Source organism: Notechis scutatus, chromosome 3 (genome assembly GCF_049901735.1).
Source record: "Notechis scutatus isolate UNSWTSFEM ecotype Mainland chromosome 3, rNotScu1.2, whole genome shotgun sequence".
NCBI classification, from domain to species: domain Eukaryota; kingdom Metazoa; phylum Chordata; class Lepidosauria; order Squamata; family Elapidae; genus Notechis; species Notechis scutatus.
In genome coordinates this window covers 53639614-53748363 of record NC_142011.1, presented here as the reverse complement: position 1 = coordinate 53748363, position 108750 = coordinate 53639614, and the positions used below count along the sequence as shown (strand labels likewise).

Here is a 108750-nt window from a genome sequence, read left to right as displayed (position 1 = left end):
AGTCAATTTTAACTTGGCAATTGCCAGTTATTAGATGGTGCCTGAATCCCAAAGCCCAAATTGTTAGTCCTTTCCAAAGTGTAATAGAAGACATAATCTCTAGCTAGGTGCTCTGAAAAATTCTGACAGAGAATAATATCAAGATAAACTTACAACAGAACACCTGAACTCAAAATAGTAATGTTATCTTGGGCCATTTTCATGTATTAACACTCATAAGTCATTTAACATACAGTTGAAGCTCATGTCAGAAGGCCTTGTTTTCAGGTCTCCTGCACTGTCCTTTGTGACTCTTAAGTATTCATTCAAAATAATTCATGTAGTATTTAGTTTAAGGCAACTTCTATGATCTGATGACTTCTAGCTATGTCAAACTACAACCCCATTATCCCCAGCTAGCCAATATCTTTGAAGCGTGCCAGATTGGAGAAGCTCTTTAAAATTTAGAAGGCACTGAAAACAGCAAGAAAATCCGAAGAGTCTTATGTGACAGGAACCTGTTTATAGGATAAGCTTTTCTGGGTGGAATCAGGGCAGGAAAATGGCCTGAAATATTAAACAGACTCAATAGTTTCCTACAAAGAATGAGAATGGGTTTAAAATAGACATCTGAATTCAGAGTTGGAAACATGTTTCTAACAGCTATTCCGCTACCCTTGGATGTGATACAGAATTTTTCAAATATGTAATACCCTGATTTTGGTTTGCTATGCTAGAGGTTTTTCTTTATCATTGCAGTCATTGTTATAACATTTACAACTCACAGAGTTGAGGAATGTGATCTGGAATCCTAATCTGACTGAGTTCCATGATGTGGCAGAAACCTTATTAGGCCATGGAGTTTCACATATGCTACTGTCAATGATAGGTGCACCAGCAGCACAAGTCCTTGACCACAATGCTTTTTCCTGAAGGGTCATTAACAAAACAAATAATAGCATTTTCAAGTCTTGGAAAAGATTAATGTAGATATTTTTTCCCTGTTGTTTTAAAATAAAAGAACTGAAAATAGAGACAACAGCAGAATAGCCAGGTATCCTGACAGGGAAAGATAGGCCTGCTTTGTTGAGGAGTCCTGAATAGTACAGTAAAATCTTAGGCAAATTGTTTGATGTAACTGTTGTTATACTAGCTTCTTTAGGAGGGATGTTTGTTGCAAGCTACAAAAAGCAAATGGAAAGTTTCACAGCACAATTCTACACATTCTTCTTATCACTAAGACCTTTTGGTGCAATAGGTCTTACTCAGAGAAGCAGTTTATCTTAGCAGAGTGACATGACTTTAAATCAATTTTACAGTGTATTAGCTATTAAAGAGAAGATGTGTATAATGTCACTAGCTTTACTGTGGAAAACAACTTTTTGTGGGTGGGATTATCACAAAAGAGGGCACAATGTATGCAATAAACATATAAATATACATCTACACATAATTTTAAAAGCACAATTATATTTGGCACAGTTTGTTTTTGGACATTTGTTAAAATGTTTGACTTTAAAAAGTACAGTAAGAAGCTGAAGTTAAAAGATATTCCAATAAGGCCACATGGCAAGTTCATCAAAGTGCCAGTATTAATCAAGGAGAACTCCCAAAGCATCTTCCAGGAAATGTATGGGAGAGGCAAACCACTTCTAAAGATCCATGTCGGTGGTGCCAGACGAGGTCTTCAAGGGCACAGAATCAAAACCATCAGATGTTCTCTAAAGGTAATACAGAAAGGAGATGTAAATAAAACTAGAATACATTAAGATTTTGTATACTTTGTCACTCAGCGTCCTATTTTTTTAGGAATCAGGTCATTATGGTGCCATAATCCTTTAGTGACATGGAAAGGGCAAAGAATGCAATCCTGCTCCTTATATTCACAGAAGATAAGAATGGCTCCCTTAATAACTTTGGTGAAACAAGTGTTTCCGGTGTATAGGAACTGTACACCCGTTTCAGATGTACAGGGACTATATCTTTCAGAGTACCTAGGCAGCTTACCAAAACTCAAGCAAGCTGGGAATTCAATAAATGCAGTACCAATACGTTAGTAGTGAGTCTATTATTTTTCTACCAGTTGCCTCCATGTTCTTCTGAACATATTCCAACATGGGAGGAGCATTCAATAGCAACTGAAGACTCTCTGATTCTTACCAGAAACTTGCTTTTGATGTTTCTTCCCCAGATGTCCACACATGATTTTGCTTCTACTGGGAGGTATCAGTGCACTGGGGGCCAAAGAAGGGTCCATTTGAGGATGCTTGCAGTTAAAGATACAGTTTAGCTGCCTGTGAATAGCACTGGATACTTCCCACAATCCCTTTTCTTTAGAATGACATCATTTAAAAAAAAAAAATATTTACAAATATTGAAAATGAAGCTGTTGTCAGTACCAGATTTTGGTATGTTTTGTTTACTCAGTTTTTAGTTCCTATTTCTGAGGTTTTAAATGATCCCAATTGCAATTTTTAATAAAAAGAATAAAGGAGCAAGCAACTGCTTTAAATATAAAAAGCAATAGGAGCTAATTAAGAATCAGTTTAGAACTGCTGAGGAGATAAATGAATGGGAAACACGTAAGTAAAGGACTGCTTAACAGAAGTTGCTTTTGAAAGAAAAAAGAAGGCATTTGTAGACTGAGGGCTTCAATTCTAGGTGTTGTTGGGAATGCAGAATAATATTTTTGAATAACCAAGATTTAGATATGGCCCGTGAAAATGAATGGAGAATCCTACACTTGGATTGCAGAGGAACAATCCTCAGCAGTGCTAAAGGTCCCTTGTGTGGAAGCAAACTGATGGATCTCAGTGCATTCAAATGAAGCACCTGGGGTGGGAAGAATGTAAGAGCTTCTAAACATCTTTGCACACAGTGGTTAAAGGAGCTAGGCTATAAGATAGGACCAATCCCACTCTTTGCCAAGCCCCTCTTCAGTATTCATCTCACTAGGGGCTTTACACCCACAGTTATCTGTGCCATGAAATAACCATGAGTAGGGTCATTACTTTAGAATGGATGAGAAGAAAATTTGAGGTGAGGAGCAGTCAACATTTGCCTATGCGCATAAATGGCTTGCTAATATTTAAGTGCATATTTTTGCTGAATCATCATTGGGGGCAAACCCAAAATACTCAAGTTTCCCTCTAGTCTCAAGAATTGGGGGGGGGAAGGATTTTTCATCTGCAAAATTAAATATTAAATAAATTCTCGTGTCTTATTGCAAGGGTCTTCAAACTTGGCAGAATCCCAGAATTCCTGAGCTAACATGACTGGAGGAGGAATTCTGGGAGTTGAAGTCCACAAGTCTTAAAGCTGTCAAGTTTGAAGACCCCTGTCTAATTGCATTCATGGAATTTAAGCATCTAGAGCCAGATACCATGCTCTGTTTTGGTTCTCCAGCTTTGCAGAAAGTTAGTGTGGAGCTCAGGCTCTAATTCTCAAATGAGGTATCTAAACAAAAGGCCAGCGGGCAACATAAAATACTCATTAGTCTTATTCTGAAGAGTGTTAACAAGAAGTCACTTCTTCCAGAGATAGGTCAGGACTCCACATCTTTTTTGGGGTTAGATATACAATCCTGTACTTGCAGTAGGAGTTTGAAGTGTCCTGTGCAGCCTTCCTTATCCTGACCCTTCCCCATCTACAGTACACTGCATTAAAAGTCAAATAATTTTAAGTTAACAGCCATGCTTCTTGGGAGTTCTTGAAGGTTGTAGTTCAACATTTTTGAAGCATAAGTTTGAAAAGGTTAAACTACTAGATGTCTTCAAGTATACTATTTCCCCAAATGGAAATAGAGATCGTGATATTCATCTCCAAGAACAGAGTCTGTGACTTTAAAAGGCACAAGACTAGCCTTCCCCACAATATAGGCCTTCTATGTCCCAGCCAGAGATCTCAGACCCTGCTGTCAAGCTATCTAGTAACATTTGATTGTGGCACACCCTCCATCAGCTGTCCTGTTTTTACACGTATCTACATTTGATCTCCATCTACCTGGAAGATTCTTCCTCTTAGTTTATTGAGAACAGCCCTACACACAGAGTCCTGCCATGCCTGACTGTACCTAAGAGAAGCCTATAGGAAAACAAATAGCCACATTAGAAAATAAGCATTAAACGACAATGCACCATTAATTAGAATGTAAGTTAGAACAATAGGAAACATTGCAGTAAATATGGAGAGGCTTTGAGGTTTGATGATATTCACAGATTTATCCTAGAATAGTAGGGATGTTACTGCAATATTTTACTAGATCTATATGAGCTATTATTGGTGATGATCTCCTGCATCTTAGAAAATTTAATGTATTTATTATTGGGATGGATGGGGAAATGCCCTTTTAACTTTTGCTACTCATCTCTGCCAGAAATACTAGCAGGGGAGAGAAGAAACAGATAATAAATAATCAGAGTTGGAAGGGACTTTGTAGGTCCATCTAGTCCAACCTCCCACCCAAGCGGGAGACCCTACACCATTTCTGACAAATGGCAGTCCAATCTCTTCTTGAAAGCCTCAAGTGATGGCGCTCCCACTCAAAACAAACACTCAAAACAATTCTATTGGCTTGATTCATCAGGCTTGTACAGTATGCAGCCTATGGTAGCCAAGATCATTAATTACAAACAGCCACAATTTTTTTAAAAAATTGGCTTTTACAAAAAGACATACGTACAATCCTGGGAATACTTCATACAATAGCTGAATTTAGAAAATGGTAACTCAGAGTGGACTCAAAAGTTAAACATGACAGAAGAAACAACTGTTAGATAAACACAGGAACTAAATCAAAGGTCTGAACTTTCACTCTGAACACTTATAAAAGCTACTTCCCCACCCTTCCCCCTTTCCCTTCCAGCTTACTTTAGAAGTGAATGCCTTTATTTTCCCAAAGAAAGAATTCTTGCTTGTAAATAACAGGTCGTCCTCTACGTCTTCCCCCTCCATGATGGCACAACTGTCAGCTGCAGGCAGTTCACTGTCCTTGGCACTAGTATTCATAACCAGCTTAGAGTATTTATATTCTAACCTAAAAAGATATAGATAATCAGTGAGAATCAGATGGAAGGATTATATTTGTAAAGCAAACTTTGGGTTCTTTTGCATCCTTCAGATACTCTATCAATGTCTTTACTTCTTTTTTTAACATGTTTTCTTTTTAAACTAGACTAATCTAGCCTTCCTCAAACCAAGTGATTCTGCTAATGTCTGGACTTTAACTCCCAGAATTCTCAACAATGACTACGTTAGGTGGAACATTAAGGCCACACATTAGCAAAGCACTAAGACTGGAGAAGACAATGCTGGCTTCTCTATTTCAAAGCAACACAAGCATCAAATGATGTTACAGATGCTAAACATGGACTTTACTATAGTTCTCATTCTCGTTTCTCTCTCTCTCTCTCTCTCTTTCCCCCATCCCCCCTCTTTTTTTTGAGAAACCAAGGAATATTTATTTGTTACAAATTTTCTAGGTTGCTTCAAATAAATAACTGAGCAATTGATAGCCTAACATAATCTGTTGTTACATCCTCTAACCCCCACTCCTTTAACCTCAAACTAACCACTATTGACCTCACCCCATTCCTAAGAGGTCTATAAGGGGCGTGCATAAGTGCACCATCGTGCCTCCCGTCCCTGTCCTATTGTCCCCATTTATTCTTACCTATTTCTTGTATTCTTACTCATGTTTATACTTATATCTATTATCTTGTAAGCGATTGACAAATCAAATAAATAAAAAATAAAAATAATCCATATAATACATTATATTAAATACAAGTGTGTAATGGCTGAAATTTTTTAAAAAGCAAATAGAAAATAAAAACAAATTGCTAACATGCATGTAACTTTACCTACTTTTACATGGCCATTACCAAATATTAACATTTAGAAACTGACTTGCAGCTTTTGTTATCATCTGTTGTTCATAATTGTTTTAAAAAATTAACCAGGATGGGAGCTTTGTATAAACTACCATAATATAGAAAACCCTACATTTGAGAGACTAGGTTCAATGGATTTCTCATACAATGACCTTTTTTTTTTCAAGGCAAAATAACACACAGGTTATCACTCAGACAATTCATTATTAAATCTGAATGTTAATTACATCTGTAAATAATGTTCACATGTCTTTTTCCATTGGTTTATATCATTTGCATACTCTATGCCAGAGGTCTCCCTCCAAACTTAGCAACTTTAAGACTTGTGTACCTCAACTCCCAGAATTATCCAGCCAGCTGGAGAATTCTGGGAGTTAAAGTTCACAAGCCTTAAAGTTGCCAAATTTGGAGACCCCAGCTCTATGAAAATAATATAAAGTTATCCTTGCATAAATATGTCATTACATAAATAATTGAAATGTATAAAAGATATCATTTACTGTTTTAATGAAGTTTTAGTTTGCTGAGTCTATTAAACTGAATATTTCTGGTCACAGTCAGAATTGATGACAAGTGGAATGAAAGAACTCACTTTTGATTTTTCTTCCAGAAGTAGCAAGTCATGACGATTAGCAGGACAGCAGCACAAGTCCCAGATGAGATGCCCACCTTAAGCCAGAAGTCCATGGACTTGCAGATGCTGACTTTTTCTTCTGGAAGCAGGACACCTCCAGCACATAACTTTGGCTTCCGCCATACATAGGTGGTTCGCTAAAGTGAGGAAAGAGGATCTATCATAGCTTCAGTCTGATTAACAGCAACACAGTCAAGGTCAACTGTGACAGTGTACCATCGTGACACACTACAGGGATCTTGAAGGATACAGACACGTTTAGGAGCAAGTATTACTAAAATATGTTGCTGAGTGTCACAAGCCTTCTCTACCTGGCAGCATCCATTTTCCCCACTGTCCTCAGGCATATTTCAGTCCAGTGCTGACTACCATGGGTGGTTTATAATTTGAACTACTATGCATTTCTGTGAAATTCACTTGCCCTCTAAGTAAACATAGTTTGGATTTCCAGCAGATTTTTTTTCCTTTCCTTTTTCAATGTGGGATCTCTACTTGTTTTTACCTACATGTTTATTGAATGATTAGCAGTGAACAGTAATCTATTAAATGCAAATTTAAATGTTGTGTAGTGAGGAAAGCAGATCTGTCATAGTTTCAGTCTGATAAGAAGTTATTTATGAAACAAAAATAAAAGTATGAATGTAATAACTGTTTGGTACCAAACACAGTTTAGAACATCTGGACCCAAACAATGCAGAAAATAGCATGGTATTAGCTTGGAAGGGGTATTAATTCAAATGTAGTAAAAGTTTTCCTATTTAGTCATGTCCGACTCTAGGGCATGGTGTTCATGTCCAATAACATTTATTTATTTATAAAATTTATTGGCCACCCATCTTGCCTCAGGTAACACTTTGTTAACTCTATTACCAGATCAGATAAAGCTATATCTTCCAAAGTTATATATTGACCTTTTTTGGGCTATCCCTCATGTGGAAAGGATTTACAATTCTTGATGTCTTGATAAATGTTGAATATTAGTTTAATAATTAATATGCAAATAATATATTTGCTCTACAGTCATATTGACAGTCCTATGAGTTTCATCCCCAAATGTAGCAATAATAGCACAAGTGCAAAAATCTGAATATTCCAATTCCTGAATTGAGTTTTTTAAAAACTTCATCAATTTTCAAAACTAGGAAATTAAAAGCTACACAGACAAGAAAGAAAAGATTTGAGAACATTTTAAAAAATCAAGAAAGGAAAAAGAGGTGCAAAAAGAAAAGGAAAAAAATAGAAAAAAAAAGATTTTCAACTTTCTTTGATGCTGGTGTCAATATATCTTACTTCTATAACCCTTGTAGTTCTAACCTACCTGTATCCCTCCAATGCAGGCACTGATAATGGCATGGTAATCTTCTGCAGAACAGAGAGGACAGGCTTCAACCGACTCCCACAGGAAATGGAAAGTGCATCCATCACAGGTTCCATCAGGACACTTGCTATTTTGAAATTTTAAGAAACATCTTAAACAGAACCAAATAAAGACACACTTGTGCAGAGAGATCAACAGACCAAGAGCTAGCTGTTGAAGGTATCAGCAAAGATAATTTCCCAGTCCTACCATCAGGTATCCCTTAAACTAGTTCCCTTTAACCTAATGCTGCCCAGAAATGTTGGAAGTTGCAGCTCCTCTCAGTCAGATTAAGGAAGTTTCCCTTAACCAATGATCAACATCATACCTCATGTACAGATTATGTGAGAGCTGCTGAATTACAAAGTAGTTTAATCTGACCATTCTGATATATTTTATTGTCAAAGCATTTGTAAAATCTCTTTCTAAAAATATAGCTACTGTGAAGAATATAGCATACCTTCTAGAGATAGTGTTGGAAATAGTTTGAGAGATCAAGTTGGTAAATGTGAACAAACAAGCTTGATCCAAGAATGTATACTTGCCAAACTAGATAGGCAACTTCTGGTCCAGAAACAGGAAAAACTTCTGAGATCCTGGAGAGCTACTAGCACTCACTATTGACAGTATGAAGTTACACTAAATATACAATGGTCTGAATATTTCACAAGGCTATGCAGGTATTCCTCAACTTAAAACAGTTCACTTAGTGATCATTTGAAGTTACAACGGCACTTTAAAAAGTGATTTACGACCATATTTCACACTTATGACCATGCAACATCCGCATGGTCATGTGATTTAAATTTGGATGCTTGACAACTGACTCACATTTATGACGATTGCAGCATCCCTGGATGATATGATCACCTTTTGCAACCTTCTGACAAGCAAACAAATGTGGCAAGAAAAGTCGTAAAATGGGGCAAAACTCACTTAACAAATTTCTTATTTAGCAACATAAAATTTTGGGCTCAATTGTGGTCATAAATTGAGGATTATCTTAGTCTGCTGATAACTGTAGAAATTCTCTCAGTAGTACAATACTTTTTGAGGCTCATTCTCAAGGAATACATTCAGAAGCTATATAAGCACTGTAATATTAAGAAATCCCACACTGCCAAGCAATCCTTTAAGAACAGGGAGGTTCCTCCTGAAGCAGAGGAAGGAGGGAAAAAAAGTATCTTGCCATTACCTTGGTAAAGAGAGCAATCCAAGCTCAAATTTTAGGGGGTCACATCTCAACCTAATGGTAGTTACTCTTCCATCACGGCATGTCTGGGTCACATCCTTGGATCTGAAGTTCAGAAAAGTCATTATCTTAAGAAAATCTAAACCAGGTTTCCCCCAAATGGTCAATCCTCTCCAATATCCAAGGGGTCAATGATCAGCTCTTCCTCTCACTCGACCCCCTCCTCCCCTTTGACCCAAACAGAATGGGCATGTCTTATACAACTCTACATACTTTAGGTCCATGTGCGTAGTTTGGGGCAGTCAATGCCCTCTCATTGTCAACAAAAATGCAAGGAATACATACAAAATAACATTGCCAGTTCGTGAATCACAAATCAGCTACCAGCTTTGGCTACCTCACTTTGTCAAATGCAGATAATTCAACACTAGAGCAACAACAGGATTTTCTGCTATATTATTTCTGACTATGTTCTGGTTTGGAAAGTAAGATTTCACCAGCTATAAATTTCCCAAACTTCTCCAAAATCCTGAAATATTGGCAGGAAATTTTTGGTCAGAAATATACAATTTTTTACTTGTTTGGTGGTTCTTTAGCTTACCTATAAAAGAATATGACATCAGGTAAGTCCCCATTTTCAGCAGGGAAATAATCAGTATGAGAAGTTATGTTGTCCAGAGTAGGTTTTGTTGTTACTCCTAGAGATTAATCCCAATTAATATGAATAGCACCGCATAGGAAAGATAGAGAATACATTTTAAGGATAAATACATTTCATTCCCCAAAATATATTAAGTTAAAGGTTTTTTGCATCAGAAGGTAAGTCCCATGTTGTATTAATTACTGTGTTTGAGTAATACATTTGTTTTGTCCATAGTTGTTCTCAGGAATTGAAACTGGAACCAGAGCATCTAGCAGGTCTTGATTTATTTTGCACAATATATCACACAGCTAATACTATGTGACCTGTTTTTAGCTGTTTATTTGCCAGTTCCAAAATTTGTTGTATATTTCACCTTATTACAATAGTCTAAAAAATGAAGAAGTAGTGTTGAGTGTGTGTGTAAAGCATGATGAGTAGTATGAACTATAACCTTGCTTTTCTAAGAATGAGAAGAACTAAAGTGAAAAAGTGCCAAGAGGCACAGATAATTTTATGGTGACTTGAAAGAAGGACCTGATACCCACAATGACCAGGATGGTGGGGTTAAGTGTGGGAATGAGTCTACTATGAATGTGTATGTGTGGTCAAAATATTCTGGCTCCCCCCCCCCTCCCAGTCTCTGAATCAAACCATTAATAGTCACAGACTGTATCACTATTTTAAGTTACGGTGTTTGGAGAGAAGTCTGGGCAGTGGTAAAAAGGGAATCAGTGAGCCTCAAGAAACTGTGGAGGAAGAATTCTACGAAGAATGATGGAGAGGTGATGGAAAACAGAACAGAGAATGGACATCTGGTGCTTTCTTTTTTTTTTTTAAGAAAAAAAGGATCCTCCTGCTATTATGGTTTCGTTCTTTTGTGCCAGTGATTAAAGTGATTCTGCCAATTCTGGGTCCAGATTTGGTTCAGTATGTTTAAAGATCACCTGTATGGCACTTTCATCTGGCAACTGCTTTTGACTTCTGTTCAGTAAAGAGGCTAATTTTTTTTCAATGGCTCTCACCCACAAAGGTATCCGCCAGGCTCACAGGCTGAGAAGAGACCATGGTTTTGTAACCCATCACTTCGGAAGGAATCATGACAGACTGGCATACATAGGATGAAGTTGACTTTGAGAACTCAGTGCCTTTGTCCAAAATATGAATATCTGTGACATTATTTACGCAGAGAGCAGTCTTCTTTCCCTTCAAGAAAAAACAAAAGGAGAGACTTGATAGCAACCCTGTCTCTCACTGCTACTAAAAAGTGAGGTGCTCTTTTTGAAATATTGTAAAGGTAGTCCTCAAGTTACAACCATTTGTTTAGTGATTGATTGAGGTTACAATGGCACTGAAAAAAGTGGCTTATGACTTATGAATGTTTTTATGGCTTTCCACCATTCCAGCATTCCCATTTAGTCACGCGATAAAAATTCAGATGTGTGGAAAGTGGCATGTATTTATGACGGCTACAATGTCCTCGGGCCATGTGACCAACTTTTGCAATCTTCTGACGAGCAAAGTCATCGGGGAAACTAGATTCACTTAACAACCACAATATTCTTAACAATTGCAGTGATTCATTTAATAACTATGGGAAGAAAGGTTGTAATATGGGGGCAAAACTCACTTAACTGTCTTGCTTAATGATGCAAATTTTGGACTCAACTGTGGTTACAAGTTGAGAACTACCTGTAATCATAAAAATATATGGGCACTGTGCTGCAGAATTGGGGTTCAAAAGATGTACAGGGACAAACACATTTCTCTGTCCAAGAATGTGTGCATCTCCCTGCATTAATTAGAGCTGTGCAAAAGAGTGTCAGGTTTGCATTTGCTTAAATGTAATAAAAATTAATAGTTTTCAAAAAAAAATGACCTGTCTTCCAACTTTTCAAAGTTTTGTTTTCTTTGCAAAAGAGATTTTTTTTTGTCATTAGTGTTTTAGAAGTTATTTTAGAAGTTATTTTTTAGAAGTATTATTATGAAACAGTCGAAAATGCTGGCATTATTTTTTTCTGCTAATGTCAGCTTTCTCACCTTCTCTGTGGCCAAACTTTTTGCCTATGCTTCCTTATCTGACACCCTCACCCACCACTCTTGCCCTGGGAGCAGGGTTGGGATGCTACCGGTTCGGCCCGGTTCTATAGAACTTGTAGTTGCGAAGAGCAGCTGACACCGAACCGGTTCAGTATTTGGCACATCCGCCTGCACGGGCTCTAGGCTGTCCTTTATTCCCTGCTTTTCTGTCCTCAGCTGCTTTGCGCAACACAGTTGAGGTTGAAAAACCAGGAAACAAGAGGATTTTCAAATGCTGTGCACCCGAACGCAGCACTTGTCAGCTGTCCAAGCGGCACAACTAATGATTTCTTGCAAACACTGCACACACAATTGTCCCGTTTGGAGAACCGGCAAATCGCTCCACTGGCTGGCCCCTCCCCTCCCCGCCCACGCACTCCTTACCTAGCATGCGAGCCATCCAACTTGCCTGGTTTGGTAAGTTGCTATTTTTCATTTTTTTTCCCCACCATCAGCTGTTCTGCTTTGCCAGGAGATTTAGATTAGCTAGAAAGGAAATCCTTTGATTTCTTGCTTTCTAGCTAATCTAAAAGCAGAGCCGAACCTTCCTTAGGACTGAAGCTTTTCAGTGCAGACTCAGGTAGCCGATTGCAGATAGATAGATCTCTAAGGTAACCTGTGATTCTATGAGCAACTCAATCTGCCGGCCTGCTTTGGGGTAAAAGTTGCTCTTTTTTAAAAAAAAATATATCAATATTTACATACATGGTGTGTTGTGAGTTAATTTTGTGAATTTGCTTGCTAGCAACTTTTATGGGTTTGTTTGCAAGCAAATTTTATGTGACAGATTCAGATAGCCGATTGCAGACAGATAGATCTCTAAGTGAATCTGTGATTCTGTGAGCAACTCCATCTGCCTACCTGCTTTGCCTGCTTTTGGGTAAAAGTTGTTCTTTTTTATTAAAAAAAATCAATATTTACATCAATATTTATAATATTTACATAGCCATGCCCACCCAGTCACATGACCACCAAGCTACACCCACAAATTAGGCCACATCCACAGAACCAGATGTTAATAAATTTGAATCCCACCCCAGCCTGGGAGGCATTCCGTTGTAGATTAAGCTGAAGAATGGGAAGTCAATGAGGATGCAGATATGATCATATAATAAAATAAAAAACTCTTGCACCCACTGTTTCACCTCAACCTTGGCACCTTTAAGATGTCTGGACTTCAACTGCCAGAATTCCCCAGCCGGCACCGTTAGCAGAAGTTGCCAAGGTTGAGAAACCCCGCTTTAAATGGACAAACTACACTATCTCCAGTGCTTCCATTGATGCTTGCCTCATGAAAATACACATATACTTACATAATTTCCACACAGGCTGATGTTGAAATGATGAAAATACTTCAGGCCTTTTGAAGTAAAGCTTGGCCCTCCTAAAAAGGAGGTGCTGTTAGCCAGTCTGGAGAAGTTATACTCCAGAGTCCTATCCTTCTTGCTGATTGAGAAGTGACAGTCATTGTAACACAGAGAATGCATCTAAAGACAGAAAGAAAACACACCCCAGCAGAAGAATTTAGAAACTGTTGACTTTGTCAGCAACTGTAGAAGGACACTCAAGTGTTACTGAGATGTCTATCACCAGCTCCAGAATCCCTTAAGGTTCTGCTCAGACAGGCCTTGCTTGGCCAAACAACCTGGATGATTATAGAAAACAGAATATTGGAGAGGAAGAACTTAGCAGGTCTTGTGCTATTTCAGTTTCTAAGAGAATATAATTTTATTTGTGTTTAAGAAAAATCTACATCGATTCAATAAAACAAAAATCCATACAAATTATTTTATGATTTGAGAGGATGAAGTTAAATCTAATTTTCTTCCAAAATACCTATCATGCAATTCTTACATATAACATTTTACTCTTCTTTCTGAAAGATTGTGTTCACTGATTGATGAACTAATTTAGCATATTTGATTATTGCTATTTATACAGCTACACACACTGCCTATCTATGGCCACAAAAGCTATATGAGAGTTTTTTAAAAGATTGTAATGATTTAATAACAGGATCAACATTTCAGATTCAGAATATTCTGTAAATTTATTGCCAACCAAGAGATTGTACCATGCTCAGCACTATATGCTGGAAGAAAGGAAAGACTACTTTTTTGAAGAATAGTCTGCTCTTTGTGTATGCACAGTGTACATCTAAAAATGTAGCTCCAAAATAAACCAGGAGTATAGTTCTGAAGCTCCTACTACTGTTGAGCAAACAGAATAGTTATTTCAGGTGAAGGCAAGTTTTGTTTGCTATTTTATGCACTGAACTTTGGATTTGGCATTCTAGCACCCACAGCGCTTCTCTCTCACGAATACCATCTTATGTCATGAGGAGAATACAAAAAATAAATGGCGAAAATCTTGTTTGAGCCCCAAAATTTAATACAACCTGGAGTGAGAAAGTTAAAATCTCCAATGAGTTTGGACTTTTGAAGTTAATTTTGATTAAATATTGAGCTTCTGTGCACTGTTGCAAAATCATGCAATGACACAGGTACAGTATTTATTTAATCTAATATATATATAACTATCCTTCTCACAGAGGTGAATTTGGCCGATGCACAAAGAATGCTATCCCTGGGTTGGCTCTTTGGGTTATTAATGCTGGCTGACAAGCAACACATAGTCCTCCACTTAGAACAATTCATTTAGTGACTGTTTGAAATTACCGTGGCACTTAAAGTGACTTGTAGCCATTTTTCGTAGTTACTGTTGCAGCATCCCCATGGTCATATGATCAAAATTCAATTCATGGTATCCTTTGTGACCTTCTGACAAGTAAAATCAATGGGGAAGCCAGATTCACTTACCAACTGTGTTACTAACTTAACTACAGTGATTCACTTCACAGATGTGGCAAGAAAAGTCATAAAATTGGGCAAAACTCACTTAAGAAACAGATATTTTGGGCTCAATTATGGTCATAAGTCAAGGACTACATGTACAGTATTTCATAAGAATTCATATTTTATGTAATGAGGTAATAGATAGCTAATTTGGCCATCTGGAAAATTGTCAGAAGCACAGAATAGTATTTTTTCTAATGTTATGTAAGCTGCCTGTTGCAAACTCCTTCATTATAACTGAAAAGAGCCATAATTTCCTGATTCAATAGGTGAAAATTAGAAAGTAAAGAAGTTTCCACTTGAATGTGCTTTGGGATATATTGGTTGGAGACAAAATGCAGTTGCTGACATTCTTAAAAAAGCTCTTCTCAGTGAATTCTCCTAAAGAAACTTTCTGAGAGTTGTGTTAGGAGAAGGATCATGCTTGGTTTTGTGCAGAGGTCAGGAATCTGACAAATTGCCATTTTCTGGCAATGTATCTGAACCTAATACTTGATTGGAATTTATTGCCCTGTTATTGCTTTCGTTATTTTAAGTGACAATCCTTTGTCACCTCCAATATTTGCACCCCTCATGTTGCACTTTTATTCAAATAATGATGGAGCTCCAGTTGTCATAATACAGAAATTATGAACAGTAAAGAGGACAATATACTACCTTGTTACTTTTTGTGCCAGGGCCACAACGGATGCAAGCTTGATTGCCATAAGGTTGGTGAGCTTTCAGGTAAGTGTTTGATGGACATGGAGAACAACCACCAGATGTTTTGTCAATGTAGTGCCCATGAGGGCAGGAAGTACAGGATGAGCCAGAGGTTTCCAAAGCACACTGCCGGCAGTAAGAAGCTACACCGTCAATGACATTGGTCACATTGATGGAGTACAATCTGGCAACATCATTTGTGTATTTTCTTCCCTGGAAAAAAACATAGAGTGTCACAAATGTCTTGGTGAAGGAAAAGTATTCAGTTATAGAGAAGGCAATTGCAGGTAATAGTGGGCATAGTCCTAACTTTAATGGCCCCTATTTCTAAGAATAAACCTACTTTTTGATGAGGATCATTCCCTAAAAGGATATTTGAAGAACTAGTAAAAACAGATTTCTCAGTCTTTACCGCTTCGTTGTATGCTGTCCTCTGGAAGGCCCACGTGAAACTCGTAGTAGCATTCTTCTCAACAACGTACGTATAGGATTGTTTTCCTTTGGAGCCAAACCAGGTTTCTACAGGGGAATTGGTTCTAGAATTCATACCCTACCAAAAATGAAATGGTATAAATCTATGAATAAACAATACACTTCAATAATTCTTGGTTTTAGATGTTGGATAATAACTTACCACCATAAAATAAAGTTCACAATTCACACTGCAGATGGTTTCAAAGACAAAAGTGATTTCTGCTACCTTCTTATTTTCAGAGTCTTCCATAACTGATTGTGGTGGACTGCAAAAGAATAAGCAGAACTCATAAATTGTAGAAATAGCTATAGATGAAACATCTCAATTATTGCTGCTTACTTCAGTAACTAGGTAATCAGAATATCTATTTTAGTAGCCAGGTAATCAGAATATCTACCTTCCATTTCAAATATATTCAGAACAAGATATTCCAATAGAATCATACTTCAATCATATAGATGCATTCTATGATTCAGTGTACAGCATGTCAGTCACTCTATGCACATTTATTTGGTTGTGACAAAACAATAAAATCTGTGCCCAGTTTTCAAGATCACATTTTAAAATTCTGTTAAGAATCAGCTCGATCTTTCTTTCATTGTCTCCTTCTGACATTTGGTATTAATCATTGTGAAGTAATGCAAGCAGAACACTGACTGGGAGAAGTTAAATTTGTTTATGCAGCTTTCTTACTAACAGTACAACAGGGGTTTGCCACTGCATTCTTTTGGACCCTTTCTATTGATTTTTCAGTGTAGCATAAAGCCTTTGTATTTCATAATAATTTCCCGTCCATGTCCTAACCAAATTCAGCCCTGCTTAGTTTCCAAGCCCAGGCAAAGTTAAACAGAAGCTACTGTTGACTGAAGCTTACCTAGAAATTAAACACAGAGCTTAGATTAATGCTTCATTTATACTTTCCATTTACAGTACTTATTGCACCTGCTCACATTGCTTTACCAACACATAGCTTAAATTGGACTAGTGACATCACCTGAAGCCAGGAATCACCAATGTTAAAATCATGAAATCATTGTCAGAACCTCCTGCAGCTGTGTAGATGTAGTCACCTGCCACTTCCCACCCTGAAAATAAAAATCAAGAGTTAACCACTTAACTACAATTTGAAAAAAGGATATTCTTTCCATTATGTAATATCATTTTATGTGAAATTTTGTGCATTCTTTTCACAGAAACTCAAGGGATCTATTGCTTTGAACTTATTCCCCTAACATTTTCAAACTAGTTTCTCTAGAAGAACTTGGATCACAATTTGAGAAGTTTTTCAGGGATCAGGGCCACTACTAGCTGGGGAATTCTGGAGGTTGGAATCTCAACAAATCTGGAAGGAAGAACTCAGATCATTGAAAGTTGTGATAACATATAGCAATGCAGCAGAGGTCAGTTGAGAAGTGCATATTAAAGGTGCTTCCAGGAGCGGAATGGAGAACTGAAGATGTATCCATGAAAATAGAACTGACAACTGCCGTGAAAAACAAAGCCTGTGGATAGACCATGGATAGATTGTGAATAGAGGTTCTTCAGAACTTCTCTGAACAAAGGAAAGACACGAGGATGCCCACATGTGCTCCAGATGGCTGCTCTTCAGGAGACTGAATAACAGCTATCTTCAATTGCACATTAGAATTAAAATTAGAATTAGAAGAACTTTATTGTCATTGTACAAGTACAATGAAACTGTGGATGCACCCCAGCAACTGTTCCCAATACAATAAAACCAAAGCACTTAAAAATGAAGATAAGAAAGATAGAGTACCCACGTCTCCATTTGCAATATCTACTGAGAGTACAATATCTACGAATATACACAAAATATACATCCAACACTGATTGTAACGCTTAGCCGAGTATAATACACAAGAGATGGATTGTACTGTAATATGTTATTATACATCTGAATGGGGTATTGAGATTTCACATCTTTTCACATCTTAATGAGGTAGTGACTTCATGTTTATTTGTGGTTCGGATGGCCCAGGGAAAGAAACTATTTGTTAGTCTAGTGGTGTGGGATTTTATTGACCTAAAACACCGTCCAAACGGCAGCAGGTCAAAAAGATAATTGCCAGGGTGTGAGGGGGTCTTCTATAATGGCCTTGATTCTGCTTTGGCAGCGGGTCCTGGCTAAGTCTTCCAGGGAGGGCAGAGCGCAACCAATGATCTTTTGAGCTGTGTTTATCACCCTCTGTACAGTTTTCCTGTCCTCAACTGTGGAGCCTGCATACCACACACCTAGACAATATGTCAGAGTGCTCTCCACAGAGGCTTTATAGAAAGCCAGCAACAGCTTCTTATTAACTACTTTTAAATGATTATAAACCCTTGGAACAACAATTTTGGAAACACTGGATAAGTCTGCCTTCAATTCTGAACAGAATAAATTTTTAATCACAGGCTTAAGAATTCAAAGTATGTGAAATAAACAGCAAAAAGTTAAATAAGGTTTTGAGCTTAGAAAGCTATAAATGGATTAAGAATCCAGATAAAATTGGAATATTGTAATTTTTACAATAAAAATTTGAAATTAATTATAAAGAACACAAAGCTTCTCATGATAAATAGATTGTTTTTGTTTTTGCAAGCATAACAAAGTAAAGGAATTTCATAATTTCAAAAAGTGGACACTAGAGGGACTAAAGTTTTTAAGTAAAGATTTACTAACCTGTAAAATGTAAAATGATGCAAAACATAATGAAAAGACAGGAGACTTTTGAATAATGCAATCAGAAAAGAGTAGCCACAATATCAACAATATTGATAATGATGTCTTCATCTATGGACACACTATGTCCAAAAATTGTTATCTACAGATGTAGAACAAATTTTATCTGACAAGATAGAGATAGTATCAAAAGTGGATTTACCACTGACAGACCAAGACAATGACTTAGAAAAGGAAGTTTTCAAACTGGAAGAGGTTTTCTAGATAAGAGATGGGATCTAAGATGAAGAGACAATAGTTTGTAACTTGAAAGTGGATGAAGAGTCACTAAATTTGTTTATACTTATAGTGATTCAGATTGAAAGTCATTTATATATTTCATTTTTCTTATTGCATTCTTTTTTTTTCTTTTTTCTTTTTCCTTGCAATAAAACTAAAACCAGAAAAATCAGGAGATTTAGAGATGTTGATTTCTGAGATAGTCATTCAACTCCTGTAATATTTGGTTTTCATCATAGAATCACATGGTTAGAAGGGACTTTGGAAAAAAAAGTTCTCTAAACCTAGGGCAGGGCAGAATCCTCAGACCATTGCAGACTCTATACAGTACAATTTGGTTTGAAATAAAACCTCTTTTAATAAGAATCTCAAGACAAGTTCTTTATAACCTTGAAACAAGTCTAGAACATATATGGCTCCTAATTATGGTTGCTTTTCTGGTGCTTAGAACTCAATGCAAATAGAGTTCTAGAAAGTCGTATTTTTGAGTTTCTTTTGTACATGTAGTCCTTGAGTTATGACCAATTTGTTCAATGACTATTCAAAGTTATAAGGGCACTGTATGAAGGGCCTTAAAACCAGTTCTTGAAGTTCCAGTTGCTGTAGTACCTCCATAGTCACATGAACAAAATATGGGCATTTGGCAACCAAGTTGTTTGCCAAACCTTTTCTGCCAGCTTCCCACAAGCCAGGTTAATGGGGACACCGATAGGGAATATCATAAGTCACTCAGGAAATAATATGAAGTTGATTTCTTTGATCAAGGTTAAAATAGAAATGTAGTTATCTCTGATAACCCTTAATGACATCAGGACTTAAATGATGAGAATGTATGGATTTGTTTATAGAAAAGAAATGGATAGTGCAAGGCTGTCAAATTCCCGGCCCATGGGCCAGATGCATCATGGGCTGGCCACGCCCATGCCCAGTTTAGCAAAGGGGGAAAAAATCCTGAGATGTCATATGACGCCACTGTGATGCCGTGAGTTTGACACCTCTGGGATAGGGGAAGAATAGATTATTTGTTATATTTTAAGAGAAGGTGATAAATTACTAAAATTATCTATAGTTGTTGTGATAAAGTGGAAGTCACTTTGTTATTTCTTTTCTTTTTCTTAACTATATTTTTACTTTTTTCTTTCCCTTCTATTTCCCTTTTTTGTTCTTTTTTTAGTTTGTATTAGCTTTTGCTATTGTAATCTTTAATAAAATTACTATTTAAAAAACCCTATTCATTCCCATAAGAATAAATAACAAGTCCAGGATTGGTTTGTGAACTGTCTGATGGTGCAACCTAATAAAGACACATAACACAACTAGGGCCCCTTGCATTAGCCAAATGCATTAGGTAAAAATACACATTGGGAGGATACCTGCCATTCTCTTATATTCGAAACTGATTCCACTGAGAACTGTGGTCTCCATATTAGCTGGCAGCGTGTTCCACCATTTGTATTCAAAGCCTAGTGCGGGCTCGGTGCCAACTGGACAATTGGTACAACCTGAGAACCAAATTTAAAACAAACAAACAAACACCAAACACATATACAGTCAGGAAAAGAATCATACTGCTAGTGACAGTTTTTAATTGGTGCTGCGGTTAATGGCACTTTCCGAAACAGTACAGCTATGATAGTAGCAGCCTTTAAAAGAGTCCTTTTAAGAACATCTACTAAACTGATATTTGTCAAACTTGGCAACTTTAAGACATACAGACTTTTAAGTCCCAGAATTTGAGACATGCTGGCTTTGGACTTGTGGTAGCTGAAGGCCACATGTCCTAAAGTTGTCAAGTTTGAAAATCACTGCATTAAGCATTTTACTCTGGGTTAGTTTTCTTTTGTAATGTATTGAAATTGTTCGTGAAAGCAGGCAGCATTTTTTCAGACATATAACTTGTAGAACAGTTACAATGACCTTTTAATGGTTTTTTTTTTTTCATTTGTTTTAATGAAACAAATTGTTGTACAGGGAGTAATTCTTCGTGTTCCAAATTAGTCAGCTATATCAAGGTCAGGAATAAATCAGTAATACCCTGTGTAAATCATCACTAAAGTTCTTGACAGAAAGATTAGCTTTGTTCATTTGGCTCTTTCTTATTTTCCTGCTTTGTGGATGGTTCATCAAAGAAAAAACTGTATTATAGTGTACTCGAAGGCACACAATTTGGAGCATCATACCGGGGAAGATTAATCTAAGTAAAACTAGGAATAACCTCTCCCCCAGTATTATTTATAGTCCCATAGCCCTGTTGCCTTTCGAAAGAGCAATGAATAAGGGGGGAAAAGAGAAGAAAAGCTCCCACAATAAAAGACCGAATTTTCTTTTATGCCAATACTGAATCCAGGAAGTGCCCAGTTCATGCTTTTTAGAGGCGGTTCCCAGTGAACAGAGCCCGATGTCATTTAAACCATTTAGAGAATTACATTTATGTGAGTTTTACCTAGTTCAGAAGGGGAAAAAAACAGAATAGCATTACCAGACCCATTTGAGTATTTCCCATATGGACAAGGCTCGCAGGTGCTGGCATTTGTTTTAAAAAACCCAGGATTACAAGGGGGGCACATCATCTTTACACCCGATGGAGGTAATTTCACCGCCTTAGGGAGATCTTCACTGCAGATCTTTGGTTCAGCCCATTTATACATTAGCTGTGTCTGTGAAGATAAAAGTATCACTCATTTATCCATTCAGTCAATCAATCAGTCAGTCATTAATAGATAAAACATTTTACAGCATCTTTATATGCAAAAGGATTTATAATTGTCACTTCTCATACAGTAGTATAAACAATTCCATGCTATATAGATATTTTGGTTCAGAATTCCAGGACTCCCTTGTTGCTGGTCATATTAACTGTGGCTAATGGGAATTGAAGTCCAAATTATCCAAAAAGCAAGGTATTATACATCGACAGTATGCAATGCATACAACTACAGTACTCTAGAAGTTGTTGAACTAAAACTTCCAGTGTTGCTAAGATGAGAACAATTTTCACAGGTATACTTATGGTATACTTTATTTCCCCAGATATATACAAACATACAAATACATATGGAGAAAAAAAGGACCATAGACTGCCCTTAGCTTTAAGTGAAATTTTCTACCAAAACCTAGAAGCAAAACCAAAAAGGGGGGCAGAGCCATGATCAAAATGGCATTTGGTTCAATTTGATTTAATAAATTAAAATTTAAAAAATATATCATTCATCATGATTACTGCTCACACAATTAATAATCCTTTCTTCCTACCACATATATTTAATAATTCCCCCCTTCTCTCAGATAACATAATTCAACCTAGCTACACAGAGAGAAGGGATTTTGTTGCTACCTCCAAGAATTTTAGGTGGCCCACACAGCCCTTTGAAGCTCCATATTCAATACTTGTGGAACAGGTAACAAATATTTTGACTCTCCTTAAAGCTAAATAAACACTGGCTATGTGGGATGTGTGAACTAATCCTTATCTATTTTAGGTATTGGTAATCATTTTGATTATTGTATCCACAAGGAAATGCTTGCTATTCCCTACCTTATTTATATGCATATGATACTTTGCAACAGAAACATTTTGAATAATGCTGATCATCAAAGCTGTGCTTCAAAAGCCCCCCAAAAAAAAAAAAAAAAAAAACCTGTATGGAATTCTAGAGGTTGCATACCTCCCCATTTTCATCACAGGTAGTGTGGGTATAAAAATAATCCTTATCTGTACAGGCTGGGCGAGACTTGCAGGAGGAAGAACCTGGTTCTTTATTGCAAAATAAACAGCAATTAAATCCATGCAGACATGAGAGACTCAGAAACATTTTCAGCAATAAGCTATAAAAACTATAAAACTATATATATTGCGTATACACACACACACATCTCCTTCAAGGATAACATTGATAGTTATCTCAAGTCACTGGTGGATTAATGTGGCATCAACAACAACAACAGTATGTTTGAGAGTAAGGGAGATTTCTCAGTCTTCACACGTTCTTTGATTACAATTATTATATCCAGTCAGCCTAGCTACTGCTCAAAAATAATTAAAGGGATGAAGTTGAGGCTATAAAACCTTGAATTGAGAGTTCAAATTATTTGCTCAGTGGGTTAAAATATTCCATACAGCTACAAGTTGGCTCACACTGAATCTTCTATCCTTTTCCAAGAATCCACTACATCTAAAAAAGACTCAACATGCTTCCATATAGAGGTCTCCTAGGGCTACCATATCATATTTCAGAACCAGTTATAGAAAACAGTAGAATGTTGTATGGAATTATAATCCCATTAAATTATGGGAATGGTGTGGAGTGAACATACAAGTCTTTTTAAAAAGTACTCCCAAATTTAAAGGGTCCACCTTCTCTTTTCCTTCTCCTCTTGTCTCTTTATCCAACTTTCAAAATTGCCAGTGAAGAGTATAAGTACAAATAAACAATGTTGTAAATTTTTTGGACTCTTCTTAAATTTCTAATTCTCTGTTATCAAGGTTTCAAAGAGGCCTGAACCAATTCATTGTAAACGAGACTCTGATTTGAACAAAGTTTCTACTGTCTTTTAATCAATATGGCAGGAAGAATTCAAACAGTACAGTACTGTATATCCTAATGTTTGTGTTAGCAAAAGCACAGAGTGAATATTTCAACTTTTGTTGTTTTTCTTTTTTGTCTGAACTTTGAAATTTTGAATTTTGAAAAGTGCCAGAGGAAGCTGAAAGGAACTAGTAAATCAGGTATGCTAAATTATCGCCTGCAGCTCTATCCCTGTAGTCCCCCAAGATCACATTATTAAAATTCAGCAGCAAGATTTTCTACAAATTTCAAACACAAGAAGTAATTATAGGCTTGTTAAGGTTATAATTTCTTTTTGTTCTTGTTGTTAAACCCAAGAACGCTCCCCCACTCAAATTATTTAAAGAGGCCTAAAATCCTAGGCATAGTCCTTCCATTAACATCTCTGCCAAAATCTCTGTGACTCTTGACTGTTAGAAAACTTATTAGAAAAAAAGGCAGTCTCCTGCCTACCCTTGTGGCTGATGCTGAATGAGACAGTGCCAACAAAGTGAAGTGGGTGGGGTGGGGGAATCTAGCATGCAATATTGTAGAATTTAGGGCAAGAATATGGCAAACACAGACAAAAATGGATTAGAAATATAAAAGAGAATGATACCTGATCTTCAGTTTGTACAGAGCAGGTGCAGTGAAGTTAAAAAGCAAAGAGGGGCTGATGTAAGATGACAATTTATAAATCTAAATCTATCATGGCTGGAAATGTGAGATAACTTGCCTAACAAGTATAAAAAAAATCAACTACACATCAAAGAAATGGCTGGGCATGGAATGTATTACCTGAGTAATTTGCTGGTTCACACTGCTGGCAAGAAGTAGCTCCTTTGGAAGAAAAAGAATTTGCTGGGCATTGCTGACAGAAGGAAGAACCAGATTTGGCAGTGTAGGTGCCTGCTTTACAAGGAAAGCATTCAGAAGTATAAGCCACACCTAGGGAACATGGGGAAAAAAGAAGGGAAACATGTATGCAGCAAGCAAAATAATCCTTTGAATGCCAGCAGCAGCAGCTTGCACTATGAACTAAATTAGAGATAGGCAATGCCTTTTTGACAAATGGGACTAATTTCACACAGATAACCAATCAATCAGTCAAATGAGGTCCCTCTCATAAAGTTCCATCTCCTATTTCCAAGTCCCCTCACCCATCTGTCACAATCTGCAGCAAAACTGTACACCTGCAACTGCAGTTCTGCCCTAACCACATCAAAACACTCTGAGAGAGAAAATATGGAATATAGAAATGGTTGATTGGAGAAGTCTTCAAAGTACTCATGTCTCTCTGAATCACCTTCTTCTAGAACAGAAGATGGTGAGTTTTGCTTTGTTCAAGGGGAGCAGAGAAGCTATCTGAGCCTGTCATAATCTTGGTTCTCACCATTTCATTTGATCTAGTGCAGGCACTGAGAAAACACCTACCTGTAATCCCAATGTTTTTCACCAACACAGGCTTGGGGGTTTTGGACCAAATAGAGAAAGCTGTTGTTTTCCAGTACAAGACATTGTTGCCACGACTCAGCTCCACCTATAGATATTAAAAATCTAGTTAAAATGCTCAGACAATATATATATTGAGATGCAGTGCTAATTCCTAGTATTTCGTACATTTTTCCTTCCTCGAGTTACTGCTAGCTGCAGTTTCAAGTTTAAAAACATTGTATACTTACACTGTGTTTCTTCCAACCTCTCTCTGTAGTTCTCATCCATCGAGAATCCTCCACAGTTGGTTGACACTGATCATTCTGCACCTACAATAAATGGTGATGCAGATAAGGGTGTTATTTCTGTTCATAGGAATAGAGATTTATTGGATTGTCCATAGCATCTATTTAAGGTGACACAATTAAATACAATTTGAACATATGCTCTACTTTTGATGCTAGATGGAAACTTTGTTTTACAAGTTTGTCCAACTAATGATATTTCAGAGGTTGACTAAGTTTTTAGAACTGCGGTACTTTTCAAAGAATCCTAAAAATCCTGTGGAATATATACAATTCCCCAAGATCTTGTGTAAGAACATTAAGAAATAATGTAATATTTTACATTCTTTAATATTAATATTAAATGAGTATTGGTTACCATTTTAGCATTTATAGCTCAGTCTCTAAAAATGTATATATTTAAAGCTTCACATTGAAATACAGTATGTTTTTTATTACTAAAAAAAAATACAGGCTGCTTAAAGTGTTCAGACTGATTCTACCACACCTAGACTTCTTTATTTAGATTGTAACATGTGAGTTGAAATCTTTTAATGTCCATTTTATTGATCTATGGAAACCTTATATTATTACTACTTTCAATATAAAAGAATAGAGCCACCAATATTAATTAAAACAACACTTAAATGCATTTCAACATATTTTAGTCTTGCAAAGTCATCAAAAGTGCATTTTGAAGAACATGCCAGCAACAAGTTCTGGACTAGAAATAAATATTGGAAAAGTTTTCTTGGTTATAACATTATTCTAGTTACGGAAAGAAGTGCCAAAATAACGAAGTTGTTTCTTCAAGGAGCACACAAAGCTATCACTTTGTTTTGAAAGCTCACTAGAACATCATGATTACCAAAATTCATGAGCAAATACAATTCAAGAAAGAAAGTATATCTGGAAGGTGTTAACAGATTATTGCAAACAGATTATTGGACATGAATTTTAGTGGTGTCTGATTTAAATAAAATAGAAACAGTTTTATTCAACCCGGGAGGGGATACCAGATCACATGGAATGCAAATTCTGGAAAACAGTGATTAGTTTTTGAAAGGCAGCACAAACTGAAAATTTCTCTTACATAAAATAAAACAGTCAAAACCTAGACAGAATCTTTTAATTGAATTGCAAGAAACATACAAAGAATTCAAAGACGATGTTGCTGTCCGGGTAGATGTATTCAAAGGAGACGGTCCCAGATTGCTTGAGGTTAACAGCGTACATCAGAGTAGCTATGCACTCATCGGTGTTGGAGGCAATATAATCTCCCTTAGGAACCCATGTTGACCTGGAACAGAAGAAAGAGCCCAGGAGTTGTGAGAGTACTACTGCACATCACCAGCAAACAAGTATTCCCAAGACATTAGAAGAGAGTTACATTTGAGAGACATTTGAGAGTTATATTTGAAGAAGTTATACAATCAAATGCCGGATCTTGTATTTCCACAGAAAATGGAATAATATTTATGAATGATTAATTGTAATTTGTTTGTATCAGGTTTAATTTGGTCTTGAAAACAAGATTATGTAACAAAAATTATACTAATTTCATAATGAACAGCATATAATCTATACACTCATTTCTACTATATGCATATATGGATAAAGCCACCTGAAGACCAAAGCATACCGATTCAAGATTGTGTGTGTACAACGTAATGCAATCTTGAGAAAGGGATATGGGTACCTTTCTTTTTGCTTAACTGATTATGTTGGAAAGCCTTTGTCCAGTCTGAAGTATGGCAGATGCAGATGTCTGTGTGCTTAGAAGGCACAAAGTTGAAAATAACTGCTTTAAAGTATTTCTTGGACTAGTTTCTCTCTTCCACCCACCCACCCCCGATAATTTTATTAATTACATTAAACATATATAACAACCTAATTCAGAAATATATATATAAAAAAGAAAAAGTAGCAAGAAAAACAAAATTTCTACTAGACCAGTTTTTTTCATATAAACAGCATAAAGGTAAATCACTACTGAGAGATAATTTGGTGTACTGATTACCAGGCTAGAAACCAAGAGACCATGAGTATCAGCCCCACACTAGGGATGAAGCTAGCTGGGTGACCTTGGGCCAGTCTCTGTCTCTCTTTGAACTGGCAGGTGCTCACCTTGCTTCAGTTTTCAGTTTTTCCCCCTATTACTTTCAAGTAAAGAAGATGTTAATGTTTGAACAAAACCTAGAAATTCAATCTAAAGCAGAAGAATCAAAGTACTGGTGGTAATGTACAAAAGAGATAGTATTATTCTGAGCTTCCATGCCTAGAGATAAATTAACTGCAATGTTTCATAAACACTCCTACTCAAAATGCTGTCAACGTTTAGAACCTGCAGCCCTATGGTCACTGGCTGGCATATAGGTTGATTTTCAAAACAGACATATCCTAGCATTAATAACAACATATTCACTCACTTGGTGCAGTTTCCCAAGAGGTTGTAATCAATTTCAAAATTGGTCGCTGTGTTGGCAAATCCATGGGGCAACTCATCCCATTCATCGAACCTGACACCAGTCCCAAGAGAATAAGTGCCCTGTGCACATGGCTTGCAAGACTGATCTTTCATATCCAAGAATTCACCTGCTTTGCAAGAAAATGCTGAAATACAGAAAACCACCAAAACAAAATCAGGGTGAAAGATGAATCCAGACCAACACAGGTAGCTTCAGTGAATCTGTTACAGATGACTTTATAGAACGACACTTTCTCATAATACCTCTGAGTTATGTTTAACATCTGACAAGGCTAATTTTTTGTTAGTGAAAGAGTGAATTTGTTAGTGATAAAGTGAAAGACAGAAATGTTTGTTAGCCACATTTTATATTTTCATTGCATACATGTTTTCATTAGATACTGAAATGTAACTGAAATAAAGCTTTCTCCCTCCCTCCCCCCTCTCTCACACACACAGAATTAAAGACACTAAGGGTTGTTCCATATGACCAACCAGCCCACCCCAAAGTTTCCATACTTGGAAATAAGTTCCATTCAGTCAATGGGCCTTTTAAAAAAGTGAATATCAAACTGTACTGTAAGACTTTGTTTTATATAAAGACAAGCTATGTTTTCCCATGTACATGAGTAAACTATGATGAATTTCATGTTCACACAGTTCAATCCTTCTTTTCGTCTTTTTTCCCTATTATAGGTTTAAGCATCCAACCAAGGCATGTTTTAACCATGATTTGCTAGATTCTTGATTCTTAACGAATGTATGTTTTTTTTATGTACACTGAGAGTATTTACATCAAGACAAATTCCTTATGTGTCCAACCATACTTGGCCAATAAAGAATTGAATTCTATTCTATTATTCTATTCTATTCTATTCTATTCTATTCTATTCTATTCTATTCTATTCTATTCTATTCTATTCTATTCTTCTATTCTAGATAAGCTAAAAGAGATAGATGGTGAACCTATGGCACACATGCCGGAAGTGGCACTCAGAGTCACTTCTGCCAGCACATGAGAGGTCGCCCGGAAGAGCCCCACTGTGCATGCGTGCGCGCTGCCCACCCAAGAGCTGATTGTTGGGTATCTGCTGCGCATGTGCAGGGGCGTGGGAGACACGCATGCATGAGCAGAGATGTGTGGCACATGTGGGGGGTCACGTGCACATGTGCAGGGGATGTGGGGGCCCCCACATGCATTGCCCTCTGGGTGCTGGCATGTGAACACACACGAGCAAACATGCACACAATTTTCGGCACAGGAGTCCAAAAAGGTTAGTCACCACTGCTATAGGTTAAAGCTCATATTATCTGAATTTGCCTACAATTGAGTTCAAAATTTCTGTTAAGTGAGACATTTGTTAAGTTAGTTTTGCCCCATTTTATGAACTTTCTTGCCACAATTGTTAAATGAATTGCTGCAATTGATAAATTAGTGACCTGGTTGTTATGTGAATCTGGCTTCCCCTTTGACTTTGCTTGTCAGAAGATCACAAAAGGTGATCACATGACCTTGGAACATAGCAACATTCATAAATATGAACCAGTTGTCAAGCATCTGAATTTTGATCACATGATCATGGGGATGCTACAGAGGTCATAACTGTGAAAAATGATTATGCCACTTTTTTCAATGCCATAGTAACTTTGAACAGTCACTAAATGAACTGTTGCAAGTTGACGTCTACCTGTAACTTATTGAAATTGTGGGGAAAACAACACAAAACAGTATGGTGATGATTCCTTTGTCTAAATAGAGATGGAAATTTGGGCATCCTAATTCCTTTTATATGATTTCCCTATGAACTTTAAAAAGAGAGCAATTGAATGATCTAAAAATGAGCGAAAAGATTCATCTGATATTTTGTATTATTTAAATATTTATGTCCTACTCTTCTTTATAAAATTCAGAATTAACAATGCCAGAGTAGGCTATTGCTCATTAATATGCTAGCTCCAGAAACCCTTTAGGCTTGTGATTGATAGAATGATAGACTATAAAAAATAATGATACATGACAAGATTGAGGGAAGGAGAAGAAGGGGAAGACAGGGAAAGATAAAATAGATGAAAAGGATCAAGCAGATGACTAGAATATTCTTGGCAGATCTATATTGCTACTAGATACGGTAGATAATTCAAGATGGAAACCAGTTGAAGCAACTTGATGATACCTTATGAAATGATTATCTGTTAGAAGTGGGATGTATGTTTCTGAAGATACTATTACTTCTAATGATTGATAGGAGCACTGGAAATAACAGCATGCATGGAATATAATAGAAAGAACAAAAAGAGCTGTGTACAAAAATACTGGTTTCAATTTTTAGGTTCCATTTGCTAACACTGTGCTATAAGTAATTCTGTATTATTGGAATAAAAATGAGCAATTTAATGATTAAATTTAAATCAAAATTATACTTCTAAGTAAAAGTTGTATGTTCTTGTGTAGGTGGATATAGAATGTCTCTTCTAATATAGTATTTGCCTTTATCAATTTTTAGAAACATATGCATAACAAGCTTACAATTCTTTGAACATATTTGTAGTCCACTTGATTTTGGCCAAATTAATTAATATCTAACGTGGTAGTCCTAATTATAGTTTAGTCACAATTTAAGGATTCTTTACTGATGAGCTGCCTTGTATACAACATAACATTTTAAATCTCTGAAATGCTTTTACCTCAGATATATCTCTGGTCAGAAGAAAAATATGACAGAGATAATCTAGGTCAGTTGCAAATTTAAATTTCTCCCTTTTGAAATCTTCAAATATTATTGGAATTGAGGAATAAGACTACATCCAAACAAAGAAATTGTTACATAATTCTATTGAAATGACAGTGTTGCCCCTGCTCTTAAACCAAGTATCTTGTGGAGTAGAGTAACCTTTGTCTCTGCTTCTGATAATGTTTGAAATGTCAAAAGAAAGAAATCAGTGGCGAACAAGAAAGATGGGTGGCAGTAATCATGACTTACCACATTCTGTGCCTTTGATGGGATCTGGCAGGCCAGTGCAGAGTCCTGGGGTGTGGGGCACAGCAACTCTCCATCTGGAGCCCAGGCTGTCACATGCTGTGTATTCATAATGGTACTCAGACTGAAGGAGAGAGGGAAAAAAGAGAGAGAGTGACCAAATAACAGGGTGTGCATTTAGTCCAGATGACAGTCAATTTTTTTCTTATTTCAGAAAATTGTTTCTCTGCAGGACATAAGAGAACTTTATTATTTTAAAAATCTATAAACTACAGCAGGGGTTAAAAAGAAAAAAGAATCCAACTCGCCAAGAGATTTCAAATCATATTTTTGATGTGAAAATAGTATACAAAACATATCATGGGCCAGTCTTCAAGTTTCAATTCCTAGAGACTTATCATTTCATGATCTAATACACTTACTTCTAAATGTATAATGATTTCTACGGAGGTAGCCAGTTAGCCAAAGCAGGAAAAACAGCAGTTTTGTAGCATTTTAAAGACTAAACCACAATCACTTTCAGAGAATGCATCAGGCATTTTCTTGCAAGCCATGGCTACAAAACTTGGAAAAAAATTTTTTGGGGGGTGGGGGGTTGGAGAGGACTGCTATACATAGTCAAGAGATATAGAAAACTAACTTGTGGTTGCCATCTAGTGGTTTTCTGAATGTTGAAGACCAGACCTTGAGCCCTGTTACACACAACTACCTATCCTAATATGCCTACTAATCAACAACAGATTGTACTACTGACAATACTACAAAACTGTGAAATCCAGATTCCAAAACTATTTCCTCATATAGCAGTAGAATAGGACATAATAGTATCAGCCCAACTTCAGAACTTTGCTCCAGTTCTAATTTTATATATGACTATTGTCGACCAGTAATGCTGGATTTTACAGCAAGCAAACTAGCCAATCCCTATGTGAAAAATAATTGAAGCCAAATCTAACATCTAAAGAGTAAGTGTAGCACTGAAAATATTTGTCAGTATGTGTGGGTAAAAGAATCAACGTAAATTCAAAAGTGAATTGCTACCAACCATGCAAAGGTTTCTGTGAGTTTGGGCATTGCTGGCAAATTAAACAAATATATTAATTGCATATTATCACCCATCTTTCTCTCTGTTTCTCTCATACATATTCAGGGAGTTATGTAGTTTTTGATTCAAGATGATAGAGGAAAACTTTCTAATCTATGAAAGCCCAATTTGAAAAAGAGAACACTGGTGATCTTCTAGGACCAAAATATTTGTTTTGATATCATGTGTGCTTGTACGTGCCTCTCTTTACTACCATTTTAATTTGCATTGGTCTCTTTAAGACCTAAATATTTCACCAAACAAAATTATGTTTATTCTGGCACAATAGAGATTAACATAAATGCAATGCAAGTTGTTCATGAAACACTTCCCTGAGAACCCAGGTATGAAGTTTTCCTGAGAAAGAAATATAACTTTAGTATTCTAAGTAGATGAACACTCAGAGTATATCTGTGTCATACAGTACAGTATTCTAATCTAAACAACTTCAATTGAGCATAAAAGGCAATGCAAGTGCATAGATGCACTATACACTATAAATGCAGAGTCCTGGGTTAGGCTAATGCCATATTGCAGGCTAATGCTACCCAGTCTGAAGTTTGATCCTGACAGTGTTCAAGGTTGACTCAGTTTTCCATCCTTTCAAGGTTGGTAAAATGAGGACCCAGATTGTTGGGGGCAATATGCTGACTCCATAAATCACCCAGAGAGCACTATGGGATGGTATATAAGTCTGCTATTGCTATATAAAAAATTCTTCCACTTCCTTGCCAACATACTGTAAATTGTTAACTGGGGGCAGAGAAGAAGTACTAGGAAATAAGCCAGGTCCTTTTAAGTATGATATTTCTATGTTTTTACTGGCTAAATAAATCTATCACTGAATTTCTGCAACAGAGATTTTACAGATTGTTCTGCATATGTATTATGATATTTCTTCTAACTATAAAATGTGGGCATGTTATGCTAAGCTTGGCTAACCAAGCTACAAATAGCCTGAAATCTTTATTACATCCATGGGTGGAATAAGAGGAAATGTACAAATGGGTTTGATAGTGAGCACTTTGAGTTTAATTACTGTAACCGCAGACTAGATGTAGTTAAGTTACCCAGCTATTTTTATATTCTATGTTTTAATATAATCCTAACATTGGACTGAAACCTTTCACTATCCAGGAAGTTTTAATAATTACCTTGCTCAAATACAGTAATGGTTATAAGGTCAAGTTGTCTAAGTTCTGATTCAATAGAAAGCAAGCATATAGCTGTGCCAACAAATGACTTCAGGCATAACAACCATCACCATCTGAATGCATGATTATCTCCACAGGGAAGCATGCTAAGACTGCATCTGTCACCTGTCTAACTGCCCTTACTTCAGACTGATCCTAGTTCTGTAAAAAAAAAATCTATAGGTAAGACATTGTAAGGCAGGAATAGCCAATCTATGTGAACTGAACTACAGTATGTAGCATCCCTTAGTACTCCATCTCCATCTTAGTGATCCATCTCCAGCCTCCTTTGAGCTCTTTGAGAGAGTTTGACATGACTGGCCAGGATAAGATTTTTTCCCCCCAACCCAAATAAAAGCCATCCCGGGATGCCTCTCTCTTTCCATAGTCCACACAGTTCTTAGAAAATAGAAACCAAGCTTTAAATTTCTTGTTAAATAAAAGCACTACAGAACTATATTGTCCAGAGAACACTTGATTTCTTAGCTAGCAGAGTGCAGAGCTCTGGCCTCCCAATTTAAAGATTAATCTAGGTCTGTTTGGAACACACAAAGCAGCTTTAAATGAATGAGCAACAACAATAAAAGATAGCTCTAAATAAATATTATTTTCCCCAAGATGTGAATTTCATGAGGATCGATCAAGCCAGCACCCTTGCTTTCAAAATATATTTTCTAACCTGGTTTAATCTTATTTCTTGGACCTTGCTGTGTACATCCATATGGAAGAACAGCTGTTACATGGGCAAAGTGTTCTCTGCAGCTAATCACCTTGAAAGCCAATACCTTCCCAACAGAGGCCAGGAAGGGATGTTTTTGCAGGAGTTAAAGCTAACACTGAAGGTGAATGCGGCTGGAAAATTGATCATAACTGTATGACAAAACACAAAGGCAATTTAATGCTATAGTTAAGTATTCTATATCACCACCACCCTTATCTTAAAAGGAAGAAAATGGCTTGGACCTTAAAGTGCAGGAACTTAAATATGTTATTTTGGAATCCTTTTATCAATAACAAATTCATACATACATATACAGTATATTCAAGACCTATTTTATCTGCATAGGACATGCCAAAGCTTTGTAAACACAACAGTAACAGTGAAGAGGGACCACTTTTCTTTGTGTTTAATTTTTATCTCTGCTTTATTATTGTTTATATATAACTGAAGGTGGTGAACACACCCAATATTGCTCTGCCTCTTGTTTTTCCTACAGCAACTTTGTGAGATTATAGCCTGTATTGTATTGAGCTACAGACTTGGTATAGGTTCTGCTCCCATTTGTCATTCACACTTGTAACTTAATATGTGCATAAGGAGCCTACCTGTGCAGAATCAAATGTACAAAGACCTTATCTGTAAATACACAACCACTGTACTTTTGGAATCTAAGAAATCTTGACCTGCAAGCTCTTAAGAAAATGAAAAGTGGATAAGAGATCAGGGCTTTTAAATATCCCAAGGCAGTAAAAGCAACTGAAGTTGGGAGAGAGGTCAATATTGTCCCAATAGGCAGAGCACAATGACCTTCTGTATATTTCTGTAAGCTCTCTTCGACTCTTCCCCATTAGATCATGAGATAACATGTTACACCAAAATACCTGAAGCAACCTAGTTCTACAACAGAATTAGGAACAGTCTGAGAACTAGAAGCAATACAACTTTTTTTTTTAGGACTGCATGGGCCACAGTAGTAAATTATGCAAAATGAGGTGAGCTAAACTTTTTTATTTTGGTTTTTGAGGGGAATTTTAAAGTGTTGAAGTTTAACACTTTAAAGTTTAACACTAAAGTTTAATTTAACTCTAACAAATGGAGTGTTTTTAATTGTTATTTATTTAAGTTAAACCTGTTGCTTTAGATTTGAGTGTTTTGTCTCAAAATGAAAGGAAAACACACTACAATTTTCAGTAATTATGGGAGCTGGGACAGTTATAAAAATGGGATTTGGTGAGGTCTTCAGTTTACCTACATGTAGACCAAAAGGGCAGTTTTTCAGTGTAGGGCTCTAATTAATTTATTTGTTCAATTTATTACCCTCTCAATCACCAAGGCAACTCTAGGCAGTTTACAGTTTAAAAAAAAAACAAGTTTAAAACATTCAGTAAGAAAATATCACTCATCTCCTTGGGAAACCAATATTGTAATACAAAATAAGATATACCATGCATAGTCACAAAATGTCCTGTCTCAGGTTTGAAAAAACTCAGGTCTTAATGACTTTTGTTTTTTAAGGACAACAGAATTGAAGCTTTGCAGAATTCAGGGGATGGGAATTCAGGGAATTCAGATCCATAGGTCTGAGAGGGTAGAGAAGGAAAATTGCTGAGGTCCTAAAATATAACATTTTTTACTGATGTGGCCTGGAACACACCAACCAAACAGGGGGTCTGGAGTAACCCAATAATTTCCCTTCTAACAGTAACTATTCATAGAGTTAATAATAGTAGCCTTAGATTCTTAGAGAAACCAAATGTATCATTTTGGACAGAAAGAATACTTTATGCAAATAGTTTTTTGTTTAAAAAAAAGAAAAGAATCATTAATAAGAAATTGTGTTGGGCATCCCAGAACTGATTATGGAAAGTTCTCTGTTTTTGCAAGCCCAAAAGTTTTAAAACATTAAGAAAAGATTGATGCAGAAAGGGGAGAACAGAATGTTAGTTGCTGAAAATCATTGCAATATAAACTATTCTAAGCATAATCAAGAAAGTAGGACCACTTTACAATTTCCAAATGTCAGGCTAGTTTCCTTAAAGAGTAATGGAAATCTAGTTTCTGAGGAGTATATATACATTATATAAAAAGGCAGTCTCCCCTGCAAAAAACAAAAACAAAAAACCCCCCAAGCCTACTTAGACTTCCAGAAAGATAGTTCAGTTCTAATAGCAATAGCGCTTAGATTTACATAACACTCCATACTGCTTCACAGCATGCCCTAGTTTTATTCATTTTGAATTACAAAAATGTACTTTAAATACTGTAGAACTGCCTTTGAAGACAACTGTGCTGTCAGACTTACCATATGTGCTGAATAACTGGGTCATCCTTCCTTTACCATTATCATATTACATCAGTCCTTTATCAGATACACTAATTGCCAGGGGATTTCTCAGAGTACTGGTTTTGATCATTTGGGTCCTGGTTATTTGAAGCATCAGAAAGATCTCAACAAGCTCATCAAATGTGAAGGAGACTCCTTGGCCCATCACAAACATCAGAGAGCAGGCAAACACTAAAGCAGAAATCCTCAGTTGTTTTGGAGAAGTTTGAATTTTGAAACTATCGTGAATATCTTCACAAAATGGCACTCACATGGGCACAGAATGTTAAAAAAGCACTCATTTTGTAAAGCAACCCCAAGGCAGACATGAACCCACCAGTGCCTCCACGAGATGTTAAATACTTTTGGGGCTCCAAGTATACCTAGCACTATATTGGGGAAAAAGTGATACTGTATTATATTTTATATGTATTCTTTTGTATTTTTAAGCAGCCTTTAAAAGTCTATGGTTGTGAAAAATATTTCAGTATATAGAAAAAAAAACTATTGCCTTCCTTGAATACTTATTTCATAGTATCATCTCTTTGAAGTGTCATGGAACTCTATCTTTTAATAAAAAGAAATGTCAAATAAGGAGAAAAAATGTAGTATGTTCTATTTTGTGCTTTGATTCTGCTTTTGGTTAATATGTCAGTCTTGGTTCTTGTTTTTAAAAGAGAATCACATTACAATTAATTCTTGGTTACCTTTTATGACATTTTTCTTCACATGTCATTTTATCAGCATCACATTTCACTGGATGTTTTTATATTTTTTTCAATGGTTTATCAACCTTTCCAATACTTTTTTTAAATAGATTTTTGAGATATGTTTCAGCTTTCTTCCTCATCTGACATTTCCCTTTATGACAAAACAATATTGTAACCTTAAAGAATCATTATTGTAGTGTTTTCTCAGGAAGCAATAGTTTCCGATTTTTGTTCTCTTGAGAGGTATCTAAAGTTGGGAAAGATAGAAGGAAAAATGGGGAAACAATTGGAGGACTCAAAGGATCAAGCTAAGGACAGATCATCCTGGAGAAGATTCATTTGTATGATTGTATAGAATCTACACCTAAGCATCAAATCAATATTTGTACACTGTTTTTAAGTTTCCTGTGTGGGGAGGTCAGGCTACAGCTCCAGGGCTAAGGTGGCCAAATCTGGCCAAAGTTTTCCAGTCCCTTGTGATAATAATGACCACTGAAAATTGACAGTGCATTTTCCATTTTCAGATTGGCAAACCACAAGCACAAATAGTAAGATAAATTTTGAACTAGGCAATTAACAATTATACTCTATTTGTTCTCAGTTTTCCCCTTCCCCCCTCCCAATTTGTATGATTCACAGCCATATCTAACCCTATTTAAAGCTATCCATAGAAGAGAGACACACCAACATTACTTTCTTATACAGTCGGCTACCTCTTCACATCATGAAGTGGCAGAGACTCAATAGCCCAGCCCCTATTTAGAGTTCTGCAAAGTACAGGTAGTCCTTAACTTACAACGGTTTGCTTAGAGACCATTCAAAGATACAACGGCACTGAAAAAAGTGACTTAGGACCATTTTTCACACTTATGACTGTTGCAGCATCCCCGTGGTCATGTGATCCAAATTCAGACACTTGGCAATGGACACATATTTATGACAGTTGAAGTGTTCTAGGGTCATATGTCACCTTTTGCAATCTTCTTATAAGCAAAGTCAATGGGGAAACCAGATTAACAACTGCATTATTAATTTAATGACTGCAGTGATTCACTTACCAACTGTTGCAAGAAAGGTCATAAAATGGGGCATATTCACTTAACAAATGTTTGCTTAGCAACAGAAATGTTGGACTCAATTATAGTCATAAGTTGAGGACTACCTGTACAAATGAGGTGTGGGCAAATGTATATAGCACTGCTATTCCATGACATCTGTTAGCACCTCTGAAATTATTGTCATGCATGTATGTGGCAAGTATGTCAGCATTCAAAAGCAGCTTTTCTTTGGAGGTACTGTGCTTTTTCAGCACTAAATTTTATTATTTGCCTAACAAGCACAGAAGTGGACTGTATTGTGGATTTATCACGTATCACTAGTAAAACAATAACACTCCAGAAAGAATGTTAACATTCTTTAAATGTTAGGTCTTTAAAAAAATAATCTTCACTGCATACAATGGCCATTTAAAGTTAAGCCATCAATGAAGGAATACATGAAGAAATATCTTAGGAGGTGAAATATATATTTCTTTTTTTTTTTTTTAAACAAGTTTTATTAATTTTTTTCAAAACACACAAGTCGTCATTATCCATTACATATTTAAACCTTTTTCCATTATAAATTTAACAAGTCAGATAAACTATAATTCTGTTTTAAACCATTTCCATATAAACATACAAAAACCTCTTATCCATTTTCTCTTTCTTTCTCTTTACTCTTATTCCATTTTATTATTATTTCATCTATTTCTTTCTGACTTAGTTACCATTATTCTCATTCTATATTTCTGCAAGGTTTCATTAATTCTCCCCCCCCAAAAAAACATATATACACAACACACAAAACATAAAAAAAGATCTTTTTGAAAAGTAACTTGGACCCAGGTATTTCTTTCTTCATGGACTTCAACTGTATTCATACTCATCTTACATATCATTACTTATTTTATTTACCATTCTAAATCTTCTATATTAACTTCTCCCCATATTTCACTCTTTTTAATTCTATCTTAATTAATCATCTTAATTAATTTGAGTCATTATATTTGTATCTTTTGTCCATTCTTTATTGTACCTTTGTCTCATTCCTTATAAAAAAAGAAAGAAATTTCTCCTGAAATCACTAATCAGAGTATGATGCCTTTCTATCTCCCGACTAAATTAATCAAATTAATCTTTAGAATACCCAATCCGATTTTGCTTGGTACATTCTAACTGAATAATACATCCAAAATAATTAAATACATAGTTAAACAATAGATCTAAATATTAAAAACAAATACTATAATTAAAATTTTATAATAACATCAATCCCATAATCTTATTAAACTCTTTAATTAAAGCTCAATATTCTAAATCTCCCCTCATATTATATTTTAAAACCAATCATTATTAACATTTCAACATTTTAATCTCTTATCAACTCTTAAGCCATTTAAGTTTTCTATTTCTAATACAATACTACCATATCATCTTATGTACCTTGCAAAATCTCTTTGAAGAAATTATACTTATCCTTTATCCCTAAAAAAAATTTCTTTTTTCTCATTTAATTTCAAAACTTTGTAGCTTTTCTCCACCTTTTCCCTTTCTTTCTTCTCCCAACAAACCTTTCTACCCCCCTTCTTCTAGCCTCTGCCTTACTGGCTTCCCTTCTCTGTCGTATTCCTCTTCCCTTTTGTTTACCATCCTTATATTGATTTTGCACCTTGTTTTTCCCTTTCTTAAATGTTTTTTAAATCTTAAGTCCTTTATTTCTTTTCTCTTCCCTCTTCCTTCCCTCTTGGTCGAGTTCTGAGATTTATTAAAGATGGTTTCCTCTCCTTCTTCTTCTTCTGCTGTCTTCATCTACTGCAATGTTTGTTGATAGTTAATAAGCGCCATTTCTAAAAAAAGGAAGGCTTCTTTCAAACCAGCTTTACCATTTTGTTTTGCTTGCTCATAATCTTTTCTCAGTTCCTCAATAGAAGGAGCCATTATAAATCTTTTCTTTTCTTTTCTCTTACAACAGTCAGAATATTCCAAAGGAAAAATAAGACAATCCCAAAGTTATCAGTCAGTCCAAACCAAGACAGAGTTCCCACTCTCTCCTCCTAGGGTAGTATCAATCAGAGAAAAAGAAAGTCCAAATCTGTTTCTTAAAATCTTATTGCAATATATTTTAGTCTTTCAATCCTTAAGGCATCTCCTCCAACAAAGTCTTAGCATACAAATATTTTTTTTAGTCTTCTCTTTTCCCACTCATCGCTTAAAGCCAGTTTTCACCTAAAAAAAAAAAATAGATTTCTTAATATTCACTTTTTATTCCGTAGAAAAGAGGGTAAGCTATCCTTTCAGCACCATTAAACTGCCGCTTTTTTCCTCTTCTCGAAGGTATCATTCAGAAAGTCATACTTTTCAGGAATTTTGTTAAATATGTCTTAGAGTCCTAGGAGCCAAGAAAAACTTTCTCCTTTCAAGCACTTTCTCCACTTCCTCCTGCGCATTCTTACCCGGCTGCCAGCTTCTTTGTGGCGGCCATTACGGACCGCCGCTGCACCTCCTGGGAAAAGGGGGTTCTGCCGGCCAGGGAGGGGGTCTGCAAAACCCCAAACCCTTCTCCGGATCCCCCTACCTTCAGCTGCCCTGCAGGCAGCCTAGCTCCGTGCCCATCTGGGTCGGAGCCCCAAAAACGGCTAGTGCAGCAGGGATCGCGCAGCTTCGCAAATCCCTGCCGCTCGAAGCCGACAAACCGGAAATGTCCGGAGGTGAAATATATATTTCTGACCACACTCTGCAAACACCCCTACATTTAGCTTTCTTACAGATCCAAATTTCTGGAACTGCGTTCACATTTTCTTAAACAAATAAGAGACCTTTTTAAGTCATTCTCCAAAAGTAGTTATCAAACTAGTATGTAGAAATACTTTTGCTTTTAGGCTGATGAAAAAATTATATGTAAAACACTAGCTCTTCAAAATAGCAGTTGAAAATAAAACCCTTAGAAGTTTTACTGTTATAGCATTTAAATAGGCCAAAAAGGAAAGGGATGTCAGCAGTTATTTTATACTGTCTATTTGATGAGGATGAGTTTTGAAATCCTTGATCTTTCTCAGAATATTTAGATCTCCATACTACAGAAAGATGCAGCTAGATGCAATTTCTTTTGGTACATTTTATTTCAGTTGAGCAACTTTCAGTCTTCAAAAGAAAATTCATTTTCAAGTGACAGAACACTCTAGATATCATGCTTCAGAAAAATATGCAATCATCCTCTATATTTCTCCAGACAATACAAATATTCCTTCAGATAAATACTTTCAAAGATGGAAAAACTGTTCCCAGTACCTAGACAACTCCATGGGCTTAATTACCCTAAATCAGGGGTGGGTTTCTACCGGTTTTGTCTACCTCTGTAGAACCGGTAGCTTTGAAGAGCAGCAGACATAGAACCGGTTCTATGTCTGCTGATGGTTTTGCCCACCCGCCTGCCCGGGCTCTTACCTGACCTTTATTTCCTGCTTTTTCAACTTCAGCTGCTGTGTGAGGCACAGCTGCAGTTTAAAAAGCAGGAAAAAAGTACTTTTTCAAAGGCTGCTTCTCAGCACGCAATGCTGCTCAGCTGTCCAGGTACCAGGCTGATGACGATTTACAGGTGCGCACAGTGTGCAGGGAAGCACATCATAAATCACCGAACCTCGTAAATCACTGAACCAGTAGTTAACCCTGTGGGATCCCACCCCTGCCCTAAATCTCCATGGTTCACTTTCTCCAGCTATGATGCTGCTGTTCAGAAGGCAATTTGGTGTTTGAAATTATGGTCACAAATGCAAAGGTGAGGCCGAAATAAAACATTTATGTCCTATGTAAACAACATATCCAAAAAAACTAGGATTCTCAAGTCAAATTCTCAGATATAGATTATGCACAATTTTAATCTGTGGTTTTAGTGCTCAAAGGCTTCTAAAGCTGTCGTTTTAGTCAGATATTAAGGGAAATAATTTAATACATGAAGAATAACAAGGTCAATTGTATTTAATGTGTTTATTATTAATTCAATTCAATTCAATCAAATCTACCCTGGCTCCAACAATTTCATGTCCTGGCTCCAACAATTTCCTGTCTGTTCCTGGAAAGCTAATCTTTGCCTGAAAACAATCATGCAGGCCAATCAATACTCAAATATTGCAATCAAGTCAAGTCAGTTCAATCTTTATTACCATCACAGACTAGCACAATTTCAAGTAATTTTCTTGGCACACATTTTTGAATATAATAAAAAAAAATCAAATCAATCTTCACTACTGTCATGGGAACAAAGGAACAAAGTTCTTACATCTGTTAAAGTTTAGAATAAGGAGTTTCTCAATTCTCTTACAAATGATATTCCAAACTATTCCAGTTGAAGCCCAAAGGGTTACAGGCTTTTTTCCAATCAGAAAATCAAGCAATATATCTCAAATTACCCATCTAGCTAGAAGTTGAGTGAAAGATCAACATGACATTCACAATCATGCAGCAGAACTAATCTACTTGGAGGAGCCAGCAATACCAAGATTTTAAAAGTTCTAATTCTCAGATGCTTAATAATGAGGAATGAAATACCCTCATAAATTGTACTTCTTTAATGGATATAGAGCTTTTCTTGTTTCACTGTATACCTAATTATTACTATTGCTGATAGTTTGGGGAACAGTGTTCCTAACAAGATGCCAATTTTGTTTAATCCTGGAGCAAAATTCAACATTTTCTATCAAATGCAAGATACTTTGTATATGATATGTTGAGCGGCAATTTATTGGTGGTAAAAAAAATAGGATTAGCATCACACAATCCAACACTCTAAATCAGGACAATGTCCCAGTTTTATTTACATCTCTTAAAATTAGGTTGTAGGGAATATTTAAAATGTACAATTCCGTGCCAAAAAAAAAAAAATCATTTGAATTTTTCTGTCAGTTTCCTTCAATTTAAGGAGAAAGTTTTTGAAATTTATTTCAAGTGAGAAGAGATTATTGATCAACTGTGATAACTTGTATTTATATAATTGCAAGCTGATCAGGGTTTCTGCATGAAAACTCCTCTGTTTCATTCCCTCATAATTTGCCCAGCAGTTGGCAGTTCCCCTGCCTTCATGTGCTTCCTTTCAATCCCAAGGAAATTTTCTCATTGAGCTTTCAGATAGGAAAGTCTAAGCAACTAGAGAAGCTTTAGAATGATGGTGAGTTGTGTAACAGAAAACAATATTCATACATACAAACAAATAAAATAAAAGATTGTGTGGCCACTCATAACAATAAAACCAAGGTACAATAAAAACCATAAAAAGAAAAACAAAAGTTCATTCTTATGCTTTTCATTTGTATTTTCAATTATTATAAGACATTTTAATGTGTTTAATGCTTTAGGATATAAATTTAATAAAATGAATACATTATAAATGATCTCAGACATTTTTACTTCGATTCAAGCAATCACAGAAATCTGTGTCTTTTCAAGAAGCAAGACCTGTGATAATCATGGGAATCCTGTATATAAATTGCTATTCCTAACAAGAGATTTATACAGCATTTGTTGCTGGCACTTCTCAGGACTGATCTTTATTTGGCACATACATACATACATACATACATACATACACCTGAAAAATGGTCACTAAAGCAAACCACTGAGAGAAAGAGACAGACACTGGGAAGATTGCTGGCTGCTGTTGTCTTTAGTTTAACTTAGATAAAGTTCTCTCCTGTAACAATGCCAGCTTTACTTTCACTCCATTGTTGTCAAGTGCAGAAATGTGGGCATAAGTATATGCATTAGTCAGAATATTATTTTTTTTAAAAACTGCTGTTAACTACAATTACTGTTACATATACAAATACTAACTGAGGTAGTCGCTAAATGTAGGGTGGCTATATCACTAATATATTCCTCTAGAGTAGGGGTGTCAAACTCACGTCATCATGGTGGCATCACATGACATATCGGGACTTTCCCCCCTTCGCTAAACTGGGCGGGGGCGGAGCCAGTACGTGATGCATTCTAGACTAGAGTATGATTAATACAAGGTAGAAAAAACAGAGAATAATAAATGTATTTATGAGATGCCTTTCCAAACAAGAATATGAATTTTTTTAACAGTTTAGGAACTTATTGCTGGACAAATAGTCAAGCAACAAAAACAAACCATTATCTATAGAAAAATAGATAGTAGGCTTTTTAAAAATAAAAATAAAAAAGACCTCTGAATTTGATTCAGCATATGGTTTTAGATCATCCATAGCTCAGCATCATACAGTATACATTCTGCATACCAAAACAACAGAGATTCTATCTCTGGCATCTCTCAAACAAAGCAGGGAAAGACTCTTCTAGGACAAGTGTTAAGTCAGAACCCCTTGAAGATTATCAGAAAGTTAAGTAGTTATGAGCATGCCAAGCTTTGACTATGCTACATGTCTCCTGGGGGAGCTGCATTGGAGGCTGGTGAGCTTATGGGTTCAACTTATAAACCTATATGGTTTATACCCTAAAATTCCCACAGATTGCCTACTTTGGGTAGAATCTGTCATCCATTCAGACGAAGGAGAAAAGGAATGCTAACAAATTATGAGAAATGTCCTTCTTGGGATGTCTTGGTAATGCCCCACCAGCCCCCTAAAATAAGCTTCTGGGTACAAGGATTGCCTCTTCCCTGCTAAATTTTGAAGGACCTGCCTCTTCCAGAGGACCTTTGGGGATAAAATGGAGTATAGAACTACCCTCTACTATGGGTACATTTTGTATGGTACAGTATGCTGTGCTTCTCTGTGTTTCTCTGTGATTTTATATTTTTTAACCCTGTTACAGAAAGTCATTTATATAATGCTCACAGTCTATATTCATTGAAGTAGCCTAGAAATCTGAGTTAAGTATGTAAGTAAATGAATACATTTACTTCCTTGAGCTGATGATGAAGCTAGTTAGGCATTTTGCTGTGATGAAATGACAAGTCCTATTGAGGTAACATTTATCAAGAATATCTGGTAAACTTCTTTATGTAAAAGTAACTTCAGACTCCGGTACCCAATTTTTAAATCTCACAGGGAATATTTATGGATTAAAAAGGATTTTTGTGTCTCTGCTAAGCTTAGGGATGGTTTGGAAACAACTAGGTCTCTTTGTAAGTCACAGGCTGATGCTTCTGGTTTTTCCAGTTTTGCTCAGAAATTGCATTCAGCTTTTTTTCAACCAGTCAAACATTTAAAGAATAAAAAAATGGAAACTTCTCTGTCATTAGCTACATCTCCTTTGCCACTTCTTGTCATATTGCTTTTTCATGGGTATCGTTATGGATATGGCATGCTTTGTTCACTAATTTTTAGAGGGAATTCACATGGTGCTATCATCAATTCATCTTCCACAGGAACCTTCATATTTTCAGAAAGTAGAAGTTAGTCTATCTGTATCCATCTATTTTCTCTTGTTTCATTAATGGTGACAAGTGTTTCTTTTTTAGAAACGTATTTTCTCTTACTGTTTTTTATTGGCTGATTATCCTATGACTTCTTGGCTCTTTCTCTTTCAGCAGCCTTCTGCCTTCTATAAGTTGTCTTCTGTGTAAATTGTCATTTTACTTCCCTTGTATAATTTGTTATTGAATTAGAAGCACTGGAAGATAAATGAAGGCAATTTATCTTCAAGGTCATTTGTTTCCTCTTCAGGTCTAGTCTAGCATAAGTTTGAAAGTGAGTATATTTTTTGCCTTTATATAATTTCACTACTGTCATTTTTTGTGATAATGGAGGCTAATCTGAACTACTTAATGTTGATAAACAACATTATATTTCTGTGTCTCAGTTTTCGACTATGCAGTTTCCCAGCACAACTGATTTGCCTCTACCAAGATTAAAATGCATACATTTAAAATCAGGGAAGTCAAACTTCCTTAACTTTTAACAATGGAACTGAGTAATGTAATTTGCAGAACGCTAAAAGCTATGCTTTTGCTTCTCTGACATTTTCATAAAGAAGCAATCAGAAGCATTTTTTCCCTTCAACAAGTGCAATTTCTTATTTTGGGTTTGAGAAAGATAGTAGTCCTGATTGTGAAACAGAACAGAATGAATTAACCACAATCTTTTATAAATTATCATGGGGAAACTAGCTTCTTCTACATGCCAGGAAGAGAGAAAAGTTCTTATAGGATAACTGCAGTTGATCCAACATAGGCTTTTAAAAATAGTTCGCGTTGACAGTGGTAGCTGAGGGTTATTATATTTTCAAAAAATATTACTGTTATGAAATAAATCATAGCTAAACTAACCATAACTTGATCTGAATTTTGCATAGCCTTGTTAATTTAAAATGACTGATACACAGATTTGTTTTGTTATACTTTATTTTGGTCTTGTTCAAATCCAGCCCTTGAATTAAACTATAATTAAGAGAAATGTTTTGGTACTTGTGGTTTAACGTACACTGTGTCATGCAAGCCTAGTTAGATTTAAGTGATTATTGGTCTTCCAACAATTGAGGGTACTGTAATGCAAAAGGAACTAAAAGTAGATCCATTAGTGCCTCTAAGTCTTTAATATTATTACTTTCTTTCTGGCATTTATTTCTGACATTTCTTATGAAGATGCAGTGGTATGGTGGTGCTGAGTCATTGCCCAAATGTTTTTGCCAAATTCTGTAAAAAATAAATCCAATATGAAAATAAATAAAAGTTGTCAGCATACTGATGGAAAAGGAGGGGTTTGATAGTTCATGTCTGATTGATGCTCTCACTTGGTGTTGCCCTTAACCATGCTAAATGCTAAGCAAATGTTGACATTTTTCTTTCTGGAGTTCTAAAATATAACAAGCATGGTCTATATACTGATTAAATTCACATAATATAATAAAACAATAATAAATAACCACATTTTTAAAATGTGTGAATCAGGCCTTTCTCGTAGCAGAGTACAGAATATGAAACTAGTCACAGGGAGTTAAGCATATGTAGAAACCAACCCATTATAATTTCTTCCAACCATGATTACAAATAATTCTGGCTTATGTGGAATACACTTGATGTTTCTAATCTTGTCACAGCAGAGCTGGGAAAGAAGCAGCAGCAGGCAACACACATACTTGATTGATTGCAGCAAATCTCTCCCTCCTTACCTGTTGGCCCAGCTAGCCTGGCAAGACTGCTACAACCTACTGAAACAAACAAACAAACCCAATGAATATTTTCTCAAATATTTTTAATTCAGAAAAAGCGAAATTGGTCCTTGAATGTTTTGAAAGGTAAGCTTTGTAGTTGCTCTGCTTTATCTATGGACATTTTGAAGAACCAAGACATGTCTATTTCTATGTGTTAATTTACTATTATTTTTCATCACTTCTACCATTTTTTCCTAAATGATAGAAAAGCTGAAGGGGCAGAAGACAGAAAAGAAGTGACATCTCCATTTGCTGAGATTGCTACCAGTTCCACTGTAGCCTCCCCTCTATCTGACTTGTCAGAAGGAACAACATCATCTATTCTGAACCTTGCCTGTGGGCCTCAATTCCTTCACAATTATTAGAAGAGCCATTAAACATTAATAACTGTTGACTGAGATCCTTGTTTTCCTTGGTCCACCCATCAACTTTTCCTTCTGTGTCTTATCTTTGTAGTTGACTAAAGGAATTGCCTAACTCTGGAAACCTTTAACAGTAAAGAGCAGGATAGAAATTAATGCAACCAAGATTCTCTAAATGTTCAATAAACTGCTTTAGCTTTCACTTGTCGAGACTATAATTACAAATGTGTTAATATGTGACCTATTTAATTAATTAATCCCTTCTAATTTTTTCTTATATTTTGAGTTGTGACAAATCACATACCTTCCAGCCCCCATGCCATCTACTGATTGTAGTATAATTCACAAATCCAAATAATATATTATTTATTTTTATTTTATTTATTTTATTTGGTTTGTCAATTGCTTACAAGATAATAGGTATAAGTAAAAACATAGTTATGAATACATGGATAAGAAAAATAAAAGAAACAATAGGACAGGGACAGTAGGCAGGTTGGTGCGCTTATGCAGGCCCCTACAGACTTCTTAGGAAAGGGGTGAGGCCAATAGTATACAGTCTAAGGTTAAAGTTTTTGGGGTTTGGGGAAGAAACCACAGAATCAGGTAGAATATTCCAGACATTGACCACTCTGTTGCTGAAGTTGTATTTCCTGCAAATCAAGTTTGTTGCGATTAACCTTGAGTTTGTATCTATTGTTTGCTCTTGTATTGTTATGGTTGAAGCTGGAATATGATTATGATAGATTGGTTGCACAATCAGCCAGATATTTAGATTGGATTTGGCATTTTATCCTATCGGGTTCTTCCCAAGGACCTTGAATAGGCAGATATTGATGTTTGATGATGTTAAAGATACCATCATAGGATGTAGGCTATTCCAAGTGAAGCTGCCTTTTCTAATTGCTTGATGGTGATTTTGTCAATGAGGATGGTCTTCAAGTGGTTTTGGGATTGAATCTAAAATGCCTATTTACTAGTGGCACTGTTTTTGTTTTTGTTTTGTTTCTGTTGCCACAGTCGTTCTATTTCTATTTGCAAGTTTGTTTCTGTTTTTTTTTTTTTTTTATTTTCTCCAGTTCTGGCTTGTTGGAATTCTAAACCTAAAGCACTTTAGTTTTCTCATTTTCTATTAGTTTGTCTATTTTGTAATCCTGTTATTTTCACAAAATGTGAAATCACAGCTATCACTTCTTTAACTAGTGTTGGCCTTCATCCACATCAAGTTCTTCCCACAAACCTAGGACGTCATAATCTCTTGGTGTAGTATATGTGCAGATACAAGCAGTGTTGCCTTTTGTAATCAATTGATGGAATTTTGTCATAAATTGAGGATAATCTGTACTTTATGATCTTCTCCAATGCTTTATCTTCTCTTCTACTGTATAGCCCCTGGTATTGCCACATCAATTATCCACACTTTCTTCCTTTCAACCACAGTTACAATAAATCTGGTATGTTATGAATCAAGATCTTTTATCAACTTGTATTTGGAAATTCCACAATATTTTAACCTGCTCATCTTTGACAGTTTTTCAACTCATCAAGTTTTCATTACTAGCACATGATAACTTTTATAGATGTTCCAGTGAATCATTCTGGTGACTGTGTTATGTTGTTGTTTATTATCAGTTTGTGCTATCTTCCTGCATGAGCTCCATATATGACCTGCTGTTTCTTTTACCCCTTTGCACATTCTGCACTTTGGGGCATTTAATGATTTTTCTATTCTGGCCTTGATTGCATTAAGTTGAACAACTTGTTCTTATGATATGGGCTCTTTTTCTTGATTTTTCTTATATTTTTATCCTGCCTTTTATATATTGTGGTCAACAAAAGATGGTAATACTTAGTACTCCTGCTTTCTATTTTCCCTACAACAATAACTCTGAGCAACAATTTAGGCTGAGAGAGAATGACTGGTTCTAAGTCCTCCAACTGGGTTTCATGCCTAAGGGAAGATTGGAATTCATAGTTTCCTGGTTTCTAGGCCAGCATGAAATTCCATATATACCAGATGTTGGAGGCACAAGAAGAGACAATTGTTTTGTCTGTTTTATTTTTAAAATATTCTAATCTGATGTATTCCAAATGTCACTGTCAACATTCCTAGTGAATATTGCCCAAATCCTTTGATATTTTTTTTGAAATAGCAACCACTGGATTAGAAGCTTACTTTCTCTATCCCCACCTCTTATTTTTCTCTCTTAACTAAAGTAACTGAGCAGTTATGATAGGATTTGGAACAATGCTTAACTCTTCCATGGCCATAACCCTAAATAGGAAAGGAGCTAAAAAAAAAAATCAATGTTGCCCTTTGTTTTCCTCACCACCTTCTTTGTATCACCTTAAGTGATGCCTTCAGGTCAGAACTGAAGTTGCCAAATAAAACATCTTTTACTCTTGGCCCACATAGGTCCATCAGCTGAAACTTGGTGGCAATTCTCCACTGGCTGGAAATCAGGCTCTTTGCAAAATGCATCTAGCTGCTCGCATGGCTTCAGGACATCTGTGGGCAGAACTAATCTTGCCTATAACTTGAAATCTTTAAATGACTTGTATTGTCCTTAAATGTATTTATTATTACTTTCCTTTTCTCAGTATCCCAGCACACTAAAAGCAACTATAACATTTCCATTTCAGGCTTGAAGTTGATGAGATATTTATATACCATTCGTATGATATCATTAATAATAAAAGCTAAGCACAGGTGTTGATTCTCTTCATTTAGGTGTGCTGCCGAAGGCAGAGTTACAGACTACCAAGCACTGTAGTGCTCCTATCTAGGCTTTAAGAAACCTTTTTTTCTATCCTAAACTCCAAAACTGTGAAAGTTATTAAAACCTGGCAACTCCTAGGACTTACTGTAATGGTAGCATTACCTGGGTGGGTCAAAAGCTGTGCAGGTCTTGCAATTTAAAAATAAAAAGGAGTGCACTGCTTGATATTTAATTTTAATCATCTTGTTTGACCAGTTAAAAAGGAAATAATTCATAAAACTGTTTTTATCAAATGAAAACCTAAGTACATAATGTAATTGCCAAGCTGATCACAGAGCCATCTGGCCATGAGCCAAAGTACATTCTCTTTGAAAAAAAGTTCTACTAATTTTCCAAGGGACTCACCTTCAACAGGAGTCACATTATATTTTTGTATGCGAACCTGAAATGATTTGGAATAAATCTCTAACATTTAATTATAACTTGTTTCTGAGGAAATTAAATTTCTTCAGTTAGCAGCACTTTTAATGAAATAAACTTTTGGGCAATTGAAATGGTAAGAATTTTTGATGCTGTAGTTAAACCAAATATTTATTTTTATATAATCATGAGAGAACAGAGAAAAGAGTGTCCTGAATACTTTTCCATCAAAAAGACATAGTGCTGATCAATCTGAAATTATTCCACATTATCCTGGGATTTACATTAATCTCTTAGCCTATATGATAGACCATTGGGAATTATTTTGTACAGACCCACATCAAAATAATATTTTTTCTCTGCTCACCACTACAAACTATCAAATGAACATTTTCAAAGACTCCAGAAGAGTCTTTTCTTTGGAGATCAGAAAGTCAAAATGGTGACCATAACACCAAAGTCCTAGCCCTTTTATATATGTCACCATGTAACACACATAAACAAGGGACAGGTCTTCAGTCAAGTGGTCCCAGCTACCTTCTTGATTTTTTTATCCCTGCCCTTCTGCCCATGGATACTCCTTTACCTTCAGCTTAGAGTATTGTTAAAGACTGAATGTACAGCTCCAGTAATAAACCCACATCTACACACAGATCTCATTTTCATACATATTTACAAAAAACATATTTATAAAAGGCACAACAAATTCATCCATGTGTTGGTCCCATAACAAAATGTATGCATTCATATCCTTGATTCAGAAACAATATGTCTTTGGGGGGGAAACTAGTATTGTAACTTTTTCATGGCCTCCTAGTGAGTCTTCAGGAAAATCTGGATGGTCTCTATGAAAGCTTAACAGTACTTATTGGACTCCTGATTTTATCCACTACACTCATGTTTCCATTAGAGTTGGAACTGCAACATTCACGATCATACCAATAATATAGCCTGCTCAAAATTGAATTGATGCTCTGTGGTTATATCCCATTCTCGTATTGATTTTTAAAATGTTCAGGATTTAAGAAGTCATATTTTCATAATTTTATAGTTTGTTTATTTTGAGCCACTATATTGTCAATAAATACAGAAAACAAAGAAATGATTACTGCATAAGCAGTAATAAAATAAAAAGCAACCTGTATATTTTATAGATACATGTATGCATAATGTATATATACAAGATTTCACTGTAAACTTTCCTCAACTAGCTATCCTTTAGCTATGATAAGACTTCATTTCTCAAGTTCCAAAACAGCAGGGCACTAGGTTGACAAAAGTTACCAAATTCAGCTTCATATGGGCAGAAAGTCTTTTCTGGCAATTGCAATAACTTTTGAAGTGGTACAATTTTCAGTGTAATGAGTTGAAAAAAATTCTACTCATAAAGCTGCAAAAGGAAAAATACTATGTTTCAATCAATTCAGAAAAGTACTATTCCAAAGCAATTTTAAAAAGAGAACTATATGGCAAGATGTGTCACTTGCCTCACCCACTTCAGCCTCTGGAATGCAAAATTCGTCTGTATAACAAAAGCAAATACAAGAGTATTAACTCTCATGCGCCTGGCTGCTTTTTTACCATAATTATTTTACCCCATTTTATTTCATTGTATTTAGTATCATTTTCATACTTTATATCTTTCAAAAAGAAACAAAAACAAGCTCTGAAGCCATTAAGGTAATGCTATATTAACTACTAGGAAGTTAACACTGTAGTCTGACTCAGTGAAAACCTTCCACGTAAGCTGAAGGAATAAAATAGGCAAACATTTGGTCAATTTCCCAAGGTAAATTTGCAGACAGCACCTAGTGGGTGTGGGATCCAGACAAACAAATATTAATGCGCTAGAAAGTTAAGCAGCAGTTTAAAGACACACTCTCTCTTCTGCTTTGCAAGTTGTATCCCAGCAATTTGCTTTGCTTTAAGCCAAGGCAGGTATCGCTGTTGGTTTTGGAACATATGCTTAGGCCAAAGAGACTGTTAAAATGACAAGGAACACAGCTGCATCTTAAAAGGGTAACACATCTTTAAGCAAAAGCCCATGTCGCCATAAATATGCTATAAACAGCTACATTGGAGGTAGAATGGGTGGGTCTTTAGAGAGCATCAACACCTGTCCATTTCTATGGAGATAACAGGTCTCACAGGCAGCAGGTGCAAAGTTCAGAGGGCAACGATTTAATGAAACTCGGCCCCACTGCTGATTCATTGCTGTCCAAAATTTTGCTCATTCTGACATCTTATCCTTTAAGGGAGGCATTAAGTTAGTGGTATGAAGTTAGTTTAGTTCCACGTTTAACACACACAGAGAGAGTTAGCCCATTAAATAGAAATAACAAATGGCGTTATTAGTTGTCCAAAACCCTTGGGGGGAAGTGGCGGCAGATGTTTATGTTTGCCAATGGCCATCTCAATCAAAATCTGCCAAAGGTGTTGCTTTTGCTCATTCAGACCTAAACTAAAATAAGACCTAAACGGGACGCAGCGAGCGTGGCTTTTCCTTTACTTTGATGGGAGAGTGCTTATTTTTTTATTTTTTTTTGGGGGGAGGGACTTCCACAAGGATATTTCGCCCATGATTTGAAGGCAGGACCTCCCGATTCCACTCTTGCGACCTGATCACAGATGCGCCCCCAAGCGCTGCCTTCCCCCCACTCCCCACGCCAGCGAAGAAAGAGTAAGATGTCACCCTGTCCCTCCGCGGGTACCTCTTTGCAGGCGTGGAGATTCTCCCCCTGGGTAGCGGCGCCCGCCCAAAGCAGCAACGACAGACAGAGCAGAAGGAACGGCAGGCGCCTCCAGCCGATCCCAACAGGGTGGCGGCGGCAGCAGCAGCACCAGCATCTGGTTATCCCCTCAGCGGGATGAAGCCTGCCAGCCCCAGCCATGGTGGCGCAGGAGAAACAGCGAGGAGCCGGTTAGTCGCGCTGCGCCTCGGGCGGGCAGGCACCGATTCAGGTGCGACGGGAGCCGCGCTCTCGGGCAGAAAGGGATGCAAGGAGCCCGCCCCGCCCCCCCCCTCGGACCGCCCACACCTCGCTGCCTAGCAACCGCAGCTGCCTCCTCCGCGCGGCCCTCCCGAGGCCAAGGAGCACCTGAGGCTCGGGAAGCGCGCGAGTCGCTGTGGCGCGCGGCGAAGGGAAAGCCGTTTGCTTTCGAAGCGCTCCTTCAGCCGCCCCCCCAGCAAGGCCTCGCCGGAGTCGCTCAAGCCACGCGCGCTGCACTAACGATCCAATCCTGAGCCGGGCAACGGGTGGCGCTTTGGAGCGGCCGGTGGGGGGATCGTCCGAGCGCAGCAACCCGACCCACTTCGCCCCTCGCCTGCCGGCTCCTGGGAGCTCGCTTCCCCCTTAACCCCAAGTTCTCGGGCGCTGAAACTATTAAATGGGCTGCCTCGCTTCTCATTTTGGTGTTTGACTGGCACTGCCTTAAATGTTTCCGTTCCCCTGGGACTAACTCTTCGGAGTAATCCCGCTGGGATTTAGGAGAGGAGAAAAATTGGTCTTTCAGAAGCTATTCAATGCGCTTAAAGCATGGGCCGTAAAAATGAAGGCTCGACTTTATAAGCATCCTTATAAAAGGGGATTTTTCTTTATTTCGTGTGAAGGCGCTTTTCAAGCGCGTGCTGGTTTCTGTCCTTTCCAACCTCGCGCCGTTTTTTGTGGTCTTTTTCTGCCTCCCAAGAACTTCGCTTTTATTTCCAGCCATTAGTGGGTGCTTTGACACGTAGTGACCGGAAGACTCTAAAAGACCCTGTCGCCTAGCAACCGCCACCATATCCTAAACAAAACTGAAACGCGGGGAGAGAAATCGGCACTCGCAATTGACAGTTTTGGCGGCTGGCAATCCTACTACTGCGAAAGTCTGGAGTATGTCACCCGCTAGGAACTCTTTTCCATTCCCTAATTACGAAAATGAAAATACATACAGTGGTAATAGGAATGCACAGGTAAGAGAGATCCCTTTACAGAGAGAGAGGGAGGGAGGGAGGGGGGAGGGGGAGAGAGAGAGAGAGAAGCATTTGCATTGTGGTGCATTTTGTTTATCCTAATGAAATTTAGAAGCCAGATGCTATTAACTCGATAGGACAGCCTCCTTTTAGAGTCTTAATAATGTTTTACAGATGATGCTGGAAACTACTTGTGAACTTAAGATACACATTTTATGTTTATTAATACAGGATAAAATGTGGAGATCTGACTTCAAAAATAACTCTAAATATACCTAGTATGTGCAAAATGCAGACCTGGGAAATTTATCCTATTTTTCTTGCTTTTCAGACAATTACTGTCCCTTAATGACTTATACACTGCTCAAAAAAATAAAGGGAACACAAAAATAAGACATCCTACATCTGAATGAATGAAATATTCTTATTAAATACTTAGTTCATTACATAGTTGAATGTACTGACAACAAATCACACAAAAATTATCAATGGAAATCAAATTTAGCAACCCATGGAGGTCTGGATTTGGAGTTACACTCAAAATTAAAGTGGAAATAAAACACTACAGGCTGATCCAACTTTGATGTAATGTCCTTAAAACAAGTCAAAATGAGGCTCAGTAGTGTGTGTGGCTTCCACATGCCTGTATGACCTCCCTACAACGTCTGGGAATGCTCCTGATGAGATGGATGGTCTCCTGAGGGATCTCCTCCCACACCTGGACTAAAGCATCCCCCAACCCCTGGACAGTCTGTGGTGCAACGTGCCATTGGTGGATGGAGCGAGACATGATGTCCCAGATGTGCTCAATTGGATTCAGGTCTGGGGAAAGGGCGGGCCAGTCCATAGCATCAATGCCTTCATCTTGCAGGAACTGCTGACACACTCCAGCCACATGAGGTCTAGCATTGTCATGCATTAGGAGGACCCCAGGGCCAACTGCATCAGCATATGGTCTCATAAGGGGTCTGAGGATCTCATCTCGGTACCTAATGGCAGTCAGGCTACCTCTGGCGAGCACATGGAGGGCTGTGCAGCCCCCTAAAGAAATGGCACCCCACACCATTACTGACCCACTGCCAAACCGGTCATGCTGGAGGATGTTGCAGGCAGCAGAACGTTCTCCATGGCGTCTCCAGACCCTGTCATGTCTGTCACATGTGCTCAGTGTGAACCTGCTTTCATCTGTGAAGAGCACAGAACGGCAGTGGCAAATCTGCCAATCTTGGTGTTCTCTGGCAAATGCCAAACATGCACAGTGTTGGGCTGTAAGCACAACCCCCACCTGTGGACGTCGGGCCCTCATACCACCCTCATGGAGTCTGTTTCTGACCATTTGAGCAGTCACATGCACATTTGTGGCCCACTGGAGGTCATTTTGCAGGGCTCTGGCAGTGCTCCTTCCTGTCCCTCCTTGCACAAAGGCAGAGGTAGCAGTCCTGATGCTGGGTTGTTGCCCTCCTCCACGTCTCCTGATGTACTGGCCTGTCTCCTGGTAGCACCTCCATGCTCTGGACACTACGCTGACAGACACAGCAAACCTTCTTGCCACAACTTGCATTGATGTGCCATCCTGGATGAGCTGCACTACCTGAGCCACTTGTGTGGGTTGTAGACTCCATCTCATGCTTCCACTAGAGTGAAAGCACCACCAGCATTCAAAAGTGACCAAACCATCATCCAGAAAGCATAGGAACTGAGAAGTGGTCTGTGGTCACCACCTGCAGAACCACTCCTTTATTGGGGATGTCTTGCTAACTGCCTATCCACCTGTTGTCTATTCCATTTGCACAACAGCATGTGAAATTGATTGTCAGTCAGTGTTGCTACCTAGGTGGACAGTTTGATTTCACAGAAGTGTGATTGACTTGGAGTTACATTGTGTTGTTTAAGTGTTCCCTTTATTTTTTTGAGCAGTGTATATAGAGAGAAATAGGCATTCCACCCAGATTAATAAATCAAGATGCACAAGCAAGAGACTTGAAGGCAACAGATAAATTGTCAAAATTAAGTGATCTTCTCTTGCTATAATGTTCTTCATAAAAATGCAAACCATAAAGAGAGCACAATGCAATTATTATAGGTATGTTTATATTTCACTGAGGTAATGAGAACTTCCTTAAACAAGGGGATTAGGAAAACAAGGGGATTAGGAAGACAAGAAAACACTGAACTACTGTAAAACATAACAATAGAATCTCTGTCAAAATGTATACCAAAGATCTGATTGGTCAGATACTCAAATCTGAGTTAAGCCAAGCAATCAGTTTTGTCCAGGTCAAGCATCAATTTTGGGTTTTGTTACGAAGTAGGTAAGTTAACATCAGTCTTCCCCAATGTGATGCCCTTCAGAGGTATTAGACTGAATAATCTGGCAAGATGTTTATGCATTTTATTCCAACTTCTCTTGAGGGTAACAGATTGAGGAAGATTGCCTAAAATATGTTGAGAATTCTTTGTAACTACAATCTTAAAAACACAAGAGCAGTTCTATATAACATTTTATATTTCCTTTAAAGCAAGAATGATTTGATATTATCCATCTGCTGAAATCTGTTGCTATTCTGGGTTCCTCATTGACTGCCTGTCAGAAGGTTGCAAAAGGTGATCGATCACAAGATCACAAGTCATTGGAATCATCAAATACATCCCAGTTGCCAAGTGTCCAAATTTAATTATATGACCATGGGGACATGGCAACTGTCATAAATCAGTTTTTTCAGTACTGTTGTAACTTTGGTCACTTAAATTGAGACTACCTATACACAGGTTTTTCTAATCAGAGAAAAAGTCAACTTCACTTAATATATCAGTACATACAAACCACGTTATTAACAACTGCTGATGCATTTAACAACTGTGGCCAGAAAGGTCATAAAAGCAAAACTCGTTTAGCAACTGTCTTGCTTAGCAATGGAAATTTTAGGATCAATTATAGTCATAAGTCAAGGACTAGCTGTATTTCTTTGTCTTACTGCGTGTGGCTATCTGGATTAATCCTATATTTTAAACATACACAAGTCAATAGGACTGAAGTAGTCATGAAAAGGCCAATATTTTGACTGCGTATGTGCATTTCTTGGATCCCAAGTTCAGTAATTAGACAATATTGGAAGAGATAATGTAAGTTAGGTTTTATGTTTTAATGACGTCAGTATAATAAGTTTAATATTCTTATTGATCCAGAAAAGCTCCTATTGCATGCCCCCCCACCTTTCTCAGCAACAAGACACCTGGAATCGGCTACATGGAAATGCAACTTTAGCAAGCATTAGAAGAGAAGTCTGGTACTCAGAACCTGAGGTAAAAAAGAAATATTGCCATCTTTGTTGTTTTTTCAAGGTGTCTTCTCTCTTCTTGAGCCCCTTACTATCCCTTCTTTAAAATGCCTTATAAATATATGTGTATTAAATAGACCAAAGGACACTTCAATTTGAAAATGTTTGTTTGGAATAGTCAGTGAGTCTTTGGAAATTTTGACAAGTCCTTGAGTCAATTTTTATCAAGCAGAAGTACACCTTTCTAGCTTTGAAGGCTTCTAGATGCATTAATAGGGAAGCTGTTAAATTTTGAACTTGATTCACATGAGAAACAGATGCATGGAGTGATCTTAATTTGAAAAGGAGGGAAATACTGTGTAAGGGATCAATTCCTTGAATAGGTTAATTATTAATAGTACTTTAAAGATTTGCAGTTATATTTTGAATGTAGTTACTTGTCAGTATATTCAGTTTAAATATGTATGATTAGAACATCACCTAATATGTTTACCAGATTCAGAGAAGAAATTCTTGAATGTTTAATAGCTGTATTTGAAATACATCCTAACAATTCAATTCTATACAAATTAGATGGTAATATTTTATTTGTGGAATAAGGAATTCTTGGAAAATCAATGGGCCCAAGTTTTAAGAAATGCTAAATACACTTGTGACATATAGATGAAGTTACTTAATTAGAAATTCTTGCTTCATGTTTACTGAACTTTCCAAATAAAATTTTATTCCTAAGCATTTTTTGTCATGGCATTTCTCATAATGGCATTGTAAAATATTTCTGGGCTCTTTATATAATTTGGTTGTATTTTGTCATAGTTTCATTTGATTTCAAATCATTAATATAATTTTAGAGAATATAGTTAGATATATAACTGGAATTTTAAATTGCATTCCAAAATTACAGAATTTTACATTGTATTAAGAATTCTCCTGAGGAGTACTTTAGTCTGAGATTGGTTGTTTTCTGGCATATGTTTCATTACCAAACTAGATACCATCATCAGTGCTACTATGGAATGGGGTTTGCTTGCATTTTACTCTAATTGGCACAAACATTGGGATCAGTTAAGAGAATCAGCCGATACAGGGAAAAAGAACACTCCATGTATCAAGAGTGAATTCTAGAGATGTGTTTTGATTTTTGAAATATATTTATACTATAGAATGAGAAGATAATTACTATAATTCTATATGGTCTAGATCTATATGACCAAGGTAGATAGATATTATATAGATTTTTCAAAATCCATTTTTATTATTTGATATATTTTTAATTATATTATTTCTACTAATTTCACTATAAAAGAAAACACAGTAGAATGAAGCAACTTATATTGATATATGAATTACAGGTGTTTGGATAGGGCATCTTGCTTTTCTGTGTTGTTGTATAGACACATTCTACTAATCTGGGTAGATATGTAAAATAGTGCCATTTTGCACCTTAATTCTGAGAACATTGCAAGGTTCTTACCCTGATACATAGCTTCATTTTTGTCTTCTCAGTTTTGCGGTTAAACAGGCAATTCCTGAAAAGTTTGCATATACTATTTCACTTTTAAAACATCTCTACTACACTACCCCTAATTTATGCTTGTAAATCAACATGCTTCCCACTTATCAATCTCATTTGCAGATTTCTAAAGACAGTTTGGATTTTAACCTCAGTTCTCTATACAATCATCATGAAGACCTGCTTAAAGACAAAAGTCAAGTAGTCCTCCATAAAGAGACCCTCCTGGATGAACATGGGTAAACATAAGTTTTTATTCTTCTAAATTTAAAAAACGAACATCAGACTTCAGTGGATGCATACTCTACTAGTGCTGCAATTCTTATAGCTATGAAACTAACAATAGGATGTACATTGGGTGATCAATAAATCCATAGTCATAATTCTATCAATCCTATTTATTAGATTATATTTTTACATTAAACAAGTGTCCACATTTCATTTTCTTCAGGGAAAATTTCAACTGGTATCAGGCACGTAAAATACGTATTTAATATTATTACCTTTATTGTCAAGAGTACATGTGTACAATGAGATATTAATATTTTCAATCTGAAATAAAGACAAATGCATGGGTGAAAACATAACGTAGATATTTCCAAGATCTAGAATGCAGTTTTTTGACTACTGTGTAGACATATACTTGAGAATACTTTAAAGTCATTTATCAGGATAGTTTAATTCATTTTCTGTACTGAGCAGGTGATCGGACTCCATAACCTAAATGGCCCTTTTTAACTCTATGAATCAATAATTCCTGTTAATTCTAAGTGTTCTCAGACATTTGAACAGTGTACTACTGTTTCCTTAACTGAATAGCCCTATCCTACTTCTTTTACTTAATGAAAGATTTACACAATTCATTAATTCACTTTAATGTTTACCATTCAACAATTATATCTGCCCAAAATGCAACACTTTCTTGCTAATGCATGTCCTTTGTTTTTGAGCACGGCAGAACACTGAAGGGTTTAGAGCCTGTGAAGAAATACGCTTCAGTTCAGCATCCTACCTCCAAGGGTATTACTGTGAAACACTGGGTTAATCCTGTAAAAGAATCTATCCACCACATTGAGGGAGCCATTGGTAAGCATGACCATTAAATGCCTTTTTTGATTGAAGAGGAGCTAGGATAAGAACAGAAACCTTTTCAGTAGATCGATTTCCAAATACCTTTTCCTCATTAATTTGGTAGTTCTTTAAAAAATGTTCCCAGCTGTATAACTTACAGTATTTTAAAGATAGAATCATTAAAAAATCAAGAGTTCTATATCTTTGTTCCATTGCAAGATATCAGTTTTGTGTGTGTGTGTGTGTGTGTGTGTGTGTGTGTGTGTGTGTTGGGGGTGTCAATTCTCAGAACAGTGAATGACAGCTGACAAAATGTTTTGTCTTTGTTTACAGAATCTCCACATACTGCTGCCACAAACAGTGGATATTCCCGTAAAGAGAATGGTGGGATCTTCTATCATTAATGTTATTTGCAGCGTCATGTCACAGTTTTATTCCCTTCTACCTGTAATTGCTGCCCATATGCTAACTCTTGGCTCACTGTATGCTTAGTTTTTAGATCATCCATTAAACCAGGCAACTTCACTGAATTTTAGTAAAAGCTCAGCTGTGCTGTATCTGAAAAAGCAGCTTGTTTTTGCCAATGGACCAAACCGCAAATGTATCAGACCTAATAAATTCATATATTTGATTAGGAGAATTCAGATAATAGAATCTAGTCCACTTTGGGTCAACTCCAAAAAAGGTACTATTTATTCTGAACCATAAACAATATTAATTTACACAATTTTAGCTAAAAGTATCTTAGTTAACAACTCCAAAGCAAAATATGAACATTGACTAAATCTTCAAAAAAAAAGTGTTTTTCAAAAACAAAATGCAAATAGAACTTCATTCCTAAATTATTCCTAATACAGTTATGGAGTACTTGAGAACACAAGTCACGACAAGAACAGAGTGATCCAACTTCTGAGGGCTAAAAACTATTACTGGTATATCAAGATCAAAAAGAATTCCAACAGGAACAAAGGCCAAATGCCAAAATACACAATTCTATAACCTTTAAAAAAAGTTCTGCAAGAAAAAAAATTGCCATAGATCAAGGAGACAGAGTATCTGGTGTCATTCATAAATGCCATGGCTGTGTGCAGACAGATTTAACAAAAGCAAGCTGAAGCCAAAGTTTGCCAATACAACTGAATCTCAAATCCAGCCCATTACTGAAATGGTATTTTCCCTTGGGGCTTTAAGCCTGGTACTTTTGAAACATTTTAGATTAGTTATAAGTGTGGGTGATAAGAATTTTTCTATACCTCCCAGATTTATCCACTTCCTGTCTCCTGCACAGAATTAATTTTTGACCCTTTATCTTCACATATAAAGCCATACTTTTAAAGATTTTCTCTCTTGTTCATTTTTTCATTATTTAGTATTATCTCCCTCCTGTTGCAGTTTTAACTACTGTAATCCATACTGCAGTAATATTCCCTTAGAATCAACCCACTCTTCTCTGCTGACCTTTTTGACACTCTAATATGTATTTTAGTTAATCTTTTCATCTATCTTCATATTATTGTCTTCTGGTTTCTGTGCTGTAATTTTTCTGTTTTTCTAATTTTTTTGTAGATTCCAGATAATTGTTTCACATTTCGTTCCAAGCAAACTATATTCCTTCTTGTATAGTATGAATATTAAATCATGCAATTTCATGAATAAAGATTCTAACCATTATATCATCTCAGTTAATTGGCATTAAAGGTTTCACTATATAGTTGTTCAGGGCATTTGAAACATAATCTCTTCCCAAGTCAGTTCTTGATGATTTGAATTGAAAATTCATCCATCTGAAGTCATTTTCTCCTGGTTTAATATATCACCATGCTGGCTTAGCGGTTTACAGACATGGAGATAAGCACTGGCCTAAAGTTGGCGATTAGCAGATTAAAACCCCCTAATGTTTTTAATTTTTAAAAAAATTAAACTTCAGATAAACACAAAATTTCCACTCTAAATTGCTTGGGGAGAATTTCAGTCGACACACAGAAAAAATGTATATTGCTGAACGTATTTTAGGCATTTTTCCAACCAACTGCAAAAATCTACAATTAAGCACTTATCTAAAATTAGCTTCCTTGTCCTGCTAGAATGATGTTTACGATAAGATTTTTTTTTAAAAAAAGTCTTACTACATTCATGTAAAGATTGGATTCAAACTGGTTACTCCCTGAACATTATCTCCTTGTATTCTGTGTTAGGGATATACACCCTAGCAGAACCTGCACGGCAGGCAGGCAGGCAGGCAAATATGTGATATAAATTTTTTTGTAGCTTACACTCAGTAAAACAGATACAATGTGCTAGCTAAATAGTTTATTCCAGTAAGATTTTTAGCATAGTCAAATAGTCCATATATCATACACTAGTTCAGTCCGTCCGGGGATTATTCAGTTGCAAAGTCCAGTGTCGAAAAAGAGGTCAGTAAACTTACAAATATCAGTCCAGTAATATATCTCTTCGCAGTAGAGATATGAAGAAGTAAAACCTCCTTTCTTCCTTCAGCAACAGTAGAGAACATGCAGTTATCACACCATCAATCCATCATAGTCTGCAAGCAATCCAGTAAGCCAGCAATCAATCAAGTTCTCTTGCTCCCTCTTATGGCGATTTACAGCTGCACCCAAAATTACATGCTTTGCAGTTAAAAGTGACACACACTTAAACTCACTATCATAGTCTATATATATTATTTTACCCAAACTACGTTAGGTAACCTATGTTATTCCTAACATTCTCAAGAGTAAAAACTCTTTGCAAAGCCAAGTTTCATAGAAATTCTAATTCTGCTTATATTATTTCTCATGCTAGTTTAAGAAGCCTTCCAACATAGAAAACAGACTTTCCAGGGAGCTTTGGATTTTGCAGCAAGCAAAATTTTGCTGTATATCAGGGGTATCAAACTGGCGGACCGTGGGCCAGGTGGTCATGTGCAGGCCACACCCACTCCAGCTCTGTGAAGGGGGAAAATGATACGTCACATGACAGCAACATGGCGTGGTGAGTTTGACACCTGTGCTGTATATTCTCTGCATTTACTGTCATGGAAAGATTACATCCCCAAAATATTGAACTCAAATATTTATTGCTAGCATAATTTTAGAAAAATATATGAGTATCTCATGCACCTTAAATAACATTAAAAATTAAATATTTATAAGTTCAACAAGCCAGACAATACATTGTGCTGCATTTGAAAAGTATATTGCTAGATCCTACACTTTAAAGTTGCATTTTTAACAAGCCAGAATGTAGGTTTTCCACTTAAGTTTGTCTATCCAGTCATGGTCAACTCTAGTGAGTGGTTCTCATCTCTATTTCTTAACTGAGCAAGCCAGAATTGTTCAAAGATGCTTCCATGGCCAACATGACTATACACTGAGGTACACAGAACGCTGTTACCTTCCCACTGAAGTAGTACCTATTAATCTACTTGCAATGGCATGCTTTTGAACTGCTAGGCAAGGAGCTGGGGCAAGTAACGAGACCTCACCTTGTCACACAACACTGCCAGCTAAACAAGCTCAGCTTTAACTGCTGAGCTATCATGCCCCAAAAATGTATTCTATAGGAATGCATACCAAGACATTGCCAGGAATGCATACCAAGACATGAAAAAGCAGAAATTAAACTATAGTGTCAGTTGATGATGAAGTACAACCCAAAGGCTTCATCTTGGTCTAATCTCATTTACAACTGGGTTCTTGTACCAACAAATAAAAATAAGAAATATCACTAGGGTTATTAGTGATAGGGTTTGTCCCATTTCAGTAACTTAACGAAGGTTTAAGTGATATTTGATATTTCAGAGGGATTGCTGGAACTTTTTAAAACTCCCTTGATCCCTCATTATCGACCATGATAGCTGGAAGTTTCTCATTCTGTTTTATGCTGGAATTTTAATTGTGATATTAGAAATAGCATTTTTTAAAAAAAGCAACTTCTCAAACTTGTATGCGCACACTAGTTCCTGAAGAGGAAGCTCTTAGTTTGGAGCTGTAAGAGGCAGCACCTTACCCACCATGCCCCCCTGTGCTTCGGATAAAATCCTTTTTTTTTTTTCTTCAAACCGTACTCAGATCGATCTTTAGAGCATCGCCAGCCTCTTGAGCGCATTAACTTTTGTTAAATTTTAAAGAAAGCACACTCAACTGCCGGCACATGGCTGCTGGTTAAGGAAAATCGAATCCCGACTTTAGTGGACGGCGGTGCTTCTAGCCCGAAGAATAAAAGGCCCACCAGAACAAAGAAGTTCCTCGGCTGAAGCCGGATCAGAATCGCTTCGATACACATTGGCTAGGAAGAGGAATTTTCCAAACCTCCAGCCTCATCTATCTGATCAATTCATCATCTCCGACAATACTGCCGCACGCCCATTAAACCTAAGCTTCTCTGTACAGCGCCAAGGGCTTCACAGAAGCGGCTCTTTTCATTTCAGGCCGGGAAGGCGGCATCATCTCGGCCCGATCAAATAAGATCAACGTGTAAAAGGTAAGTAATCGTTACAGAGCAGGGACACACACACACACCTCCCGATGCCTCACATAACACACACACACACACGCGCGCTACAGACGCGGTTCAAGCATAGCTTCCAAACCACACTCGCTCCCACCCGCAGGAACACCACGCTCGCGCTCCCTGACTGCCAACACAAAGATGGCGGGCAGGCCTCCACGGTTTATCTACCCCGCCCGCATTGCATTCTGGGCATCGCACAGATCTCTGGCCGGCTTTCCGGCTTTCCATGAGATCCTACGAGGGAGGAGGGAGCGCTGCGCACCAGAGCCGGCGCCTGATTGGTCGAACTAACTAGTCCGTCAGTGTTCGAATGGTCGAAATTTCGAAACGAGTTTAAGGCTCCCGGATAAGAAGTAGTTTCAGAACAACGTGTGGGGGAGTGGAGTAGTTTCAGTAGTTGCCTTTCCGCTTAAATTGTACTGCTTTTTCATTTGAATTTACTCTTCTTCTGCCACTCATCCGTGATTATTTGTTGTGCTGCATTACCCCGTTCATCTCCAAAGGCTTATCGAAACTAAGCAGATCGGTAGTCGGTACAGTAAGCCATAAACAGGGTAACAGTACGTTCTGCTCGTTTCCTTTCTGGATGTACAGTAAAGGTATGGTTTTCTTATTGGAACTTCATAGTGTGCCTAAACGTTTTAACTATGGTGTTCATCAAAAAGTCATCAACAATGGGAACTGATATAAAAATGCATTCATTATATGTGCACAGTATTACATTGCACATTGTACATTGCAATGTCCTACCTCTCAATGAATGCTTCAGCTTCAACCTTAACAATACAAGAGCACACAATAGATACAAACTCAAGGTAAACCGCACCAAACTTGATTGCAGGAAATACGACTTCAGCAACAGCGGTCAATGTCTGGAATACTGTACCTGACTCTGTGGTTTCTTCCCCAAACCCCAAAAACTTTAACCTTAGACTGTCTACTATTGACCTCACCCCTTCCCTAAGAGGTCTGTAGGGGGCGTGCATAAGCACACCAACGTGCCTTCCGTCCCTGTTCTATTTATTTTTTATTTTTCTCATATGTATACATTTCATGTATCCATAACTATGTTTATACTTACACCTGTTATCTTATAATTGCTTGACAAAATAAATAAAATAAAAATAAAATAAATAAAGTATTTCATAATAAATGCCATCTATGTTAGACTAGCGAGGACAATTACAGCTAAAATTTCCTTGAAAGCGACAGGCATTTAATATTTGGGATAAATACAGAAAAAGAATAAGTCCAGGTTTTTCCCTCTTAGCTTCGTTTTTAAATACAAAGAAAGCCAAACTATTTGTCTAGTGGAAAGGTAACAATTTGCTCAGGTTGCAAGACTTAAAATCTTTGGATTCTTACTTTGCAAGGGTATAATTTACCTGATTAGTCCTTTCAGATAAATAACACAAGAATAACTTCAAGAGCAACAGAGAATATATGTATTCAACTTACAACCATTGCTTGGTGGCAGTTTGAAGTTACAACAGCACTGAAAAAAAGTGGCTTATGACTGCTTTTCATACTGCCATTACAGCATCCCCAGTCACGTGATCCAAATTCAGATGCTTTGCAACTGGCATATATTTTCTGAAATGTTTTTGAAATGTAATGAACCAGTTTGATCATTTTTCTTGCATGATCAACCTCTTTGGAAAATAATTCATATCAGAGTGAAATGTGTATTTAAAGTTTAATCCCTTTTGTAACCTGCAATATTTTATTGAATTTTACCAAGTTGTATGTTTCATCTAAAGATACAGAACTAGTTGTATATGTTATCTGCAGAAAAAGTATTATATGCTTTTTATTGAAAAGGATGTTTGATTCCCTCCTTGGAAGAATGGTTATCAAATTATAGGAATATGCCTTGATGTCCAAAGTAATTTCATTTTTAAAGAGTAAATCTTGATGCGGAATTCAATTTCTAACTGGAAATCATTTTCCATAGATCTTACTACACCTCAAATTTTTCTACACTGGAGTCTGCATTTCAATTTTATGAGAACTTTGATCTCTAATGTTGATCTAATTATATCCCATTTTTCCAAGTAATGTTTTATTTTGTTAACCAGTAATAGCAATTTTAGTTTTTCCTTTAAAATGATGTATTTCATAGCTTTATGGGCAACTAATATATTTAAAATAATTTTCATAACATTTCAGATAGTTTACTTAACTACCTTTTTATTCTTTTTATATGTATTTTATTAATTGTTCATATTCTTTTAAAATGTTTAATATAAACACTACGAAACTTGGTCATCAACTTAGGTGGAGAAAGGAAATGAAGAGAAGATTTGGCGGATCAAGCACATTCACTTCCAATGGTTAAAAGAAATTTAAATATAAATTACAAATAATAAAAAACAGAACATCTCTAATAGCAGATATTTTTTTCGGAAAAACATTAAGATTCTAATATTTTCTTCCAGTCACTGTCTAGATAATTAGCTTTCATAGCAAATATGAAAATATGTCTTCAAATAGACAAGCTTTTTAAACTTACTGATTGCTAAATTATATCATGAATATGTTCAACCATTTATGCAATTTGTTAAAAGAAATCTAACATTTCCATTGGAGATATGCCTTGAAGTAAAATCCTCTAAATCAGGGGTAGTCAACCTTTTTATACCTACCGCCCACTTCTGTATCTGTTAGTAGTAAAGTTTTCTCTAACCGCCCACCGGTTCCACAGTAATGGTGATTTATAAAGTAGGGGACAAAACCCCTACCGTCCACCATGAAAGCTGGAATGCCCACTAGTGGGCAGTAGGGACCAGGTTGACTACCACTGTTCTAAATGCTGGAAGCAATATACCACTACTCAAAGTAGCATCTCTATTTTTGTCTTCTCATTTCTACATCAAACTGACAAAAAAATTATTTCTATAATTTTTAACAGCAAGAAATCACACAGAAAAAAGAGGATTCAAATATATATCAGATAGGAAGTACAGGGAAGATCAAAAAAGGCAAATTTAGTCAAACACATATTGCTGGAATACCAAAGGCCAAATTATGGCTTCAGTGTTCTTGCTGATTTATAAATATGTAATTAGTACTGTGACAAAATGTACAATGTTGAAAAAGAAACTTGGCTTTCCCAGGTTAAACTGATATACAAAACAATGTATTAAAATTGTTTAATGCCAACTTTGAATCTTTCTGAATCAGTCTGATGCTTACAACGTTATAAACTTTAAACAGACAAGTCAAACATGCTCTTTTACAGTAATACTCCTATTTTAGAAGAGAATCTCCTACACTTCAAGCACATGGTGATAGGAGGTTACTATCAAGAATGGAATGAGGAAAATTTAAAAGTATAATAAAGACTAGAACAAATCTTTAAGTATGTACACTTCTCAAAATATACATGTTATCTTTAAATGTAATTTAAACATGTTAGCATCTCACATCTTATGTAACAGCATATGCTCCTACTGTTTTCTCCCATACCATACCACATTTTAAATTCTTACTTGCAAACTAGGTCTACAAAATAACATAGCATTTTAACCATACTCAGAATTTATATGAGATGGTAAGATTAATTATAGCAAAAGATAAGTGTACATCACCAAATTGTATTTTGTTTCCTTTATGTTTCAATTCTTCAAGAATTCCACAATACACACATGTTTTGTTCTATCATTGGCTAGTTTCTCATCTTCAGTTATTCCTGTTATAATGAGTTTGGGTTCAAAGTGCAGTAATCAAAGAAAAAAAAATCTATAGCCTTTCAATGCTACTACATTTTGGGAACAAAAGAAACACCAGAGTAACCTTTCCACTTCCATGTTATATCAAACTCTGGAAAAAGCACCACTCATTTCTACTTGCCACAAACCTGTGGTATTTCTCTTGTATAGACTAATATTAATTTTAATAATCTGTACATAAAACAATCTTTGGATTTTTCTTGAAACTCTCTCTAAACAACATTCCCTTCGTCTCAAGCAAGACGTGGCCACAGAAGAATTTCTTCTTGCCATCTGTATAGGTTCTTGTGAATTCTGCTAGGAGGTACAGTCCTCTGAAGCAAAAGAGCATAGTGTCTTCATTTAAACAGTTGTCCAACTGAAGCAGTGGGATTCATTTTATAAAGAGGACATAAAAAGCCATGACAATACAGGATATTGCCACTGCTGAATGAAGTCTGGTACCAATGACTGCCGCTGAAAAACATCAAAGACCATTTATTACTCAAACAATAATAAGCACATGTTATTTCATATAATTCATTCAGAATGAAGAAAAATAAAAATGCTTTCTTGCAATGCACAATAAGAGTGCACTGCTAACCTCTCTAGCTTCAAATCTTTTGATCTAACATTTCAAGCCAGTTTTTTGCATACTGCTCACAGAATCTCTTTTAAGGTTTTTCAACGTGTTGTTGCTGGCATAGAATCCTTCTACAACTCTGCCAGTACTTTTGAGATCACTAAAATAGAAGTCTACCTCTACCCAACTTGTTGATCTCCAACCAGTGAAAAGTGATAGTCACTAGCACACTGTCATACCACCTTTGTCAGTAACATAAGGTTAACCATGATTAAACCCTCCAGTCTCAACATGTATGCTAAACTAAGGCTACAGCTGAATGTAACATTTGCTTTATATAAGCAATATCAACCATTTCCAATTATATCAAAGTGTCAACACTCTCTTACTTTATCAAATAAACAAATGTAGAGATTTAAAGCTAAATCACAAGGGGAGAATATAGCAGATGCTTAATTAACTTCTATCCACCCAGGTCCGATTTACACACCAAGCTAGCTTCCATCTAAACCAGGGTTTCCCAAAATGTGAAGGGAGACGTGCAGAAAGAATTCCAGGGAAAGTGTGAGGTGGGGAGGGAAAGAACCTTTTAGTTGTTCCTTGTCACAATAAAACCCGCCTATTCCAAAGTTTTATTGTACCGTTTTCATTGCTCATTTGTGTTTGGATTTCTTTTTTAAGGGAGGTGTGTAAACTAAGATTATACAACCTAAAGGAAAGTGCGATGGCCAAAAAAAAAAAAACGTTTAGAAACCCTTGGTCTACAATCAGGGGTGTCCAACCTTGGCAACTTTAAGACTTGTGGACTTCAACTCCCAGAGTTCCTCAGCCAGCTTTGCTGGCTGAGGAACTCTGGGAGTTGAAGTCCACAAGTCTTAAAGTTGCCAAGGTTGGACACCCCTGGTCTACATCAAATTGTCCTTCCTGCCGAAGATGCAATCGGCTTGACTTCTGCCACTACCCAACGCTTCTCCGACTCCATCGCCGGTCCAAAGTTTTCCCTCTGCTTTACCGTCTCGGTGCTTAGCGCTGCGTGCGAGATCCCTACCTTTGTAAAATACGCCCCAGACGCCCCTCTTCTCCGAGAGAAGCCAGGTTTTCAGGCGAGGCACCTTCCGGAAGTAGGCGCAGGTACAAACGAAGAGCAAGCCGAAGACCAAGAGCCCGTCCAGGGAATACACTGCGAAGAACAGGGAAAAGAAAGTCAGCGCCCGTGGCGTGGACCGTTCTTGCTTTCGGGGGCTGTTCGGGGGTGGAGGGGGGAAGCAGGAAAGAGGGACTGACCCACGGAGGTCTGGGGACCCTGACACGGGTGGGCCGGCGAGCGGGAAATGCCCAACACTGACCCGGCCAGGAGAGCGTTTCGGAAAGAGAGAGAGAGAACCGGACGAAGAACCAGCTGCTCACCATTAGCCATGACGGCCGCCCCACGAGCCAAAGCCGAACTCGTCACCGCATCTCCAAAAGGAACGAACGGCCAGCGCGGCACCGGAACCGCCAAGGGAGGCTAATGGAGCTCAGATAGGCCAAGCGTTCTTGATCGCCGAAGAATCCTAGAACGGCGCGCCTCGTCGTTTCAGGCAGCAACAATCAAAGACCGATACAACGGATGGGTCGGGCGACCCTCCCGCGGTTTGCAGTTTTATGTTGTTTTGTTTTGTTTTGAAATCTGTGGGTCGGATTTCCCGTTCGTTTTGGAAGAAATGTTTGTCTTTTATTAAAATAAAAGTATCGGCTCGTTAGACGGGATACATTGTTAAAGATTGTTAATGACCATTATCAATAATTTGGGAGCGACGCATCCGCTGCCAAATCAAAATTGAAAGTTGAAACAATAGGAACTAAAGTTTATTTATCTGTTTATTGTATTAATATTCTGATTTTTCCCTTCATGCTTGCAGTTTACTGACTAGCCTAAAGCTGCATAGCGAGCTCCCTAGATATGGACTTGCATTACCTGATCCTAAAAAGCAAGATGAACAAAAAATGAATAATTATTTTCAAATAATTGAGGCTGTGGAGACTTTAAAAAGAATCGGAATTCGGAGGTGCTACTTGGGCTATTATAGCATACTATAGAGTTCAATGTCTTCCTCCTGTAGGAAGTTAGCACCCACCCCTCTCCTAGAAAATTGAAATAGCCTAGGAAATATTAAAAAGGCAGAATATTTCCTCTAAAAAGAGTAAAAACTCAAGAAGCAGAAACTCACCTCAGAAACAGAATCTCACCCCCACCTTTGTTAATGGGTGGGTCATTAAGGCCTGGGCCAGAATACTTAACAAAGATCTGCAGGTAAAGCTATAGCAATTGCCAAAAGCCCTTTTAAGGGCATAAATCATCCAGCAAGGCTAGACCAAGCCTGGAACTCAGGACAGCTTACAGAGTTGCCCCTGGGAGTCTGACAACCAATGGGATACATTTCTTACATAGGAACAAGAAACACTAAGGTGGGTCCCAACAAAGGTTATAAAACCCAGGCACTCTCAGCAACTCTTTTTATTGATCTCTTCCCTTTCACTCTGGAGCTCCAGGCCATGTGCTCCTGTCCACCATTAAACCTTCCAAGCAGCCTCCATGTTTCCAATGTCTTTTTCCCCACTTGGAACTGAACCCAGAAGAATATTTCTTTCAACACTCCATTGCATAAATCCAAGTTCAAACTTCCATAACAACCGTCTGGCCATTCTTTCTTGGAACACATCCAATGAAGAGGAGCCCATCACTTTATGCAATCATTTCTATATTGGATTAGGAATTACAACTGTATGTATTGTGATTGCCCCATGTTAGAAGTGATTTGATATGCCTTGTAATAGCTGCTGTGAATGGCAACCAATAGAATTCTTTATTGGCCAAGTGTGGTTGGACATACAAGGAATTTGTCTTGGTGCAAATGTTCTCAGTGTACATAAAAGAAAAGAAACATTCATCAAGAGTCCAGAATCATAAGGTACAACACTTAATGATAGTCATAGGGTACAATAAGCAGTCAAATATATAAATTGTATATAAATCTATATAAATCGTATGGATACAAGTGACAAAGTTACAGTCATACAGTCACAAGTGGGAGGGGATGAGTGGTAAGTGATGAGAAGATTAGCAGCAATAGTAGTGCAGACTTTGTAATAGTTGAACAGTGTTGAGGGAATTATTTGCTTAGCAGAGTGATGGCGTTTCAGGGAAAAACTCCTTGTGTCTAGTTGTTTTGGTGTGCAGTGCTCTATAAGCATTGTTTTGAGGGAAGGAGTTGAAACAGTTTATGTCTGGGATGTGAGGGGTCTGTAAATATTTTCACAGCCATCTTTTTGACTAGTGCAGTATACAGGTTCTCAATTGAAGAGACATCTATAATGGCCAGATTGAACGAGTCCACCTTGGAAACAGCCATAATGCTAAAAACCTATGAATATAAGGTTGCTCAGCACTCATGAGCAAATTGGTGGCTCCCTGTGTCTTCTAATCTAAGACATTTCAGCAATCAAATGAAAATGAAGTCCATACTCTTCCTTAAGACAAGGGAAGAGCTAGGTTTAGATAAAATGATGTGCTCAAGCAACTGTGAAACAATTTACACTAAAGGTGAGAAACAGCAGAAGTTGAAAATGCTACAAAAATAGACTTACTAACAAAGCCAAGCTGTGTTTTGAGCCCTACAGAGAATCCTGGGAGTGTGGCAGATTGCTAGAGAAGAAGGATCCAAAACTGAGGATACCTGAGCCAAAAATAGCAAATGTTTTGAAAAGTGAAAGAGAATAGATAATAACTCACAATCACTTAAGGCACCTGAAAGAACAGGTTAGGGCTGGATTGCTATGGAGAAAACATATGTGGTTGGTAGGAGCTGGAAACAACTTGATGGCATATAATAAGTCAATCTGAATCCTAATCAGTGAGAGAACCAAGCCTTATTCCAGGGGCTTTTCTGGACGAACTATTACGATAACCACAGGCAATCTACACAGTCAAATTGAGAAGGCTTGAACTGACAACATTATCCCTGGCTGACTTTTATCATGATTGCAATCATGCTTTCCAGTTGTGCTTTAATAGTGGCTTATTATTATTATTTACTTATGCTGGCAAGGGCACATCATGTGGGGTTCTCTGCTGTGGCAAATTGGTTGCTGTATGAAACTGCCAGCATACCTCTTCCCCTCTAGATCAGTGATCCCCAACCTTTTTTATGCCGCGGCCCGGTATCCCCAACCTTTTTATGCCGCGGCCCGGTGCCGGAATCAGCTGGGCACCGCCATCTTGTTTTGATGAAAAAGTGCTTCCGGTGAGCTTTCTACCCGGAAAAGCTCACCGGAAGCACTTTTTCATCAAAACAAGATGGCGGCCTTAAGCAAACCAGCGGCCCGGTAAGACTTGTTCCACGGACCGGTGGTTGGGGACCCCTGCTCTATATCGTTCATGGCCAATTTCAGGAAATCTGCCTCCAAGGAGAGGAACATGATCATCTCAAGCCTGCCCTCTGCTTTGTGAGGCAGACCCTGGGTGTTACATGAGTTTCTTCCATATTTCTAGCAACCAGTAGCTAATTTGATGGGCACAGTGGTAAAAATAGAGTCTTTTGACTAATTTTCTGACTCCTGTTTTCTTGAGAATTTGCCTATTGTCATTGGCAGTAAATGTCATGTATTCTTCAGAAAAGGATGACTATTTGTACACAGAATGGCTGCTTAGAGGGGTATGTAGCTATTTTGCATTCATATCAAAAAGCCTTTAAACATTTTTGTGTGATCTAAATAGGTATATACAAACTGCATTGTACTTAATTATGATACTGTGATGTTCTACTCCAGCACTATCTTGTGCCTGTGAGATGGATGAGAACACATCCCCTTATTGTAGAGTGGTGATGTCTATCATTTCAAAGAATATGGCTGAAGGTTACCAAGGAAAAAGTATGAGAAGAATAGAAGAGTGTACAAAAATTCCAATAATCCAAGAAAAGCAACAGCAAAACATTTACAGAACAACTTTGCTGTTCTTTCTGGCTTTTGATTTTTAAAAACAGTGAAGCATCATGTTCTAATGCTAAATTGAAGATTTACATTTTTACAGTGCTGTAAATAAAATTGATCCAGGCCATCATTAACTTCCCTGACTAACGTAAATTATCCTTATCTATCCTCTTCGAAGTATTTTGATGAAGTTTAGAATGTTAATGCATCTATGAATGTGTTCCTAGGTAATAAAATATGTATTTATTGTTATTTATATGGGAATGTACGTGTATGTATGCACATACAAACACACACACGCATAGACACATACATATACAAATTTCAAAACAACTCCTGCTGGTTTATATACGTGTCACAAAAAAAGTACATAAAACAAAATTTAAAAACCATTAACTGAACTCTACAAGTCTGCAATTCTTACAAATGAAATGTTCTATGGCAGGGGTCTCCAAACTGGGCACATTTTCTAGACTTATGGAATTCAGCTCCCAGAATTCCTCAGCCAGCCATGCTTGTTGAAATCCACAAGTTTTAAAATTCCTTTTTTATTGTTTATTTTATAGGCTCTATTATTTTACTTCTGTTTATGCTCCTTTCATTTTCTTCCTTTTTATTACTGTAAGCTGCCTAGAGTAGCCCCACAGCAAGATAATGACAACTCAATAATAATAATAAAAGATCATCGGGTTGAGTATAATATATATAGTAAAAGCAGTTATACCATCAGATGGCAGTCTTGAGCCTCCATTTCTGACTTCCAGAATAACATTAAAATACAAAGCAATTATTTGTAGGGAAAGAAGTAAGTTGTAGTTGCAACACATCTGGAGGATGCCCTGTTGAGGAAAATTAGATAAAAGAATGAAGGAATGTGGTGTTTTAATGACAGAAAGAGCAAACTAGATTATTTCTTGGAATTTTCATTATATAAATGAGAGATATCATGCACTATCTGCTGCTTTATGTCCTGACCTAGGACTTGTTCCCATTTGCCTCTGTAGAAAGTTAGCACCCACCCCTCTCCTAGAAGAATGAAATATTCTAGGAAATATTTAAAAGGCAGAATATTATATTTCCCTGGATGAGAAAAGGAGAAACATGTTTTCAAAGGCAAAGCTGCTCCCTGTCCGTCCCCCCCATGCCCCCTTTCAGCTCCAGGGTGATGGGATTAAGACATGGCTCTCAGGACACGGTAGGATTAGCCCTCTACCCATCTAACAGCAGGGCTCACTATATTGCAAAATCACCTGGGGACATTACATCACCTAGCAAGATTCAACCAAACCTGGGACTCAAGACAACCTACAAAGTTACCCCTGCATGGCCCCATGGGAGTCTGACAACAAGCAGGATAGATTTCTTGCCACGGGAACAGGAAGCAAGTTCAAAGCCCAACAGAGGGTATAAATCTCTCTCCCTCTCTCACCCATGTGCTCCATTTTTCCCAGGACTTCAAACCCCATGTGGTTCTGTCCACCATTAAACTATCCTTCCAAGCAGTCTCCATGTTTCCAGTGTCTGTCTTCCCACTTGGAACTGAACCCAGATGGACATTTCTTCCAACACCTCTTAACATGGCACAGTAATAACCCGATTACACCAATTTCCTACTTTGTTCCTAAAACCTTATCTTTACTCATCCTCTCACCTATGAGAGAGTCAGGCTCAGGTCATTAATAGTACCAGTCATATAAATGTGACACTTACACACATACCCATAACCCACCACTACCCAAGAATGTGTAGAAAGTTAGCACCCTCCACCCCTCCTAGAAGAATGAAATATTCTAGGAAATATTAAAAAGGCAGAATATTATATTTCTCTGGATGAGAAAAGGAGAAACAGGCTTTTAAAGCCAAAGCAGCTCCCTGCCCCCCACCTCCCCTTCAGCTCCAGGGTGATGGGATTAAGACATGGCCCTCAGGACATGATAGGATTACCCATCTCACCACATGGCACACCTGGGAAGATCACATCACCCAGCAGGATTCAACCAAACTTAGCACACATACAACCTACAAAGTTATGACCCCTGACAGCATCCAATTAGGATACTCTTCTTGTGCCCCAGGAAGTTTAAAGCTTAGAGAGGGCATAAAACCAAGGGACTCTCAGCACCTCTTCCCTTTTCGCTCAGGAGCTCCAAGGCATGTGGTTCTGCCCACCATTAAACCTTCTTTCCAAGCAACTTTCATGAATCCAGTGTCTTTCCCCCCACTTGGAACTGAACCCAGAAAGATATTTCTTCCAACAAATTTGTTATTTTAAAAACCAAGTCAGCTATATGTTGCAGCAGGTATAGGCATACTCCTTTGATCGCTAGGCATTTTCCAGCCTTTGCATTCAGCATTTGTCAGAAAATCAACACCGCAGAAAGGCTAAAACTACTTTTACTGAGATTGGCTGTTGTAACAAAATCTTGTAACTCTGTGCTGTCCCTCCTTCTCCTTGTACTCCAATGAAATAAGGCATCCACCTGTGTTACATCCAAAGGTTATCCTGTGGTTTTAGACTTTAAAAACCACTTTAGCCCCCTTTTGCCTAGGAAACAATTCCTGCATATCTCCATCAAGGTTATCTTCCTTACTCTGTACACCATTAGAGCTTTGCTTCCTGAGTAAATCCCTTTCTATAGAACTAGCGTCAGCCCAGTAGGGTAGATCAGACTAAAGGAACCAACACCAAATAGGTCAGGATTGTAACATCTGTAGCTACAGAATCTTTAAAGTCTGGGCGTGCATCCTCCTACCTCACTTTATCTTAGTGTGAACTAAGGAGGAGCTTGTTTGGGATGTTTTATCATATTATTTTCTTGCTCCAGGCTGAAGCCCTCCTTATCTGACAATTGTTTTGGTAGGAGCTCTGACCTTGGGCTTGTCATTTTTCTCTCTGCCCAGGGAAGTGCGATGGCAAACCACTTCTGAAAAACTTGACAAGAAAACTGCAAGAACTTGTTCAGGCAGACTCCGAGAGTTGAATATGATTGAATCTTAGAAAAACAAACTGATTTAAATATTGATTCACACAGTGGTTCTTGGAATTCTACACTGGAGAAGAAAAAGGTTGATTTTTTTTTTTTTAAAAAAAAATCTTCTCTGAGGAAAAGACCAAGATTTAGATAAGAGCTCAGAAGCTCATGATTAATGTGAGTTCAAATAATGTATTATTTGATTTAGTGTAAATTATGAATCAATACATCACATGTTTGAGTAATTTGGGACTTCCTTATTAGAGCAGGCTGCTCATGCATTCTCTCTGCTCAACTGGCAATAAATGGCATTATGGTTTAGGGAGTGGTCTATGCCCTTGAGGTTAACTGGAGCTAATTTAGCTAAACAGGATGGGTGTAATCGAAGTATATATTTAATACAATATATTCTTAGGCTTTTAGCAATATTTAAGCAAAGTTTTTAATAACTTTATAACATATAGCTATCAAAAGACTAAGAATAAATATTATTCAAAAATAAAGAAATAAACTTCTCTCCCAAATTAGAGAAAGTTCACAAAGGTATTAAATATCTAAGGGTATTTAGTAATACCTAGAAAACTGAGCTTAACAATAGCAGGAACTAGCCTCAAGTGCTACTGAGGATGTAATTGGATTGGAACATATTTAGGTATATGCTGATGTTCTTAAAATAATTGAGAGTTTTAATTCAAACAATGAAATACCCATCAAGATATTGTGCTAGATGTTTATTTAGATTTATTATTGGCATTCGAGGAAACAAATAAAAAAAGTGCTGTGTAAAGAACTGATAATTTTTGTTAGTTGCTGCAAGACAATTCATAATGTGTATGGGAGATTCAAACTGTGTTTGGGAGACGGAATAATTTTTGATATATTTTTGATATGTCTTTATTATATATATACAAGGTGGAACCAATTTTGTGGTCCTCTAACTCACATATTAATCATCCAGGTATTTGTTTAAAAGAACCATTGAGCATTGTATTATTCTGTGGGATTGTTTAATAATATCTTTAACATTTGGAAGTTTTATTGTGAAAGAATAAATTATCTCATTGTAGTTACCTTTTCCTTAAGGGCAATAAAATATTTATTCAAATTCTAATCCAGCACTTACTCAACACCATATGATAAACTCATGAGAAAAAACAACTTGTGGTTCTAGCCCCCACAGCTATGAGTGCTGGGATAAAAGTTAGAGTTAGATATACTGTATTGATTGTTGGTTTTGGACAAAGTATGTTTTGGGTTGGAATTCCTTGATATTGATAGTTATAGTTGTGTAATCACATAATAAGTGGTGCTTGATTTATCATATGGAGATGGAGAACTGAGTTTCAGGTTAAATAAGTATTTCTATAACCATTATTAGACAGTATGAAGAGTCATGTTTAATCTTCCTTGAAACTGATGCCTAATTGTAGTGTTTTTATGCTTAGTTGTAGCTTTCAAGTTATCATATGGAGTATTTTGAGCGCGCCGAAGTTAGGATTAGGACAAAACTTGTATTGCCATGACGTTATCTTTAGGGTAAGCATATTCAAAATTAATGATTACATTTAAATCCCAATTCAGTTTTACTTACAGAGTCTACAAAGAAGCCGCTTAAATAAGCCACTTATGTCAGCCTGTGATCCAATTATTTTATTTCCCTGAACCTTTTCCCTTATATTTTCCCCCTCTGGCTATGTCCATCCTTTGAAATAGATCAGATTAAGAAACCAAAGTCTTGCAGGCCAGTATTACTTTTATTATATGGCTACAGTAACAGAATCCTGAAAGTCTGAATATGCTTCTCCCCTGCCTCTCTTTATCTTTGTGAGTACTAGGAAAAGTCTTCTCTGGACTCATCTGATTATTATCTTGATAGTGGCTCCTCCTCCTGTCCCTCAAGGTCATTTCTAATTCCTAGGACAGAGGTCTCCAAACTTGGCAATTTTAAGACTTATGGACTTCAACTGACAGAATTCTGGGAATTGAAGTCCACAAGTCTTAAAGTTGCCAAGTTTGGGGACTCATGTCCTAGGACAAGGTAATTACAAATACTGGGTACCCATATTTCTAGTGCCTAGGTTATTTCCTTGCTTTTCATGATGAAGCCTAACCAGTTTGCACCAGTTTCCTCATTTCCTAGGTTTACTGCAATATTTTGGGGTATGAGGCTGTTTACAGCTTTAGTGGGTTTTTTAAATACTTATCAGAAGTACATCTTTGTAACTATTCTTCTAAGAGTTTAGTCTCTGCTTACTGCGCTGTTTCAAAGCCCTAAAATAGAACAACACAACAAGTAGTGTTACCTAGAATTTTAGGTTTTTCTTTGAGCCAAAACCATTTCCTTTGTTGTGCAAAAAATAGCCCTTTCAGGGACCATCAATCAACAATGTGTTTTGAAGGCCTTGAGTATTACAAATATAAACAAGCAAGGCCTGTTTGAAAAGGAGGAGATGCAAGATATTTTAAGGGTGCCTTTCTTTCCTCAAATCTAATCAATGTCTTTTATTGTTTGATTTGTTGCTGATGCATTCAGTGGTGTATTAACCATTAAGCAGACTAAGCACGTGCTTAGGGTACCAGGCCCAAAGGGAGCACCACAAAGTTGAGAATATGGCTTTGTTTGTACAGTATGTACAAAGGAGGAGGGGCACCAAAATTTGTCTGTGCTTAGGGCATCAGTGAGCCTTAATCCGCCACTGGATGCATTACCTATATCAAATTTATGCATCATTTATTCCTGCATTCTATATAAAGATTTGATTTCTCCCCTTAATAAAATGCCTTTTGCTTTGTATGAATTTATTTATTTGATTTGATTTGTTAATTGCTTACAAGATAATAGGTAATTTATTGTGGTTCGTACGGGAAGGGGGCAAACAAACCCACTAGCAATGGTATTGGGTGTTCCTCAAATTTAGGAACTAGGTTCTTTCCAACTCCATATAACTCTGGCATCTGAGTTTTATGGGCAACAATTTGGGAACTCGTCTGAGGTTGCAGGATGTCATCTCTTTGGGGTCGGATTGGCCTGCCTCAGTCACTGAACACACAATTGGCAGGGTGAGTGCAGTCCTGTGTCTTCAGAGGAGACAGACAACCAAGGAACCAGGAGGGATGGTAGTTCCTTGGAGAAAACACAAATATAAAGAAATGGAACAGGGGAAGAACACACCGCTGGGGAGCTCATTGGGGTTCATAGTCTCCTATGCTACCAAGGAACCGTGCCAATCTTGTAGGGATGGCCAAAAAGAGAATGATCACAGCATACACAGGGAGGTGGACAAGATACACTGGACATGTTTCATGAAAGGAGAGATGGCAAAGTGGGTTTCATTTGACTCACAATTACTACTTACATGCAGTTTGAGCAGAACTATTCCACCAAGTGGACATTTAGGTCCTGTGGGCTGTCATTAATTACATGTAATTAATTTAATAACATACTTACTTTGTATGTCTCAGCAGCCAAAATGAATCTGTTGAATCAGACTGCCCATTCCTTAATGGTTTCATTTTGGGCGCAGTAATGTTAAATTAAAATGCTACAGAAGTCCCTTTGAAAACATTTACGATAATGTTTTGTCATCTCAATAGCATTTGAACAACAAACAAAATGCCCAGTGAGAAAATTTACAGCTATTGCAGTTCCTGCAATTTCTCAGAAAGGCAAAGAGAACATAGTCCCCTGATAGAGGAAAGATAGACTTATCCTTATATGCCAATGGACCATATCCTAAGACAGTGTTTCTCAATCTCAGTGACATTAAGATGTATGGATTTCAACTCCCAAATCTCTAGCTCTCATGGCTGGCTGGGGAACTCTGGGATCTGAAGTACATACTTCTTAGTTGTTGAAACTGAGAAACGCTAAGGCAGCCTTTCCTAACCATGACGACACTCTCCTTGTGTGTGAACTTCAGCTTCAATGTCCATGCTGGCTGGGAGTTCTGGTAGGTGTTCCCAAACATCTGGTAGGCATGGAAGATTGCCCTAATTTTAAGAGATTCTTATGCTCTCAATTCCTTTTTTCCTATTTGTGGAATAAGACAATAGGGATTTAGTTTTTGTCAGCTTACCAGATCTGTGTCTAGACTAGATGTTAATGCAAACTATAATAGTAGATGAAAATTTAAACATGAGACTTTCTAATCTGTGAATAAAAAACTGCCTCTGTTAGAATCTACATTTCTATATCCATCTTATTAGAGGTACAGCTGTCTATCTTATTTCCATATTTTTCTATATTTCCCTATATATTTTACAGAAACTTACAACTTTTTAATATTTATGAACTATTATATCTTTACTTTTTAAACTTGTTTTATATTTCTTTTAAATTTTATAATTATTCACATTTCCTGTTCGTATGAATGATTTTTAAGTTTTAATTATTTATTCAAATGTGAATAGACTTTAGAAAACTGCAAAAGTTTCCTTAGCTGTTCTAAAAACAGGCAACATCTACCATTTTCTATTGGCAGCAAGGACAGAGCTGTGTGACCTTTACATTCTCCTATTCCATCATTCTGGAGCACTGAAGATTTTGGAGTGCAGCATTATATCAGAATAGCTACCTTAAGGAACTGGCAAAGGATCAGGCAACAGCTGGGATTGTTTTATTTTATTTATTTATTTGATTTGTCAATCGCTTACAAGATAATAGGAATAAGAATAAACATGAATAAGAATACAGGAAATAGGTATGAATAAATGGGGACAATAGGACAGGGACAGTAGGCATGATTGTATAATTATGCACGCCCCTTACAGAACTCTTAGGAATGGGATGAGGTCAATAATGGATAGTTTAAGGTTAAAGGAGTGGGAGTTAGAGGATGTAACAACAGAGTCAGGTAGTGCATTTCAGGCATTGACCACTCTGTTGCTGAAGCCATACTTTCTGCAATCAAGTTTGGAGCGATTTACATTGAGTTTGTATCTGTTGTGTGCTCTTGTATTGTTGCAGTTGAAGCTGAAGTAGTCATTGACTGGTAGGACATTGTAGCAGATAATTTTGTAAACTACATTTAAGTCCAATCGTAGGCGGCGTAGTTCTAGGTTGTCCAAGCCCAAAATGTCAAGCCTGGTGATGTGTGGTATTCTGTATGTATGTATGTATTTATGTATGTATGTATGTATGTATGTATGTATGTATGTATGTATGTATGTATGAATATGTTATTCTGTTGCGACCATTGTATTTCAGTATCTCTAAGAAGATAGTTTGTTGTTGCTTTCAGTTAATCAATGTCAAATCCCCAAGAACTAAGAATAAAATCTGGAGTTACTTAAGAGTAGTTTCCTTTATTGTTCTTCATCTATAGACAGATTCTTACCAGATTAAAGCAATTATTAGCATAACTACAAATAGGCAATATAGTCATACCTTGGTACTTGACTGCTTTGAAACTTGTCACATTTGGTACTTGACACATTTTGACAAGAAAATTTTGTCCCAGTACTTGTCATTTGTTTGGTTCTCGATGTGCAAGCTAAAACTTGTCAATGCCGGTTACCTCATGACTTTTCCAGATGAAACGTAGGGTCACTCTTGCCCTGTGCATATCCCTTTTCCATCTTATCTTAGCTTTTGGTCATTTTTTGTATTTTTGTGCTTTTTTTTCCTCATCAGTAAGGTAAAGTAAAGTATGTAAAAAACTGATAAGTCATCAGTGAAAATATCTTGCCACCTTATCTTTTATCAGCCACTTTTTCGGTTTATTTTTGTTTCATGCATCAGCAATTCTCTAATGACTCTTGCCTTGACATAATGTGTCTAAAATAACAACTGTAAATTCATGATCAGCGTTTTCTAGTTCAGCCTTTCTGATTGTCTAGTGTTCACAATCTATAAAACTGATGATTTGGCCACATCTTATTCTTTGCATGTCCTGAGAATTACCTCAGTGGAAGACAACTTGTTTTTTTGATATCAGGCAAATAAATAGATGCTAGCCTGGTTAGAAGTTTGTATTCAATTTGGGCTGGAACTGAGAGAAGAAGGAAGATCGCCATCTTTTTATTAAGTGTTTTTATTCCATTTCTGAATCAAGTACTTTGTCAGCCCTGGATCCATCTTGAATCAGATTTGGGGCTGCCACAAGGGAAGATGGGTAACCGTGGAAATGAAAGTAAAGCAAGAAGGGAGGTAACCAACACAACAACATTCTTTAGTCAGAGCTCAAGGCTGAGTCGCTGGAGTTTGGAGGGGAGTGACTGGACTTGGCAGGAGTTCAGAATGGAGATGGATTGGAGAGTGTGACTTGTGGGTCATCAGTAAGGGAGGGGTAGATGTGCGTTTAATATACCAGGGGAAAACGTGGGATTTCAGATTCAGGTTTTCCCAGATGTGCCAATATGACTTCTCTAATAAATTCTTACTTGGATGGACTTTGTTTCTGAGAGCTGAACTGAGATGGAGAGTTTGGTTGGAATGCTGACATACTTTCTGCATCATGCTAGGCATTACTTTATATTATATATTTAAATGTTCTCTACTATCTTGATGTGCATTTCTTTTTTCATTCATAAAATGTATAATCTGGCTTTTGCTGTCATTGTTTTCTAGCATAATTTGCTAGAAAATATTTATTCATATATACATAAATGGAATTTTTAAACATACACTACTTTGGATGGATGTGTGGAAGGAACCACTGCTTGGTAATTGTAACAATATTTGCAGTTTAATAGTCTGAAGAATTAAATTTGAAAGACAAGGAAGTCTCAAGGCACTCAGTAGCTGAGATGAAGAACAGGATGGCATTTCTGGCAAAAATTGTGGTCCCAAAATTATAAAATGACAATGTCAACTGCATATAAAGAAAATTTGTATAAGATGTTTTACAGGTGACACCTACCCCTGACGAGAATTGCGAGAATGTTTAAGAACAAATTGGATAAATGTTGGAAATGTCATCAGATACCTGGTTCATATTACCATGTGTAGTGGACATGCTCGAAGGCAAAAAGATATTGGACTAAAATTCACACATAGTTGGAAAAAAATGATAAAACAACACATAGACTTTAAACCAGAGATTTTTTTTATTGGGAATTATACTGGAAATATACAATAAAGAACTGAAATATTTGATTGTAAATGTTTTAACAGTGGCTAGAATTGTATTTGCTAAGAATTGGAAAAATGAAAAAATACCTATGCAGGAGGAAGTTATTAAGAAAATTATGGACTGTGCTGAAATGAGTAAATTGACATTTGAAATTAGAGAGCAAGAAGATAAACAATTTTATATGATATGGGATTTGTTTTAGCAATGGTTGGACAAAAAGACATGGTAATGTAATAGATTAGATAATTTTGTAATAGAAGTTCAATAGATTGATATAAAATATAATATAGAAATATAGAACCATTGGATGAAAGTACAATATAAATTTTAAAATAAAATTTGGAATATCTCATATAAAATGATGGAATAAATAGTTTAGTCATGGATGATTAATAACTGATAAATATATAAGCATATGTTACTTTGACAATGTGAAAAATTATATAAATTGTGAGTAGTGACTACAAAAGGATAGCACAAAAGATTTCTAACCAACTGACACACTGTATGTATATAAAATGGAAGATGATTTTATGTTTTGTTTGCATACGTTTGTCTTAAAAAATAAAAACTTTTATATAAAAAAAGAACAGGATGGCATTTCTCCTATTCTTACAACAGTAGATGGGACTGTAATTTTAACTTAAATTGACTCGATGAAAGGACACTCATTTGAACACAACAAATTAGTTTAAGGAATGTGGAACTGGCCATTGTGGACCTCACAACTTTGTCATGCAAGAAGGATCCTACCAATTTCTCTACATTACCTGAAAGCAATGACTTAATTTTGCCCATTGGAAAAAAAAGACTTTGGAAAAAAGTCAAAATCTTCCTTAATAATTTGTTATGATCAATAATTTTACGACTATTCCTATGTTGGCTGAATTTGTAAAACTTGTAGTTCCAATTTGATCAAAGCCTTCTGAGAAAGAGATTAAACTATCCAATGAGAAAAGCAGCTTGCAAATAACTACCTGCTCTAACTGTTACAATAGACTATACCAAGAATGTAGCTACTCAGCCATACTATATTACTGTTTTCTTTATTGTTACAGAGTTTCAGGACTTCTGTCTACTACTTGGCATCAATTTTTTTTTCATAAAAACAAGAGGAAGTTACCACAGGTGCTTAAAAACAAGCAAACCACTGATTTATTTAAATACCACCCAGCCAAATATAGAGCATATGTACTTTGGCTAGCTCTTACAAACTGAAAACTCTCTGCTGAATTTCTGATAGAAAATGAAGATTGCTGAGTTGGTAACTGACTTGGCCATGACCAAAAATTGGAGCAGAGACTTGGAATCATCCACTGAAGACTTTTTTGGTTTAGGATTTACCGACGATGACTTCTGCCTTATAGAAAAGCTGCCGTTTGCCTCCGTCTTTATCTCTGTCATCTACTTCACGATTTTTTTCATTGGCTTCTTTGGGAACCTGTTTGTGGTCCTGGTGATGGTGCAGAAACGGGGCAACCAAAGGCTTGTGGACAACTTTGTCCTTAACCTGGCCATTGCAGATCTTGTCTTTGTATGTACTTTGCCTTTCTGGGCTTTGACAGAAGCATTTGATTCCTGGTGGTTTGGTGAAGAGCTTTGCAAATTTAGCAGCTATGCCATTTCTGTGAACCGTTGCTCAAGCATCTTGTTCCTGATGGGCATGAGTGTGGAACGCTTCCTTGTGATGAATAAGCACTGGGATTCCAGATCTCTCGGGACCAAGAGAAATACCAACATTACCTGCGGTTGCATCTGGGTGTTTTCCTTTCTATTAGGAATACCATCTTTGCTCTACAGAAAGCTGATCTCTGTGGGAGACAGGTTTGCATGCCAGGATGTAGACCCTTCTGTCATCTATACTTTCACAGTACTTTGTTTGACTTTCTTGCTACCCTTGGGTGTAATCTTATTCTGCTACTGCTCTATCTTCTCCATGCTCCAGAGTCATGTCAACGTAGGAAGGAAAACAAACCATGCTCTTAAAATCATCTTTGTCATCATTGGGGCATTCATCTGCTGTTGGTTACCTTTTAATACCTTCACAGCTGTCATCACTTACGGTATGGTACAGAACATTGACTTCCCTTGTGAGGCAGTGAAAGCTCTCAGGAGGGGAGTTATTATCAGTGCTTGTCTAGCTTTCACCAACAGCTGCATTAATCCTATCATCTATGCCTTTATGGACCAGCAATTCCGACAGAAGGTATTGAAGAATTTCCTAGGTCTTTGTCACCCAAAGGAAAAAGCGCAAAACTCAACATTGTTCTTTTCATCTACAGAATCAAGCCTTCTGTTTGGCAGCAAAAAGAGGTTCATACCAGCCACAACTGTTCCAGTTAGCAGCGGGACTGATTTATATGCCTCTAAAAGACATATATAGTTGCTATTGTTGAGACCATACAGTAGAATTGTTAAGCCAGGTTAGTTATGGAAGAGAGACGAGGGAGATGACTTAGAGGATTGGTTTTCTTGATATGAAAAAATGTTGTTTTGAAAATTTCTGATCAAACTTTGTGGTTTCTAATACAATGTCAAATGAATTTTTTATGATACATTACATATACTCTGTATTTTTATAAAATAAAATTCTGTTTATATAAATTTTTCCTTGGTCTGTAGGATAAAATTGCAGATTTAACACTTGCACAGATTTATAAGAGCTTCTTCAACTACCAAGAGATATTTCATATATGAATAGAGTGACTTGTAATAGTACTTATATACTTTGCTAGAAAATAGATGACTGTATATTTAGTCATAAGCTTACCTGCCTGCCTTAGCTCTTTGTTTAGATATTTTTGGTAGCTTTTGCAATTTGACTATTGATTGATGATTGAAAATGTGTTCAAATAACTATAAAAGGAAATGATGGGTGAGTATCTTTTGATAACAAGAATTCTTTAACACAATAAGCCATGCAAACAAAACGACCACAATCAATAATGAAACAAAGCCTTGTATATTTAATTATGGATGAATATATAATTGAAACTTTTGTCTTCCTGCCTCTAGCTGTTGAAGATGTATATTTTTGTAAAAAAGTGATTCCAATACTTAAATTACTGTAACTTTTCTTGATTTTGATTAAATTTTTAATTACAAAACTCTGGTCTGATTTTTATTCATTAAAACAATGGAAATTGTTTGGAAAGTTTTGAATGCAAAACTTTCAATGAATGTGTAAACTTTAATTATTGCTATCAATATTCAGATTTCATATCAGCTTTTGAAACTGCCTTAATTTTCTTACTCTTTATTTGTGTTGTTTTTCTGGTAGTGAGAAATAACATGAATTGTGAGTCATGAGTTCCGAAAGTACCTAGTTGAAATCTTACTCTACTAAGTACCATTAAGCCAAATTACCTGGGGTTAGTGTACCAAAATAAGGGAGGCACCATAGCGATTTCCCCACTCATGCCCTTAACTTTTCATTATCACACTCAGGTTTTCAGCACTTATTGTGTCTAAATATCTTGTCAGTTAAGTAATGGAAAGGCCAAGTGGCATCATTACTGGATTGTATCTAGGATATCAGTTGGCTTTAATCCAGCCCTGGACATTAGGAAACATTGTATTATCCTTTTTTTCAGTCATACTTCAATTATTTACAAAAAATAATAGGCAATGTGTTGCTCTGTATATATTCCTAACTGGGATTTTCATATGTTTTTACCAATATAGCCAAATGGTTTGAAGTTATGAATTTTATCAACCAAAACATCTGAAATGCACTAATTTGCTACATTTATATCACGTTATTTCTCCAAGAAACTCAGCACACATACACCCTTATATTTTTACAACTATATGAATGGAACAGATTATGTGAGTGTGGATGATTGCCTCAAGTCACACAATGAGGCTCATGACTCAGTGGAAATCTCCCCAATCCTAATCGAATATCAATCACTTGCATCATAACACTGGATCTATTTCAAGATACAAGATAAACTGAAATAAAAATAAATGGAAATTGCTATAGAAATCTTTCCCAATTCTTTTGGAAAGATTTTTTCCCCTGTACTCTTTTTCCCCCCTTGTCTATCTCAGAATTTGAGAGACATGCTGCATTGTTAACATATTATTAGACTTTATTAATTTATTATTTATTAGACATTAGCACATGCTTCTGAATCTTGGCAACTTTCAGACGTAGACATAGCTGTCTGGGGAATTCTGTGAGTTGAAGTCCATACATCTGAAAAGCTGCCGAAGTTGAGAAACACTGCATTAGCTTGAGCAACCTACACAAACAGGGTGTTTTGTTCCAGACATTTGAATCCACAAACTTAATCAATATCCAATCCTAACTGAAATGAGTTACCATCTCTTAACTTGTGCAACCCATATTACTCTGAGACAACAGGAGAAATATATTGTAATTGTGATGCCCTCATTAAGAAAGCTTTGTCATTGAAACAGGTGAGATTGTATCTTAGTTGAAACTCCCCTCGTAAATTACACTACATAACACTTAAATAATTAGTACTATGGATGGTCTTGGCTAAGATGTGCTACTCCCAGACAGTTTCCCTAAATGTGAAATTGAGAATGCCTAATTTTATGAGTTGATATGAGAGATTATACAGAGTCAAGACTTTCACAAGCCTGTCTGAAATTAGGACATTATTTTCAGGAACTTCAGCAGCAACCCCTTTATCCTGACATCAAAGTACAGGAAGATATCTGTAAATTTGAAAGTGAAAAAAAATCACATGCCAACATGAGAGGGATGTGAATAAGTTTGGAGTGAGGTCTACTGTAGAGACTATAGATAAAGTATTGTATCTCGTCTAATTGTTTGCTAACAAATTACTAAACTTCCACAAAGGAACCTTTGGACTTTTTATTGGGAAAAGAGTAGACCCATTTTATTCTGGGAAAGGAGAAGACCCAATGACATTTAATCAAAATTCTAGGGTCCTCCCCCCACCCCCATTTTCATTACTGACTAGTAATGATCTAAAGAAACCATAATTTGAGAAGCCACAGTAAGATTATTTGTTAAGTCCTATGTGACTCACTGTGGCCCTTACTGTGCCTTTCTATGGTCCTAGCCAGCTTGTTGATTAGTGGAATATGTGGGAAATTTTGTGAGCAGGAAAGAGCAGTGAAAGATTAATGGAGGAATTCCTAACAGCTCTGTTCCCTTTACTGTTCTAGTGAAAACATAGCAGTTTCAACTTTTTATCAAGAAAGGAGAATCATCAACTTTTCTTTTCCTCGTAGGGATCATGATAGTGTATATATATCATCTTTAATGCCATACACACACTATGATTTCTAGTTCAATTTTTCTGGATTTCACAGCACACTCAAACAACTAAAAAAAATCCTTTTATTATATTCTCTTTAACACTCTTAGGTTGCAGAAAGATGATATTACCACAATGCAGATGATTATGCAGAAAAAGCATAATTGATCTAAATTAATTTTCTTTTGCAAGTTATGAGGGATATGGTTTCCATTCATTTTTATTAACTCAACATGGGCATTTACTATTAATATCCCTCCTTCTACTTTCCTCACAACAGCCCTGTGACGTGAGTTGGGTTGAGAGAGAGTAAGTGGCCCAAAGTCATCAGTTGGCCTTCATAGCCAAGGCAGGACTAGAATTCACAGTCTCCTGGTTTTTAGCCTGATGCTTTAACCACTAGACCAGGGCTGTCCAACCTTGGCAACTTTAAGACTTGTGGCTGAGGAATTCTGGGAGTTGAAGTCCACAAGTCTTAAAGTTTCCTGGTTTTTAGCCTGATGCTTTAACCACTAGACCAAACCGGCTCTCATTTTCTCCACTGCCTTTTGTATTTTTTTTAATTCCTGAGTTTTGGAACCCTTAGCAATTTTATTAGGCAATCTGATGATAGTCCTTTTATTACCCTGGTAGATTTTGATTATAAATGATTTTTTATATCTTTAGTGATATTTTAGCAGATGTAGATACCTATGCTAGTGTGTTGTCACATCTTATACGGGTGATTCAACATTTTGGCAAGTATTCTGGAAATTTGTTTTATTTGCCTTATCCTGTGAAATTTGAATAACCAATTGAAAGATGTAAGTGTTGTAATTGTTACTTAATAATATTAAGTATTCTAGGACTTTATATAGGGAAGAAATACACTACAGGTTTTAGAAAATGTGCTCTGAGATACTTACTAGAATTAATTAGAGTAGAATACTACTGAAAAATGATTAGGGGAACTTGAAACTATTAATGCTGCAAGTAGATAAGAAAACTAAAAAGAAAATATGATGCAAGGGAGCAGGGAGCTTTTTTCTTAAAGGAATTCTGCTATTTATTGAATATTATTTGCAGGTTATTTGATGAGAGTTTTGGAAAAGTATATACTTGGAATCAATTTTGTGTTGTGTTAAAGGAAATTGGGTAACAGGGAGGCTAAAAACATTTACTTTGTGGTTTGTAGATACTCTGAAATTATAGCAGTCAGAAAGACAATAAGACAATTCTTGTACCATTATCAATTAATCAATATTTATATTGGGAATTTTACTAATTCAGAGAATTGCTCTGTACCTAAATCGACCTGAAGCTCTAGTTAGTAGGGGTTGCTTGACAGAATCGTTTCTTAAAGAGCCTGAACTTTGACTTAAGATGTATTAATTTATTTTTAAAATGTAAAAGCTGCTTTTAAAAAAATCCCACCACCTCCAAAGCAGCATGCATTTAATACCCGCGATATTTTAATTTGTTCTTCAGAAGACTAATACGTGGTGAGACAAAATTCCCAACTTCAAAAATGTACTTTAAATTCGAATATGTATTTTGCCTAACGGGACACACTCCCGATCCCAGGACTCCCAGGCAGCAAAAGGAAAGCCTATCGAAGAAGCCCAGTTTTTCCATAAAGATGAATCGAAGGGGAAAAACATTTTCTGAATTTAAGAAGCCGCGGTCCTTTTATCACGGCAGTCCCCGATAGCTGCTCTCTTAGCCGCTTCGCATAACCAAAAAGAGCGATCAAAGGATTGGCGTTCGCCAATTATTTCCGTCGTATGCAATGTATTTTCATTGATATAAAGGTTGGATTCTGCTCCGGCAGAGGCGTCTCCCCGCCATCCCGTTCTCTGACGCCAGGTTGTCCCAGACCCCGGCACGTCCGCACCTCAGTCGGGAAAGTTTTGCGAAAGTTGCGCAAAAATAGGGGGCTAACGCGTCCGTGAATTCGGCACACGCAGCGCCAGGGCGGGGAAGATATCGGTGGACCCAACAAAGAAGGCGCTACTGGACCGAAGAGAGAGAGGATACGGGGTCCAGTATCTCCCGTCCCTCCAGGAGCCTGAGGCGTTGACGCCGAAATTGCTTCTGCCTCAAAATTCTCAAAGCTCAGAGTGCTAACAACGTTTATTACGAAGTAAGGAGCACGGATTTTACTTTACTTGCAAGCTTGAAGTGCAACCTCGTGGGTTCCCCCACTCTCCCGCACGTAAAGCTGCATTTCGTAAAGGGTAAAAAATAGTAAAGAACAAAGAAAGGAAATATTCCAAAATGAAAAATATTACATTAAGTCATATATTCGGAGAGGGAGGGAAGGAAGCAGAGAGACAGAGAGACAGACACAGAGAGAGAGACACACACAGAGAAAGAGAGAGAGGAATGAATGAAAAACGGTACCCTTGAAGAATAAGAAATAAAAATTAGTGTTTCCATTCTGGTGTGTGTATCTGTATGATGGCTATTCCCCCCCTCCCACTTTCAAATGAAACATTAACCTTAAAACAGTAAATTCCCTACAATCACACCTTCAGTCATCCTATAGTTATAGATATGTATCACTCAAATTTATTTATCTATTTATTCCAACTTTGACTGGGCTAATAATACTAAACTGTTGCAGCAAATCAATAGTTTTGCTACTAAACTGTATACTAAACTGTTGCAGTTAATACTAAACTGTTGCAGCTTTAATATATAAAAATATTTTTGGAGATACCTCTCATATAAGCAGGCTATAGTCAGCTGAGTTTCTATGTAAATTTCTTCATTTTGGAGATTCTTTGTGGCTTTACTGCAAATAATTTCAAATTGAAAGTGCACAATCTGGCTCAAAAGGTATGCCATTTGTTTAGGATTGTCCAAGTAGTAAAATGTCAGATAAATTTCAAAAGGAGTATAACAGAGAAATTATGTAAATACAGTGAGAAAAAAATATGTCAAAATTATGCTGTGCATTCTTCTGCAGAATGTTCCTGAAGGGTTTTTTTTTCCTATTGGTTAAACCAAGTGAACATAAATTAAATCAGGAGAATGTAAGGTCTTAGGCATGAAAGCTAATTGGGTGACTTTGGGCCAGCCACTTTGTCTTAGCCACAATATCAGGGTTGAGCTACAAGCTGGTCAGTCAATTCTTGTCCCAACCAATAGATCAACACTTGGTTAATCTGGAAAAAGTGGACATTGCATTTGTAAGTAAAATGCTAGGAAGAAAAAAAAATGTTATTTCAGAACAAAGATCTCTACCTTAAATGACTGCCAGGGTGGATGGCAGTCCAAGAGATGCCAAGGTTGAACTGGTCTGAAAAATCTGAGAACAACCAAAAGACTATTGAAACTGAGAACTAGCAGCAACAATTTCTGAAATGAATCAACCCTGATCACTTAGAAAAACTAACTTTGCAGTTATTAGGGAAATATTATCTTTGCATGCTGTTTCAAATTCATAATGGGTTTCCCTAGAGTGGCTATCTCCAATTAATGCCAGCAAGGACCGGTGTTTATTAAACAAAAATACCCTTGACTGTAGTAGTGTAATATCCAATTCTAAGAGCTCCTTCCAGTTCCTATTATATATTCTGAAAACTGCTCCAATCCAGGAAGCAGTTATATCTTTGCAAATTGAGAAAGAATGCTAAGATATCTAACACTAAACAGATCAAGAATTTGGTTCTTTGAGAATAAGTTCACTGTAATAGCCCCCTCACTCTGGAATAGCTTGCACCCTGAGATCAGAGTAACGATAACCCCCTACTCTTTGCTCTTTTGAAGGTGCTCAACTAGTCTATGCCCCTCCAGAGGGTGTTCAGAAAAAGAAATTTTAATTGAGGACAGTCATGGAGATTATACTAAGATTTTAATGCTGGACTGATGTATTAATAATTTAAACCTGTTTCTTAATAGAGTCGCTCCACAAACTACATGCAAATATTTATAAATTAGAGACAAATAAATAGCCTTCCAAGGGAGAATTAAAAAAAATTAAGATGGCAGCTGCAATAACACAAAAACACCTTCACTCTTTCTGGCAGGCTTTTTATTTTATAGTTGTATAACCATCATGACTTGTTTGATCTTCCCCCCCATTGCAGATGCCCTGAAAGTGCCACCAGACAGTTATTTTTAATTGAACGTGTGTGTATGAAATAAATTGTTGTTGTTGGGTCCGCATTTCGTAGAACTGAAATGATCTTTAGATTTAGATCTGGGAAAACCCAAGGTTGACAATTACTCTAGCTGGTTCCCTAAATATGTGTGTGTTAATTTTTAAAAATAAATGCCTATTAAAATACATGCAACAACATCTAAAGTATTAGCATAGTGTGCCACCTAGTGACAGTATAAATTAGACCAAATGCTAATCCCTCTTACAAATTGTGAGTAACAGGAGGGAATGTGGTATTTTGGGACAAAACTCTCCAAACAGCTGGAATGTCATGCAGAAAGCCAAGAAATGTTCTCTATGGTCCCAAAATGCTGAATAAGGACTTTATGTTTCAGGAAGGTAGAAGCTACTCTAGAATGGAAACTGGAAGATTCTTGTAGTTTGTTGCCAGTAGTGTATGGTGCCCATTGTTCTGTCACTATTCTTTTACTGTTCTGTCTTTAGACTGCTGGCTGAATATAAAGACAGACAGACAACTGTGTTAGGGATATACACCCTAGCAGAACCTGCACGGCAGTCAGGCAGGCAGGCAAATATGTGAGATAAACGTTGTAGTTTACACTCAGTAAAACAGATACAATGTGCTAGTTAAATAGTTTATTCCAGTAAGATTTATAGCATAGTCAAACAGTCCATATATCATACACTTAGTTCAGTCCCTCCGTTCAGTTGCAAAGTCCAGTGTCGAAAAAGAGGTCATTAAACTTACAAATATCAGTCCAGTAATATATCTCTTAGCAGTAGAGATATGAAGAAGTCAAAACTCTTTTTCCTCCTTCAGCAACAGCAGAGAACACACAGTTATCACACCATCAATCCATCATCGTCAGCAAGCAATTCAGTGAGCCAGCAATCAATCAAGTTCTCTTGCTCCCTCTTATGGCGATTTACAGCCGCACCCAAAATTACATGCTTTGCAGTTAAAGTGACACACACTTAAACTCACTATCATAGTTCATATATATTATTTTACCCAAACTACGTTAGGTAACCTATGTTATTCCTAACATACTCCCCTTTTGGGTAATATAATAATATATATATCTATTTACATCCTTAAACCATAGTTGTCACAACTTTCCTTATGTTTGACTGAACCTTGGGCTTTTGTAAATTGATCAGCAAAATTTTCTTCAGTCATGCAATATTCCAATCTTATTAAACCATTTTTTACAGATTGTCTTACATTCAGATATCTAAGATCTGTATGCTTAGATCTCGTTTTCACAGCAATATTTGTAGCCAACCGTATGGCTGCTTGATTGTCCTCATAAACTACAATGGAATCATTAACAGTTATCCCCATATCCAATAACAACTGTTTATACAGAATTAAATCAGTACATAATAAAGATAGACATGAAAATTCTGCTTCCATTGTGGACATACTTATGTGTTGCTGTCTAATTGACCTCCAACCAATCAGTGCTTTTCCTAACAGTATAGCCGTACCTGAAGTTGATTTCCTAGTGTTTATATCTGTTGCAAAACTTGCATCAGCATATACACTTAAAATCAGATCATCTTTTGGCTCCAAATACAATGCATAGTGCATTGTCCTTTTAAGATATCTTAATATACGTTTTGAGGCTTGCCAGTGTCGTTCAGTGGGTTCAGCGTTGAATCGTGCCAATTGATTAACGCCATAGGCAATATCTGGCCTTGACCAATTACTAATATACGATAAACTACCAATTAGTGATTGATAAATAGTCTTATCGAATTTTGGACTTTGAGCATCAGTGTGGCCAAATTCCTGACTCATTGGAGTTTTAGCCGGTTTACAAAGTTCCATCTTATATGTTTTTAGTAATTGATAAATCTTATCCTCTTGAGATATCTTATAGCCACTTTTATTTATTGTCAATCCGAGATACTGTTTTATTTCTCCTAATTGCTTTAATTTTATCCTCTTACCTAATAATGATATTATTTCAGTAGCTTCATTATTAGTTTTTGTAATTAAAGCAATATCATCTGTAAACAACAATAATAATGACACTATTCCATTTTTCTCTCTCTTAAATACACATGGATCAGCTAAACCTGCTTTAAACCCTATATTGTTTAACTCTTTAACAATATATTGGTTCCATTCGTAACCAGATTGTTTTAATCCATAGAGACTCTTTTTAAGTTTCCAACAGTCATTATTATTTTTATCATCCTTAATTCCTACTGGTTTCTTTAAGTATATGATTTATAATATAATTCTTCTTAGCTGCCCACACTAAAGCTGCTCTCAAGGTTGTTGCTTTTAGACTCGGTGCAAATACTTCATCATAATCACATGCAGTTTGATTAAATCCTTGAGCTACCAACCTAGCCTTATGGGTAACAGTCCCATTTTTACCTGCTTTTAATTTAAATATCCATTTACAGTCAATGGACTTTTCACCTGGAGGTAATTTAACATTTTCATATACTTCCATTTGTTTTAATGAATTTAATTCTTTCTCCATTGCTTTTTGCCAATTTTCCTGTTCCTTTACTGGATACATTCTAAGTTCTTCGACAGTAGTTGGAACTTTACTAACTTGGCAAACTACACTTGCTTGGTACCTGTCAGGTGGTCTGGTTTCACGTGTTGAACATCTAGGTATTACAGGGCTTACAGGTGGACTTTCATGTACTACCTGTTCCTGGTTATCTATTTCTTCCTGTTCATCTATTTCTTCCTCTTCTGGTCCTATGTGCTCTTCCTGTACTTCCTCTTTAATTGTACTCTTCTTATTACTGATATGTGATTTTGGTCTTTTGTAGGTTTCTATGATTACTTCCTTACTTGAATCTTGCTCCAGTTTTTCCCATCCTACATGTTCTAGGAATTGTGCACTAGCACTACAGTAAACTCTAGGTGTACCTTTTTCCCAGAATCTGTATGATTTGTGATTAGATTCATAACCTACAAAGAATAACTTTTTAGCCCTATGCTGCCCCTTGTGTCTCAGTTGTGTAGGAATATGCACCCATGCTGGTGCTCCAAATGTGTGCATGTAGCTTAGGTCAGGTTTTCTACCATGCCACCGTGTGAATGGTAATTCACTTGTTGTTGAGTTAACAACATTATTCAATATATGATTATCACACATTATTGCTTCTCCCCACAAAGTTTCAGGTAATCCTGAATCCGACAACATAGTACGAGCCATTGCCTGTATTGTTTGGCCTCATCTTTCTATAAAGGAATTATGTTGTGGCCTATATGGTGCAGACTTTTTATGTTCAACACCTGCCATCTTCAGTCTATTTTGGAATTTATTATTTATAAATTCCGTACCATTATCAGTTACAAGAGTTACTAGTTTCCTTTTAGTTTTTCTTTCAGCAAACCAATTAAAGAAATTCTGATATGTTTCCGTTTTACTCTTCATTAAATAACAGAAACCATATCTGGAATAATGATCCATTATGCTTAATATATAACGAGCACCTCCCACACTTGGTTTTTTAGGACCTATAATATCAGCAAATACGACCTCTAGAGGTTCCTTTGTCTTAAATCCATTAATTCTATTTGCTGGTATTACCTTGCTTTTTTCTTGACTACAAGCATTGCAGTGCAAATACTTACTGCAAGGCTTCAGTTTTATACCTTCAGACAGTTCAACCGTTTGCTTGAGCATTTTAAAATTTATATGCCCTAAACGTCTGTGTAACAAATGTATGCATTCATCATGAGGTTTAACGTTATTATACACTGTGTTAACTACCTCTGATGAATTATCATTTAACACATACAATTCACCTTTTAAAGTTGCAGTCACTTTTTTACCTTCCTTTTCTATTATGCAGTTTTCTCCCTTAAAGATAACTACATAACCTAGTTTAACCAAAACTCTAACCGAAAGCAAATTAAACTTAAGTTGTGGTACATATAACATTCTTACATTTTCTTTTACGCAAGAACAATGTGCAATACCTTCACCTTTTGCTTTCATTTTCCAGCCATTAGCTAACGATATCTGCTGTGAACTCATGGACATCTTAACAAATCTTTTCTTATCTTTTGTTATGCAGTGCGATGCTCCACTATCTACAACCCATAAATTATTATTCACAGTTTCATTGCTATACATGGCTAACTCTATGCATTTTTCATCCTTTTGATGCCTTTTAGCATTCTGGCTGGCATTGTTGCGTTTTCCTTTCTTGCAGAATCTAGCCAAATGTCTTTTTCCTCCACAATTAAAACATTTTCTAATTGTATAGACTGTCGTAGATTCTTTATCTTCTTCTTTTGGTTGTTGTTCCCTTCTGAGTTGATCCCTTTCAAGCCTTCTCCTGGCTTCTTCAATTAATCTGTCAGTAATGTCAGTTAATGTGAGGTTATCTTTTGGCAGTACTTCCAGTGAAGTTACATAGTCGTCATAACTCTCATCTAACGAAGACAAAATTATATAAACCTGATGGAGTTCTGTGAAGATAAGTTCTTTTTCATGCAGTTCCTGAAAAATTCTCTTCATTGTGTTTATATGAGTTAACATGTCTCCATTCTTTTGAAGATGTGTTCTGAACAGTTTGCGTGTAAGATTTATATGTGCTCCTACACTGTCTCGAACATAAATCTTTAAATTCTCCCAACATTTCGCAGCTGTTTCTTCTCCACGAATATGGACAAGCTGCTGGTCAGAGAGTGTCAGTCCTATTATGCAGAGAGCTTGCTCATTCTTTAGTTTATATTCTTGTATTTTCTGGGCATCATCCTCATCTTCCGGATCCCATGCATCTACCTCTGGTGGGTTTTGAATTATACTCCACAAACCTTCTCTGCATAGAAGTAGGCTGCATTTCATAGACCATGAAACATAGTTTGTTCCATCCAGTTTGGATATTAGAGACAAACTTGGTAAATTGACTTGTGCCATCTTTTTCTGGATATTAAACTATAATTAATAAAACACAGCTGTCTGTTTACAGTATTGTGTAACTACACAAACTCTCACTTTATATATAAGCCTGTTATATCCTGGTTAGTCTGACTGTGCAGCCTGGGCCCATAACCAGTGTTAGGGATATACACCCTAGCAGAACCTGCACGGCAGTCAGGCAGGCAGGCAAATATGTGAGATAAACGTTGTTGTAGTTTACACTCAGTAAAACAGATACAATGTGCTAGTTAAATAGTTTATTCCAGTAAGATTTATAGCATAGTCAAACAGTCCATATATCATACACTTAGTTCAGTCCGTCTGTTCAGTTGCAAAGTCCAGTGTCGAAAAAGAGGTCATTAAACTTACAAATATCAGTCCAGTAATATATCTCTTTGCAGTAGAGATATGAAGAAGTCAAAACTCTTTTTCTTCCTTCTGCAACAGCAGAGAACACACAGTTATCACACCATCAATCCATCATCGTCAGCAAGCAATTCAGTAAGCCAGCAATCAATCAAGTTCTCTTGCTCCCTCTTATGGCGATTTACAGCCGCACCCAAAATTACATGCTTTGCAGTTAAAGTGACACACACTTAAACTCACTATCATAGTTTATATATATTATTTTACCCAAACTACGTTAGGTAACCTATGTTATTCCTAACAAACTCTACAAAGGCTTCCATACAAAGTTTCTTTACTGGGTCACCAGCCATCCTCAAATATATCTCACAGTTATGTCGAGATCCATCTAATATCCAATTCTTTGCATAGCTGACTTCATAGTGCAGAGGTGGGCAACTATGGCCCCTTTATGACTTGTGGACTTCAACTCCCAAAATTCTTGAGCTAGCATGGCTTGCTCAGGAATTCTGGGAGTTGAAGTCCATAATTCATAAAAGGGCCATAGTTGCCCACCCCTGTCATAGTGTAAAAGAATAGTGATCTTTCATCCCATAACGAAGGAGCAAGGGGGTGAGGCACCAGCACGCTGCTGGGATCCAGGCAAGAGTGAAGGAACCCCCCCCCAACCCAACCAAGGGTCAATTCAGTGCTCAATCAGGATTACAGATGTGACCACATGACATGAACTACATTTCCCAGGATGCATTAACTACATTTACCATGAGGCATTCCCTTAAGGGGACAGCTTCCAATTTTAACTTAACTAACTCAATGCCCATTACCTATATACTGTCTGGACAGCACACCCATTTTGAACATTTGCTTGCCTTCAGTTCTAAAGACCTGCACATTGTGTCTAAGCATTTTCAGAGAGCGCTTTACTGGACTAATCAAATATTTTAAATAATACAGGTGAATTTTCAAGCTACTATTTCTCAGGAGCACAAATTATATGTTCAGAGCCGAGATAAAGAATATTAGATATAATTTTTGGCAAGCTAATGGGTTTTGGAGAACATTAAACATCTCAAGAATTGCATGTCTTACAGGTGATGGAATTGCCCATAAGCAGTTCCTTATAGAAGAGCAACCAGGATGATTAGGGGACTGGAGACTAAAACATATGAAGGACGGTTACAGGAACTGGGCTTGGCTAGTCTAGTGGAGAGAAGGACCAGGGAAGACATGATAGCAGTCTTCTAATATTTGAGGGGCTGCCACAGAGAGGTGGGGTTCAAGCTATTTTCTAAAGCACCTTAAGGCCAGACAAGGAACAATGGATGGAAACTGAACAAGGAGATTTAACCTGGAAATAAGGAGAAACTTTCTGACAGAACAATCAACCAATGGAACAGCTTGCCCTCGGAAGTTGTGGGAGCGCCATCACTTGAGACTTTCAAGAAGAGATTGGACTGCCATTTGTCAGAAATGGTGTAGGGTCTCCTGCTTGGGTGGGGGATTGGACTAGATGATCTACAAGGTCCCTTCCAATTCTGATGATCTGTTATCTGTTATATAGGTGTCCATTCTTAACCATGATTTCAAAATGACAACACATGTATCATTTCTCAAGCTGCACTCGTGTTGTATTTGAATTATGTCATACAGAGAAGGCAAAAATCACAAAACCCTTGGCCATGTCATATGAGAGAATTCATTGGAGAAAGAAATTATGTTTGGAAGAGTTAGTGGTAAAAGAAAACCAGGATATCAAAGAACATGGCGGCTAGACACCATCAAAGCTGACAGCAGCTAGAGCAGAGAAAAACTGAAGTAGTACAAGATGGGAATGTGTGGAGAGACCTGGCCCATAGAATTACCAAGAATCCAACATGACAGAATGGATAGCACCACCACCATCATCACTATGGCATACAGGAGTACACAAGAGTGGAGTTTGTGTTGTGACACAAGTTCCATCACTTGCCCCCTCCTCCTCCTCTGTAGACACCCATAGTGTCTCAGATCACACATTATAAAATAATAATAATAGGACAGGCTTTGTGTTTATATAAAGACATTTCCTCCTCCTTAAACGCCGTCTCTCAATATGCTTTCTTCCAAATATACGGTATTGGGAACTTAATCCCCCACATAGCAGGAAATAATCCCCCAAAGATAGCTGGTTTGGTATTTAACCTTTTTTTAGATATGCAGGTTGAGTTTTCATTATGATGATGCAAGAAACAAGTATATATCTGAATGCAGCTAGATCTCCTAAAGAATTTAAGTCTAATCCATGATTTTAAATGTATTTTTTTTCTCTTTATTCTCCCAAAATTATTATTTGTGAACAAATATACAGAACTCACCGCTCAGCATATTGGTTTTAATCATACTGACTTCTTGGAACAATGATGGATTGAACTAATTTTAAGAATAAGTTTTAAATGATATAATAATTCTAACTGGAACTTATAATCAGGAGAATCTTTTAAAAAGTAACAAGAAAAAACTCACCATCTCCAAGTGAGGATATGAGATCCATTTTTCTCTGGTTCTCCATCATTAGCATGGAGAAGTTACAGAACTTTATCAATAGACAGATTGGAGAGTTACAGAATGTAATAAATAGACAGATTCTTCTCAGCCTATCAATTTTTGAGCAGATTTGTTAATGCAAGTAGTACTTGGATGACCCAAGAGCTACACTGCCAACTGCATTGTCTGACAACCGTTCACAGAGGATGTGGTCAGCATAGCACAAGTTAACATTCAGTCTCTGATTCATATCATGCACAATGTAGGCACTACCAGAGCATTTTCTCATGGGGTACACAGACAGGGCAACCTAGATTTGTACCTGATTCTTAATCACCAACTATAATTATTGCTGTAAGGGGAAAGAGCTGCTGCATGACAAGAAACATGGCCAGGGATGCTCGGAGGGCAATTCAGTTGCAAATTTACATTTTTGCTGATGAAACTGAACCAAATTTTTAGACTTATTGGAGCTGGCTGGTACAAATCTCTAAAAAGTGTTCAGAAACATACAGAAAGATACCTGCTAAAATCCACATATTTCAGCAGTAAAACTAAGACATAGCTATAGTATGAAAGTTCTGAAGTTCTGCCAGGTCTTTTTTACAGTTAGATAAGTTCTACTCATCATTGTGCTCAATTTTTATTTTATTTATTTATTTATTTAATTTGTCAAATCGTTTACAAGATAATAGGTATAAGTATAAATATGAGTAAGAATACAGGAAATAGGTACAAATAAATGGGAACAATAGGACAGGGATGGTAGGCACGATGGTGCACTTATGCACGCCCCTTACAGACCTCTTAGGAATGGGGTGAGGTCAATATTGGTTAGTTTGAGGTTAAAGGAGTGGGGATTAGAGGATGTAACAAAAGAGTCAGGTAGTGCATTCCAGGCATTGACCACTCTTGTTGAAGTTGTACTTTCTGCAATCCATTTTGAAGCTATTTACATTGAGTTTGTATCTGTTGTGTGCTCTTGTATTGTTGTGGTTGTAGCAGATAATTTTGTGTGCTATGCTTAAATCTAACCGTAGGTGGCGTAGTTCAAGGTTGTCCAAGCCCAAAATCTCAAGCCTGGTGATATAGGGTATTCTGTTGTGAGCAGAGGAGTGTAGTACTCTTCTAGTGAAATACTTCTGGACTTGCTCGATTATATTAATGTCTGATATGCAGTGCGGATTCCAGACTGATGAGCTGTATTTGAGTATTGGTCTGGCAAAAGTTTTGTATGCTTTAGTTAGCATTTTGATATTTCCGGAGGAGAAGATTTGTAAGATTAGATTTACAACTCTTAATGCCTTTTTGGCAATGCTGTTACAGTGAGCTCTGGCGCTTAGGTCATTTGATATGAGAACTCCAAGGTCCTTGACAGAGTGAAGATCATCAACGAGGTCATATCCACCTGGTTTGTATTTGGTGTACTGACTTTTTTTTACCAATGTGTAGGACAGAGCATTTGTTGGTCAAGATTTGGAGTTGCCAGATGTTTGACCATTCAGACACATAATCAAGGTCGCTTTGAAGGATAGTAGCATTGTCAGTGGTGTTGAATAGTTTCATGTCATCCGCAAAGAGGACAAAGTTGCTTATAAGGTGATTGCAAAGGTCATTTATGTAGAGTATAAAGAGTGTGGGTCCTAGAACACTGCCTTGGGGGACACTGCTGTTAACTGGAGCAGGGTTTGATATAGCGCTCCCTATTTTTACTATTTGTTGCCTGTTTGACAGGAATGCTGTAATCCACTTATGGAGGGATCCGGAAATGCTGTGAGAGTTTAGTTTTAACAGTAGTTTGTCGTGTACCACTGAATCAAAGGCTTTGCAGAAGTCTATGTAAATTGCATCTATAGCTTTACCCTGGTCAAGTAGAGTAGTCCATATGTTTTTGCAGTGTAGGAGTTGTAGATTGCAGGACATTTTTTTCCTGAAACCAAATTGTTTTTTGGAGAGTAGGTTGTTTGACTCTAAGTGGAGAGTGATGAATTGGTTAATGATTGATTCCATGACTTTGCATGTGACACAACACAGTGAGATTGGTCTGTAGTTTTCAACCAGGCTGGGCTCACCTTTTTTGAAGATAGGGATGACAGTAGCTAAGGACCATAGGTTTGGTAAGGAGCTGGTTCTGAATGATATCTCATATATAATGCTTAGGGATTTCGCTATGGCAGAGGAGAGCTTTTTAAAGAAGTATGCACATAATCCATTGGGGCCAATAGATAGGGATGGTTTTAGGTTTCGTAGTACCTTTTCTACATAATCTTCTGTAAAGTCAATATGTAGTAGGTCATTACAGTTAGTTGTGGCATGACTAGGAAATGTGGGGCATGAACCATTGCTGTTTACAAAGACTGAACTGAAGAATGTGTTGAAGAGATTGGCCTTAACAGCTTCATCATTGCAGTCTTTCCCATTTGGTCCTTTTAGAGGTGGGATGGTTCTTGATTCTTTAAGTTTAGTGTTAACAAAATTGTAGAAGGCGCGGGTGGATTTTGTATGTAGGAGGTTTTCCTCTTGCTTGCAGTGGTAATTTGTGCATTCCGCCTTTATTTGTTGGCATAGGGTGTTGTATTGGTTTTTAAAGTTTGCTATATAGCTAGTTTTGTTTTTACGCCATAACAATCTTTTTTTTTTTTTTTGATTGAAGTTTCCTTATTGTTATGGGTAATTTGTTTTTGTTTTTGTTTTGTTTTGGGGGGTTACTAATGGTACATATAGTTTAATGACTCTTTCAAGCTCAAACAAGAATGCATTATAATGGTCTTCTGTAGTATTACAGCTAGAGAACAGAATGTGGCAATCAAGAGATGATAGGTCAGCATTTATGAGATCATAGTTGGCTTTTTTGAAGTTGTATTTTGGGGATCCATCATTATTATCTTTTTTGTGAGGGTGTAAATTGAGACAAAAGTTGATCATACTGTGGTCACTGTTTGAAAAGGGTTCTTGTATTTGTAGGCCATATATTGAGTTTGAGCTGTTGCAGAAGATAAGGTCGAGGCAGTTATTGAGTCTAGTGCTGTTAGTTACTAATTGATCTAGTCCCAGTGTAGTAACAGTATTGTACAGGGTTGCATGTATGGGTTCGGATGTACATTCATTTAGTGTCCATTTATAAGAGATAGATTGAAGTCACCAAGGAAAATAAGAGGGTGAGGGCAAAAGGCAGCCCACATTAAAAGTGAAGTTAGCTTGTTTGCATGAACTATGTCATAATCTGGGGCTTTGTAGCATAATAAGAGGCGGATTGTGGCATTTGAGGACAGTTCACAGACGATGGTCTCTGGGAGAGCAAGTTCCTGTGTAATTTGAATCTTTTTTAGATTTAGGGATTTTTTGTAGAAGATAGCAACTCCAGCTCCTCTACGGATTTTGCGATCTAACCGATAAATGTGATATTCGCTGACTGTGGTAATGGAGTCTGGAAAAGATGCATTTGAGTTTGAGCTGTTCTCACAGACAAATATAATGTCGAATGTGGTCGTGCCTAATAAGATGAGAAATTCATGCATTTTGTTTGCGAGGCATCTTGCGTTGAGTAGTTTGCATTTTAGATACGTAGTATTGGGTCTGGAGGAAGTAAGGGGCATACATGCCTAATGTTGGATGTTGGGGTGATGGTTAATGGGATGTAAGTTGAAGGTCTTGCTTTTGATACATTCTGTGTGGTAGTCAATGTGAAGATTAGTATTTCCTTGTTCATGGAATCTTTTGAGCTCCGAGTGCAGCTCACGGGATCGTACACATTGCTGTAAGGTTAGGTCAGGGCAAGAACGGAGGTTCTTATGGTTGGTGTTGCTTTTGGTGAGTGAATTTATAGTATAAATGAATTTATGTTTGCTTGATTTATTTTTGCAAATGACCCTGCAGAAGCGTGGGGCCACCGAGCCGTCACTATTTTTGAACTCTGGGCCGATACAAGAAATGTCAAGTATTTCATCAGGGGAGATGGTTGATGCTTGATAGTCACTGATGATGTTGCAGACAATTGTGATGTCATCATTGTCATTGATGTCCTCTAGACCAAAAAAGATAGCATTTGGACGCTTCCCTTCGCACTTGACAGCTTCTCTGATGAGGATTGAAATATCATTATTTGTTGGATTTGTGGTTTTTTGTGGATTGGGTTGCAGTTGTTGGGTAGAGATGTGGTTTGTAGCTATTGGATGTTCGGGTTTTTGTGTTGTGTCTTTTTTTTCAAGGTTAGTTAATCTTTCTTTTAAAGTGTCCAGGGATGCTACTATGGTATCAAGTGTTTCTATGGTATCAACTCTTTCAAACAGGACAATATATTTGTCCAGTTTGGGTCTGCATGATGGGCAGAAATATTGAAATGCATGGTTGGATGATTCTAGGATCGAGTCATTTGCTTGGGTAATCCCAAGCAGCCATGGTGAGCGTAGTTGTCACATAGAGAACAATTGGTGGAATTTTCATTATCCTTTAGAGTTTCATTGCATATAAGGCATGTGCAGGAGTCTTGTGGTTCGTTGGTGGGGATTTCTTTCTCTTTAGGTTGTGGTTTGGCATTGGATTTTTCCCTGGCATGGTAGGTTTGTTGAGATAGTATGTTGATTAAATTGCTTAATGAAACAAGATATTTGGGTAATCAATATAGCCATTATCACACCAATTAATCAATTACAATAATCTCTCTAGTCAAATTATTTTGCTAAGCAACAATCAGCCTAATCAATTAATTACACTAATTGCTAATCACACTGGTCAATTAAATTTAATCATCATCATCATCATCAAACAGCAGTTAATATCTGAAAAAAAAATTGTCCATGGATGTTGAAATCAATTGCATTCAATATTGGCTTGTGTTCTTGAGTCTGCAGGATAGGGGAAATTTTGAAAAATGGAAGTTTCCACTTGTGTCTCTGGAAATATTCCCTGCATGAAGGCAGTAGTTCTGTTGACTTAATCTAGCTACGAATATTTGCAGTATCTCTCCTTCCTTCTCTGGTTTTATCTCCATGTTCAGTTTTAATCTTTCAGCTTCCTTCTGTCCCTCTGCTCACTTCTCTCTTTGGCACACAGATGGGCATTCTTGATTCAGACTATGGTTTGAAACTATTATGCCTCCAAATTGACTTTACCGTAGATTCACTTTGCAAGCTGTTTTCTTCTGATACTATCACCTGCCATTCCCCTCATTTCAACCTTGTGCTCTAGATTAAAGGCCTTTTAAAAAGATGTCTTGATCCTCTGATTAACTTTTGCACTAAATGCAAGAGCTGCAGTGAGAAGGAAGATAGAGGAATTCCCCTGTCAACATAGGCTTTTAGCTGCTTTATGTGAGTTAGAAAAATGGTAGCATATACAGGTGAAACTCGAAAAATTAGAACATCGTGCAAAAGTTCATTTATTTCAGTAATGCAACTTAAAAGGTGAAACTAATATATGAGATAGACTCATTAAATGCAAAGCAAGATAGTTCAAGCCATGATGTGTCATAATTGTGATGATTATGGCTTACAGCTCATGAAAACCCCAAATCCACAATCTCAGAAAATTAGAATATTACATGCAATCAATAAAACAAGGATTGTACATGGAACAATATCGGACCTCTGAAAAGTATATGCATGCATACGTACTCAGTACTTGGTTTGGGCCCCTTTTGCAGCAATTACTGCCTTAATGCGGCAATCAAGTTTGCTGGCCAATCAAGCACAATAATCCCACGGTCAATGAACCAGGTTTTGGTGCTTTTGGCAGTGTGGGCAGGTGCCAGGTCCTGCTGGAAAATGAAGTCAGCATCCTCATAAAGCTCGTCTGTGGAAGGAAGCATGAAGTGCTCCAAAATCTCCTGGTAGACGGCTGCGTTGACCCTGGACTTAATGAAGCACAGTGGACCAACACCAGCAGATGACATGACTCCCCAAATCAACACAGACTGTGCAAACGTTGCAGTGGACTTCAAGCACCTTGCAGTGTGTGCCTTTCCATGCTTCCTCCAGACCAGGGGTGGGCAAACTATGGCCCGCGGGCCACATCCGGCCCGTTGGTCTGTCCAATGCGGCCCGCCACTGAAAAAAAATAGCTGCCATTGGTCTGTCCAACCCAGCCCGCCCCTGAAAAAAAATCGCTGGGCATGGCGTATTGCCCTGTGCCGCGTGGCCCCCAAAGCTGCAAAACAGTGTGGAGCGATCTAGGGGTAGGAAAGAAAAGAAATTTGCAAAGGCCTCGGCTGGGAGTTCGAAATCACCTTCAAGTGCGACCTCTCCGAAGGTGTGTCCCCACAGATCCCCCTTTTTCCGGGCTTCCAGGCTTAAACTTTGCAAAGGCAAAGCTTGCAGGCTGGAGCGTCTTCCCGCCGAGGAGCGGGAAGGGTTCCACCCGGCGGTGGGGCGGGCTGCTTGGAGCCACCTAAAGCTAGGCCGCTGCTGGTGGAGCCTTGCCCTGCCTTGGTGCCCCGTTCCCGGCTCGGCGGTCCTGCTCGGGCGGCACTTTAAAAGCCTGCTCCCAGCACCCGAGCAACTTCCCAGCAACTTTCCGCTTCGTTTTAACTCGCGGTGCTCGCGCCTGACCCTAAGCCGCGTGGCGGAGGGAAGCCTGGTGGGCGGGCGGGCAGGCGGGCTGCTTGGAGGAGGCGACCGGCGGCACTCCGGGCTTCCCTCCGCCTGCGGCTCGGGCGTGAGCGCCAGCGAGTTAAAACGAAGCGGAAAGTTGCTGGGAAGTTGCCCGGTTTTCCGGGCTTCCAGGGCTTTGCAAAGGCAAAGTTTGCAGGCTGGAGCGTCTTCCTGCCGAGGAGCAGGAAGGGTTCCGCCCGGCGGGTGGGTGGGCTGCTTAAACTTTGCTCGGGCGGCACTTTAAAAGCCTGCTCCAGCCCCGAGCAACTTCCCAGCAACTTTCAGCTTCCTTTTAACTCGTGGGCGCTCACGCCTGGCCCAGAGCCTCGCGCGGCAGAGGGAAGCCCGTGGGCAGGCGGATTGCTTGAGGAGGCTCCGGGCTTCCCTCCGCCAGGCACGGCGCCTGCGAGTTAAAAGGAAGCCGAAAGTTGCTGGGAAGTTGCTTGGGTTTCCGGGCTTTCAGGCTTAAACTTTGCAAAGGCAAAGTTTGCAGGCTGGAGCGTCTTCCCACCGAGGAGCAGGAAGGATTCCGCCCAGCGGCGGCGTGGCTGCTTAAACTTTGCTCGGGCGGCACTTTAAAAGCCTGCTCCCAGCACCCGAGCAACTTCCCAGCAACTTCCGGCTTCCTTTTAACTCACGCGGCGCTCGCGCCTGGCCCCGAGCCCGCGTCAGAGGGGAAGCCCGGTGGGCGGGCAGGCTGCTTGGAGGAGGCGACCCGGCGGTGCTCCGGCAGCAGCAACAGGCAGTTTCACCCGGCTCCGCTCAGGTGTCTGGCTGGGGCTGTCAGGAGTTGCTACCGCTGGCGCAGCTCCGTGCGGCTCCAGTCCTGCGTTGCCTTGGGAAGGAAAAGGCAAAACCAGGAGCCGCTGAGCCTGAGCCTCCGGTGCCGCTGCTCCCATTGCAAAGCACCGCCGCGGCTCTTCCTTTTTGCCTTCCTTCCCGAGGCAACGCGGACTGGAGCCGCGAGCCACGCCGGCGGTAGCAACTCCTGACTCAGGGGCCTCCGAGGGGAGGGGAAGGAGGAGAAGAGGGGGAAGGGTGGGGGCGATTCCCAAAAATCTTGTGCTGACCCGGCCCGTCTGTCAAATTTTAAAAGTCAATGCGGCCCCGAGCCAAAAGTTTGCCCACCCCTGCTCCAGACTCTGGGTCCTTGGTTTCCAAATGAGATGCAAAAGTTGCTCTCGTCAG

General features: G+C 37.4%; 4 protein-coding genes and 1 non-coding gene across 7 annotated transcripts; 2 read left to right on the top strand and 3 right to left on the bottom strand.

Moving 5' to 3' along the window:
- Positions 1 to 1431: 1431 nt before the first annotated feature.
- On the bottom strand, positions 1432 to 53137 carry ELAPOR1 (endosome-lysosome associated apoptosis and autophagy regulator 1). 3 transcript variants are annotated; one of them, XR_003371813.2, is made up of 23 exons: positions 52884 to 53137; positions 30477 to 30597; positions 27458 to 27641; positions 26181 to 26328; positions 24993 to 25073; positions 24745 to 24850; positions 24109 to 24258; positions 22432 to 22520; positions 21246 to 21423; positions 20140 to 20268; positions 16799 to 16889; positions 15964 to 16069; positions 15742 to 15879; positions 15285 to 15542; positions 13086 to 13259; positions 10719 to 10899; positions 9655 to 9751; positions 9057 to 9158; positions 7823 to 7949; positions 6463 to 6641; positions 4849 to 5014; positions 2140 to 2213; positions 1432 to 1700 (listed from the first exon to the last, which is right to left on the bottom strand). XR_003371813.2 is itself a non-coding variant. In XM_026677881.2 (23 exons), the coding sequence occupies exons 1-23, from the start codon at positions 53061 to 53063 to the stop codon at positions 1632 to 1634; spliced, it is 3135 nt and encodes a 1044-aa protein (XP_026533666.1). In that variant the 5' UTR covers positions 53064 to 53137; the 3' UTR covers positions 1432 to 1631. The 3 variants fall into 3 exon arrangements, 2 of the variants coding, with proteins under 2 accessions (XP_026533666.1, XP_026533668.1); XM_026677881.2 differs by lacking the exon at positions 2140 to 2213 and adding an exon at positions 3982 to 4062; XM_026677883.2 differs by lacking the exon at positions 2140 to 2213.
- A 36-nt stretch (positions 53138 to 53173) lies between these two features.
- Positions 53174 to 61657, top strand: CFAP276 (cilia and flagella associated protein 276). Its single transcript, XM_026678115.2, has 5 exons — positions 53174 to 54124; positions 57311 to 57427; positions 59039 to 59154; positions 59874 to 60001; positions 60320 to 61657. The coding sequence occupies exons 1-5, from the start codon at positions 54047 to 54049 to the stop codon at positions 60388 to 60390; spliced, it is 510 nt and encodes a 169-aa protein (XP_026533900.1). The 5' UTR covers positions 53174 to 54046; the 3' UTR covers positions 60391 to 61657.
- Positions 61658 to 64246: 2589 nt separating this feature from the next.
- On the bottom strand, positions 64247 to 64626 carry LOC113418865 (small Cajal body-specific RNA 2). The gene has a single exon (XR_003371818.1).
- Positions 64627 to 67462: 2836 nt separating this feature from the next.
- On the bottom strand, positions 67463 to 70262 carry TMEM167B (transmembrane protein 167B). Its single transcript, XM_026677908.2, has 3 exons — positions 70202 to 70262; positions 69843 to 69974; positions 67463 to 68688 (listed from the first exon to the last, which is right to left on the bottom strand). The coding sequence occupies exons 1-3, from the start codon at positions 70209 to 70211 to the stop codon at positions 68606 to 68608; spliced, it is 225 nt and encodes a 74-aa protein (XP_026533693.1). The 5' UTR covers positions 70212 to 70262; the 3' UTR covers positions 67463 to 68605.
- Positions 70263 to 84937: 14675 nt separating this feature from the next.
- Positions 84938 to 86866, top strand: GPR25 (G protein-coupled receptor 25). The gene is made up of 2 exons (XM_026678216.2): positions 84938 to 86016; positions 86093 to 86866. The coding sequence occupies exons 1-2, from the start codon at positions 85057 to 85059 to the stop codon at positions 86204 to 86206; spliced, it is 1074 nt and encodes a 357-aa protein (XP_026534001.2). The 5' UTR covers positions 84938 to 85056; the 3' UTR covers positions 86207 to 86866.
- Positions 86867 to 108750: the final 21884 nt, after the last annotated feature.

What these genes read in the sequence shown, in the direction of transcription:
- ELAPOR1 (XM_026677881.2), bottom strand. Translation starts at nt 53,063, where the DNA reads ATGGCTGGGGCTGGCAGGCTTCATCCCGCTGAGGGGATAACCAGATGC. An exon ending in CATCAAAGGCACAGAATGTG is followed by an intron (nt 27,642 to 30,476) that starts GTAAGTCATGAT and finishes TCTGTATTTCAG; the next exon opens with CATTTTCTTGCAAAGCAGGT. An exon ending in TGAACCAGCAAATTACTCAG is followed by an intron (nt 22,521 to 24,108) that starts GTAATACATTCC and finishes TTTGCAATAAAG; the next exon opens with AACCAGGTTCTTCCTCCTGC.
- CFAP276 (XM_026678115.2), top strand. Translation starts at nt 54,047, where the DNA reads ATGTCACCCGCTAGGAACTCTTTTCCATTCCCTAATTACGAAAATGAA. An exon ending in TCTGGTACTCAGAACCTGAG is followed by an intron (nt 57,428 to 59,038) that starts GTAAAAAAGAAA and finishes TCTCATTTGCAG; the next exon opens with ATTTCTAAAGACAGTTTGGA. An exon ending in ACCCTCCTGGATGAACATGG is followed by an intron (nt 59,155 to 59,873) that starts GTAAACATAAGT and finishes TGAGCACGGCAG; the next exon opens with AACACTGAAGGGTTTAGAGC.
- TMEM167B (XM_026677908.2), bottom strand. An exon ending in CTGGGGCGTATTTTACAAAG is followed by an intron (nt 68,689 to 69,842) that starts GTAGGGATCTCG and finishes GATGTTTTTCAG; the next exon opens with CGGCAGTCATTGGTACCAGA.
- GPR25 (XM_026678216.2), top strand. Translation starts at nt 85,057, where the DNA reads ATGAAGATTGCTGAGTTGGTAACTGACTTGGCCATGACCAAAAATTGG. An exon ending in ACCAGCAATTCCGACAGAAG is followed by an intron (nt 86,017 to 86,092) that starts GTATTGAAGAAT and finishes TTTCATCTACAG; the next exon opens with AATCAAGCCTTCTGTTTGGC.